The following is a 144,179-nucleotide window of genomic DNA, read 5'->3' on the forward strand; positions in this document are numbered from 1 at the left end:
TTATTTTTCTTGGTAGTCTAGTTTTAGTATTATGATTACTAATGGTTTATGGCATATTCAGAAGCATTTTGTTAAAGGAATGGTATATTGAGTTTCTACCTGATTCCATTCAGAACAATCTTTGATCAGTCTCTCAGATATTTATAAGTCCTTGCAGACTTTTTAAATGCATTCAGTTGATAAGACAGATTATAAAATATTCATATTTTACAATCAAAAGTAATGTTATTTGGGGTGAAACTTGTCATTATCTTAAAAGTTCAGATATACTATTCGTCACATAATTGTGCAGTTATGTCAGAATACGAATGTTAATTTCCCTTCTAATTGAGTGAGTTCACTGCAAGGATACCTTCTAAGTCTTTGGCTAATTAAATAAAAAGTAAAAGAATTCATTTTCAGATTGTTTTTTATTAGCTGAAAGATGACTAATAAGTACTTAAAAATCCATGATAGAAATATTTTCCTTTTTAGTACAAATTCAGTATTTGTGTTTTTTCATTTCCAGAAATAAAGTAAATTTCCACACCCTCCCCAGAACTGCCACTATAGCACATTATTATTCTACTCACACAAAAATATAAGGTTATTATTTTGTTATTATAGACACCTATCTACACAAAAAGGAAATTTGCAGAAAAAAAGAATATTCTGAAAAATATATATTTTTTTTACTGTCTTAATGCTCCCAAACAAAGGTTTAAGGATTCAAAAAATGCTCCATTTCCAGGTTTTGCTGAGCATGTCTGACTACATAGTTCCTGCCTTTACTCAGAGTGTCATTTCTAAACATTCCCCCCAAAATAACCAAAAACTCATCTTTAATTAACAGCAGCATTGTCTTTAGCCAATTCATGTGAATGTGTAGGCAGAGAAATGCTAAATCAAGTGGGTATCGTACTAGTTAAAGACATTTTTCCTGTCTGTTTCCTTTCCATGCACTCTCTTTCTCCCCCTTCTTCTACTGTTAGTTTGCAACATGTGGCTGCCCAAAAGGTTCAGGGTGCTGTACTCCCACTTTATGTAGGGACTCATCTAGGGCACTGTATCCCAAAGCAGTCTGTTCACTTATACCATATTGTGGTCTATATCCTCCAGGTCTGTGCTTCAGAGACGAAAAGTATGTGCTCCTCATCAGGCCACTCCCATGGGTGTCCAGCCTCTTTCCCAAAAAGTCTCAACCCCACATCATGGGGAAGTGATTGTCACACTTGCCATACTGTAAAATTTTCTTCATTATATAAACCCAGGTGAGAACACTCTCAAGCTTGTGTTGACCATAGCTGCTGTTCTGCAAATGTGGTAGTATTTGCCACTTCCAACCTGTCTCAGACAAACTACTCACCTACCTCTTTGAACAAGCCACATGAGTACTCCTGCAGGGCTCCAGGGTGGCAAGGCATGGTGTTATGATGAAGAGACTAAATCTGACGACACCTGCCTGCTTATGCCTTTTACAGGGGAGAAACAAAGTCTTTCCAGAGAAAAAAAAAACACCAATAAAAAACAGCCTTTTCCCCCCCCCGTGCATTTTTACCTTAATTTTCCTTCACAGTTTTCGCTGCTTATGGAACTCAGTTCTTTCTCTAAACACTTGAAATGAAAGAACTCACAGGTCCCTTTACATCTTTCATTGCTTCTCAGTGGCATTTTAAAAAGAGTGAATAAACTTCTTGTTTATTAGCTCCTTCTACCATTTGCACATAGCAAAACCAACAGCAGTGAGCATATGGGCAACTAAAACCAGGACGTTTAGGATCAGTGGCTGAACTGTGAGGGATGAGAGTTCCATACACCACATTAATTTTTTCCGTTCAAAGTGGCAATTTCTGAATGTAGCTGCTCACCAGATAGAAAAGTCAGGTATATGTGGTAATTCTTAAAGAGCCAAGGCCACGTACTGAGTGATCCCGATACCCTGAGCCTTATTACTGTAAAGTAAGAAGATTCCTTGCAGGCATAAGCAAGGTCAATTGTCTTGTTAGGCCTCTGTAATTTTCCACTGAAAACGTGCAGAGAATGATCTCTGCCAAGGTTGTAGTTTCCCTCTGTATTTTTAGAGTAAGGTATTTAATTGCAATTATAACAAGTTATAAACATTAGCTCTGTAAACAATAGTAACCTCTAGACTAAGCAATTAGAGCTCAGTATTCAAGGCTGTTACATAAGAGAGTAAGGGTATAAGAAGATCACTGTATCTAATAACGTTTGGCAATCACTTGATCACATTGATCGTTTCCACGTTGTCCATGACTCCTGCTTTGGCAGGTATATGCATGCATTTTGGAAGATGGGGGCTAAGAAAGACTGTAGAGAAGAATCCCAGATAAGCTGTGATATGACAAAACAAACTCTATTTTCCCACTGCTAATCAGATAAACACCACTATCTTGTACAATGACTGGTGGATGAAGCGAATACAAGGGCCATGTTGAAAGCTCATTAAGTATCATATTGCTATATCAGTATACTGCAGTATCTGAAAAATCCATTGATCTGCTTTTGTGGAACAGTTCTGTAACACACACAAGAAAATATTGCCAAATTTACTTCACTTACCTAGTAATATTTCTAGGCTTTGAGTATTTTAAACTTTTAATGCTGTTTATGAAAAATGCCTAGAGCATACTGTTGATAAAGAAAAGTGAGCTGTTAAACTTTATTTACTTGTTTATTCATTTTTTTTGTTACCCATGAAGAAAACCATGGTTATAGGCTTTCCCAAGGGATGAAGTGTCAGACAATATATATAAGGTGACAGAATCTTACTCTTCATGAAGTATTTTGTACTTTAAAATTGATAATACTTGCTGCTTGGAAACCTTCACTAAGGAAATAATCATTTATCATTTGAGTTATATCTAAGGTCAATGCTCATCCATGGCAAGCCATGCATAAGATAAGGCGCAGATTTTTTTACCAAGATACTCTCCACCAAATGGAAGCTAATGCTACAGATACTGTTCGCAAATATGATGTATGCACTTTATTCTGTGAAAATGAAAGCGTTACGGGCTGTTTTCTTTTGTCTCAATTATTTTGGCATCAACTCTCCGAAGCCTAAGAGATTTGCAGATCTGCAAAACAGCACAGAAAGCATTCCAGAAAGACTTCTACAAACAGAAAAAAAAAAAAAAAAAAGATAGCTTATAAGGAGTGTTTTCCTCCATACCAATATAGTTAGACTGATTAGATTTTCATTTAGCCTCAAAACTAAAAAGGGATCAGAAAAAAAATCCTTTTTCAGTTTGGTGCCTGACATTAAAATATAAGATTGGTTTCTTTTGAAATCATTGCTGGGGAATCTGAGATCTGGGCCATATTGCAGAAAAATACTCATAATGTGGGATCAGTCAAATGTGGAAAGGGAGGCTGATTTGGGAAATCTGTATTGTCAGAATTTGTAATTGCTGCTCTTCCTACAAATGATGCTTCTGCTTCCATTTTGAGTTTGTGCCCATCTCTGGACTATTTAGTTACAGAACAACTTTCTCTGCAAGATGGATAACCTGAAGGCTTTCTAAAGATAGCCTTCAGGCCTTTATTTTTTTAATAGCAGGAACAAGGTCACAGTGCCCAGAAGGGCTATGCTAATGAACTGATGCTGGTTGCCGTTGTCTGAATTGCTTTTCTGGTGCATTGCAGCAAACACATTTATGGTGTAAGATTTTGGTTAATGAATACATACACTTGATTTTCTTCTGGAGTTGTACAAGGACAGTCAATGTGGTAATTAAAAGAAATGGTATTACAGTTGATTGTGTAGAACAAAAAACTCCTAGTAAACACTGGATTTTATTAAGTGTCTTGTTTATCCTTTGACTTCATTTTGACAAATTTAATGTACTTTACCTTTTATGCAAGTGAAACTCATAACTCACCCAATGAAGAATTGTATTTGCATATAACAGAGGATTAACATTGTAGAACTCCTATACATATCTTATTAATCACATAAAAAGTATGAATTCATGTGTCTAGGATGCAGTTTTGAAACTTGTAGGTTTCTTAGATGGCTGGATAAAAGCAAATATTTCATCTGCAGGTATGGTAAGGGAGATACACAATTAACTTTACATACTAGCCAGCTTCTCTGAAATGGTGAAGCATCATCAAGACTTTAAGTAGCAAGGATATGTTAATGCACAGTCTTTTTTCTCAGTTTTACTTGGGTAAAGTATTTCTACAGAGATGGATGAGGACTTACATGTCTGTGTGAGAACTGAAGTCAATTACATTGAAGTCTTCTTAAAACAAAAATGTTACCTTACATTTTCCTAAAATTCTTCAGATACTTAATTTTTGCATTAGAAATACATATCCTTCTTATAGATATTTCTAAATTTAACAAATGCTAACCTTTTCCTAATTTGAAACAGCTTTCCCTAACAGTCTTGCTATTATTTAATAAATTAATATCTTCTGGAATAATCAAAGTATAAAACATGTAAATTTAAAAGCTGATTATATTTTAAACAAGGTCAATTTGGATATTTTTTTTACATTTTTGGCTGGATCTTATGTCTTATTCCAACATGGTCCTTAAATACCACATCAATGTCATAGAGAAGCTGGAGCTAGACTTCTCCCAGAGGTGCACAATGTAAGAATATAAGGCAATAGACAAAAGTTTTAAAAAGATAAATTCTGAGTATATGCTGGGGAAAGAAAACATTGCTACAGGAGTGATCAAATGTTAGAACCGAGACATTAGGGAAGCTCCAGCCATAGTCATACTCAAAACTTGACTGGATATAAGTCAAAAGCAACCTGGTCTAACTTTGATATTGAATCTGACTTTGTAATTGGCCCTGAATTGATGAGAGCATTTGACCAGACAATGCCCACAAGAAATGCAGAATATCTCACTAAAAGAGTATTAAAATATCAGAGTACTGTCTGTTCTGCCAAGTAGTCACATTCTTGTCAAAAGGTAGCAGGTCCTGTAGGTTTATATGCAACATGCAGAAAATGGATTTTGTCCTGTTCTTGAGAGGTGATTGTCATATTAAAATCCATCATGATTATGCACCAACTATATTCATGTGCAAAAATCGAGAGGGAAGTAAATGAGTAAGTATAGGAAACCATTCCCACATTCTACAGATGGCTTAAATAGATAAAGGTCAAAAAAAAACAATTTAGAGAAGTGTGGTTAGAGATGGTTACTATTAATTATGCCCTCAGTAGTTCTTCTAGTACAGAACACAAGGAACTAGACCAGAATTCTATTAATTTGACATTTTCCCTAGACTTTAATTAGATTTAGAAAATACTGAACACATGGCATCTTGGTTTTATATAAGGTAATGTTTTACTTAAAAGCAGTAAGGTTATTGAGCTTTGAAAGGATTACGAATTTTTTTTAAAAAAAAAAGGTTGTACATGCCCTGATAGAACAGAGAAGGAGCCAAAGGATTAATGTACTTAAGGTCTACAGATATACTTACTAAACATGACTGTCTCAGATGCATTGTTGTCAAACATTGTCAGAAAGAAACTATAAATGGCAGTTTACTCTTAGCAAACATGTTAACTTATACCCTAGAAGGCAGTACAGGAATGTATTTTAGGAATTTCTGAAGCAAAAGAAGGCTTTGCAAGGGAACATGTGAAAAAGAGTTCTTTTTCAGCCTCCTTAAAGGATACAGTGGGAAAAAGAAGGCTTGAAAAGCAAAGACATTTGCCATTTCAGAAGCTGTATAAACATCGTAATTTTGAATCCATTATACTATAAGGGTTTAGTTACAGCATGCTTATTAACATATTTTGCTTTAAAAGTAACCACAAAAACAAACAAACAGAGAAATCCCTAAAAATTTAGACAAGCATTTTAGAAACTGCCTCAGAGAGAAGTTAATATCAAGCAACTCAGTCCAATTGTAGCTTACATAAAGCAAAGTTTGAAAAAGTGTGATCGTCTGGTATGAGTGGATAAGAAAGATCACATAAAAGATCACTGAACCCAAGAAACAATACAGAAACAGGAGCAAATTGTTTTAAGTCCTATATAATGAAAATTATGAAGCGAGGCATGAGTTAGCAAGGTGTATTATTGTGTCTAGTAGCATGAAAAACTGTCAGGAATGTTATCTTTACACAATCACAAACTTAAAAATGTATAATTACAAGGAAAGTGTCATGGCTTAACATAGTGAATAAACAAGCGATTAATTTCTTGTTTAAAAAAATAGCACCTTCCAGTGAAATAAATAACTAAAAAAAATAAAATTTCAGAACCACAGAACTACAATGATACATAAATGCTCACCTTTAAACTTGGGTCAGTTGGTCCTATGTCTTCGAAGTAGCTCATGTCAAAGTAGCTGTTTCCTGTGAGAGTTTCTAAGAGTTTTCTTTTATAGAAGTCTGACCTAGAAATACTGAATTTTTGATAGCAATGACATGAGATACTTTACCTGAGCTTCATGATATTGAAGAGATTAAAATAATACAATTGTAATAATACAAGTCTCAGTCATTGCAAAAGCAAAACATAATTTCTGTATGCTAATTTACAACTAAAAAAAATAATTTCTATTTTTTTATATTTTTTTCGAAATCATGTTACTCTGCAATGTGAAACACTTAGCCTGGAATGCATCTGTTGATACAAAATGATTGAAGACAACATATGCACACAAAGAAAAGAAACCATGAATAAAAGTGTCTCCTTTGCTCAATCAGTTTTCAACACTTTTCTAAATCTCAGTCTCAGATGTCAAATATTTTCTTTCACGCTTGCAAGTTTTTACTGTAGGATTCAATTTATAGAGTTCTTCTATTAGATGTTATTAGACAGCTAGATCAATTTTAAATTACTTTATTTTCAGAAATACTGAGCACACTTTACTCCCAGTGGAGTAAGAATATCCGCACACTCCCAGCAATTCTGATAATCACATAATATTGATAGATCTTACAGCAACAGCAGATATCCAGCTTCTTGCATGTATTGACTTTTAATCACAGATTTGGCTTTTCTCAATTTTTCTCACAAAAGGGATTAACATGTACTTCCTCTGAAGGCTGAACAGATGTAATGCCTTACCAAGCCTGTGTTGCTCATTAGAAAAAAGCAAACCAAATCAAAACAACTGATCAAGGTATTAATATTTCTATAGATTAATTTCTATTCTGATGTAATAGCATGAGCATACAAGCTACATCTTTCTTGCTAAATCTAGGGAGGTTTAGAAGATCTATTGTCCACTTGAAATTATATTATACCCTTTGCTTTATTTTAGCCTGTCCCAGACTTTTACTGATGTTTTTTAACTCCAGCCATCTCTTATATTTCAAAGGTATAAATTATGTTTTGGAAATAACTTATTCAGAGTAGTGCTATCATTGTTATAGTAAGGCAGATATAAGCAAGGCGAAATTCAATCAAACCTAGTGTTATATGTGTATGGATATACGTGTGTACATGTACACGTATGTATATGTGTATGTCTGTGTACATATCATCATAGCAATATTTTATTGAGGTATCTTGCAGTAATTATGTTGATAAGCATAAGATTAAAAAATAAAGTGCTTAAAAATACTAACCCAAATGTTGTTTGTGCAAGGCAAAAAAACTGATTTATGCGATTAATTGCTTACTTTTTCCTCACACTTCCATTTTTATTCAATCTGTAGGATGAACGCTTTCTAGTAATTAGTCCAGCAGAATCATAAGTCCAAAAAAGTATAAAGGATGAACTTTTTATTTGGTTAGGTTTTGGTTTGGTTTTGGTTTTTTTTTGTTGTGTCTTTTTTTTCTGTTTTTCTGGGTTTGGGGTTTTTTTTTGGTTGGCTGTTATTTGGTTGTGATTGGTTTTTTTTTTGTTTGTTTGATTGTTTGTTTTGTTTGGTTTTTGTTTGGCTGGGTTTTTTGTTTGTTTGTTTTTTCCCAAAAGCTACAATAAATTTGCAAGTTGAATATTCAATATTTTCTTGCTAGCCAGACTTTCTTGAGTGCAACAGGTTTTATTGTAAGAAACCTGGGAATTCAGAAAACCAACCAAAGCCAATGGGGTTTGTTGGTAACCTTTTAAAAACTGTGTGGTGCCTAGTCAGAAACATGGTCAACAAAACAAAGTACTGTATACAAAGAAATAAAAAAAAAAATGAAAGCAGATAAGTTGACATTATTCTGTGCATCAACTCCCCATCTGTAAAACGGATGTAGTGTTTGATGAGGGATTTTGAGAATGCCTTCTGGGTAGTTCATAGGCAAGTTGCCTCACTGAGCATCATACAAAAAGTACTGGTAAGGAAATAATTAACTTTGCCTTCAAAGCAGGGTTGAATTTTCTGAAATAACACCCAAGGCTCCACACTGACAAATGAAGCTCACAGACATGATGAATGTAAATACTGAAATTCTTCACTTTGTGTACTGAGTAGGAGATGGATAGAGATGGGAAGAAAGTATAGGTCATGATATTGAAAGTAGCCCAGTGTATCTTTAGAATCATAGAATCATTTAAGTTGGAAATGATCTTTAAGATCATCAAGTCCAACTGTAAAACTAATACTGCTAAGTCCATCACTAAACCATGTCTCTAGGGTCCACACATCTTTCAAACATCTTTAGGGATGGTGACTCAGTTACTTCCCTGGGAAGCCTGTTCCAAAGCCCTTTATAGTGAAGAAATATCTTTTAATATCTAACCTAAACCTCACCTGGTTCAACTCAAGGCTGTTTCTTCTCATTTTATCACTTGTTACTTGGGAAAAGAGGCTGACCCCTACCTCACTATAATTTCCTTTCAGGTAGTTGCATAGAGCAAAATAACGTGTCCTTGAGCCTCCTTTGCTCCAGACTAAAAAAACCCAGCTTGCAATGTTGTTGAGAATTTGAAAGTGAACGTCTTCTGTGACTGCTGTTTTGACCTTTGTTGTATTGTTCATTCAGCAGATAGCTGAATAATACGTTTCCTCTTTTACTAAAACATAACATTTTGCTACAGAAATGCAGTACTTGACTGCTGCCTTGATTTAATCACACTTTTAGGGATATTATGGAATAATATTTCACTGACCCATTAATCAGCATCCACTTAATCATTAATGTGAATAGGAATTTACAGCATAAACTTTGGAGTTTCATTTTCAAGCCTGTGCGCAATAAAAACTTCCATTCTCTCCACATAATATATTAATGCAAACATCCCTAACTTGGAACAAGAGCATGCCAGCTGATTGCTTGCAAATCTCCTTTTCACAGATATTGTTATACAAGCATTATGGGTTTACAGCAGAATAAGCAGGAATGTTTCTGTGTGAATGCCTGAGAGTGTATTTGAAAACAGTCATAAAAGATGTGTTAAAGTTCAAATTAAAAAAAAAAAACAAACCAAAAAAAATTATCAATTAAATATGCAGTTCTGAAGCAGATTTCAATGTTGTGATATTTGAACATATTTGAGCAACAACTAAATATTAAAAAATGTCAGGAAAACAATTAAAAAGAGATTACTTATTCAGCTTATTTTGGTTTACTAATACTTAAATGGCTCCAAATTGGAAGCTCCTTGTTTTTTTGTAGGGTTTTTTTTTTCCCCAGCTCTGTTAATGGTGACTGCCACTCTTGACTCCTGCAAGGCTAAATTGCTGAAAGTTGTTCTCCTCAATTTCTAATTGCCTTTTTCTTACTTTTTTTTTTTTTTTGGTTATCTATTTTGTAAACTTTTCAGAAATGCAAACTATTCAGTTACTTTTGCCAGCTACTGGCATTTGGTTGTATTCCAAGCATGGTAATCACTGTGTTTAGCCTTAGGTCCTTTGAACATTGAAATATTGTCATCAGGATTCCCCATCCCAAGCAGTGATACTTTGCTGCATCAGAAAGTACAGTTTGTTTGGCAAGGACTCAAAGAAACTTTACAACCATACTACTTTAGATACTGATGTGCAAGTCCTTTCTTATGTGTTTAACTGCAGGCGTGAGTAAGCTAAAATGTAATTTACGAGATGGCAGGAAATCTGAAGGAGTGTCTGAGTTATTTTGGGGCATGATTCAATGAGGCAGATGGATTTTCCTCTTGTTCCTAAATGTAATTAAACAGATATTAACTATGTATTCTCTTTTTTTTTTCTGTTAAAAGGTGTGGCTATCTATGCATGTGCCTTTACTCTTTTGCAGGGTGATCTTTTCCAGCTTGATTCAAAGATGGTGGGATCTACGTTCTTAATTGCTTTTCTGAATAAGAGTACCTTTGATAGCAAAAGTCTTCAGTAATTTCTGATCAAGTCTTCAATATAATATTCTTGTATAACAACAAACTTGTGCCAAATGAGAAAATACAGAAAACAAGAAAAAAATATTAAAATTACAAAATTAAAATTACAAAAGTTGCAATCAATTAAGGTTACACAATTTTCCCTACTTAGTAATGAGTTCTCTTTCCTATGTTATTTAACATCTCACAGTCTTAAGTGCCTCTTTTTTTTTCTTTATCTGTGTCTGTGTGTCGTGGTTTAAACCAAATCCTCACAGTACTCTCACTCACTCCCCCCCTTGCTCCCCCAACTCCCGGAGAGTTAGGAAGGAGAATCCAAAGAATGTAGCCCCCACGGATTGAGATAAGAACGGTTTAATTGCTAAGGCACAACACAAATCACTACTGCCATTACTACTACAAATAATAATGATAAAGCCAATAACAAGCAAAAAGAATATAACACCCCACCAGCCACCGACCCATAACTCACTCCACCCTGCCCGGCCGAGCACCGCGTGCTCCCTCCTCCATCTCCCTCCAGAGCTCCACCCCTCCAGCTCTCTCTCCCAGTTGCATCCTGGGCATCACGTGCTATGGTATGGAATACCTCATTGGCTAGCCTGGGTCAGGTGTCCTGTCTCTCCTTCCTCCCAGCCTCCCCTCCTCCCCAGCAGAGCACGTGCTCAGAAAAAGCCTTGAACAAAAACACCCTCAAAACATGCTCACTATCAAGCAACTGTTCCCAAGCCCAGAAGTCAAAACAGAGCACTGCACCAGCTACAAGAAGGAGAGAAAATGACTGCTACTGCTCAACCCATGACACTGTGCTGCACAAAGATTTTTTTTTCCCCAGTTTTTAATTTACTTTTTTTTAATCTTTGGAAGTTAACTATACATCATGTAACATTTCTGTGGGTCAAGGTCTAAAAAAATGGCTTTTCCCTCTGATGTGATAATGTGCTGTATAAGTAATGATGTACTTAGGGATGAAAGTATGGTAAGGACAGTAAACTTATAGTTTCTTGTTCATGGCCAGGAATGTAATTGGACATGCTGATGATATTGAGGACCTAGTTTGATTGTTTCTGATTTGAAACAACCTTCCTACAAAAACTATTTGCAAAGCTAAGATGCTATGTAAAAATATTTAGTAGACACATGCATATTTACATAATCAGATCCTGATAATAGTTAACTTAAACCACTTTGTGACATTATAAGTCACACAGTTATCTTTTTGTCTTTTTTTATTCATGATGGCCAGGCTGGATGAAGCCTTGGGTGATATGGTTTAGTGTGAGGTGTCCCTGCCCATGGCAGGGGTGTTGAAACTAAATGATCTTAAGGTCCTTTCCAACCCTAACTATTCTATGATTCTATGGTCTTGACATTGATTTGATGCCAGTCACCCAGCCCCTCCTTCACTCTCCCTCCCCAAATGATGGGGGTTGGAAATTAGATGGAAAAATATGTGAGTTGAGATATATAGGGAGATGTCTCACCAGTTACCGTCACAGCAAAACAGATTGACTTGGGGAAGATCAATGTAATTTGTTTCCAATGAAAAACAGAGAAAAGCAGTGAGAAACAAAGTAAAAACTAAAAAAGCACCTTCTGTCTATCCTTCCTTCTTCCCAGGCTTAAGTTATTTCTTTTCAAGTCTTACACTTTCTCCTCCAGCTTCCCCAGCCCCATCCCATCAACAGGTAAGCTCAATTGTCAACAGTATTTCACCTTGCCTACATGGCAAGTGAGCTTTCACCTTTCCCTTTATACTCATGCATTGATTGTTTGATTTCCACTCAGGCTTAATCAAATTGATTGTCTTAATTACATCGACTGGCAGAAATTTGACTCATTGTATAACAGTTTAGAACTTATTTAAAATTATAAAAGGTTTCTCTGACATCAGCATCAGTAAACTATCCAAAACAATCCTTGGAGCTCTCTGTGCAACAGCTCCAAGGGTGCAAAGCTGTTCATCTTTCTGCCTGTACTTATCCTTCTCCACCATGGTGAGGCACAACACGCTGTCAAGTATTAAAAGTATTATAGGATACTTGGAGCTGTCTGCCCCAAAGGTAAACAAGCTGTGCTCATGATTCTGAATTATGCTTATAGAGGCTGTGAAGAGGAACAATGATAAAACCACATTGCCAAATACAATGATAAACATGTAGAATGATTTTCTTTTTTTTTTAAGGGAAGAAGTGTAAAATAATATTCTAGAGAATGATTTTTAAAGCAATTTTGAAAACAAAAAGGATAAGATTAATTTCTGTGCAAGGCAGTTGAAAATGCATAAACAGGTAAGAAAATAAATTTGGTGGTCTGATATATTCTGTAATTGCATCTATTTGAAGGGAGAATTTTCAAATGGTATATTCATCATGTTTATCATTTTATATCAGCAGGAAGTTTAAATTCAGGGTGTATTTATTCTATTGATTAAAGACAACAGAACTTTACATTCAACATAATAATACTTGTTTTCTTTGACTTGGAATCAATGAAATTTACCTTTTTCATAGGAATATATTTAGTTGTTTTGGACTTCAGTTGTATCTTTTCCATGGATAAAATTGTTATTGTGTACATAGATGATGCTAAATAAAAGTGCAGTAGCTACTTAGAACACATAAAAAAGATAAAAAGCTATGTATTTAACAAAGTTGAATATTATTGGAAATGTTTCTGTCAAAAAGTTGCTCTTTCTTGCATTCAATGTCCTTGTAGAAGCAACAAAAGCCAAGAAATCCAAGACTATATGAATAATTTCAAAGACAACAACTACATAAAAATAGCCTAGGGGACTTCAAAAAGTGTGAAAGAATGTTGGCATGATTAAATTCTGAGTCATAGAAAACACTTAATTCAAGAATGCATTGTTCAAAAAAAGTGAAATTGTGTGTAAATAAGGAAAATGAAAGGAACAAAAAAAAAAAATCCAGCAGGTTAAATATAAAATGCCAAAAATAGAGTTGGAGAAATCTTTTAAAAGGCATAAAAGCGATCAATAAATTCTTTCCTAAAGACAACAGAGGCAGGAAACCTGCACAGAAGTGAAAAAAAAGCGTGAAAAAAAAGCTGTCTGAGAATATAAGTATTGAAGAAATTGAAAAAGTTGTGATTCTTGACTTCTTACAAGGGATGCCTCAAAGGACTAGTTGTAAGTTGGATGGTTGGTAAGAGGATTTACAAAACTGTTTAAGTGAATAGCAACAGATTGCCACTACGTTTTTCACTCTCAAAACAGTGGGAGGGTGCTCCTCAAATGCTGGTAAGTCAGTGACTAGGACAACCTATCTGAGATGTAGGAGACCTCTTAGAATTCCGTGTCTGATGCAATTTCAACTCATGTGGCTGCATGTTAGACACTTGGCTAGAAGGCATTCTGTATTTCATATACGTAAACTGAATGAGCTTCAAATGTCAAAATGAAACCGTCTTGTGGTTGCTGAATAAATACTTTCGTCATTTACAGAAGCTCTGAGATGATGATGGAACACTGCATCAGAAAACCTAATAGTGATATTAATAGTCAGCAAAGAGATGAGACATACATTTTTAGTTTTTGATCACAGCTAGGCAGTGGCAGATTTGCTTTGAGGTCTCTGGCACTGTGCTTCTGCATAATTTTCCCGTGGATATGAAGTTGATAGTCAAAACCCAAAGGCTTTATAAATACTTGAAAGAATTGCATGTTAATATCCTATGAAATTAAAGAATTATTTGTAGAGAGGAGATAAAAAATTACTGATTACAATGTTATATAAAGCTCCAGTATTTGGAAAATATCACTTCCTGCATGAAAAATTCTGTATAACTGACTATAATCACAGAACATTTTAGGTAATGACATTCTCTATAAGAGTTAATATTACAAACAACATGATCCATTTCCCATCATTTTAATGGCAAAAAAATGAGGAGGAAAAAAAAGTATTTCTAATCTTTCACATTAACAGGCTATGGAATATAAAGATGTCAATTGTGTCAACTGTCTATCAATAGTATGCTTAGACACACATGGACATTTAGCTTTGCTGCTAGGTTTTTAAACAAAACTTTCTAAGACTCTGCTGAACAATGGAACATCACTATGCTTAAGGCAATGTGTCAAAGGGGGTCCTTAATGTGTTATCTTTTTGAACTTCAAGAAGAATTACGTAAAGCAGCAATATATTTTCTGATGTGCTATTATTGCAACTTTCATATGGGAGAACAACCTTTGCCTAACAAGACTAAGAAGTGCTGAAATTAAACAAACACCGTTGACAATATTATTTCTGTAATATATCAAAAAAAAGAAATAGTTTTAAAACAGTCCAGTAATAAACAGGTGCAAGCAGCACTAACTAATGACTTGGAAGAATGAAGCAAGGAAGTAGCAAAACTTCCATATCAGACAGTGACACTGATATCCAAGATCAATATGAAATTTGTGTCCATGTAACCCTTACAGCTGTTTATTTAAGTTAAATACTCCACCACTGAAAATATTTCAGAGTAACATTGAAAATACCTTTAGAGAAATCTGTATTACTCATCATTGCAACAATGCTTTTTGCCTTGCTTTTTTAAATTAAATAAAAGGGGTCAGTAAAATAATAAAACATTAATTAAAAAAATAAATGAAAGTACAACAGAGGAAAAAAAAATAGTTTTTTTTGTAACTACTTATGTAGTTACAAAATCATGTATCTTTCTCCAAAGCAGCTTAGCTTTCATTCATTTCTTATGTGCTGTGTTTCTAAATGTTTCTGCAGAGAGGATAGCATAGTTTTGCAGGAATAATTTTTTTAATGAACAGATGTGATTTTAAGGACAACCACGTTCACATGCAGCCTAGTGGAAGTGAAGTGATAGGTGATAGAGATAGGACAACTACTATGCCAAAAATAAGTTGTACAGAAGCTATTCTTGTTACTATCTGTGCTCTCTCAGCACAGGCTTTTCACATACTCATTTTTATATGAAGAGTAAAAATTGGTTTCAAATAATAAGAAATCAGCTCCTTGCCTGATCCTTTAGCCCAGTTATCCATCAGTTATCGACAGGATAAATCAATCCAGAGCTGCTATAACAACAATTATCAAGAAAAAAAAGTTTAAATATGTTTTTTTCATGTACCATATCCTGTAGAAGAATCCAATGTCCAAAAATGTGACACAAGTAGGTTATCAAGTTGAAAAGTACTTATTATTTACAATAAAGTCAATGTAAGAAGTTTAAATATTTGAATTAAAACCATTTTTTTAATTGGATGCAGAGTACAAAATTAATGTGGAGATACAACCTTTTATTCCATTTTTTTCCCCATTGGTAAAGTGACCATTATTCAGAGGCCTTTGGTATATAACATCAGCCTGTGTAAAAGGAACTGAGATGGTTATTGAGGGAGATAGAAACAATTACACATAGAATGATAAAATCATGGTGTGGTTTGTGTTGAAAGGGACCTTAAAGATAATTTAATTCCAACTCCCTTGCAATGAGCTGGGACACCTTCCACTAGGCCAGGTAGCTCACAGCCCCGTCCAACCTATCTTTGAACACTTCCAGGTATGGTACATCCACAGCTTGTCTGGGAAACCTCTTCCAATGTCTCAGCACCCTCACTGTAAAAATGTTCTTCTTTATATCTAATATAAATCCACCATCTTTCAGTTTGAAACGATTGCTCCTTGAAATGTCACTATTGGCCCTTGTAATAAAGGTTTTTCTCCATTTTTCTTATAAGCCCCCTTTCTATACTGAGAGACCACAATAAGGTCTCCCTGTAGCCTTCTGTCGTGGTTTAAACCAAAATCTGCACAGCTTGTGCACTCACTCCCCCTCCCCTTGCTCCCCCAACTCCCGGAGAGTTAGGAAGGAGAATCCAAAGAATGTAGCCCCCACGGATTGAGATAAGAACGGTTTAATTGCTAAGGCACAACCCAAATCACCACTGCCATTACTACTACAAATAATAATGATAAAGCCAATAACAAGCGAAAAGAATATAACACCCCACCAGCCACTGACCCATAACTCACTCCACCCTGCCCGGCCGAGCACCACGTGCTCCCTCCTCCATCTCCCTCCAGAGCTCCACCCCTCCAGCTCTCTCTCTCCCAGTTGCATCCTGGGCATCATGTGCTATGGTATGGAATACCTCATTGGCTAGCCTGGGTCAGGTGTCCTGTCTCTCCTTCCTCCCAGCCTCCCCTCCTCCCCAGCAGAGCATGTGCTCAGAAAAAGCCTTGAACAAAAACACCCTCAAAACATGCTCACTATCAAGCAACTGTTCCCGAGCCCAGAAGTCAAAACAGAGCACTGCACCAGCTACAAGAAGGAGAGAAAATGACTGCTACTGCTGAACCCATGACACCTTCTCATCTCCAGGTTAAACCCCAACTCTGTAACACAGAATCATAGAATCATAGAATAGTTAGGGTTGGAAAGCACCTTAAGATCGTTGAGTTCCAATCCCCTGCCATGGGCAGGGACACCTCACACTAAACCGTGTCACCCAAGTCTCTGTCCAACCTGGCCTCTAACACTGCCAGGGATGGCACATTCACAGCTTCCCTGGGCAATCAATTCCAGTGCCTCACCACCCTCAGAGTAAAGAATTTCCTCATTATATTCTAAAGTAAGGTGCATAATGCAAATAAATTGTAATGTAGTCCACACATAGTATCTCACATGTGAAAGCAGGTCACTCCAGATGACTGGAACTCTTAAGATCCCAAACTACCTAGTAGCAAATCTGACAACAAACTGTGAAATCATACTTCAAACACTAAACATAAGGACTAGAACCTAAATGCACCCTATTTGTCAGTATCTGTCCTGTATACTTCCAAAGTACAAGGGCTGCATTAATCTTCCAAAATTTCCGTACAAGTTACTGTTACAATGGCACAGATATAACTGCAGGGGACTGAATGTATATGTGATAGACTTAATAATAAACAGGTTGAAAATCTCTTGAGAGCTTTTGCATAGCCAGTGTTAGTCCTCATAAGGGACCTTACTGTGTGCCTACAATTACGAGTCTATCAGCCCAGGGGAATTTAAGGAAATTAAGTTTGAAATGTGTGAACTGAACCAGACCATATGGACTCCCCAAAGATATTTCCTTTACCAGACACACAGATTTCCTCTCCCTTGACAGCTGAGAAACAAATAAGCTGGTTCTATTACCACCTAGGAGCAGTATACAAAATGAAACAATGGAAATGTATAAGCAGTTCAAACAACATTCAGATTCACAGTCACTACAAGTTCATTAAGATCGCTGTTCACAAAGGTCATTTTTCATAAAGATCACTTTTCATCACTGTCCATAAGGATCACTTTTTTCATTATCTATTAAATAACTTCTGTAGAACTTTCCAGTAATTTTTGAAACATGGGAGCATTTTGATTCCATCTGAAATTTCTGTCATGCGCAATGTCTATCTCTACAATAATTCAGTACATTGACACTTCTAAATATGCAGAAAGTGTTAGACTTTCATGGGTCTTTTTGATAAATCTTCTGCATAGAAAGAAAAATAGGTAAAGAAACTATTGATTAATTTTATTATATACAAAGCAAAATAGAATCAATTCTCAGGATAATTATACTCAGCTTATCCTAGTCACTGTGAGCTAAAGTAGCTATTTTAATGACAGAAAAAGTTATGAGAATTTTGCCCTGTACATACATAAAAATAAATATATTTATGCAATAAGCTCTTATATTCTTACACTTAAAAAGAAAACCCTCAAACCAAACCAAAAAACCAACACACCAAAACCAAAACACCCCAAGCACCAAAACAGTACTTACAAGGAATTGTAGAATTATATTCAAAAATGAAGAGCCTTAGTGCCATTTTATAATGACATATACAGAAAATACATAAACAGTAAAATACATATTTCTAAGAAGATAATGAAACACACATTGTTTTAATAAGACCCACTAATTTCTGGATATCTACCAGTAGTGAAACAGAAGCTATGACTTTCATTCATCTCTTTCAAATTAAAACACCCTAACTCTGTGTAAAAAAAATTAATTAAATTAGTCATTCCAGTATACTTCATGTAAAAAATTTGGTTTACTATTTTTAGCAATTCCTGTATTGACTGTATGTGGCAAAAGAAAAGCTATATTCTGCCACCATTAGTTGTACTAGTAAGAGCTGATTTTGGCAGAGGATATGAAATTGCTTACTATCTGACTCAGTAAGAACACTTATAAGCAAGAATATCAGAACTTGATTGTCAGTTATAGCTTGCAAACATAGCAGAAAATTCAAATTAACAAGACTAAGGAAAAATATATTCTCAAATGTGTTCATGAACAAGCCTGAGGCATACTTTTATAACATGAGCTTTTGTTATAAAGTATTAATTTTAACTCAATATGATCATTTAAATTAGTTTTCAAGAAAAAAAAAACTAAATACCCTTTAAAGAAAGCTTAGGAGTTTTGTTTAGGAGTACTACACTGTTTATGACAGGTGGCTTTCCACTTTGACAAAATCTTTGCCTTCCTATTGGAAAGCAGGACCAATGTGTGCCTTACTGAAACAGAATTGCCTGTGCTTTGATGACTGAAGATCTCACAGTAAAACTTAGTTGTTCACATTAGGAAGGTCTGTGGAGATAATGGACTGAAATAGTGAAAGAAAGAATGAAAGATAATAAACTTTAATCCATTCTCAATTCCTGAAAAACAACATATACAAAAGGATAGAAATATATATTTTAAGTGTGAGTTCAGATTGCTTCATAAGACATAAGATATAAACTGGGAAACTGCCACTTTACAATGATACTAGTTAACAATTTCTCTATGCTAGATAAGTGCAAATCCATGTAAATTCTTCTGTTTACACAAAATTGATAATGGATTTCATCTGAGCACTGATGTTATTCTTCAGTTCACCAAGCCTCCCCATCTCACATAGAAAGTATGCCTATGATGCTCCTTGTTTTCTTGTAAGGAAGATTATAGTTAATGAAACATGGCTACTTAATACCAGATAGCTTCATCTGAAAGCTTCTAACTAAAAATACCCAATAAAAAATCTCTTCATAATGTCACCATCTAAGGCTCCTGCTGCTACAGGTACTGAGAACACTAATAATCATTTTGATGTCTGTTGTTCTTGTTTAGTCTCAAGTAATAATTTTTAAGTTCTCTGATATTCAATTAATGGGATGCACTGGGAACCAGCAGGGAAACACTGGTGAAATGCCTGAAAGAAAGTAGGGCATCTTCCACCAAAGTGCCTCTGTACCAATTATTGCAGCATAGGTAGCAAGCAGGAAGAGATGTAAAACACTGTGTAGCTATGAAGCTATGATTAGTTATAATCACTATCACTGAAAATTGGTGGGATGAATCACATAACTGGATCATTGAAACTGATAGCTGTAAACTGTTCAGAAGAGACAGGTAAAAAAAAGAAAGGTGAAGGGGTTGACCTCTATGTAAAAAAATAGTGTATTCACTGCACAGAGCTGTCTTTGGAAAATATCAGTGAACAGGTTGAGATCTTATGGGTAGAAATTAGGGGTAAAGCCAAAAGAACGATCTCTATAGCTGGTGTTTTTTACAGGACACCTGCCCAAGAGGATGCTGACAAAGCATTCTTTCTTCAACCACAGGACACAAGAAGTTTGCAGGCTCTGGAGAGAGTCAAGGATAATTTTTTAATCCAAGGGGTAGACAGCCTGTCCAGAGGAGATTACCTCATGGAATAGCTAATTAAGGATACCAAGGTTGGTGGCAGCCCTAGCTGCAGTGATGATTCCCTGGTGGGATTCACTATTTTAATGAATGAAAAAGCAAGGTGAAAAGTAGATTCAGGACCCTGAGTTTTAGGAAAGTGAACTTTCAGATGTTTATGGGATTATTGGATGGGGCTCCGGGAAACTGTCGTCAGGAAAAAAAGGAGCTGAACAGAGCTCACAGCTCTTTAAGGAAATGTTTTTTTAGAGTACAGCAGTAGGAAAGAAAGATAGGACATAAACATGAATAACTGAGGACTTCCTGATCAAACTGAAGTGTAAGAGGGAAATGTAAAAGCAGTGGAACCAGTGACATATACCCTGGGAAGAATATAGGGATGTTGCCTAGATATGTAGGTATGGTAACAGGAAAGCTAAGGTTTATTTGGAGCTGAATTTATCAGGGAATGAGAACCATCTACAGGTATGTTGGTCAGAAAAGGAAGAGTAAAGAAAATGCACCCTTCCTGATAAACAAGACAAGAGAGAAAACGCTGAGATTTGCCTCAGTTTTCATGGGTGATCACTCTGTCAGGTCCTTGAACCTCAAGGCAGGGCACAAAGTCCCTCCCATTGTAAAAGATCAGGTTCAAGACCACCTGGGGAATCTGAATCTACATAAATCTATGGGACCTGATGAGATGCATCCTGGTGTCCTGAGGCAACTGACTGATGTACTTACTAAGACATTCTCCATCTAGTATCTAGTCATGTCAATCAGATGAAGTTCCCTGTGACTTCAGCAAAGAAAAGATTGTATCTATTTTTAAAAGGATAATAAGGGGACCCTGGGAACTACTGGCCAGTCAACCTTACTTCAGTCCCTGGTAGTACATAGCAGATACTCCTGCAAGATGTGTTGAAATACATGGAAGACAGGGAGGTGATGAAAGACAACCAATATGGCTTTACCAAGGGCAAATTATTTGTGCCTGACTAAACTAGTGGCCTTCTGTGAGGGGGTGACAGAAATAGTAGACAAGGAAAGAGCTACAGCTGTCATCCGCCTCGATTTCTGTGAAGCTTTTGATACAGTGCCTCACAGTATTTTTGTCACTAAATTAGACAAATATGGTTTTGATGAATGGATAAGGAATTAGATGGATGGCTACACTCAAAGAGTTACAGTCAACAGCTCAATGTCCTAGTGAAAGCCAATAACAAGTGCTGTCCTTCAAGATTACATACTAGGACCAATACTATTTAATATCTTCATCAATGATATAGAGAGTGAGATTAAGTGTGCCCTCAGCACTAACGTGAAGCCAAGACAATTGGTTCAGTTAGTATTCTAGTGGGAAAGTGATGCCATTCAGAGGGACCTTGACAAGCTTGAGGAGTTTGAACCTCATGAAGCTCAACAAGAACAAGTGCAAAGTCCTGCATCTGGATGGAGACAATCCACAGTATCAGTACAGATCAGGGCATGAATAGACTGAGACCAGCAGTACAGAGAAGGACTTGGAGATACTGATAGATGAAATATTAGAAATAAGCTGGCAATGTACACTTAGAGACCAGAAAGCCAGTGGTATCCTGGGCTGATTCAAAAGAGGAGTGACCAGCAGCTTGAGGGAGGTGATTTTCCCCTCAGACTCTGCTCTCATGAAGTACCTGGAGCACTGCATCCAGTTCTGGGGTCAGTGGGATTTTTTTTAATATAAAACTCAAATTTTTATCTGAATGAAAATAAGAGAATTAAAAAAAAACTTTGTCTTCTTTCTTTGAGGTTAATGACTGTATAAAACCGAGAAAAGAATATTAAACACAATATTGTGAAATCAATGTTTGTCCTCTCTAGGATGTAGAGGCAGATAATTCTTCAAAATGTAACAGAACATATCCTAAAATATATGCCACATTTTCTAAACTATAAAGGTTTGGCCTTTTGGTTATTTTTGTGGGTTTGCTTGTTTGGTTGCTGTGTTTTTGTTTTATTGCTTTTACATAAAGTTGGAAAATATATTAGGTCATCTTATGTCCTATCAGGTCTGTTTATTTCATTGTTGACAGTTATGTTATACAAAATATTTTAGAAAAAGCTATTTTGCTATTATGTTTTATACAAAGTGTATAGTTTCTTCAGTTATGAGTTTTTATATTTTCTTATTTCTCCCTCTGCCTGAATTTTAGCTCTTATAGCATAGAACAATTGATAGAAATCCTACATAGATCTTAGCGATTGGTTTCCATTACTTAAGTTTACTTTTCTCACATTTAGCTGAATACAGTAATTTTAGAAGGACAAGTTAAGCACAATATAAAAAAAAACCTAACCTAATTACTCTGTTTGGATTTCACTAATGTATTTGATTTTATTGTTTCTCCAATGTTATGTTTTCCTTGTTACAAAGCAAAATACTCTTCCACTCTTTCATTACATTTCTAAAGACCATTTGACTGTAATCCTTTGTAACTCATGCAATAGAAATCCATCAATAATTAACTATAGTATTTTTTTCTGGTTTATAGGCCACATTTTCTGCCACTTTCTTCTGTTGTAATCAAACCAAGCAAAAGATGATAATTGTATGACAGAAGCAAAAAGTCAAGAACAGGATCAGATACTTCAATTTGAATCAGGTTACTCTTCCTCTCAGAATAAACACTTTTCTCATGTTTAAAGTTTCAATTCTTTTCCTATGTGTAAGGGTCCAGTTGACTTTTCCACTGTTAACCACTAGCCACTCTTTCATCTATAGCCATATTAAAATTCTTATTTCAATTTGAACACACTCTGCCTTATGTTTTCAGGGTAAAACCAGATTTTGACATGATGGATTTTGTAATTTTCAGCTCCTTTCTCATTTTGCATCTTCAGTTCACCTTTCCTGTGAAGCTTCATTAGCCCTAACATTTTTTATGATGTTTCCAATTAGCTATGAGACACTTGGAGAAGCAGTTAAATAGTTCAATTTTCCTACTCCCTGACCACTTCAAATTGGAATACTGGCAATATTAAGAAATCTATTTTGGGTAAAAGGAAGAAATTCTTTCTCAGAAGGAGACACAGTTTTTGGAGAAGGAAAATGAACTACTGAGGAGGAATGGTCTGAAATTAAAAGATTCAGAAATGCTATCATAGAATTTCTCAATGACTATATTAAAAGGGTAGTGTTGAGATTGCAAATCAAACACTGGTATGTAGAAGCAGTGAGTCTGAAGTCATTATTTAAAGCCTCTGTCATGTCCTGTCCTAATCTATTCAAGGAACTTGATAATAATCTTGATGGTACACAGCCTGAAGTATAACAGGTTTTGGTACATGAGTAAACAATATTATGCATAGAAAACTATAAAGGCAGATTTGGAACTCTCTGCGTAAGTGAATATCGTATGTACGCATACATGTAGACATACACATGCATGCACAGACACACATAATATTTTACTCATATGTGTCTCTTTCAGTTCTCAATAAAGTTCAACTAACTTTTGAGGGCAGAGGATGGATGACAGGTTGGGAAAAATTACATACATCTTTAATGGACTGGTTTATAAAATTAAGTTGTTTACAATATTTCTAAAAACTCCTGCTCGTTACATATCCTCATTTTAGGATACTTACACCCACTTGTTCATTTGCTTTGCTATTGAATGCAAGGATATCTCAAGGTGACAGGTAATGTAATGTTTACTAATATCTTTTCTTCCTAAAATCTTTCTTTAACTATGCCAGACTAAGCTGATAATTGACAACTGTGGGCACTAGGAGTATACTAAAACTACAGTAAACACGATGGTACCATCAAATGTGCCTGCTAACTGTGAATCCTCATGAGTTTCTGCTAGCAAATCAAGGACTTGACTTTACTTGCAAAATGGGTGAAATTTGCACTAATAGTAGCTTAGCAAATGTTTTGTGTATGCTACTTCACTTTAAAATGCATTACCTGCTAAAAATGGGAAGAATGTAGTTTAAGTCAAATTTAATGCACTTAAATCTTCATTTCAGTGTGCTTTTAAATTATGTAAAGCTAATGCATGTCTATTAATATGAAGGAAAAGCAATCAGGATGGAACTCCTGTAGCGTAGCACACTCAGATATTGAAAAATCAGGTTACAAACGCCTCCATAATTGACATTTACTTGTTCATGTGGACAATAGGCTATAAATGCACCTGTGAGCTGTAAGAGTTTTGTTGTAATTACTATTATTTTTTAAAACTTATCACAATTCCATAAATTTGAAAGAAAACACAAATAAGGGATTCAGAGTTCAATTTTTTTTAATCATTTGAAAACTGAACCCAAAAAGTATATTTGTTGATCAATGATGAAAGAAGTAATAGTTCTTATGGATATGCTGTCACAAACTGAAATGTGAAATAGTCTTGACTTATGTAAATTTGGAATACTATTATTTTAATTCGATCTCCTGCAGTAACTTTCTCAGCTTTCAAATACCTTTCTTCAATCGTGTCTCTCAACATATATGTTTAATCTAAAAGTAGTTGAAGATGTGAATTATCAGGTGGTCTTTATAAGTTTCTTAACAGAAAAATGTTGCCTTCACCTGAGTTTTGTTTGAAAACCTAAAAATGACAATTAAAAAAAATTCCCTTCCAAATACCAAACCCCTTTTTATTTGGGGAGTGAAGAACTTCCTAGGCCAAAAAAGTTCCCAGAGATCTATATGAAGCATGTTCTAGATAACAGACAGATACTAATTAAGTATTGCAAATGTAGCTGCTAATGAATAAGTAATTAACTCAAACTATCTTTTAGGTGTATTTTTCAAGAGTGCTGCAAATTAGCTGCACCTTAAAAAGAACCCAACAACCACAACAGCAACAACAAAACAACCCTAAACAAAGCAAAACGAACAAAAACCAAGAAACAAAAGGGGAACGTGAATGAAGCTTGTTCTCATATTGTAGAAAATAAACGAACTTAAACTGAGAGACTTACAGTACAAAATATCTCCTGAGCAGTAAATTACGTTTGGTTATGGGAAAAAAAAAAAAAAGACTGGTACTTGCCGCTCATTCTGCATTACTTAGCTATTAATTTAAATCTAAATCGAAATAATCTGTGTAGATGATGCATTGCTGGTACTTTATTTTCTCTTGCATGAATAAACAAATAAAACCACTGATCTATATAGTTATTAAAGAATGTGGAACTGTAATTAAACAGAAAGATTATGTTCATGGCAGTCCTTAATTCTTATTTCTTGGTCTTTTATATGTTGCTTTTGCAGGAGGTGGAAAACTGAAAGGGAAAAGATTATGGTAAAAAGCAGCGAATAAATTATTTTGGAAAGTGAGCTTCACTGGATGGTGCCATTTAGGGGCAGCTGTAACAACATCACTGATGTTTTATTAAGCAGTGTTCTGATTCAGTCCCAACTGTGACAGTATTCATTATTTTCAGGACATATACTGAGAACTGTTTTATTTTTCTGGGTGCATCTGCATATGATGGAACAACTATTGAAATTTAGTAATATTTTTAACTAAAATCTGAACAGCATTTTGCATTCAATCATTAATGCAATTACATAGTCCAGTAGGAATGACATTTTGCATTTAAAAGAAATAGAAATAATACCTTGGAGTAAAAAGTGAAAGAAAACACCTTTGAAGACAGTCATTCAACTTCATGTTTAAAAAAAACCCACAAAAAACAAAACAAACAGAAAATATCCCCAACCCCCCCCAAAACCCACAACAAAACCCGATCATATAAATATATACTCTTTTGTAAGCATGTATAAACTTTTAAATTTATGTTATATGTATTTAAGGAGAAAAGAATTAAAGAAAAAAACAACTGAACAAATAATTACAGTTGTACTAAACTTGCTTCAAAGTATTCAACATTTTATATAAAGCTTAACTTTGTATTCATGGAAAATGCGAGTCGTGACCTAGTCTTCATTTAAATCCCCCTATTCACAGCCTAAATCTGAAATGAACACTGGTAATGATAGAACTAATTATAAAGCAATATTGAAATAACAGCAGGAGGAACTCTGTGGCATTATGTATCTAACATTTTCTGTAATTTCAGGTTAATTCCAACTGTATTATTGCCTAGAAACTATTCAGTGAAACTGACTTGTAGTAATGTTTTCGATTAAATGATTGTATTCATGGTTATGCATGCTAATTTGTAGATAGTCCCAGATAAATAATTTAATATGATAACACAATGCAGGCTGACAAGATCAGGAATAAATAATAGATAATCCAGAAAAGAAAGAAAAAAATTAATCCAATTCTACTTCAATTGTTTTTAGAGTTGTTACCTACCAAAGCTGTATTGTTTCAGTGGAAAAAGCATACATCTATTAGATTCAGTCCATGTAAGTAAAACAGCTTAATTACAAATAGTTGCACTGTAGTTTTCACATAAATTATATTTGTTGACTGTACTGTTATGATGTTTCAACATAGGCTGTTCTCATACATGGCAGTCAGAATATGCCTGGTTACAGTTCTGACAAGTAGTTTCTGTGTATGCTTATTTGTCAGTATTGGGACTGGAATGGAAAAACAGTCTGTAGAATAACTGTACAGCTTAATGGCTCATATTTACAGAGAGTAGGGCCCATGGAATTAAGTGCTTTAGTGCATAAATTGTGGTTCTTTTATTGTAAATAGAATTTTTAATATAAATTCAAGTAGACATAATTGAATTGTAAGCACTGGATATTTTTATTGAGCTAACAAAAATGCAACAGTAATAAGAGTACTTAAATATATAAATCCAAGGTTATGTTAATATTTTACCAACATTTATACTGTTTGATGATTGTATTTTTTTTCATTATTTTATATCTATGTCATAATTCCAATTATAAAGAGACCTTAAAAATCCTAAACCAGTCTTAGAAAGTAAGCTTGTTAATATTTTTTTTTAAATGGTGCTTCTTAACAGACATTCCACAATAAAGAGATTTGTAACTACTGATGGTAATACAAGAGAAGCACTGAAACAAGGGAACTTCTATGTCAAAATAAGATAAACTCATAAGTGTAATTGGCTTCTTTTTTTTTTCATTCAAGAAAGTGTGCATGAAGGTATGTATTTGTTACTAAATAATTCAGTTCTTTTTTTTTTTTTTTCTTTTTTTTTAATGTTTGCCTAAGGACAAATTTATCTGTGAAGAGTTTTGATAATTCTTTTCCTTTTCAGTCATGGTACATTTCTAAATTATATAATCCAGTATGCTAAATGAACATTCTTTGGTGCCACATACTGTTACAGTACTATTAGTTGTATATGAATTAGGTGTCTTTACTGAGGGAGGCAGAGCTAGCTTGGATATGCCAATGTATACATATTGTTGGAAAATTAAGGAATGAGTAATTAAACTTTCATTATTGAAAAAAAAATATATATATATAAAAGAATTCTGAAAATACAAAGATTCCACAAGAGTATGAGGATCAGAAAATATCTGAAATCTATGGAGAATTGTGTTGAGTTTGGAAAGCTCACAGGAGTAGATTATATTTATATATATAAATATACATATATATGTATAAAGCTGATAGCAGAGGATGAGTTTCTATCAGCTTGAACTGAGCATACATAACATCAACATAAAAAGGCATTGCCTTTTATTTCTTCCATAGCAAAGATAAAAGAAGTAAAAAAAAGGGTGCCTAAAAATTTTATTGTGTGCATGCCAGATTCTCTACTTCTTCAGCCAAAAGTGATTTGATAGATCATATGTGTCCCAATATAATGTCAATGCCTTCAGAATTGCAACTCGGGTAGTACTGATCTCCACTGTGACAGAGCTATTGCATGTGAAACTATGAAACAGGAGGCAAAAGATGAGATATTCAATATTTGTTGATAATCCCTATTTTGGCACCCCTGTTTTTCTTGCAAGTGCTCTCTGTTGACATGTAGATTGAGAAGAATTTGTTACTACAAAAGTTTACAAAACCAGTGACGTAGCTGGTGATTCAGAAGTAAAACTGGAGTGTTTCACCCTGTTTTGTAAAGTAGTTGTGTCTTAAAAAAAAAAAATAAAAAGCATGTCTTCTTTTTCCCCAACAAGTAATGCATTTTAAAAGTGGCAATGATCCTGTTTATTCTCTAAATTAACTGTATTAGAAGCTGGAACATTTATGTAGTGAAGATATTTTCAATTAGTGCTTCTTCTAGATAAATTTTCACTGGCAATCGAAGACAAGCCTTAACTACAATGCCTCTGAAAAAAAAAACAAAACAAACAAAAACCTAAAAAAAAAATCCAAAACCAAAGCAACAACAAAACCTACCAAACATTAACATCTACTCTTTTTATGTCAATTTTCTCCAAATGTCTATGCAAAATCTTTAGTGTGATAGTTGCAAAGTTATCCTGTAGTGCATTTTTGTACTTTCAGCTGTTTTGCTTTCCTAAAGAAAGGGAAAAAAAAGTACATTATTTGCAAAAACCTATTTATAATGATTAATGCATAGATCTGGCTGAAGTAAGACTTCAGGCTTTCCTTGAAACCTGTGGTGATATTATGCCAACTTTTTCTTGGAGCAGTCTGCTGAGAGTTGTAATAGAAAAGCCATTGGTTAACTCTTTTATACCAAAGAATTTTTAACATGGATATTTTATATCTTTCTTCTCTGTCCTTCTTTGACAAATGATTGTACATGCTCTCAATTATCCTTACCTATATTTCAACCCCTGCAAAATTTTAATGAATATTTTTCTTGACTATGTTAAATGTGTTCATCTTGTATTTCACCATCTTAATTAACATTCCCTAATTGTAATCCACACAGCTCTTCAATCACAATTCCACTCTCTTCTCTTTTCCTATTAACTTATTATTATCTCTTACCCTTCTTAACTTCAAAACTAACTTGCTTTTTCATATTATCCTCTTACACACATTTCTCTCTTATTCCATCCTGTCTACTACCCCTTCTACTACTTTTGTTACCATCCATATAATCCCGAAATAATTTACCTGCTTCTGTTAGAATTATTCAGCAGAGGACATTTAGGACATTACTTTTCCCTATTTATGACGATCTCTATATTACCCAACCTAGTAATTGTGGAACTCCCAAGTCAAAATGCATGTCTTAGCCAAATTTAATTCAATAAAAAGATAGATAGTGTGTAAGCAAAAGTCCACAGATCTTTTATTGAGACTAAATTAGAGTATCAGGAGAAAGAGAGGGAAAGTTCAGAAAAGTTTTGGTTTATTTTCTCTTTAAAACCCTATCAATGGCATATTCTACTCGGGCACAAAAGGCCCATCCTGCTGAGTATTCATTTTCTTATACTTGTGTGTAGCTTGGGGATGAATCAGTGCCATAACTCATCTCAAATTCACAGAATCATATCATAAAATAGTTAGGATTGGAGAGGACCTTAAGATCATCTAGTTCAAACTCCCCTGCCATGGGCAGGGACACATCATACTAAACCATATCACCCAAGGCTCTATCCAGTCTGGCCTTAAACACTGCCAGAGATGGAGAATTCACAGATTCCTTAGGCAACCCAATCCAATGCCTCACCACCCTTACAATAAAGAGATTCTTCTTTATATCTAGCCTGAACTTCCCCTGTTTAAGTTTAAACCCATTGCCCCTTGTCATATTGGTACAGTCCCTGATCAAGAGCCCCCCTCCAGCATCCTTATAGTCCCCCTTCAGATACTGGAAGGCTGCTATGAGGTCTCCACGCAGCCTTCTCTTCTCTAGGCTCAACAGCCCCAGCTTCCTCAGCCTATTATCACATGGAAGGTGTTCCAGTGCCCTCAGCATCCTTGTGGCCATCCTCTGGACTTGCTCCAATAGTTCCATGTCCTTCTTATGTTGAGGTCACTAGAACTGTACATAATACTCCAAGTGAGGTCTCAGAAGAGCAGAGTAGAGGGGCAGGATAACCTCCTTCGACCTGCTGGTCATGCTCCTTTTGATACAGCCCAGGATACGGTTGGCTTTCTGGGCTGTAAGCGCACACTGAAGCCAGCTCATGTTCATTTTCTCATCGACCAACACCCACAAGTCCTTCTCTGCAGGGCTGCAATGAATTTCCTTTTTGCCCAACTTGTAGCTGTGCCTGGGATTGCTCTGACCCAGGTGTAGGACCTTGCACTTGTCATGGTTAAACTTCATAAGGTTGGCATCGGCCCACCTCACAATCGTGTCAAGGTCCCTCTGGCTGGCATTCCATCCCTCCAGCATATCAACCACGCCACACAACTTAAGTGTCATTGTCAAACTTGCTGAGGGTGCACTCAATACCACTGTCAATGGCGTCAACAAAGATGTTGAAAAGAATTAGTCCCAACACCAACCCCTGAGGAACACTACTTATTACCGGTCTCCATCTGGATATTGAGCCATTGACCACAACTTTCTGCATGTGGCCATCCAGGCAACTCTTTATCCGCAAGGTGGTACATCCATCACATTTGTGATGGGTAGGACTTGATGATCTTAAAGTCCTTTCCAACCCTAGCTGTTCTATGATTCTAGGTAGGTTCTCACCTTCTCCAGCATGACAGATTACAGTACTTAAAAGCCTTCCCACTCCTCTGGTGGCAATTCTTGACTCCCTCTTCGCTCAGTAAAGCCTTGTGAGACACTAAATTTTCCACAGGGCATCTCAGTGATCTTTCTTTGGCAGCCTTCTCTTTCACATTATGTAACCCAGCCTCATTAAGTACTCTCTTTGCTGGAATTTCTTTGGCAGATCAGCCTTCTTGTGCTGCCTCTGCAGCTGTGGTCCTGTGTCACAGTGAGAAGGAAAGCATAAGGGATATTCATCAGATGATGAATCATCCTATTCACAGTTCTTATTCAGTCATCCCTGGAGATGGTCAACAAAGGAATGAGTCTATGTCTGCACTCCTTACAGAAATCTTTGTCCTTGAGAGTCAGGGGGCTGTGGAGAGGCTGTTGTAGAAGCAACAAAGCACTTCATTGTGCCTTCACAGATCTTTAAGGTTTTTCATCTCTCCACATAGTTTTCTGGTGATAAAGGAACTGCTGCACAGCTCTTCCCATACAATATCCCCTCTGCTGCAGGAGAAATTGGAAAGAGAAGATAGTCATGCCATCTGTCCTGTGTCTGCCCTGCAACATAGAAGTGGGAAGGTAAAGCCAAAACAAAAAAAGACACTAAGCTAAGGCAACAACTAAATAAGGATGCTGAGCAGAGCAGGTAACAGCAGTTCCAGTTTCTGGAGAATGATTAGGTTGCCCAGATGAAAAAATATCAGACGTATTTCAGATTGCATGTGTTACAGGTTCCTGAAGAGACTCCCTGATTTACATCCAGATTTTAGTTACTTCTGGAGCCAGTGTTACCCTGTGAGTGTGTGTGTGTGCGTGCATGCATGTGTGTGTGTATGTGTGTGTAAGAGCCCCTGGAGCCAGCTGGTTACTCAGCTCTACTGGAGAACTCAGTGCTGGCCTGCTGTGGATAACTGCAGTCTCACCATACACCCCTGCTGCATTGGTCTTCAGAACTGGCAAGGGCTTTGCAAAAGGCATTCTTAACCCTCCAACAGAATATGAGGTGCCTGCAGTTGTTCTTACCATGGTTTAGCTGGCTATGAATCATTAATGCTTGTACTGGATTCACGTGTGGTGTGAAAAGGGTACCAATCCACATACTAGTTCTGGTGGGTATGTCATGAACTGTTTTCTAACCTTTGCTTATAGCTGTAGGTTTCCATGCGAAGAAGTGGAGCTGAAGAATATTCTTTGGTGTTTTATGATCCCATAATCATAGAATGGCAACCTTTGAGGTAGGCTCAAGCTGTCAGGGTGAATTGTCAATGTCCATATCATAAGAACAAGTGATCTACGTGGCATCGCCTACCTCAGTAGTCACTTGACAGGAGGGAAGACTAGTCCAAGCGGGTTAGTAAATCTTTAGTAATCAGAAGACTTCTACTCTCTGTTGTTATTTATGCCCAGAACTTCATGAAACTGTGTTGTAAGTAGGTATTCATTTTTTTGCAGGGACTTTCAGATGTATTTCTATGTGCATGGAACTATTTCTCTTGTTCCTGGTCATTCTAAATCAACATAAATACAGTTTCAATTGTTATTTTTCCAGACAATATTTTCAAATTATCTTATAATCGATTTAGGGTTGTCCTAGGCAAACCAGTTTTTCTTAGACTCCATAATGTAGCGGCTATTTTTGCTTTCAATCTATTTTACATGTAAACCAGTACAATTCAACCCTAATTCCTGTGTCTCATATAATTTTGCTGTGGTTAGAACCCAGAAGAACTTTCTAGCAGTATAAAATCATGGACAAGAAAGAAAGCAATGACAATAAAAATCTGCAACAACTCTGCCAACAAGGGCTGATCTACAAATTATAAAGGGTGCTTGGTTATTAGGTGGGACTGCCAAAAGAGGTTTTAATAAAAGGATGGATTAAAGACATCTTCATAGCTGAAAGCTCCTAACATGTTCACATTGCCTATAGGAAAAACAGTTGCAAGAAAAGGCAGGTGGTTACAGAATTCATCTTTCCTGTATGCTAAATTTCCTGGGTTGTGGAAAATGTAATATAAGTTTCCCAAGATCAGTTTAGAAACCATAAACTTATATTTTCTATGTTTAAATATATTCCTCTTTACAAGACTAGTTTTTTATTAACTGGAAGAATAAGAAATGCTTCCAGCATGAGAACTATCATGCTTCAAATAATAGTTGAAACTATCTGGGTTTTATAGCCAAGTATTCAGAGTTAAAACCCCTAGATATTCTGAAGCTGCTATAAAATTAAATTGTAGTATTTTGGCCTCAATATGTTATATTATTTTCATTATTTTGTTTAGTTAGGGGCTGCAAGACACACAGTAATTATTCATGCAACTATAAATGTGCTAAAGAAGGGGTGGAAAGACCATTTGATCACTTTATTTTGTTTTTAAAAATATTTCCTACATTAAACCAGACTAAGCTCTATTGTTTTGTTCTCATTTGTAGGATGTGTATATATGTGAATACACATAAATATATCTGTATGTATACTTACACAAGTACAATGCTACCACTGACTGCCCAGTTGACTTGTACAATGCTGTTTCAAGAGCCACAATGAAGTTTTTAAAAGTGAGATCTGCCAAAATAATTTTTCAGATGTAGATATATAGCAAGAGTAACAGATTCATAAAGATGAAACCCTGGAATACATCACTGTAGCTCCTTTGTCAGGTAGAAAATGGAAGCTTTAACTCAGAAATGTAGGCAGGTTTTGTTGACTAGAAGTGTAAGTACAAGGACTGAAACACTGCATCCCAAATCATTTACCCTAACTCATATTCATTGCTGTTGAGTCATGACATTATAATCTAAGACCCAAGTCCCAAGTGAAATATGTGTGCCTGTAAATCTGTTTCATAGAGCTTTTCTATGATCATTAAATATTAATCAGTACATGTCACATGAAAAATCTTTAAGCAGCATCCTGCAGGACAGTTTTTTGTAATTTTTTTTTTGTTTTGGAAATTGGGTTTAGATTTATTTTTGGTATAGCAAAGTAATTAAATTTAAAAACATTTTGGGTGTATATGCAATGTGCTGTATCAATGGCATAAAATAATTTGTAAAAACCAGGAATGGTTTCAATGCATGAATGACAAACATGAGATTATTTTTCCTATAAAATTTGAAGCATTCAAACCTATATTTAAAAACAGAGAAAATGGATTTTTAAAATTGTGTTTATTGTTAAAAGGGATATCACCAGCACATGTATACAAAACTCATTCTGACTCAGGACATAACATTTTTGGTTCTGACTCTGCCTTTTAAAGACTCTTATTTTGGTTTAGTCTCAAACAAACAAAGTCAAGGCAAAAAAATAAGTGTCAGTTGGTCCTAGTACAAGGATAATTCTTCTGTATGCTGCTGTTGTATCTCTGGAGGCTGCAGACTATTAAACTGCACTGATTATACCTGTTACCCTAATGCATTATTCATGAAATTGGAACCACAGCATCTTCAAACAGTCTGTCATTTTCCATTACTTTCCATCAAAGAAACCATATGCTGTTCTGACAGTATATTGATACCAGGGCATATATAAAGCAGACAGTAACATAGAAGCACTATCTGCTTTCAGATAAGATTTTCAAATGGTTGTTATTAACCACCACTTTTAACGGACTGCTTGATAATTCAGTGCTTAAACTATGAAACTTCAACAAGGAGTACGATTGATGATTGCTTTCTCTATGATGAAAATGATTCAGTTCTTATAAACAGCTTGCCATACAATGGAACTGCATTACAAGATATTTTATCAAGGATACTGTACACTGGATTTTGTTTTGAGGCTTTGTTTCTCAGTCATCTCTCAACTACAATTTGCACATCTAAGAAGCAGTGTTTGACTATAAAAATCAGCCTTCTTCCCCCCACCATCCTATGTGGAATAAATCATATTTTTGGACAACAAACTGGGTTCTTTAGATCAATTTTAAGTTAATCAGAAATAGTCTGATTCTGTTCACTAACTGCAAAGTTTTCCTGAAAATTCTGTGGATCATCAGAAACTCCTGTTAAGACTGCTGTTTGTTGAAATATACCAACTTTTCTCTGGTTGTTGTTTTGTTTTTTTTTTTTAACTGGATTTTAATCAGCATTAAAATCCATTGTCATTTGAGCCATCGGTTAGCAGTGTTAATGGTTGGACTTGATGATCTCAAGGGTCTTTTCTAACCTCAATGATTCTATGATGTTCCAAGATGTTCTACTGTGTTCATAACTTAACCCTGTTTGCAGCATATAAAGAGTTTACAGGGTTAAGACAAAGACGTGTCAAGTTCAGATGTGCAAAAGAAGTTTAAAATGGATGGTGTTGGCTCAGTTTTTCAATGTTCTCTTTTATTCCTTCGGCATCTAAATTAAAATTGAACTAAAAATTCATGGTCTGGGTCACTATTTGTCTATGCATAAGAATATTTGAAGTCAGTACAAATACATCTAAATATAGTTCACGAGAATGAGTTTGGTTCTGTATTATAGACTAATCCATAAGGTTGAGAAGACACTAAGGTTCAGGGAAACAGGCTCCTGTGGAGGTCCTTTTACAGCTAGCACAGGGGTATTCTGTGTGTTCTCTTTTGAACACGGGGAGATGTTTTTCACACAGCAAACAAGCACAGTTGATAGCCAAGAAATGCACTTCAGCTACATCTGCATGAAGTTAAAAAGAACCTGAAAAAACCATCTGTTACATTAGATGGAATAGATTGGTTGCATTCACATATTTAATACAGTCTATATTCAAGGAATCCAATTTTCTCATATATCTTTTCTCTTAACAGATCTTCTCAGGGATACAAATGGAGGGAAGCAGTTCTAGTTCTCAGTACTTTACTTAGAATCATAGAATCATAGAATAGTTAGAGTTGGAAAGGATCTTAAGATCATCTAGTTCCAACCCCCTGCTGTGGGCCGGGACACCTCCCACTAAACCATGTCATCCAAGGCTCTGTCTAACCTGCACTTGAACACTGCCAGGGATGGAGCATTCGCAACCTCCCTGAGCAACCAGTTCCAGTGCCTCACCACCGTTACAGTAAAAAAACAGCCTCATATCCAATCTAAACTTCCCCTGTTTAAATTTTAACCCATTACCCCTTGTCTTGTCACTACAGTCCCTAATGAATAGTCCATCTCCAGCATCCCTATAGACCCCCCTCAAATACTGGAAGGCTGCTATGAGGTCTTCATGCAGCCTTCTCTTCTCCAAGCTCAACAGACCCAACTCTCTTAGCCTGTCTTTGTACGGGAGGTGCCCCAGTCCCCTGATCATCCTCGTGGCACTCCTCCGGACTTGTTCCAACAGTTTCATGACCTCTTTATGTTGAGGTCACTAGAACTGCACACAATACTCCAAGTGAGGTCTCACGAGAGCAGAGTAGAGGGGCAGGGTCACCTCCTTCGACCTGCTGGTCACATTCCTTTTGATGCAGCCCAGAATATGGTTGGCTTTCTGGGCTGCGAGCGCACACCGAAGCTGGCTCATGTTAAATTTCTCATCAACCAACACCTCCATGTCCTTCTCTGCAGGGCTCATTCTCTGAATCTCTTCTCTGCCCAACCTGTAGCTGTGCCTGGGATTGCTCTGACCCAGGTGCAGGACCTTGCACTTGGCATGGTTAAACTCCATAAGGTAGGCATCAGCCCACCACACAAGCGTGTCAAGGTCCCTCTGGCTGGCATTCCTTCCCTCCAGCATATCAACCAAACCACACAGCTCGGTGTCATCGTCAGACTTGTTGAATGTGCACTTGATCCCACTTTCCATGTCACCAACAAAGATGTTGAACAAGACTGGTCCCAACAGTGATCCCTGAGGGACACTACTCGTTACTGGTCTTCAGCTGGACACTGAGCCATTGACTACTCTTTGCATGCAGCCATCCAGCCAGTTCTTTATCCACCAAGTGGTCCACCTATCAAATTGATATCTCTCCAATTCAGAGACAAGGATGTCATGTGGAAGAGTGTCGAACGCTTTGCACAAGTCCAGGTAGATGGCATCAGCTGCTCTACCCCTGTTCATCAGTTCTGTAGCCCCATCATAGAAGGCCACCAAATTGGTCAGGCAGGATTTGCCCTTAGTGAAGCTATGTTGGCTGTCACCAAGCACCTTGTTGTTTTTCATGTGCCTTAGCATGCCTTCCAGGAGAATCTGCTCTATGATTTTGCCAGGAATGGAGGTGAGACTGACTGGTCTGTAATTCCCCAGGTCATCTATTTCCCCCTTCTTGAAAATGGGTGTTATATTTCCCTTTTTCCAGTCATTGGGAACTTCACCTGACTGCCATGATTTTTCAAATATCTCTGCAGGTTTATGATACAAGGGATAGTTTTTACATGAACATTTACAGGACTAACTCATTCTCCCTCATGTGAGTCATAAATTCATACAATAATACCTCTTACTTTCTGCTTCCAGTAATGAAGAATATTGGCTTATCTGTAAAGCTCCTCAAATTCAGAACATTTCATTTGGAATTACAGTGAGGTAAAGCTTCACGTCCAATCTAGGTCAAAAAAGCAGTTGTGTCATGTCCAGTATACACCCAGGGGATCTGCAGCCTCTTTCTTCCTCCAAGGGCTGGGATGCATGTGTGAGGGCCAGCTCAGGCTGACCCAGGACAAGATCTTGGAACAGTCTCTGAGGGCCATTCCTCCTGCAGACACTGTGCTGGAACTCAGGCTCTTTGCACTGGTTGTCACCTGGATTGCACTGTGGGATTTCCTGTGCCATGACATCTTGCTGGCCCAGACCCCTCCCTACCTATTGCCTTGGCTAGGCCTACCTCTCCCTCTCCTTGTCTCCACTGGCTTCTCCAGCCACCCCAGGAACTCTTCTGACCCCTGTTACTATCAGTGATCTTTGTTCTCCTTGTTCAACCACCATGAGATTAGAGCTCTTTTTGTGAGATTGGACCTTTTTTTGTGAGATCCTTACCTTGCCTGTCATGTTGTCAACCCATTCTCCCAGCTCACTTTCCTCATGAGTCTGCCTACGCTTGTAGCTTCCTGACACCATGCAGTATCACACCCATATGACAGAAGAATTTGAAGTCCAGTTCAGCTGTTTGGGCCCCAGAAGACATGAATATCTATCAAAGAGCTGTGACAACTAAGATTTGAAAACATCTGTGAAAGTGATGACAAAGCTGCTACATACACAAGCAATCTAATTTCTGGCCATTAAAAACAATCTCTTTATTTCAGTGCTGAGCTATAGTAAAGAGATAAATTTTCCAACAAAAATGCATCTGTAAAAATTTTTGAGGTTTGTGGGAAGCCTAGTCAGAGATCCCCGTATTTTAATAGACATCACTTGTGATTAATTACTAATTCTTTTGTTGCTTTTCGCGGTGTAGTATTGCCTATACAATGTTCATAGTGACGCTAACATTTCTGAGGTTTTAAGTGTAGCATTCTCACAGCTGGGGATGTGACAGATGCATCTTCCTGTATGAACTATCCTTATCTTATTTTGTTGCATTTTGTTCAGTGCAATTTTCCTTTATTTTCTCCATATGTTTGATAACATCAGCATATGTTCTCTGCCATAACAGATGACCATTAATTGTATCTCATATTGTGAGGCTGATGTTATATGATTGAAGATTTACCTTGAGAATGTCTCAGTAATGTTTAATGGATCAGTCTTAACCATTCATTGTATTTAAACTGCCCATACAAAATGCTTATGGATGGTTGGTTATTTGATATATGTGCCAGATGTCTGGTGCAGCTCAGCTCACAGGAGCAGTGCTTTGATACCAGCTACAGGCAATGCTCTAAGACTCACTATTCAAGACATTTAACCATTTTGCTCCAAGAGCATGAAGACAGCTGATGGGTGACTGGTTAAATAATTTGATGTGGCAGCTCTAAAAAAAGGCACAAACATACAGTGAGGTGGTAAGAGCAATTGCACGGTAGTCACTTTTGTTCAAACCAGATTTTTTCCATTTCAAACATGCTGCTTTTACCAGAAACTGTATTGGCTTTTGCTCTCTTCTGTAACTCCATTTTCAGCGCACACTGCTATGGCATTAATATTGTCCTAAAATTTTGATATTTACTATTGGTTTAACATGCTTTCAGATGAAACCATTTGTAATGAGTAAGATACTTTCACATATATGCGTATGAACCCCATGTTTCAATTCACATAATGATAAACTCAATCCATCCAAGACCTTGTCTGATCCTATTTTAGGTAAGAAGTGGTTCTAACATCTCACCTCTGCTATTGAATCTTATCACCTTAAAATTCGTACTGATTGAGTTGCTTGGACAGAAAGCTCCATAGACATTTTCTCAGAATCCCAGGTCTAATGAATTTTGTTAGAGGCAAGGAGCATACACAGACATTAAATTTATTCACTGAACTTTCCTTGATTTTGCCTGTGAGCAGAAAAACACTTTAGTCTGGTCTTCACCAATAGGATTACCTTTAGGGAAGACTCTTTCCAACAGATTCTGCTGGTTGTTATTCTGTCAAGGACTTTTTCCAAAACCTGAGAGAAACAATAAACCACAGTGGTTTTCTCTGTCACTAGCATGCTTGTAGGGATGGATGACATTTCTATTTTAAACTCCCAATGTATTGTCACTTTATTCCATATGGTGATTACTAGTTACTCTCATGTGAAAATAAAAAAAAGATGTCTATATTTAGTCAGAATTAGTCAGAATTATCTCTGACTTTACTGGCAGTCACTGCCTTACCCTGAAGCATTTGTATAACGATTTCAAGACTTACTGATACGGCATTCCCAGATGATCCTGAGCTGGTTGCTGTGGAACTTGATCTAATACTATTCTAGTTATGGCAGACTGACAGATTAATAAATAATATGCACTATAGCTGAAACCTCTGATGAGATGCTACCTATTGCTCCTCAGGACTTTTAATTCCAATTTGCCATACTCAGCTTTGTTCAGTCATTGATTTATAGCTGTGTCTAGGGATCAAGCTAAACATCTGCTGTTGTAAATATTTCAGTGTTTAATCCTTCTAGGAGTTTGATTATACTTGTTTTGAAACCATTACACTGTTATTGACATACATATGACTGTTTTTTAATCAAAATTCAGAGCAGAAATCTCCACTGTGTAAAACTTCTTATGGAGAAAATGTCAAGGTGACAATATCACTGTGTGACCACCCTGTTCCAGTCAGCAGAGAACTGAATGTCAATACTGTACTGGTGAGGCCAAGCTGAAGATTTCAGTAACATAAGTGAAAGATGTTCCTTGCACTTGATGTTTCTTTCAAATAACAACCTAATAAGATGTTATTTGATTTTTTATGTCACTAACATAATAAGCAATCTGTTTATACATTAAAATTTGTCGTGTCAGTCAATTTGTTTAACAATACTGTTCCACAGAGATCAGCAGGTTGCTCTTGACCCCACCTGTGCAACTTGTAGTCAATAGATAGATTACAATTAGCACTCATGGTGCTGTTTCAATTGACATGTGATTAGGATATTCCTAAAATTGGCTGATTTTTTGTAACTTTACTCCATGAATCCCACTGACATGACAGGGATGTTCAGTCACAAACAGAGAGGGTGCTACAAAAAGCTGTGAGCTGCAGAAATCAAGCACACAATGAATTTTTGTTCACTTTCCAGGTCTCGTGTCAGTTGTGTTTGAAATTTTTATTGACAAAATTAAGATCTTCTAGAGATATCTGCTAATATGGTAGGTTTTAGTAGAACTGCTGCAGACAATTTGTTTCTTCAAGAGACAATTTCCTTTCACATATTCAGAGTGAGAACTACAGCACTCACACTTCATAGGACTAGTTTAATGAATATGAACATTATCTTTACATATTGTTATGAACAATGATCTTTGTGTCCAGTTTGTGACTGATGACTTCCAGCAACAGTCTCTGCTATTTGTCTTTTTTTTTTCTCAAGATTTCATTGATTAAAGATAATAGAAAAAGCAGTGAAGAGCACACCCAATTAGTTGATTACAGTGAGAAAGTGCCAACTGTGTCTTGTCTGTGAATATAACTTCTTTTATTATTATAGGAGAACAAAAGTTGACTACAGTGAAGTGAAGGCACAAAGTTCACCTGACAGTCTGCTGAGAACAGTACGCTTTGTTGCCAGCATGTTTGCTTCTCTCAACTTCAGTAGGCTTGTTGGGTTATTTTTTTTAAGAGAGCAGCTCAATTAAGAGAAAAGGACAAAGATCTCTAACAAATCTAAATTTCAGCACATTTCATTTTTCTTTGAAATTACATAGAAGGTGGAACTAAGAGCAATAATCATATAGTTTAGGTTACACTGTACTATTTTTGCATGTATAAAAATGCTTGCACATATAAAGTTAGAAAAGGTGGTCAGGTTGAAGTCCTTTTGATATGTAATAAAAATTTGGAGACAGTGTATGTATCTGAGGACATTTATTATGATGATAAAAGTACCTAAAACTGTTATTCAACAGCAGCATCATCTTTATGACCATCCTAAACCAGGTGTATGTTCGAGTGATATGTTTTCTTCTCTTTCATAAGCACTATTTTATTTGGTAATACCTCTTTCTTTGATTTATATATCTTGTGAGCATATAGTGAACAGCTCATCATCTCAAATGGAAGAAGAGAGTTGATGAATAGCAGAAGTGTTTATCTTACTCTTAGGAAAAGCAGAATCTCCATGTCTTAGTGATAAACAGGAAAGATAGAACCATTAAGCTTTCATGGAAGAAATGCTACCTGATATTGAGATTTTCAGATCCTATTTTTTTGTATTTGTTAGCTTATTTAATAGGGCTATATTGGAAAACAATAATGAATGGAATTACTTATCACCAGCGTGATAAGTTCATTTAATATGCTTCTCCTCTTGCTTTCAACACCACTTCAGATTACATTTTCATACAGCAAGGTTTTCAATAGAGGGCAACACAATAAAACAGAAAGACCTTTTTAAACTTGCTCCCAGAAATTACTGTGTCAGAAAGAAATCAATAATTATTTTGAGTACTTGTATTACTTATTCTTGCTGTGCTTCTAAAATGTCTTTCTTCCCTTTTTCTTATCTTCTTCTAAACATGATTAGATAGTCAAAAGATGTGATCTAGGCATCAGTAGAGGTGGTCAGAAAATTTTCTGTTTATGAAGAAATGACTACTAACTTGAAGGTGGGAATTGTCAATCTATATAACAAAAAACATGATAAGACACTAAATGTAATCCTTCCATGATGTCTTATTTCTGCTGTTTACCAAGAAACAGTAGCTTATGCAACCTTTAAGCTATTATTCCTATGTCGATATCACTTATCTTACACAATGGGATGTATTTCTCACAAAAGTTACCATTAAAATGTCTGAAGCTATCCTCTGTTTCTGTTCTATTTCTTTACTACTGTTATCGATCATGTGACTAGATTAACATTACATTATTGAAAGAAACATAGAAGGGCAAACCAAATATAAAGGAGTTCAGATCATTATTGCTTAATCATAAGTTATTATATCTGATATATTCACCTATGTATTGAATTTACCTATTATTTCTGAGAGAATTCACAAGTATGTACAAGTAGTTGGCTTTTTTTGCAACAAAATTTAATTGTGTACATATAAAATAGGTTACTACAAAATGACCACTAGTAAAGAAACATATACTTTATATATGTTCTATATATATATATATAACAAGTTGCAACAGAATTACCATTAGTAAAAGAAGTATATGCTTATGATATTGTTATCTACATGCAAAGCTAAATGTGAGATGTTACCAGTACAGCACTCATCAAACCACCCCCAGAAGTGGGGTGGAAAAGTCTATTTTTGTAGATGTCCCACAACACAGACTTTGGAGTCAGCCAGGCACTTCTAGAGAGGGTCCAATCGCTCCAGAAGATCTCATGCAGACATTTTGCAGAGAAGCTCATCTTGAGCAGATAGCATATTACATTGTATGGTTTTGGTGTAGATATGTAAGTGAATGTAGGACACCAGTTCCTGATTTTGTTTGTCATCACAGTTTCTTGGCTCTGCCAGCTGTACCTTTTTAAGTGCATCTCAGCTCCCAGTTAGCTTAGCAGGGATGTCTTAATTTCTCACTAAGCTCATCTAGGACATCTCAGACTCCTGTAGAGTTTGACAGAGTTCTGAGCTTATCATGGAAGCCTTGGGAGCTACTTGCTGAGTAAATATCCATCTTTGTCAGCATGTTTGATGGATCACCTTTATTGCGGTTCACATCAGCTGAGAACTGTAGCACTTACAGCACGTCTGAAGGAGATGTAAGCAGAAAATGCTCTGTTGACTGCTTAGAACTGTCCTTTTCTCAGGACTCTTGTTATATACCAAATAGACCTTTCTCAAAATAAATAAATGAATAAAGAAATAAATAAATCCTGGGTTGTATAACATAGGCATGCAAGAGCAAGAAAAGTACATGCTCTTGTTCAAGAAACAGGGTGCTAATAAACAGTGGATTTTCTTTCTTCAAAGCACTCAAGCAAAAATAAAAGATACACAATGATCAATTATTTCTTATGCTAATGGTAACTTCACAGAGGGTAAAGAAAATTAGATACCATCTGGTCAACATTCAGTTCTGCCTACTAGGAAGGAAAAGCAAAACCATACCGCCAAAGCCAAAAGCTCTTAGAAATAAAGATTTTCTTTTTCTTTTTGAAGAATATGGTAAGAGTAACAAATAATATCCACTCTTTGCTAAGCCTTCAGATTGTAAGAAGGGTTAGCCTTTAAGCTCTTCACCATCTAGCAGAGAATGGGCTGGAAAAACCCTTCCCAAGACTGGCTAAATGGGGACAGAAAAGAGGAAGAAAAGAGGGGCAGTTCCTTTCTCTCTCTTGAATTTTACAGTAAGGTTTTATTTACAATTCAGTTCTTCACAGTACTGTAAATGTCATTATCAGGTAAGTATGTGTTCTGCTCTTAGGCAGACATGTAACTAGGGAGTTATGGCTTTTGATTGACATGCTACAGTAGAGACAAAAGACTGTGCTTAAGTGACATTTAATAGTTTTAATGCAACTTTTCATAGCTTTAAGGAGCAAATACATATGTATATGAACAAAATAAGTTATGGGATAAGCTGATAATATCTCTTTATGAGTGCACTTTAAATGTATGTGTATATTAATTATAACTTAGAATCATAGAATCACAGAATAGTTAGGGTTGGAAAGGACATTAAGATCATCTGGTTCCAATCCCCCCTACCATGGGCAGGGACACCTCACACTAAACCATGTCACCCAAGGCTCTGTCCAAGCTGGCCTTGAACATTGCCAGGGATGGAGCATTCACAGCTTCCCTGGGCAGCCCATTCCAGTGCCTCACCACTTCATCCTCCTTATACGCAATCTAAACTTCCCTTGTTTAAGATTTAAACAGTTACCCCTTGTCCTATCACTGCAGTTCCTAATGAAGAGTTCCTCCCCAACATCCTTATAAGCCCTCTTCAGATACGGGAAGGCTGCTATGAGGTCTCCATGCAGCCTTCTCTTCTCCAGGCTGAATAGCCCCAACTTTCTCAGCCTAACTTCATATGGGAGGTGCTCAATCCCCCCGATCATCCTCATGGCTTTCCTCTGCACTTGTTCCAACTTGTTCCATGTCCTTTTTGTGTTGAGGACAGTTGTTTCATTGTGCCCTAAACTACTTCTTTCTGAAATAATAAGAAAAGAAATTGTCTTGAATGTCAATCTAAGAAATTGTTAACTTCTTGTATCCTGGAAAAAAACAAACAACAATACAAAACAACCAAACAAACTGCTGATTTCAACTTTATGCAGCATTTATAAGAAATTAAAGAAACTTCTTTAAGTGTTCAAACACAAATGTAGAAAACAACGATATGATAAATGGTAGAAAATAATTTGTTTCATTGCTTACTAGTGCTACTCAGATGATTCAGTTATTCTATGTTAATATATATAAAACTTATAAAATTGATTTCTGTGCAGGTAATTGAAACATTTTCACAGTGCTGAATACTTTATCTTGTATTCACCCAAAAAGTTACCATAATGTATCTATCCAGACAGACTGAATTGATGAACCCATAGCTACATTCAGGGCTTTTTTTTGCCTTTCTTACTTGTAGGGGCCCAAATACTTGAGATTACATTTGTGCTACATGAGAACTCTAATGAAAAATGATTCTTCTTTTGAAATAAACAACACCAGAACAGTTTAAATATGGTAAGGTTGATGATTAATATCAACACAGCTGGTCCTTTAGATCATGATATTGAAATAAGAAGTTCATGGTAATGCATATCTATATTCTGTCTCAAATTAATTTAACTGGTAGGGGAGGACCATACTAATGAAGTGCACAGCAGCTATGCCATTTGACATATCTTACAGTTGAGGTACCTGTATATTGTTGGAAAAGGACATGAAATTTCCAGCTTTGCTCTTAAAATATTTAGTTTACGTGGTCTTTGTTGTTATATCTAGCATATTACCTAGGTTGAAGTGACAGAAATTCAGCATGATTAGAGCAATAAAATGTTTGTGGAAAACTTGAACTCTTCTGTCTCATTCTGAGCAGAATTTCTAATCATCTATTTTCCAGAAGAAAGATGTGTGTATGATCATTTACCCAACAATTAATCACAAGTCACTTGTAAAGCAGATTCTTATCAGTGTATAATCCATGAATCTTAGTTTGCTAGTACTTGTATTCAGGAGATAAAAACTATAGACTTCCTATTCTAGAAATGAGAACTGTGATACTTGTAAAATCCTGGAGGTCTGGAAAATGGACCAGCAGTGATGAAAATGTGCATTTGTCACTCTTATACCTCAAACACATTAGAAAAATATAGCCAATAATATTTAAAAGCTGCAGAGTCCGTTAACACAAAATATGGAAAAAGAGACTTTAGAAATATTAGACAAATATTTTTAAGGGCTTATGAAGTTCATTTTCCCAGAAGTTCTGAAGCAAATTCTTCTGTAATTTCAGTATTACAGTAAGCCATTTATTCTAAACACAACAGGAAAAAGAGTATCAATCACTTGGATATTTTTAAACTGTCTCACATAATACATTTCTGATAAATGAAACATTATGGGCCAAGTTATAATGGGGAAAGATCACTACCAGTGAAAGCACTATTGTCCTTGTATTACCTTTAATCTTAACTGCAGATGCACAGATATCCTTTGTTCCTTGGGAAGAAAAGTTTCGTTTTCACCATGTTCAATTCATTTGCTTTGAATAGCACAAATACATCCACGCATATTTTTTCTCTTTTTTTTTTCATCAAAGCACTTATCAAAGTGAATAGGCATTGACCTTCTGTTCCTTTTGCATTTCACTCACATTGAGTCATCATCTAAGTAATGCTGAGTTTTGTCTTAATTCTCAGTTATAACCATATTTGGCAAAGTACCCTGCTATCAGAATACAACATTTTAGAGCCAATTTCCATTACTAGAGAAAAGGTAATGAGTGGCTAAGTCAATAAATGACATATTAAAAATAAAACTTAAAAAGTATTTATGAGAAATCATGATTAGTGGAAAATGCAACATTTATTATCGGTTTCAAATCTGTTATGAAATTTAGCAACTGGGTTTGAAGTCTTAGTTGAAGTGCAAGCAGAAAATATGCCTTCTGAGCCAGTATTTAACAGCCAAGTGGACTTTAGCCAGTGAAACAAACAAAACAAAACAAAACAAAAAAATCAGCATTAAGAGCTACCATATTTCATTTTTAATGATTCTGGGATTAGTGCAGAAATCATTACTTCACCAGAGAAACCTTCCAGATCTTTAGAAGAACAAATTTCAAAGATGACAAAAACGTCTTACTTGATGTTACACCTAACTTGCACTGACTTTTCCAAAACACTATATTTCAAAATTCCATTAGTTCATTAAGATGCACATAGGAATCCAAAGGATTTCAGAAGACAAACCCCATATTTTAGATAGTTTGAGGAACTCCTGAATGTTGCTTAAATTATGCATCAATGTACTTCTCTACTAGCGTAATAACTAGCCATGATATTAAAGCCAGTCATGCATACTTTGAAGTTAAAACTTTTGGGAGATGCAGCTCAGCATTTGAACACAAGAATAGGGTATTTTATTTTAAACAACAAAAAAAAATATATCACTCAAAAAATGAAATATATCTTCATCATCACCCACAAAAAATTCGTTATAAAAGAAAATATTTAGACACTTTAATTGTCCTGACTTTATAGTAAGATGAAGTAAAACCACCAGAGATATAGAAAGATAATACTATATGGATATGAACTAATAATAATGACAGCATATATTTCTGATATAATTGAAGTGTTTCCAGTAACATTTTAAAACTAAATAATCAGTATAAATGTTTGAAGCAACTAATTTCAGAAGTATAAATGGCCAAAACCTACAGTACTGCAAATATAGTTGCTGCACAAGTGTCTGCATACAGTTGTCTAATTACATATGCAAACATTTGCTTAAGAAGTACTTCAGTCAATAGGGAGGAGAGTGAAAATTATTCCAAATATTTTAAAATGACACATTTATTTAATGAAAACTACATTGAACTTTTTAAATGCAAAATGATATTAACAATACATTGACAATTTCTCTTATTAGCAAGTTAATTTTTAATTATAATACACTTTAAAATAATGTTAATTTATTTAAATTTTGTTAGAACGAACTAGTTTTTAACCCAGTTGGGACGAACTGTTTTTTTCAGGATCTCACAAGTTGCTAGTACTTTCTGATAACAAATAAGAATTTTAAGTTTTTGTCATGCCTGTTACTCATGTTTGTGTCCATATCCTCTTCAGATCAACTGACAACTGCCCTCTTCTTCAGGGTTGACATCTACAAAACTGCTGCTCACTGCAAGCTCTGTGCTACCTGTAGAACTTGGGTTGCTGGTTTTCCTGAGCAAGCCATCATCATCATCATCAATGCAAAAGAAGACAACCATGGTCCTCATCCAAGCTACGATTTCCCTCCTTTTCATCTCCAGTGTGGAAAGGAAATTCCATACTTGCAAATCCAGTTCCTACAATGCTAGAAACAGTATAGTGTTATAACGTGAGATGACCAGCAGTGGATTCAGGCATGTATATATGGAAGACCATTCTCAAGGTCCTCTTCAAAAACATGACACTGTTAATCAACTGTCAGAGCATCATCTCCAAGAAGCATACTATGAAAAGAGATCCTACGTCCCTGAACAATATAATTCAACAACTAATTGAAGTCAACACATCCAGCCAACTGTCCAGTGAATATTGGCACAACTTTCTAATTTGCTAGAATAAAAACCCCTACAAAGTCTTTTCAAGTACTCCTAAGCTATAAGTAAAGCCATAAAAATACTTAAATGGTTGAAGCCGTAGTATTGTTAAAGTTCCTTTGGTTATTTTAAAATCATTAAGGTTTTTTCTCTACAGTGTTTTAACATTCTTTTCACGATATGAAACTCTGTAAGAGGTACTTCTTCACTCCTGTCTCATGTTCACTAATTGCCTATTATAGTTATGCCACTGGAAACTATCAGAAACTGATTTAGTTGATTATCTACTTACTCTTTTGAAGCCTGCATCCTAATATAGTCTCCTTAATATAGTTTTTTTGCAAGTGAAGCTTATATTATTTGTCCTGGAAATAATATTTTTCATGTCCTAGTTTATCAAGGGATCCATATGTTCTTGTGGCTATGATCTATACACTTCATTATTTAGCCAGTTACACAATCTTTGTCATCTTTAAAATATTGGCTATAACATTATTTCTTCTAGGTCACTGATAAAAGTCAATGTGGGGTCAGGAATCTATTCCTGCTCAGTTTTACTCATTTAGCTCATTTAGCTATTTTCCTTCAGAATTTAATATTTATTCAACCGTTATTTGTGATTATATTCTGTGTTTATTTACTTTATGTTACATTTAAAATAAAAATGTATCTTTTTATATATTAAATTTCATGGAGTTTAAGGTAGGACTATGAGACTAAAAGTATGTATTAGAAAGATAGGATTTTATCTTTCCTATGTTCATTCATGACTAAGTAAGTTTCTAAGGAAACCATTCTCAATCTCTCAAATGTCTCCCTCATCAATATAACTAAGCACATAAAAATGTTTTGCAAGTTATGCATTAGTGTGTGGGAATTAGGGGTTAGGACATGAAGAGTGAGGTTCTTGTTTATTGATTAATCTAGACTCCAGTTTGTTACAGTAAGGAGAGGCATATTATTGCAGGAGAAGGTGTTTGTCACAGTTTAAGCCCAGCTAGAACCTCAGAACCACGCAGCAGCTTGCTTGCTCCCCGTACCTTCTTCCCCCCACAGCTCCAGGAAGCATGGGGAGAAGAAGTGAAAGAATGTAAATGCCAAGGGTTGAGATAAGAACAGTCCAGTAACTAAGGTATAACACAAAACTACTACTGCTGCCACCAATAATAATAATGATAAGGAAAACAGCAAGGGAAAAAATATGAAACTAAAACGAGAAAGGAAAAAAAAATGCCAACAATAAACATAAATGATTCACAATACTCACCACCTGCCAACCAATACTACAGCATGTCATGTCCCATATTTAAAATGGGTAGTTACCTGGAAGGCCAGATCGCTGCTTAGGGACCACTTCTCAGCCTTTTGGCCAAGATAAAGTGTAGTATCTGAAAATACAGCACTTCACCAGCTACTAAGAAGGAGTAAAAATAACTGTTACAGCTGAACCCAGGACACTGTGCAAAAAAATAATATCATTAGACTTTTCTATAGGACAATGAAGAATTAAAGAAATATTAGACTGCAACTTAAACTAACATGCTTCTGTCTCAAAATTCCTTAGCCTGATTTTTTGTATTATTTCCATGTAGAAAGACTTCACAGATACCAAAAGTGGGATTTCCGATTAAACGTGTTGATATTTCCTGAAGTAGCTATCATAGTTCGTAAGGTGCTTCCTCCTCTCAAGCACTGAATAGCTCATCTACTCATATTCACTGGAGGCTCTGTAGATATGCACCTTTGTGAAAATAACGTTTCAAGTCAATAATGTTTTCAATGAAGTGATATCACAGGTCACATTCAAAGAAAGCTACACTTCTGATCCCTCACAGCGCACCCTCAAATTCCTCCTTATGTTATGTCTGTAATCCTACTGAAAGGCAAACCTTTTCTCCAACCTTGAGGGTAAACTAGACTCCTATAATAGGGCAAATCTGCATAGGTAGAAATAAGTTGTTTATATAAGGCACAGGTGAACGGCCTTCCATTTCATGAAAGAGACTGTCAAAATTGCCCTGCCTGCTCTGCTCAACAATAAAAGCCTCTGCTTCACCAGAAGCACAAGAGAAATAAAACAATATTGCGCATATTCCTTAGCACTGGACTCTAAGGCCCAGAAAGTGGCTACTAGATGAAGACATATATACCCCTTCCAAACAGTGTGAGAGATGAAGGAAGCTGCTTTCTGCACTCTAGAAGGGATAAGAACAGGAAGCAGTTAAAACTAGTTCATCTCAAATTGCAATCAACAATATTAAGGCATTTTCAAGGACACATCACCTCCCACTACCTCAGTCACAGCTTGTGGCATTTATGCAAACAGTGCTAAGCATGCACTTCAGCAAATCAGTTCAAACTTTTTAAATGGAGATACACCAGCAGCATACCTGGATTACAGTATTAAAGTGAAGACAGGGAACGTGTATCTGGCACAAAAGCATATGTGATTACAGTGATTTTATTCCACAAGATTATTCAATTCAACAATCAAATACAAGAATCAGAGGGATGCATCTCTGGGCTCTGTTCCCAGACAAATATGTGATGATATTCCACATACAAATGCTTGGTGTGGGTCCACATGGCCTTGATGGTAAGTTGTTTGTTGAGAAGGAAATTTTAGGCCAGTTTGCTAGATAGGTGAGATCCTGCTAGCTGGAGCTGGCTCATGCAAATTACAGAGCTGACATGATGTGCTTCCTGCAGCTCCCGTAGGCTTGACAACCACTAGAAGACAGGTTTAGAAAAGATTTCTACTGTGGTGAAAGATGGCTAGGCCAGGTCAGACCTCTAACTGTTAATTTTCCTTGAACAGTAAGTCTGCTTTAAGAGATTTATTTTTTTTGTTTTCAAAATCTTCTTGCCAATGCTGCAGTTTACCATGTAACCCTACAAAAAAGAATTTTAATGACACAGAGAGTACTGTAAATTGTAGATAGGAAATAGAAATATGGAAGCAGAGGAGGATAATACACTCCTTAGGTTTGATAGCAACCAAAGTAAATGGATATGGAATTAGTTTAGAAATGAAAATATAATGACACATTTTGAATTTGTTAATACCAAGACAGTATTAAACATGGTTGTTCCACTTTATTTTCACTACAGAATTAGATAGGCTTAGAAAGTCATATGAAGTTAAAATAATTAAATGATTTTGTAAATGTGAGAGTGAAAATTGAGACAATTATTTATGATGGTTTGACCTTGTCTGATTTCCAGGTGTGTACCCAGCCACCCTCTCACTCCCCCTCCTCAGCAGGAGACTGGGAGAAAATAAGGTGGAAAACCTTACAGGTCAAGATAAAAACAGGAATATTACTTACCAATTACCGTCACTGGCAAAACATACTTGGCTTGGGGAAGATTAATTTAATGTATTTCCAATTAAAAATAGAGTGAGATGATGAGCAGCAATCAGATAAAAAGAACCCTAAGCTCACCTCCCTCCCATTCCCCTTCTTCCCAGGTTCAACTTCACTTTTCCATTCTCAACTCCTCTGTTTCTTCCACACCAGAGTGGCTCAGAGGGATGGGGAATGGGGGATATGATGAATCTGTAGCAGCTCCTCTGAGGCTCCTTCCTACTAACACTGTTCTTCTCCAGCACTGGGTCCACCCATGCTGTACAGTCCTTCCCAAACTGATCTATGATGGGTCGTCTCCACGAGGTACAGCTCTTCAAGAACACATACAAGAACATAGATCTCCCACAAGCCACAGGTTCAGGGTTTGCAAGGGAATATTTGCTGCAGTGCCTGAAACATCACTTTCCTACTCGTCATCTCTGGCCTTGGTTTCTGTTACAGAGGACATTCTTTTCAGCCCCCTGCTACCACAATTTTGACACATATACCCAATGCAACAATGAACTGCCTATCATTTCCAAAGGCAGTTGTGCATGAAAAAAAAAAAAGGAAAACTCCACATTTTTAGTTTTATATTAGTAAAAATCAAACCCTTTATATTTAAAGGTTAACCAAAATTCCTCCAAATATGATTCCCAATGTCAGTACTTGTACAGAAGTAAATGACCCTTCACTGAAACAGTAGAGTACTGTGTAACAGTACTGTTGCTATCCTAGTCATAAACTTAAAAGGAGAATTGGAGTCATTTTATACTTCATAGAATCATAGAATAGTTAGGATTGGAAAGGACCTTAAGAACATCTAGTTCCAACCCCCACTACCATGGGCAGGGACACCTCATACTAAGTCATGCCACCCAAGGCTCTGTCCAACACGGCCATGAACACCACGAGGAATGGAGCATTCACAACTTCCCTGGACAACCCATTCTAGTGCCTCACCACCCTTACAGTAAAGAACTTCTTCCTTATACCCAATTTAAACTTTCCCTGTTTAAATTTTAACCCATTACCCCTTGTCCTAGCAATACAGTTCCTAATGAAGAGTCCCTCCCAAGCATCCCTGTAGGCCCCCTTCAGATACTGGAAGGCTGCTATGAGGTCTCCATGCAGCCTTCTCTTCTCCAGGCTCAACAGCCCCAGCTTCCTCAGTCTATCTTCATACAGAACATACTCCAGTCTCCTCATCATCCTTGTGGCCCTCCTCTTGACTTGTTCCAACAGTTCCATGTCCTTTTTATATTGAGGGCAGCAGAACTGTACACAATACTCCAAGTGAGGTCTCATGAGAGCAGAGCAGAGGGGCAGGACCACCTCCTTTGACCTGCTGGTCACGCTTCTTTTGATGCAGCCCAGTATAAGGTTGGCTTTCTGGGCTGTAAGCCAACTCATGTTCATTTTCTCATCAACCAACACCCCCAAGTCCTTCTCCACAGGGCTGCTCTGAAAAAATACTTATAAAAGCTTCCACTTAATCCTGTATGTAAAACTAAAATTTTGGATGTAACAATTTCTCCAGTTTTTAATGACTTGTGAAATGTTAATTAGAATAATCACAAAAGTGGAAAATTTCTTTAGTAGCTGAAAAATAAAATGCTTAGTTTGCATTTTCTCAGTATATAATGCATATGAATTTTTGTGTATAGTTACTGTATGTGCTTTACAGCTCAGTTAATGTCCATTTCCCAAGCCACAAAATGTAATTTTTATTCCAGCAGTCTGCAGTGAACACATAGTAAAAAATAAATCAAAATAAAACAGCAACAACAAACAAACAAACAAAAAACAACAAAGAAGTTATTCTTGATGGTAAGAGCTTTCGGATTAGTATTAAAAAGAAAATAAATCCAAATAATGTCACTCCAGCTGCTCTCTCCTTTTAATGAAAATGGCAGGAAGTCTTGGTAGAAATGAAGCATTTGGATTTAGCAGAGAAAAATAAATACATACACTTAATTATAGATTGTGTTTATTATAGGAGGCCAGAAATGTAACACATGATAAACACTGCAGTTAAAACTACTGGAGCATATAATGATTTTGCTTTGTCCCATATGGCTTGACAGAAAGATTGTTTAAGATAAAGAGTTTTCATATTTTCCTGCAGAATTTCCAATTTTCCTGAAGGAAAAAAAGTGAGAAAATGCACTAGATCAGATAGTTATTACCCAATTTGAAACAAATTAGCAGAATGCTTTGTACAAACAAAGCCATTAGACAAAAATGAGGGTAGACTTTTGTAAGAACATGTTGCAAACTTTATTTTATTGTGAGGCTCAGCATCCAGCAGACACATGAACTCCCTCAGTGTTGTCTTATAAGGCAATAAGATGAATTTTACTTGCCTAAGCAGATATAACCCATGAAAAAACAGTCATCGCTGCACCCATTTTAAAAGAAACTTTAAAAAAAAATACTGTATAACAATTCCATAATAGATCCTCTTGCCTATTAATATAGAAATTTAAATCTCTTAAGCAAAGATCAGTCAAGGAATAAAGAGCTCTTGCCCTGTAGCTTCGTGAACATTCTTGCTGGACTTTTGCACAAGGGAATCACCTGTCAAATTAAACTTGTTCCATTTAGTGAGTGCGGTTATGTTTTGTGTTAGCAAAATCCTATGAAAATCCAGTGGAGGGAAAAGGAAAAGTCTTAAAATCTATGAAAAAAGTATCAAATCCACAAGTGTCATCATAACTGCATAACTATACACATTACAGAAGTTCTCTGCCAAGTATTATTAGATACAGATGTTCTCATTTTATTCAAAAGATCTGAATTTATTTATGATGTATACCCTGGGATGCATCTGCTTCAAAATAATTTTCAAGGTTTTGTGTTTTAAGCATCTCCATTGTGCTCATCTCTGCCTCAGCTTGCCCCCTACAAGACTATCAAGACATCATTTACATCAGCAAATTATATATATCTGGATAATGTACTAGGAGGTCACCTAGATCATCTTTCTCTGTGTCACTCATTCAATATACTCCTTCTGGGATGCAGTCACTGACTTATTCTGGAAATCATAGAACTGTGAACTGTGAGTCCTCATTCTGTTAGACAACACACTTGATGTGGGCCTAATCTCTTTTTTCTAGACTTCTGGACTAGAAGTTCTTCAGGTACAAGCTGAACAGACTTTTTTTCCTTTTCTGTCCTTCTAAGTGCTGTTCTCTGGCATGGACAGAGCCCTTCTTGGAAAGCAATCCCTAAGTGGGCTCTTGTTGCAATCTTAATAGCCACATAGGAGAGGTAGTAAGGCATATATAATCATGCTGCCAGTTGCAGCTTGCTATGACTGAAATCACTAAAGCTTTTCTTGGTCCTGGGCTGAAGTGACATATAAAAATATTGTGGGAAAATATATTTCTGAGGTAACCTTTTCCTGGACATCTTATGGTATGTCTCTAATGTGTTGAATCTCATCATACCTTCTGATACAATACAATGAGTTTTAATGAGTTTACCACAGAAGAACCAAAAGTATAGACATTTAGAGGGAAAAAAAAACCCCAACAAACCACAAACCAAAAAAGAACTGAAGAGCACATAGCTGGAGACTTAGAACCTCAAACCTAGGTCATGCAACTGAAGAGGAGCAATGGAGGTCTTCTATCTAAATATTTCATACTGCTTAGCTTAAAAAAGAAACTGACAAGCAGAGAAGACATCTCTTGTCATTCACTTTTCCAAACAAGTAGTTTCTGCAAGATTATGAGGTTCTGATACTCACCTACCCAGAAATTATTTGTCTGGCTCAAAATAGATTCAGGTCTGGCAATGACCCTGTATCATATTAATGTCTTTTAAGCAGAACCAGTATTAAAAGCAGAAGCAACTTCAGTTTTTTTGTGTGGCTTGCTTTTGAAACTACCAGCTTGATCACGTGGTGTGAATATAGCAGTTAAAAGTTACACATTAGGTACTGAACAGTCACATAGCAAAGTAGTAAATATTCAAAATGCTACATAATGTAATGCAGTGCAGTTTTATGTAAGGCATATTTATCAACCAATACAACAAGAGCCACTCTGAGTTAGTTTTCTGTCCTGGAGAACTTGAATGATTCTTCAGAACAAATATCAAGGTATTGCAAATGTAGGAACTATGATTAAGAGTCTAGTGTGCTGCAGGTTTTATAAAAAAGGTTTTCATATTGATGTAAGCCTATATAAGTGTTGGTATATTATCATATTTGAATAACCTGCAGACAAATCTGAGGTAGAACACGACAATTATTCAAATAAATCTACCAATGACTAAGGACATTTATTAATAATGGATCATTAGTGATGACAGAGACATGACTTGTTCATGCTGAAGCAACACATGATGAGAACAATAATCATAATGACGATGAGAACAATAATCATAATGACAAAAGGCTTTCACAATCAGACATCAAAAGACGAAGGAACATTTCACTTACTACCAATATTAATAATGTCAATAACAATACTCTTAGACATGAGAAGACTCAGAAGGTTTTGGAGGATTACTTCACAGGGTTATTACTAAGCAGTAACAGTATGTAACTCTAATTATATTTTTTCTTTACCTTTCCCTTCCTTTCTTTTTTTTTTTAATCCTCTCCTCTCTTTTTTCTTATTTGACCAAAATTAGTTTCAACCTTAAAAAATAATTAAATTTGTATTTTCACATCTGTAAGAAATATAAACCAGTATATTATGCATGGAAAAGTCAGAACACGAATTCCAGCCTGTATTTTTCATATCACAAGTAACATTGTAAATGTATCTATATCATTATTAAAAAGAAGAAAAGGAAGGGAGAGAGGAATAAAAATTATCCAATTAAATTGATATTTTGGCTTTAGATCTGTCCATGTATTGGACCAAAGTAATGCTAGCAGTTACATTAACTGTAGGCTGGCTAATGATGTATTTATAGTATTGATCACGTAATATACAGTAATAAGCAAGATTAAACAGATAGAAATTTGTGTTCTTTTATATGGCAGAATATTTGTTATTAGAATTTACATTGACATGAATGCTATATTCTGCCAAGAGCTTTAAATTTATCACAGATAAAGTTATTCCTGCTTATGTTTAACCTCATTCCAAATGTAGTTTAATTAAAGCATCTTCTTTCACTCTCATTTTTAAGTCCTGAAGACTACTTAAATGAGAATTATTTAAATGTTAAGACTTCAATTTAAGATAGCTAATTGAAATGCAGAATTGTGTAGATAAATAACTAAAAAGTGATCTCTTCAGAATCCTCATCAGATTCTTAAGTTCTAGCTATATTATGAGCATTTTACAGGAAAGAAGCAGTACTTTATCTTTCTGACAGCAAAGGTTAGACTGACGATAAAAACAGCAGTCAGTATGCACACCAGGAACACCTTTATTTAACATGTGTTCAAAAAACTCAAGAAGATAAAAGTCACCACCCACTGTCTCAATGAGTCAAATCAGTCCATTGAGGAAGGTGATTTTTTTTTTTGATGACTAATCCTTCAGGACATGTCAAGTTTCTAGTCTTCTTAAAACAACAAGGACATATATTTAGCTTCTATAATGAGGCCATTCTGAATTCTATTTTTCATAGCTGTGCAGTCATGGAAACACCCACTTTCCATGAAATGTATTTTACCTTTTAATTACATGTAAGTATGGACTAGGTTTTTGTCGTGGGTTCAGCAGTAGCAGTCATTTTTCTCCTTCTTAGTAGCTGGTGCAGTGCTGTGTTTTTGTCTTTCAGCCAGGGAGCAGTGCTGATAGCACCAGTGTTTTTAGTGGCTGCTCAGTAATGTTTACTCTGACCAAGAACTTTCTGAGTCTCATGCTCTACCAGGGAGGAGGGGAAGCCAGGAGGAAGCAGAGAAAGGACACCTGACCCAAACTAGCCAAAGGGATATTCCATACCACAGCACATCATGTCCACTGCATAAACTGGGGACAGTTACCAAGAAGGGTTAGATCACTGCTTGGTTGCCTTGGGTATTGGTCGGAGGGTGGTGAGCAGCTGTATTCTCTTTCCTTGTTATTTCCCTTATTGTTATTATTATTGGTGGTAGCAGTAATGGCTTGTTTTATACTTCAGTTACTGGACTGTTCTTATCTCGACCCATGGGAGCTGCATTCTTTCGCTTCTCCTCCTCATCCCTCCTGGAGTGGGGGGAGTGAGTGAGGGTTGTGTGGCTGAATTGATAGGCTGGGCTTAAACCACCACAAAACCAAAAATAGGATTAGCAGCATTCTCTTACTATTTGTTGTTGTTGTTGCTATTGTGTGGGTTTTCTTTGGTTTGTTTGAGGTTTTTTATTATTGGTTTGGTTTTCTTGAATGAAGACATTCTTCAGCTTTAATCTACATTAGAAGAGAACTGATGGGTTGGATGGTGGTTGCATAAAATGAGACAATTAGAAGAATTTGTTGGAATATTTTTAGTAAAATATTTTTAGTATGCACTTGCTTAGTTCCCCAAATATTTAACAAATGTGTCAAGAATAACTTATTGACTTAACTACAGAGATTTATTTTTTCCTGTCAGAAAGAGTAAATACTTTCTACACCATTATTAAGAAAAAACATGTTTCACCAGTAGGTTAACTTCATCTTACTGATTTTTAATTCAGTTCTGACACGCATTCTCTTATAATAATGAGTACAATGAACATATTTTCTTTTATTTCATTGTATTCCAAAATTAAAGACCGGTCTCCAAAAATACAGTCGAATCTGAATAATCAGTATGTTTAATACCAACCCTGTATAAGCCTTAAAAATCTGTGTATTATGACATATTCTTTGAAAACAGCTGTAATCACAGATCACTTATACTACGAATTTTTCTTCACTACTTTTGACTTTAACTAGCTTTAAAAAGAAAATAATACTCCAAATTTGAATTATAATTTCTGTAGCACATTTATAAAATGCATTACAACACAAATGCAAATATCATTATTGTGATTACTACAGTATAATCATAGAATCATAGAATGTTTAGGGTTGGAAAGGAACATGATATCATCTAGTTCCAAACTTCCTGCAAATTCACTTACTCCAATCCTCATGAAATGCTCAGATTAAATTTAAAAAAAAACTTCAAGCTTGCAGCTAACACAATAAACCAATTTGTAAGTCAAGTCATAGAGGGGAAAAGTACTAGATTTGTCTTTGATTTTCTCATCAGCGGCACACGTAGAATACCCACTTCTGGAGCACAAGCTTAATATTTATTAAAGACTCCTCAGGATACACCAGAAGGAGCTGTGTTTAAATAAGATATTAGGATATATGAAATTACTATTCCACATGAATTAAAACTGCTTGTAAATTGTAGGTAGGAAATTTAATAAGCAATATATGAGAAGTTGTAGCAATTGGAAGAAAGAAATAACTGAGGAAAAAGGGAAACATTTACCTTATTTTGAAGTTTTGAAAATTTTTGTCTCACATAGTAGTAAACAGTCAACCCATAAATGAAAAAAGTGATATTCATCAATATTGAGCTTATGATCTTATCTGAGACTGTCTAATTCTGTTATATTTCCCATGAAGCCATATCACCTTTTGATTATTTTACCTATAGCTAATTGCAATGATTTCATAAAGCAGCAGTCTGTGAAAGATGTGAAAACTGCACCCCATGCTGTGTTTACCTCATCTCCAAAATTTGCATGAGTTACATCCTGGCAATTATGCAGGTTTTGAGCTGAAAAGTTATTCTGAGCTATATAATTCATCTCCCACACAAATAAGTAGGATTTAACTACTACAAGCTAAGTGTCTGATTCTCACTTTCTTCCATCTTCTATCTTTTTTGCTTTATACCAATCGCACCATAGAAAAACCCATTAACTTGAGTTGAGCTTAGCCTGCAGGCAGTCCCCACAGGAGGTTTTCCAAACTGTGTAAAAGATCAGTTCCTTTTATGATATTAAAATCTTTGTTTTTGAATTAAAGGAAATCAAGAGACAGGAAACAGAGAGCTGGTCATGTCTCTTTCATCAGACAAAGAGAGACTACATTACATTTTAAAAGTGTATAGGATGCAGAATGAAACTGTGGATGCTCGAAACAAAGAAAGCTGCCTTGGGGTATCTTGTAATGTATTGCTGGGGAAAACAGTCTTCAAAATCTGCTCTTCTGGCTTTGTGTGCAGAAGAGGGCAAGGAAGTGAAGAGGAGCTGGTATGTCAGTAAAGAACTAATTTTCTAATGTGAGTCTGTTCTTCCATCATCAGTGATGCTTTGAATAACCTCACGTGCATGCCCACACCAACAGTTTTCTGATCTCTCCCTCTTATATGGTTGTTGTTTTTTTCATCAGGAAGAGTTTGATTCTATGAACCTAGTAATAGCACTGTGATTGATCAGAACATTAGCAAAGTCAGAGTCTGTGGATCTGACTTCCCTTTTCATTTCAGTCACTTTGTACATAACTCCTCTGACAACTGCTGCCCAGCGTAGTTTTCTATCACTTCTTGTAACAGTCAGTAGTTTTCTACCATTTCATTTACTTCCCAAGACAGCTGGGCTGAAAAGCTGTCTGTTTTCAGCCTTGCAGTAAGGCCTGACAAGGAGATAGTAGCAATCAGCCTTCTATCTAATTCTCTATGCTCTGCCTGGGAAGTAAAGGTCAGGATGGAATGAATTGGCCTGCAATATATCCCACACTTGCAGATTCATCAGAAAAAGAGACTGACCTGTTTGGAGACTAAAGATTATTGAAAGCTATGGGTAGAATCATGCTGTGGAAAAGAATCTTCCTCAGCACAGTGTCCATTACTAAGTTGGATGATCTCTTGGTCAGGATGAGCAATTAAGATCTGTATTCCTGAAATGTGTTTTATACAGTGAGGTACAACAGACACACTTGCTAACTGGGAATCCCTGTAAATGTTTTTCTGTTGAGCAGATTGAGATCTGTGGCAAGGCAACAGCTCATAGTGCACGCAAAATGTGAGAAAAACAAGAAAAAGAAAGTCTTATATCCAAACTAGAACAAGTGTGAACTCTCTTACCTGACAAAGTTTGCCCCAGCATAGGCATTTGTTAGTATTGATGAACAATATTCTTTCAGGACATAGTACAGGTATGAGTGCTAAAGTTCATGCTGATAGATGCTTAGCTAGTGGCCAGTCCTATGTCTGGTTTTCCTCTACAAGACAGTAGAAGGTATTTTTCTTCTTTAAAAAGGAAAGGTCACCTTTTCTTTTTGCTTTCCTTAAAATACTAATCTTTTGAGATTACTTTAATTAATGAAGTATTGGAATAAACCCAGGTCTTACAATAATTGCTATCTTGTAAAGAGTGCTCTTGATAATGAACCTGTTGAAGAAGGCTTTTAGGTGGAGCATTTGCAGTACATCCTTTTCTCATAGTGCTTTTAATAAGGGAAGCAGGAAGAATGAGGAGCTGCCTGTGACTTCTCATCCTTTAGTCATTTCCTCTCTATCACATTTTACTTCTAACACACTGAATGCAGCTTCATGCTGTATTTTACTGTATGTTGTGCCCTTGATCTGCACAGAGGATTGTGAGCTGTTTAACTGTGAGATTGGTACTGTCTCTTCTTAGAAAGTTCATTACTTTCTTAGACTTGTCTTTTATCAGGGTTGTTGGAAGTAGGTGGAGTATTTTTATGTACAGCAAAAGTGTACCAGAAGTTGCTGAGCTTAGCACTTAGCAGGAGGGAAAATGCAGAGGATATTGTGGAAAGAATATCGGGAAAATGCCCTGAGAATCTGATGCAGCTAAGTGTCCAGGTAAGTCTAAAAGGAGGATCCATCATTTGAGATTAAGACCTTGATGTCTGAAGTGTAACAAGAAGCCATACAGTGTGGAAGAGACACTGCAGCTAAACTTGTTAAGTATTTCTTTTCTAGCTACTTTACTTTGGTGAAATGAGTCTATATTAACATAATCAAACTTGCAGTTATCACTAATTGTTTGAGTGCTTCATATTGAAGTACTTGATTTCACACATTGAATGTAAAGACACTCATAACACTCGTAAGTTCCAGGACTCTCTAAAGTGTCTGAGAGATGTACACTCCAATGTTAACACATGCTATGGTATTGAAGTGTAAATCTATTTACTTGTTTAGCATCCTGCTATTCACCTTGTAGTATCGATACAGGAGTAACCAATGTACAGGGGGGTAATACAGAGAAATTGTACAAGGGGGTTAAAGGAATTCCTTTGCTTAAACAAAAGTATTGTCTGCCCTAAGTACCTGCCATTGCCATCTTGCCAAGGCATTGATTACTGCTGGAGGGGGAGAAGCAGATGCTAGTTCTACTGACAAGGGACAAAAGCAGATGATTGGTTCTACTGATAAGGTGGGGAGAGGCAGACTGGGCGCCAACCAAATCTTAAGGCCATGACAAAAGCACAGGTGTTTGGTCCTACTGAGAAGTGGGGGAGAAGCAGACTGGGCGCCGACCAAACGCTAAAGCCATGTCTGAAGATTAAAAGGTGTAAAGTTTAAGAAGAGGAAGACTCATTTACTTCATCCTGAGACCCCTGCCCATGACCAGAAGGGGCACTGCAAAGGACCTTCCGGCTCATTATAACATGAAGCGGGGATAGATACTAAATATGTGTAGGTGGATTGAGCAACCTCATGTCTATGTATACCTTAAGAGAATAAATGTAAAGGGAGAACAACCCTGAGGCGTGCATACTTTGGAGGAGCTATCCCCATGCACTTCAGTGCTGAATAAAAGCATACCTACTTTACAACTTTAATTAGTTGTGGAGTCTATCCGCGCATGAGTATCAAATAAAAATGTTAAACAATGACTAAAAAATGAATGTGAGGTATAGTTTATACCTATGTCATAACATCATGACATCATGACAGACTATGGATAAATATGGATATCCAATGATAGGAATTAGAATTGCTTTTATGTGTTCTAGGGCAATTGCTAAGGTTTGCAATTACAGGATATTAATTTTCATTTCAGTAGGTATGATTCTGGTCTCCATATGGAGGTGTGGTTTTATTTAAGAAAGTGATACTGCCCCTCTGCTCTTGTGAGACCCCACTTGGAGTAGTGTGTGAAGTTCTGGTGTCCTCAACATAAGAAGGATATGGAGCTCTTGGAGCAAGTCCAGAGGAGGGCCATGAGGATGATCAGGATGCTGGAGCACCTCCTATAAGAAGATAGGCTCAGAAAGCTGGGGTTGTTAAGCCTACAAAAGAGAAGGCTGTGTGGAGACCTCATAGCAGCCTTCCAGTATCTGAAGTGTGTCTAAAAGGATGCTTGAGAAGGGCTCTTCATCAGGGACTGCAGTGTAGGCAGATAGGGCCTGGCGGCTGGAAGATATCGTGCTGTATGGAAAGATAAGACCCCTCTCCAGGTAGCCAATAGCATTTAGGTGATGATACCAGTTTTACGATGCAAGCAGACGGAAATGACATCGTAAACCTAGGCTATATAACACCATGTTCTCTCTCAATAAATGCCATTTGCCATCCACCACATTGGTGTCTGTGAGCATTTAGACTGAGCGGCCCAAGGGGGGCCGTTGCACTGTTCCTGAACCAGGTCGTCACGCCTCTCGAAGGCAACACTGCAGAAATAGTTCAAGGGGTACTGTTTTCAAGCTGAAATAGGAGAGATTTAGGTTAGTTATAAGGAAGAAGTTCTTTTTTGAGGGTGATAAGGCACTGGAACAGGCTGTCCAAGGAAGTGGAGAATGTTCCATCCCTAGCAGAGATAAGGCCAGGTTGGACAGAGTCTAGAACAACCAAGTCTAGTGTGAGGTGTCCCTGCCCATGACAAGGGGGTTGAAACTAGATTATTTTAAGGTCATTTCCAAACCAAACTGTTCTATATTTCTGTGGTACCAGTTTGAACATGAGGGCTGTTTAAAGAATTTCAAGGATGCTAAAAAAAAAAAAATTCTTTTGATGTGTCATGCTAGAGTCAGGCTCCAAATAAGTGTTCATAGAATAAAAATAAGTCTGATTTTATTATAAAATGAAAATTATGGAGAAAACATTTGTACCAAAATACATAAGAAAGACAATAATATTATTTCAAATTGTCTGCCTGTATGACTAAACATCTTTTTTTGTTGCATGACTAATACTCATCTTTTGACTTCCATATAGATTTTTTTCTTGTTTGTGTAGATATTTTATTCAAGAGCACAAACTGTTTACTTTATAAAATCCTATAAACCCAGACAGATAAAAATTTCTCCTTCAATTATTCAATTATATTTGATTTGATTGCACTAGCACAATTAACCCCTTAACGTTGCAAAATACATGGAACTGAAGTACTTCTATTTTAAAATGAATATGTGAATAGATGTTGAGTTGTGCATACGTGTTTTATCCCTCAGAAGAAAATAGTATCACAGTTTAATAGTGACTGCACTGAAATAGATTATTACTAAAATAAAGAACAGTTCTTGATCTCAGGTGTAGACAGTAATGATATGTTTTGTGGTTCAAATACACGTAAGAAAATAAAAATTAATTTAAAATACCAACATATCAGCTTATATTTCATTGTAATTTTGGAAAAGGAAAGGTAATCAGCATTGTTCATTGCATAAGTATGGAGCTTTTGTCAAATAGACAAAATATCTAAAACAGTGTTATCTTTAGTAAAAAGAATCACTTCCAACTTTGGGAGATATGAACATGAGGTAGAAGTGTACTGTTACTGAATTCTAATTGCACTTAAGATGTCAAAAAATTTTGGTCTTCCTTATGCTAAACCCTTCATAATCTAATAACAAAAGATAGTCCAGAGTTAAATCTGAGTTAAATGTGTATCACAGAGAAAGAGAAAGGAGAAATCAGTGCACAGAGAGATTAAATGAAATTTTTCATGGCATCTGTAATCAGCAGAGCTAGAGATGAAATTTCCATAGGAAGGACATACAGAGGAGACAAATAGGGAGTGTCACTCTCTACGTCAGTAATCAGCTGGAATGGATGGAGTTACCCCTGGGAATAGATGAGAGGCTGACTGAGAGCTTATGGGTGTCTTGGGTTTAGCAGTAACAGTCACTTTTCTCCTTAGTAGCTGACGCAGTGCTGTGTTTTTGACTTTCAGCCAGGGAACAATGCTGACAATGCTCATGGTTTTAGTTGTTGATAAGTAATGTTTAGTCTGACCTAGGACTTTCTGAGTCTCATGCTCTGCCAGAGAGGAGGGGAAGCCAGGAGGAAGCAGAGACAGAACACCTGACCCAAACTAGCCAAAGGGGTATTCCATACCACAGCATGTCATGTCCACTGTATAAATTGGGGACAGTTGCACAGAAGGGCTAGATTGCTGCTTGGGCTGTGCTGGGTAGTGGTTGGCAGGTGAGCAGCTGTATTCTCTTCCCTTGTTATTTCCCTTATCATTATTATTATTGGTGGTAGAGGTAGTGGTTTGTGTTATACCTTAGTTACTGGGCTGTTCTTATCTCAACCTGTGGGAGTTACATTCTTTCAATTCTTCTTTCCATCCCTCCCTGACCAGGGGGAAGAAGAAATGTTGGAGGGGGAATGAGCTAGCAGCTTTGTGCTTCTGAGTTACCAGTTGGGCTTAAACCATGACAATGGGTCAGGATTAAATGGAGGACAGGAACAGGGGACATTATAGTGGGGGGATGCTACATGCCACCCAACCAGGAAGACAGAGAGTGTGAGGCCCTTTATAAGCAGATGGGGGCAGCTTTACATTCACAGCTCTGGTCCTCACAAGGGACTTCAACTACTCTGATATGTGTTGGAGGGACAACACAGCAAGTCATAAGTAATCCAGAAGGTTCCTGAAATGCATTGATGATAACTTTCTTCTCCAGGTAACAGAAACCAGCAAGTAGCAGTGCTATGCTAAACATTGTTCCCACCTACAAAGAGGAGCTGGTGAGAAATGTGAAGCTCAAGGATGGCCTTGGCTGCAGTGAGCATGAAATGGTGGAGTTAAGGATTCTTAGGGCAACAAAGAGGATATACAGTGAGCTTTCTACGTTGGCTTTCAGGAGAGCAGACTTTGGCTTCATCAGGGATCTTCTTGGTAGTGTACTATGTGATAAAGCCCTGGGTGAAAGGGAGGCTCAAGAAAACTGGTTAATATTCATAAATCACCTTCTCCAAGCTCAGGAGCAATACAACCCAAAAAAAGAGAAAGTCAAGCAAAACCACAAGGAGGCCTGTTAATGTGACTGATTGCTTAATTTTGTGTGATATATTAATGAATGTCAAGAAACTTCTCAAACCTAATTAATGTAGAAAATATATAAAATATAGTAGTTAGTAGTTTTCAAAGAGAAAAAAAAAAAGTGCACCATAAAATTCTTTTATATCGATAGCTACAAATGCAGAACCGAATGCTGGAAGCTTCCTATATGCTTACCCGAATAGTTACTTCAAACTAAAAAAATAAACTTGCATGGTTATATTACATATGTAACAGAAATTATTCAGTCCTGTCAGGTTGAGTCTACCTTAGCTAAGTGTCTAATTAGGATCCTGAAACTGTATTTCACAGTATAAATACTAGGGTTTAGGTATTTCAGAAAGAGATGCAAAACTTTCACCTTTTAGTGTTTTGTGCTGGGAATCTCAGAGGTAGGTTTGTTAGTGATTGTACCCCAGAGACCATGCATTTACTCCTTTCTTCAGTGACAATGACAGTCAGCTATTCAGCTTCAGCATTGCTCAAACCAATATGCTGAAGAAGAATTATGCAATTTATTCAGCTGTAGTAAGTAAAATAGATGCGAAGAACAGAGTTAACATAAAGCTGTATGACACCTTACTCTGTCTCAGATTATGAAAAAAAAGTAGTAAGTAGCTGAAAACTTTTACTTGTTTCTATATATGGACTATATTAATTGTTTTCCTTATGGGTGGAGGGCAGTAAGAAAGGAGAGATACTGACCTTCTGCACATATTAGCACACTGCTAGACTTTGTGTACATAACTGGTTAAATAGTAACCTCCAGTAATATTCTAAATGTCACAAACTTTATAAACTGAATTAAGTACCTTAAGGCTGAATTGTTCATCACTGCAATACAAAATAAGCCCTTAGGAGTTGCAAGCATGGGATTCTGTTGCTAAAAGTGTAAACCAGAGGGCATATTAGAAGGGCTCATACATAATAATGCATAAAGGACAACATAGTTCAAGCCACATTTGTGTATTAAATACCTTATTGTAATTACGTTACATATAAAAGTGATTTCATATAAATGCTACTATATGTTCAATATTTGTTATTCATGTTTGACATATGCATGCTGAAAGAATAACTGTACATTTTACTCCTCTGTGAAAACATCTAAAAGTGTTGCAAATTTATAACTCTCAAATTGTCGTTCAAATTAAAAGCAATCGTACATGGTAGTTTCTTGATTTATAACTGGACTTTTCAGGCTCTAGACATTGTCACTTATAATAATCCTCAGTAAGTCTTTCTGTTTAATTACAAACCTTCTTTTATGCACATGATTTAATAATTCATGCAAACTACCATGCTGTTTGTTGTGATAAAATTTTTATCTGTGCACACTGGGAACACATGAGGACTAGTATTAGTGCTCAGTTTATTCTTTCCCAATAGTTCATGACATTTACATCGGTCTCCTGCTATCATTAATATGCCATCCAACAGTTATTTTCAACCATCCCTTTGGATGATTGGCACACTCTCTGTGAAAATCCTTTTGCGTAAATTTAAGCCAGCAATATCCCAATGCTTCACTGGATGGTATTGAATTTGTGATGAAGTCCAATTTATTGGTCAGCTGCTCACAGATACTCTTTGTTTATTTCTTACTAGATGACAGTCTGAGGATCCAGCATCAAAACTGCTATAATTTGCGTACTGACGCTCAATAAATGGTCTTTATCATACAAATACAGGAGGAATATATTAAGTGCTAAGAAAAGAGATGAAGACAAGTTGATTTATTCAATGTGGCTTTTATTTTTATTGGAAAGATTTTCCATTCCAAATACTTTGAACAGAATCAGGCTCTCCACAGACAGAAGAATAAAATTATCTTTTTACATTTCTCTTTGATGGAATCTATATTTTAAAATCTAACCATATACAAATGTATTTGTTTCTTAATATCTTCAGTCTACGAAAGCCAATAAGAACTTATAATTTGAATAGCTGGAGGTTAGCAAAACCAATCAAATAAATCAACAGTTCATGTGCATGAGGGTGTGTGTTCTGTCTGGAGGACATCTTCTTATGCATCTGCATAAGAAGAAAACCCACAAATGAATATAAATGTACAAAAATATGTTAATGAACATATCTACACACTTAATAATGGTATAATATGGGTAATATGTTAAATAATAGGCCAATAACTGGAATGGGAGAGACAGAAATTAAAGAACTAAAGTAACCTTCAATTTCATAGAAGGCTAAGGTACATTTTTCCGAAACAATTAAGGCTTTTAAAAAGTCTTTATTTCATGATATATCAGTTAAGAGAAAAATTATGAATTTGTGGAAAAAATATTATAGCATAATATGGTACAATAACAATAAGACTGAAGATATTATCTGTAACTTGCTAATAGTTCTGTCACATGAACAGCTAATTTTTGATTCAAAATACATAACACTCTGGAAATAACAAAAATTCCATTAAAGTCTGCTAGCCCTCAGTGAACTTCATTCAAGAAAGATGAGAAGGTCATTGTCATAAATTATCTTTAAAACAGAAGGATGACATTTCATGGTAGAAGAAGTCTCTGAAAGTGAACATTTTTGGGGGGGACTGTTTTTTGTTTTGTTGCTGTTCTAAGTTTTTTTTCTGTGTGTAGACTATAATGTAGAGTTGTGGTGTCATAATTAAGTAGCACACGGATAAAATAAATTGCTGTCTGGACAAAATGCAAATAAATAGATGCCAAACTTGACCTCATATAAACCATTGCAAGAACAGTTCATTTGTGCAAACTAAAACAGACATTTCCAAAAGTGTAATATAAGTTCAATTCAAAAATATTATTGTTAACAGATTTCTTCTGAATGTCCTGACTGAAGTGGAAAGAGAAGATAATTAAAAATGAAGGGAAATACCACTCTTTCCACCTCTGGAATACTCAAGTTTCTCTATCATACTTCTGTAAATATATCTAAGGTAGATTAAGTATATCTAGGTAACTTATAGAAAACTCAGTGACAGAAAAATAATTTTTATCTGCATGAAACATGACCACAGGTGAGGGTTAGAGAACTCACTTCCTTCTGAAAGGAAGGAACGGAGGGAGGGAGGATAAGAGGGAGGGAGGGAGGGAGGGAGGAAGGCAGGAGAGAAGGAAGGAAGGAAGGGAAGTAAATATGGTCTAATATTTAAATCACAACAGGACTGAATGTGATGTGTAAATGGTGAGAAACACAGCAGAGTGGCTCATTACCGGTGATTCAAAATCTAAATTCTGAGGCCTAGTGAATAATGTGTTCTGTATTTTCTTTCCCTCTCTTTCTGACCACATAATTGAATTACAGAAGCCCCTGTGTAGATTTTTCCAAAAATTCTTTTAGTGTTATTGAATGCAACAGTGCATTGACATACAGTTATTACGTGTTATGGCCTTATGATCTGTTTGTGATTAGTTTTGTAACTGTGGATTTTCTGGTTTGGTTTTTTTTTTTTTTTTGAGATTTACTTGTAGAGAAAAAGTTTCTTTTTCTGTTTGGGAGCTACATTTCACTGAGTCAGAAATTCTGCCATAGTTGCATAGCTACTAATATAATTTTTGGTCTTTGGTTTCTTCTCTGCCTACACTTTGTGTGAAAGCTGATTTCTCCTTAATGGGGAGCACAGGTCATCAGAGCCACTTGGTTACAGAGAAGATGAGGAGGACCTGATCTTTGTATTTTCAGATAAAAAATAGCAGGTATTGCACCGTAACAGACTTTTTGGAATCTAACAGCTTTTTAAAAGCTCTTTTAAAAAATTTTGACCAGGATGGGTAATGTTCAGGATCCTTCTGGGGCACTGTCCTGGTTTCAGCTGTAACACTTCTTCCTAGCAGTTGGTACAGTGCTGTATTTTGGCTTTGGTCTGAGAATAATGTTGATAACACACAAATGTTCTAGTTGTTGGTAGGCAATGCATACTCTGATCAAGGACTTTTCAGTCTCTCATGCTCTGCCAGTGTTGAGGAGCACAAGAATCTAGGAAACAGAAACAGGACATCCAACTCAAACTAGCCAAAGGGGTATTCCACACCATAGCAAGTTATGCCCAGTATATAAACTGGGGGAAGTCACCTGGAAGGTACTGATTGCTGCTCAGGTTGGGCTACATACCGATCAATGAATAGTGAGCAATTGTATTGTGCATCCCCTGTGTTCCCTCTGCTTTATTTTTTTTCTGTTATTTTCTATTCTTATTGTTGTTATTGTTGTATTGTTGGTATTCTTTCTATTATCACTATATTTTACTTTAGTTTAGTTAACTGTTATTATCTCAGCTCGTGGGGGTTATATTCCTTCAATCCTCCTCCTCATTCTGCCCACTGAGGAGAAGAGGGCTGTGCAAGCAATCAGCTCCATGGTACTTAGTTACCAGCTGGTTTTAAGCATGACAGGTAGATATACCATGAGATAGGTAACAGAGGCAATACTTGGCAATTCTTGAGGGAGCCTCACAGACAGTTTTTACAGAGAGCAGGAGTGGGACTGTTCCCTCCTATTAGAGCTGTTCAGAGTGTCCTCTTTGTAATTTCTTTTTTTCCTGCCCTCAGGACAAGCTTCCAGACCTTTCTCTCTGTCACAGAGCACAGCAGAGATGTTGTCTGACAGTAAATCAGTATGCTTTTCTACTCAGGAAGTCTCACTTGAATGGCTTAGGATACAAATGCGCTTCAAGACCTCTGTGTTTGCTTTCTTATGTTATTCTGTTACCTTTTATCCCAATTTAAATAAGATGTAAATTTTGGAGCAACAGTAATCTGCTTATTCTGTTACTTGATTTTTAAATCAAAGTCCATATGTTCTATATGGTGTTATGGGATTTATCACAGTGGATAGCTTTTGACCTTATAGTCTCCTGTCTTGATCTGAAATTATACTTCATCTCTTTCAGTGCCAGATGTATCAGTATTCACAGCAGCAGGTGATTTACTGAGAAGAAATGAGTGTATCTGTTTACTTTAAACATTGTAAATTATTCTTTATCCTCTGTATTTAGGCTTTATCATTGGTTGATAATAGTATTTCCAAATGCAATGTATGAATAATAAAATCCAGAAATATAACTGCAAAGTGAAAATTAGATCCTATTTAAAGGCTTTCTTTCCAAATTAGAAATCAAAGAATCTCATTATATGGCATATATAGAGGGGGTTTTGTTTGGAGGTTTTTTGGTCTTTTCTATTCAAAACAGAACTCTATAAGCAGGTCTTTAATTCCTTTTAGTTTTTCTGAAGTTGTTTAAATTGCTTTCTTAAATGTAGGTAGTGAGACTTAAGAATTATCTCGCTGTTCTGCCTCAAAAAAAAATGGTTATTTTGGGGATAGTTTTTCATCTGAATGATTCCAAAATCATGATTTTATTTAAAAATTTCTCTTCTAGTTCTGTATTGATAACCAAGAAGATCAAAGCAAAGTCATCCTACTTGTCTTTAAGAAACTTTGTCCCTCAATACCATTTCTAGCCACTATCAACACCTGCCACTACTAATTTACCACGGATTATTGTAATGACACCACAAAAAAGTGATCAAAACCAGTCACAGATATTTTTCCCTTTTTCTATTTTTTAGTAGCCTCCAAACTACTAAATTGTTGCATAGAAATAATATTTTTTCTCACCCTTGAAAAATACATCTGAAAGCTTCAGCACCTTAACATGCTAATGAAAACTGCAGAAATGTCTCCCAATTTACACATCATCTTGGATCCAAATACTGCTGAATGCAAAATATTTTACTTTCAGCTTAATTTTTTTAGTTCAGAAACCTTACTGTTTTCAGCGCATATGTTTAATATTCAGAACTTTTTCTAGTCAGCTTTGGTTTGATAAAGATTGCACAGATTTGTTTTTTCTTTGCACCTCTACGACATCTTAAAATAAGTAAGTTTAGTAACAAGTGTAATGATAAAATGTCATGCATTTATAACTGTCAGATGCTTCTGCTCTTCTAAGAGATATTCTTTGATTGGCTAAAATCAAAGTAGAATATAGCATAGGGCGATACTGAATATTTATTCCACCCTGAAATTTTTACTATAGATACCAGATGCTGTAAGGAAGTTTAACAGGATGGTTGCTTTATAAAGTTTAGTTGTCCTTTGGAGAAACAGAAGCTTTAGGGAGCAGCAAGAAGTAAATTGAGAAATGATCACACCCAGGATATTGTATGCTCCCCTCATGAACACTATGAATGTCTATGCTCATGCTCTGTCTTCACTAGCTGTTCTAGTTGAATGGGAATAGTGCTGGTTAGCTTATGTATTAAATGGATCTTAATTTTTTTAACCCTTCTTGTTAACAATAAAACAGTATTCTTCTCTAAACTGTTCCTTGTAGTTTTGTCAATCACAAATTGATTATATGCAATATCTCTAATCCAAAATCCTGAATATTAAAATTACTGAATATTAAAATTATTAGTAAAGAAAATATTTTTGTTAATGATTTTCAAAATTTGTTATTTTAATTCTTATAAATTATGCAGTGTAGTGAATAGCATAATTTTATCTAAAATAATTTATCTAAATCATAAATATCAGGTTTAATGGAAGAAAAGTCTCAGTCTTGCTGCTTATTTTCTTCACATCTGTACATTTATTACAGCCTGAAGAATAACATCACCATATGGAGATGACTTATGGAAATGTTTCATGCAACAAAAATTATCACAATTATAACACCATTTTAAGTAAGTAGTGGGAATTTTGCTGCTCTCTTCATTTAAATTTACTTTAAATCACAACAATTTTGTAAACTGTAGGAATTTTCAGGAATGCATGTTGTTCTAAGACAGTTTCCTTTGAAGAACTTATTTGTAAAAAAGCTCAATAAGATGAAAAGAAGAAAACTTCAATTAACGCTAGCTGTTCTTTTACATTCATCTTATTTATTTAAAATATTCTGCAAATTATTACACTAAGTCATTCATTAAAGTGATCAGGGATCTCCAATCGCATAACCTTTTATGAGGATTCTGTCTTAGTTCTAGTTTAAAGAGATTATGGCTATAGATATTAAAGGGAAACTGTTAAAACTTGTACTATTTCCACTATCATAATTCTCTTCCAGGTATTTTGCAGGTTAATGCAATAAAGTCTAAAATTAAGTTGAAATAATGTTGGTTATGCTCGTTAAACTCTCATTGAATCCAAGATACTAAATGGAATTCAAGATATTTTTTAAGGTTAAGAACTACTTTTTACACCTAAAAGGGCAGAAAATTAGGAGAATATTCTACGGTCTAACTAAGACAATAGATAATTAGAGATAATTATATGACAACTCTTATTTGTAGATCCCTAAATCTTTGTATGAAACTGAACCATTCTGATTCAGATTTGCCTTCCTTTTTAAAAGATCTACTTTTAAAATACCTATTAATTCCATTAAAGATAAAATTAAAACACTTTGATGCATATTTGACCTGGTGATGTTTAAGGTCTCTTCCAATCCTAGCCATACTATGATTCTATTAAAATTATTGTAGGTTTGCTCTAGTTTTCTAGTCATATATAATACAATACAATATGATTTATATTATATAGACATATAACCCTTTGCATGGCAGTTAAGATTTTTATGATTTTACAAGCAAATTTTTTTTTACCTTATTGTTTTTATATCATATTTCAAATGCCACATAGCATATTTGGATACACAGTTTTTGTAGCTTAATGCTTCGAGAATTTGGTGGCAGTAGAAAAATATATGAATACCTGACTTAACAATGTGGAAATGTATAACTAGCAGTTGGAGAAGGACAAAACGTGAAAATAATTGATATGGTCATCTACAGTTGTGCATTTCTATCTGCATACATCTGTAAATTCTCTTTAATTTTATGCATTATAACTCTTCTCATTTTTTTCTCAGTTTAAAAGTCATCACACCTCTTCATCACAAAATTATTTCTTATAGTGTATTTTGTTTCTATTTCCTTTTTGATGTCTTTCTATACTTAAATTTTGCTGTATTTTTATCTTGCTCTGTTTTTAACCACACTTATTCTAATATTTCTATCAGATTAAGAAAGTCAGGTTCATATCCATCCTACTGTACTCTGTCATGCTACTATCTTCATCCAGTTCTCAGTGCAATCTATCCAACTTAACCATAATTGTAAATGCCATCTCTAATTGCCTTTTACATGCATACAGATAACACTGTTCACAAGTAGATTAAAAACAAACAAAAAAGGATAACCAGAAAAGATAAAGCTTTGTGTTTAATCAGACATAGATCCATAGTATTAGGAAGGAATGCAGCACAAAATATATTTATGTACAGTCTGCCTGGAAAGCAGGTATGAACAATAATATATAACTGGATTGGACTTTGAATCATGATACTGACCCTGACACTCAGGCATTTTGATGTTTATTACGTGCTTTCTTATGCTGTCATTTTTATTTAGATTGCAAACTCTTTGAGGTAGTTGTCCCAGTCTTTGTACAACTCAGATCAAATCAAGTTTTCGTTTTCTTTTGGCTGGTCTAAATCTGGATCCTGGAAGCTGTTAGCAATTCACCCACTTCTGGCCTCATTGGTTAGTTTTAATTATTTTTTCAAAAGCTAAATTAAATAAGAAAAACAAGTGTACAGTATTACAGAAGCAGTTCACCATATACAGATAATTTTGTGTTATATTAAATTATTAATATTAATTCCAATTATATTAAATTTTGCATAATTTTAAAAATTAAATCAGAGGGTTTTTTAAACTACTTATATAAATATATATATCTGCAGACTATCTTATCCAGCACCATTTTCCTGATGTCTTCTCACATACTAGGTTTCTGTATCCTTTTATAAAATCATTCAGACATCAGAGAAATGGGGAGCAGTATCAGTGAAATATTATTAAAAAATCCAGTGTGAATCATCATTTAATATACAATATTTAAAAATAAAACTATCTCTAGGTAACTCTTTCACAAATAGCTGTTTTGTCAAATATAGAGATTTTGTAATACTATTCCATGTTGGACTATCCTGTGTATATATATGTGTATATGTTATTATGCTCCCAGACAAAGACCAGATGCATCTTTACATGGGATAGATATGTGCCATTTCATCAGAGGCCAATAGTATTCTGCAATGCATTATGCCAAATATTGCTAGCAGGTCAAGGGTGGTGATCCTTCCCCTCTTCTCTGCTCTGGTGAGGCCACACACCTGAAGCTCTGTGTCCAGTGCTAGGCTCCACAGTACAAGAGAAACACAGAAGTAGCAGAGAGACTCCTGTGAGGCAGTATGAAGATGATGATGGGACTGGAGCATCTTTGATAAGAGGAAAGGATAAGCTGGGACTGTTCAGCCTGGAGGAAAGAAGGCTCTGGGGGATTTTATCAATGTTTATAAATATCTGAAGGGAGGGTTCAAAGAGGACAGAACCACCCTCTTTCCAGTGGTGCCTAGTGACAAGGCAATGGGCACAGCCTGAAGCACCAGAGGTAACTGCTGAACAGCAGAAAACACTGTCTCTATGGACAGATTGTCCAGGGAGGTTGTGGAGTCTCCACCCTTGGAGAAGAGGGTCATAGGTATGATAAGGGGGGTGGAGCACCTCCTGTATGAGGACAGGCTGAGAAAGTTGGGGCTGCTCAGCCTGGAGAAGAGGAGATGAGAAAGCTGTGTGGAGACCTCATAGCAGCCTTCTAATATGTTAAGGGAGCCTGGAGGACTTCAGGGACTGTAATGATAAGACAAGGGGTAATGAGTTTTAACTAAAACAGAGAAAGTTCAGGTTATCTATAAGGAAGAAGTTTTTTTATTGTGAAGGTGGTGACACAGTGGAACAAGTTGCCCAAATAAGTGGCAGATGCTCCATCCCTGGAAGTGTTTAAGGCCAGGTTTGACAGAGCCTTGAGTGACATGGTCTAGGGTGAGGTGTCATTGCCTACAAGACGGGGTTGGAACTTGATGATCTTAAGGCCTTTCCAACCCTAACTGTTCTATGATCTTATTAAAAAAAAAAAAAAGCTAAAACATAGAGAGGCAGTATAAATAATGTAGAATAAAACTATTCTACATTATACTACCTGCAGATTTAACCCTGAAACAGATCAGATGTGTCATACATTTTTTCTCAACTTTTTTGCACTCTAACTAAGAAGGGTAATTTAATTTTAACATGTACCTGATTTGGAGCTTGGAAAAACATTGAAACATTCATGAAACATAAAAAAATATCTCCAGAGTCCTTCATGCCCATGCTTTGTCACTTGTACATTTTGTTTAATTTATATTCTTTCAAAGGTGATGAACAATTATGAAAACAGCCAAGATGAATATGTGGGATCTGCAGAGGGCCATGAATTAACAACATTTTCAATGATGAAACACAGCTTGTTTAATGAATTCATATATCTTTAAAACCAGCTAAACATATGAATTTTTTCAAAAGATTCTTTAAAAGCAGAACTGTAAAGTATGTTCATTAATGCCTCGCCTTGATATTGAAATGCATCTAATGATCCTAGTCAAAATTTTATGTGGAACATACCTATTCCATAAGACATCTCCAATGAAGCATTTTAGCAAACGCAACCATTTCTCACAGTATGAAATGTCTATGTATATATATTGACATTATATATATGTATCATTGTTGTGGTGTAAGCCCAGACATGCAGCTCGTTCACCCATTCCTCCCCCTTCCTCCCTCAGCTCCCAGAGGGATGGGGAGGAAAATTAAAAGCATGTAACTCCCACGTGCTGAGATAAGAGCAGTCCAGTAACTAAGGTATAACACAAACCACAGCTGCTACCACCAATAATGATAAGAGAAATAACAAGTGAAGAGAATACAGCTGCTCACCACCTGCCGACCAATACCCAGCCCGACCAGCCAGTGATCTAACCCTTCCGGGTAACTGCCCCAAATTTATACAGTGGGTATGATGTGCTGTGTGGTATGGAATACCTCTTTGGTTAGTTTGAGTCAGGTGTCCTTTCCCTGATTCCTCTCGGCTTCCCCTCCTTCCTTGTAGAGCATGAGACTCATGAAGTCTTTGGTCAAAGTAAACATTACTGAGCAGCAACTAAAAACATCAGTGTTATTAGCACTGTTCCCAGGCTGAAAGTCAAAACCACAGCACTGCACCGGCTACTGAGAAGGAGAAAAGTGACTGCTACTGCTGAACCCAGGATAATCATGTTTGCTTATATTGTAGTGTATATGTACATATATGTGTATATATCATATATATATAAAGAAAGACACATGATACACATGAGATATAGATACATAGCTCTATCAACATATGTGCTCGTCCTAAAAATCTTTTAGTCTCAGGCTTCTATATTTCCATACTAGAATGTTAGGTCTCCATTTTTATAAGGATTCATAATTAAGTCAAGTTATATTTAGGCAGTACAGCCTAAAACCTCTCAAGAAATATAAATTTAGAATTTACTTCAGTCCTGTGTTTTCTGATTTGACACCAACTGAGTTCTCAGGCTTTGGCATGTTGATGTTTCATTTTACATTTTAATGATCCTCTGGTGGCTGGAACCCAACAGTAACATTTCAAGGTGGCTCTACCCTAAACTTCATGGAAAAGGTGGATTAAAGTCTTTATTCCTTTAGGGAGAGTCTAGAAAGTACTTCCCCTCCAAACAGAATCAAGTGCTAGTGTATTATCACATTTTCTGTACTGATACTGACTGACCTGTGAACATAGTTAGGTTTTTAAGCATCTTTTTCTATGATTAGACTGTCCAAAAATTTACTTCTTTTAAGCAGGTGCTAAACCTCCACTGCAACAGACCTCTTATAATTGCTTTCAAAAATAATATCTTCCCATTTTTAAATAAGTTATAAGTACACACAAGTCCAATTTGTAGATCTCAAATGCCCAAGTGAAATCTTCAGAATTTGAATGCAGGTTAGACACTACCAATTCACTTTCTAGGTTCATTCTAGTCCTAGGAATGGTAGCTGCAAGTGCAAGAGCTTTCCATTTCTTCCCCTAATTCTTCCTGGTGTCCTTCTGACTTCAGTAGCTGCCAATGGTCTAGCTGCACAGAAAAAAACAAATTCTAGAATTGTTTAGGCATGCTTACCCTAGTCTGATTCTCTGCAAGGACTGACAGCGTATTTTTCTCTTGTTATGCTTCTGACTCTGAATATGTGTACTCATAATATTTAACTTGGAATATGGAGTAAATCACTAGCACAGGTTTACTACATGCAACACAAATCTTTTTGTAATCTCTGAATCAGAGATGCACTAGAATCATTAGTGTCATCATAACCACTGTTTAAAACCAAAAGATGCCCCTGGAAAAGCAAATTGTTGGTGCAGATGAACTTTGATGGTGTTTCTGGCACTGAGTTGTTCATCAAAATGCTTAATTTTTGTCTCTGTGCAAAGAAATAGGAATGAGATTGAGTTTAATGGCTAACAATTTAACTATTTAGTAGTTTGGAGGAATATGACCTAGGAAAAGTGTCTGTGATTGTCTTTGATCACATTTCTGTAGTGGCATTATAACAATCTTATGACTATTAGACACTTGACAAGCTTTTCATTATAACTCTGTTATTAGTTTTCAGCTTAAATACATTATTCTTTAACAGCCATGGTATTAACATGGAAGTAGGAAAATACATACGTTGTAACTTTCTTTTATTTTTTTTTCCTTAGAATAAAATATAAAGCAGCAGACAATAAGTGAAAACAACTGCTTGATCTGGTTCTAATATATGATTTAGACTTTTTCACATGTGTGATTTTAACCCACTATAAACCAAAAAAGAATTAGACATACACGGGCAATAAGAACTGATTCTTATACCATGCTAACAGCTGAAAGATGAGGGTGGGGAGAAACATTTTTGGTGGAATATGTTGCTTTTGGAAAGGCACCTTAATTAAACCAGCCAGCAAGGTGGCTGTGGGAGGCACAAAAATTTGTGAGAGGACACATCTGGGACAGCTGACCCTAACTGGTGAAAGGATATTCCTTAACATATGACATAATGCTAACTTATAAACTAGGGGAGAAAGTTGGCTAGGAACCACCGCTTTGGAATTGGCTGAGCATTGGTCAGCGAGTGGTAAGCAATTGCAATGTGCGTAATTTTATTTGTACATTATTATTATTGTTATTAATGTTATAATTATCATCATTCTTATCAGTATTATCATTGTTTTCTTCCTTTTCTGGCCCATTAAACTGCCTTTTTTCTCAGCCCATGAATTTTCTCACTTTTACTCTCTCAATTTTTCTCCTCTATCCCGCTGCAGGGCGAGAGAATGAGCAGCTTTGTGGTGATTAGTTGCTGGCTGTGTTTAAACCACATCAATTTTTTACCTTCCAGAGGAATGTGAACTGTGACATATAGACCTAATGTGCAGTCTTTTCTGCTGTTGAGGTTTATATTTTAGAGATTCATCCACATTGTAAGAGAAAGATATAAATTAAAATAGCAAAAGTGTATTTGATACATTTACCTAATGCTATTAATTTCTCAACACATAATCTCAAAACTGCTAAGATGGTTTTTCTCATGAAGTTTCTGATATATTACAAATGAAATAGAAAATCCAGTTACTTTTACTTGTTTGAACAGACAAGACAGGAAAAAATGGATCTGAAGGCTGACAGTAGATCTAAGCTGAATCACAAGGATGAATTTTGTAGCTTTGATCATATGACATGCCATTGGGATTTGGTAAAGAAAAAAAAAGTTTAAATATCAAACAAGGTAAATTCATGATCTTTCCAGAATTTCAGAAGGACACAGGAAATAGACTCTTTAAGAGGCAGATCCTTTGATTTGGTGTGTGGCAGTAGAGGAAGAGGAAGAAAAAGACCTATTACATTTTAAATTATGACATTCCCATAAAATGAACTGCCAGGAAATGAAAACACATCTTGATTCTGGAAATACCAAACATGATGTAATAACTATAAACCCATACAGCTCTTACAAGCTACAGGACAGGATGTGAGTTAATCCTCAAGTACAGGAGGAAGGAAATTAATTGAAATGATATGTTAGTACTGAAGATAATAATTATTACCATATTTTCACACACATATCCCACAGGTTTCTTGTGGAAAGAAAAAAAAATCAAAATCAAAGCAGGTTATTTTTTGTGCATTGGTAATATAAGAGGAAGTTTATCAAGGACAGCCCATTCTCGTGACACAGAGCAAAGCTTTCTCCTGGAAAGAAAAGCTCTTCTCTCTGAAGACTACTTCTTTTCAGAGAACAGTGTTTTCAAGGAATATGGGTTTTCAGCAGTGCTCTTCTGGGATCTTTTCTAGTCTAGCCATATTCCAGTTCTATATGTTGTATAAAATCAAAGCAAGAATGAAATATCAAAGATTTACTAGCATTAGTTTCATTACCACATACTATGCAAAAAAAAACCAAAAAACCCAACAAAAATGAAATAAAAAAACAAATGAAAAAGAACTGTATATTCTCTCTGTACCATATTCAAAGCCTTCAAGGCAGAGCCAAATTGAAAAGCAAGTGCTTGAAGCAGAAAAAAAATATGTTGCATTGTATAAGTAGAATAAACGAAGTGTGGGTAAGCTATTTAAAACACTGCAATGAAGATGGAATCCTCAGCTTTGTCAGCAGAGAGATGGTGGTTGACAAGGTTGCCTAAAGTAGTTATTTTTTTACACATCACAAGTGAAGTGGAAAAAATGCACTGGAAGACTATGAGACTTCTGATACAGAATTAGGATGACAGACTTATTGACATTCAGCAGACATATTCTTATGGTAGTTATGATCAACAAAATCCAAATGAGAGCAAGAAGGCAGGTAAAATTCAACGGTTGAAAGACTTTACCAAAACAGATATCATTTGTAATTTGTAGGATGACTATGGGAGAAAAATACACATCATTCTTGTTGCAAAGGAAAGCTTATTAAATTTCCGGACCATGTATTGGCATATGAGCTTGCCATGCAACTTCTAGAGCTGAAAAAGAAATTGAAAACAAGCTAACATATATCTAAGCAGTTTTGACAAATTATATATGAACCAAAGTGCACTTTTTGAAAGCATGACTGCTTCAACTCTCTTTTCCTGAAGATTCAATACATGTACTAGTTTCAGACATATTTTCTTTATTTGCTAATACAGAGCAACTGATGAACTCAGATACTGTCAGAAGGAAAAATATTGTCCACCAGAGCACACTTTATGAAGTTTCTGAAAGGCAATGTCAACTGTCATGTCGATTTCAAACAGACTGGGGGCTTTGTTTGGCACAGGAAATATATTTGTACTGCTGTAAACATCCAGCCCATGGACTGTTCCCTCCACCTAAAGCCAAATAATACTGGGGACTTCAAATATGCATGAATCTAATCTACTCCTCCACCTTGGAGCAGTGACTACATTTACAATTCTTAACTCTTACACTAATCTATGATTAGATACATATTCCATATGCCCCTGTGCATCTTCATTCAGACACTTCAAGACTACAAACACTATGTTCAAATTCACTAGTCTCTTTCATTTAACAAAAAAAAAGGCATGATCTTTTCATTAAGGTAACAGGCTGCCCAGGGAGGTTGTGGAGTCTCCCTCTGTGGAGATATTCAAAACCTAGGTGGCCCTGCCTTGACAGTGGAGTTTGGACTAGATGACCTCCAGAGGTCTCATCCAACCCTAATGATTCTGTGATCTGTTACATGTCACAATAACGTTCTGCCCACTTCCACTACTCCTGATGTCTGTCATCGAAACTTTATATTTTTCCTGTACTTTGGCTGACAGCCTTTGCTATCTTGGAATGTTTATAGATCTTCCTTGTTCTCTGTCATATCACTCCAGCTGCAACTGGTTATAAACATCAAACCAGATGAGTAGGACAATATTTCTAAGAAACTAGGATTAAACTCAATGCTAATGACACAAGTATGCAGTGGTTACCTTCACAGTTTTCTTCAGGAAGCTGCAGTGAGGCAGCATCCTTTTATCAGTTGATATAATGGTAACAATTCCTTTGGAGTTATGCTGCCTTCAGCATCTGAGAGCTAGTTCAGAATTGGCAAGATACTTCTGCAATGGTTGCATCAGTCGTCCATAAAGTCATTACCCAGGTTGTCTACAGGTGATTTATTGTGACAGCCTATCTGAGGTGACAGAAACTCTGGCCCAACATATGCTGCACAATTGGCAGAGAGCAGTAGGCAAGCTAGGTAAGACGTGTCCCATGGAGTATTTATGGGTATGTCACCTGCAATTGTTGGCATTTGTTTGGTCCCAAAGCACTACCAAAGATCATCAAGGGGTTAAACCATCAGCTAGCCACATGTGACATGCTAAATCCTTTATGGATTTATCTTTATATGAAAGGGGACAGGATGACAAATTCTTTTTATCTATGGCTGTCAGGCTACATGGAACATGAGCAGGACTCTATAGGGCACAAGATACTTCTTTAATAATTTTTACTCTGCATTCACTTTGGGACAGTTATGGGCTACACAGCTTCTCTGTGGAAGGTACCTTTATCCAGTGGACAATATTTGTGATATGATGGGTAAGATATATGATATCATTCCCAACAATGTGCAGATTATCACTGATTACTGCATTTAGTGACATCTATGTGGAGTTGTTTGCAGTATATTCAAGGCAAATGAATGCTTTTCATGTTATATGCAATCTTGTAAATGTTAATATTGTAAATGTTTCCAAATTCAAATTTCCAAATAATCATGCTGTAATAGGAGTAAGTACAACAATATAACACTTGCTTAGAGTCACATACATATTTAAGATGAGAAAGTTTGGAGAATGCTGTTTGTTTAATAACTCCTAAAACCCAGCCTCACCAGGTGTTCAGTAATTGTTGTAGCATGCTGCATACTCTTATCTTAAAAAAATATCCCAAATGTTCTTCCTGATTTACTGACTGTGTTCAGCACTTTCCATGTTTTCTATGGTGGTGACCTAAAAACACAGACTCTTGATTTGTTTCATATACATTGTTCCTGGAAGTAACTTTTTTAAAGAAGGGTAGAAGTCTGTATACGTTTTTTCTTCATCCTTTCCAACAAACTCTGTATCATCTCTGATAATTTACATCAAAGGTACATCATCCACATAAGATCAATTATTTCACACAAGTCACTCTTGTGACATCAGGAGGGTACATTTGCACTTTAAACAGGCTAGACGAATCAGATAGCAGAAATGTGGAAAGTCAGCCCATGTTAACTTGTACTGCTGAGAAAGGGTATGTGAAAGGACTTGGAGTAAGATAAATATAATAGAAACTAATTTGCATTCAGTGTGCTTTTCCTACATAGATATGAAATACATGAAAAGTTGTGTTCGGTATTCCTGTCAGTAAGCTTATTCCATTCTACAGAAATCACATCGTCACTGTAATCACATGGAAAAAAATGTTTCTGAGAATTAAACTGATAATTACTAATTTAATTTGTAATGATCTAAACTAAAATGTGAGGGATTTTTGGCATGTATTGAGAAAATGTATTTTTATATATACAAATGCTATCACTGACTGTGCAACAATTTATAGCATCTAACATAACTTGTCACAATGTATGGCAGATTTTATTGAAACACTTACTAATGAGACCATCAGTTTTGGATTCCTTAACAACAATATAATTGCAGCTGACAAAAAGCATCTTAAATTTTTTTCAGCAAAGGTGTCAAAATAATTTTCATTGTCTGCTTTCAGTAGTCTCAACTACAAAGTGCAAAAAAATCTGTGCTGCAAAGAGCTAACTAAAATTGCACAAAGTTTTTTTTTAAGGTAATTTTATTATTGTTAGGTTAATTAATAAATTGGAAACAATTAAGCATGAGGTTCATTTAAAGAGTCTTTTAATGTATTAGGAACTGCATCATAGGTAAAAATTATTCCAAGCTCATTTTGAAAAACACCTGGAGGCAAATGGCATAAATTAAAAGGACTGCACCGGATCTTGAAATGGAATTTAGGTAAACAATAAAAGCATAATTGCATGTTGAATTTTAAAGAGTATTGACCTTCACAATTCCAGACATATACTCCATATTGAGTATATCAGTATATCTCTATGGTGGAGAGATTTTATGAGTGCTTGGACTGTGTGTCCAGTATAGCAGTAGGCTTGATGTAATAATGTTTAAAGAGAATTAGCTACCAAGCAACATTTCTGGATCATGTAAAAATTTCATATTTTAAAAATTTGTCAAGTTTGAGAAGGTTTTAGACCTACAGCTACATTTGTTTCCCAGAATGACCATATTGACCAAGATGTCTGTGCCATAGCATGGGGATTGGGAATGGATAATCTTTAGAAGTCCCTTCCAGCCCAAACCATTCTACAGTTCTATAATTTACTCTTCATGTTTCATGTATTTAATTTTAAGCCTGTTTGCCTGCAGGAAAGTTGCTGGTTTTTACAGGGATTAAACCACCTCCATCCATTGGGCATCCAGTAAAGTCTTCACATACGAATTCTATGTTAGCTTATAACTGGAATGAAACAGTGTAGTTTACCACTCAATGCAGCATTCATACCCTAAAATCTGCCATCTTAAAATAGAATGGAAAGTTTATTGGAAAATTTATATGTTTTTCAAAAATTAGAAATTTTGTGGTATATTGGATGGATCTACCTAGTTTAACAGTGTTGCATTTAATCCATGTAAATTCATAGCAATTCAAATAGTTTGCCTCATTTAAATGTAAATACATACAACCTAGAAAAGGATGAAACCCCAGAGTTGCTGAATGGTACTTATCATGTGCAGGAATACTTATTTTTCATTGAAATATGTATTTCATACATCTATATATTTCTGTCCATATAATGCAACATATAGACATATATCTGTTAAAAAAGAAAAAAAGGAAACCACTTTAGCAGAATTTGCACCAGACTTTTCATTCTCTCCTTCAAATTTGACAGGTTTCAGAGAGTTTATACAGGTTCTTTAAAATTTCAGAGACAGTGCTGTTTTAATTAAAATTAATTTCTTAAATATTTTGTACAGGAGAATGTAATCTACTACACATAAAAAACGATTATTTAATAAAAGTCAAAGTGTATTAGAAAAAGTATTTAAAAAAATACTATAAATGTATGAGTGCAATTAAATTATCAAGACTTGAAGCACAGGACATTCCTTAGAAGAATATAAAGAATATTCTTCTTACAGAAGAATAAAAGTACCTGCATTCAAGGTGTCTAAGTCATTGCAAGTAAAATCTGTCCTTAAGCTGTCCTTAGCACTTATCCTCTACACTTCATATCGAAATGAATAGTTGTGGCTTCCTGGATTTTTGTGGCAGCAAAGAACCAAAATAATGAAATATATGCTAAAATGTACAGAGTTATTGTTGCATACACTGAGGCCAAATAAAATCTGTTGTTCAAACTGACACTGGAATAGATTGCCAAAGAAAGTTGTGAATGCTCCATTCCTGGTGGTGTTCAAGGCCAGGTTGGACAGAGCCTTGGGTGACATGGTTTTGTGTGAGGTGTCCCTGCCCATGGCAGGGGGGTTTGAACTAGATGATTTTAAGGTAGTTTCCAACCCTAACTATTCTATGATTCCATGATTCTAACTCAATTAGACCTCCATCAGCATCAGCTATAGATTTGGGCTGTCACATGGATATGTCACTACACTGCTGATTCAAGAATTATTTCTTAAGATTTATGGCCAATGATCCAAAATGCATAATCACTCACCTAATAAAAAGGAGGGCTCTTAGCCTTTAGGATTTACTTTGGACAGTGTCTTGGCCCAATGGGAGAGCCCCCAGCTGCTGGCTGGCTGCTGCTGCTCTGAGGAGATCTAACTCAAAATGGTTCTCCAGCAGGGCTCCATTGATTGGACCCCAGTTGAATCTGATCTGTCATCAAATATGGTCATGGTCGTGTTCAACCACTGGCTAATGACCCCAACTTCCCCACCTTGTACTGACTGACCACCAGTCATGGAGGAGAGGGAAAGACTCCATTGTAACTGATGGGATTAGTAGATGGGCTGAACCTGTCTTCTTCCCCCATAGGAACACCTATTGGGTAAGAGCTATACTCTGTTCTTTTTCAGCTGGCTTTCTATATTATTTTTATACTTGTTCTCGCAGTTAATGTATTATCATCAATCTTAGAACCTTAAAATGTCACATAATTACAAAAAGTCTCAGTTAAGATCTATTTTGTGTGAGCTTCTGGAGACTTAAATTGACTTAAAATTGGCTTAAAAACTTATTTGCACACTTTTTTTGACTCACTGGGTGAATCTGCCACCAGGTACCCTGAATAGGGCTGTTGAATAATGACCCCAGTGTGCTGTCCAGTGGAGCTCCTGCAGCTAACTGACAGGCTAATTGGTCTCAAAGGTTGCGTCTTTCCTGGGGCAGTAAAAAAAACATCAAACATATAACTGAAGTAGTGAAATTTTCCCCCTTACAGGTGAGCAAAACCCCTTACTGGGGTAAAGATCGCCTCAAAATGCAAATTCCTTAATCTCAAAATATCATTATTTTTGAAAGACTCTCAATGTATTTGAAGATCAAGAATCTATCATTGTAAGTATCTAGATTTGCTTTATTCTATTTACTAGTTATGCTTTGAAATGGATGAACCCTTTTTGAAAGATAGTGGACTAAGGCATTTGTTTTCATAATATTTTTCTCCGAATCACTGTACACCTAACTGAAGTCTGTCACTGTCAGGACTCAAATACATTGTCATTGCATCTACTAATGAAAGCAATGTTGGACAGCCTCAAGTTACATTATTAATTATTCTTCAAGATTTAATACTATACCCCTCATGGAAACATTGTGTAGTTTACACAGTTATAGACAGTACCTTATAAGAAGTGATATCAAGCCTGCCTTTTAAACCTACATACCTCAACATGGATCAGAATGCTGCATAAAATATTACTTATTTCCACCTTGACATTCAGCTGTCGCTGGAGTGTGTGAAATCAGAACTGATGAATTCTGAAGATAATATGTCAGGACAGCTACTGGTTTGTTTATGCTACAAAGTTATATGAGCATGTTGCATCACAGGCTGAAATTAGTTTGAATAGTTGCAGGCTAATGGTAAAAGGGCTGGATTTTGGAAATCCCTCAAGAAAATTAAAAATTACCTGAACATACAGTTTTGTCTACCCTGACTAGATTACAATCTGGTGTACAAACTAAAGCTAGAATGTGGTTGTATGTGCTACAACTCACTACTATGGAGCTACCTTTAAGCTTGTCGCATCCTTGATATTAGAACTACTGAGCTAGTAGATGACTCAGATTGTAAGTGTAAATGTTTATGTAAAGCACTAGGGATTGGCTTACTGCAGCTTACTCCTCTTTCACCTCTCAAAGTAAATAACAAACTTGCTAAGTGTCGAAATGGCTTCAACTTTTCTGTAACTTCAGTTGGCATTTTAGCTGTCTAAGGAGCATCTTTAAGACCATCATAAATGATCCCTTAGGGATAAATGTAGGAGTGAGCTTGAAGGAAAATCCTTCCCCAGTCAATGTTTCTCACAGATAATTTATGTCAGACTGATTTCCAAAGAGCTATTCTGAGGGTGCACATATTTTTCTGGTTATTTCTTAAGATTCATGTCAGAAAATTTCATGGCTTCTCAGTTCTTTTTGATGACAAAGCTTGTTCTGCTTCTCTACCAAATTAATTGAAGCCACCTCTACCAATGTATTTTCACATCTGCTGGTATCCCAAAGGTAAGCTTGTCAATCACACAATCACTTTGCTGCTGTTGTGCAGTTGACCTAATTCAGCAGTGAAAAGGAACAAGTGCTTCTGTGCAATCAAACTAGAATTGATGGATACCAAAGAGACCCTGATAAATTCACTTAGTACTAGGCAGTGCTAGTAAGGCAGAAAAGGTAAAGCAAGAACGAATACACTGGGGGGAAACAGTTGCTTTGAAAGTGATTTCTTTTTTACAAATCTGTGCAGAAAGAAACAAGTGCAAGTATGCAATTAGGGAAATGTCTGTGTATGCATGCAGTGCATATCAAACATTCATGCCCACAGTGGTAACTGTAAAAATGTCAGCTGGCTTTGGAAATAAGATACAGATTTGTTTCCGAAAATCTGAATTACACATATGAGAAACCTGATAGGTCCAAGATCCACAAGGGTATGGTTTAATGGCACTTTAATTGAATTTAATTCTAAATAATTCAAAATTTGACAATAAAACACATCAGACCCTGATGGTTATAAGCATAATTTCTAATAGAGAAATTTCAAATAAATTAAAATAATGTGGGGTATTTATTTATTTATTTATTATGAGGAAGACATAGTTTATATCACTATTAAATTGTCACTCTGATGACTTATAACTGCAAGCTTTAACATGAAAGTCACACAGATATTTCCCATTGCAAGAAGTTGATAAACTGATAAAGAGATCCCTCAGGCATTTAAAATATATTTTTGGATAACATAATCTTTAAAATAAATGTTCCATATAGTATAGATACATTAATGTACTACTACACACAATCCAGCATGATGAAATTATCTGTAATTGTTTTCTCAGAAGATACTAATTTCTAAGGACTACCATACTGGCCCTGTAGGATTACATATCAGTTTGCCATTGTTTATGCAGATTTAGAGCTCCTCAGTGTTGGTCTGGAATTGACAATGGCAATCTTACTCATTTGGTTATTTGTAGTAAGTCAAAATTGAGCTCATTCACAGACGTAAAAGATGTTTACACAGAGCCCAGCTTTAGCCATTCACTTTTAGTTGCTAACCACCCAAAGCTCCCTGTATAATTAGTGTAAGGGGAAATTTCCTATTGTGGGTAGCATAAGGAAACACTTTTTCATTGTGAGGGCAACTGGCCACTGGATCAGATTGCCCAGAGGCATCATGGAGTCTCTGTCCTTGGAGATACTGAAAGTTTTCTAGGCAACCAGATCTAAGTCTCCCTGCCTGAGCAGTGGGTTGCACCAAATGATCTCCAGTCCCTTCTAACTTCAACCATTGTAAACTTATAAAACTTACTTCAGATCCTGGAATTCAGAAGAAGTCTAGGGCAATGTGTTTGCCTCAGTAGGCATATCATTCAATACAAGTGTTCCTCTCTCCCTGGCTCTCCTTTCCCCAGTCCCCAAATGGTAAGTGTTTTTAATGGTATTTCTGAAATTATAGAAAAATATAGAAAAGTATTTGTGTTTGAAAACAATAAAAAATGGTCTATAACATTTCAGAATTTTCCTTTGGAAGAAAAAAAAAAAATAAAATCAGATTTCTATCCACCCTACCCCCAAAATGTAATAAGCAATGATAGAAATAGGAATACTGAAACAGATCAGCAGTCATAACCTAGGAATAATTTATGTACCATAACAAAGACAATTTGGGATTTTAGAGAAGACTATCTGGCTGGCTTTCTAGTATCACCTTTTTTGAAACCAAATTAAAGGTTGATTGTGTATAAAATCTTGACTTTTACAGAACAGACATTTTAGGCAATTTAACAGTTAAAGGCCTATTGAAAAACAGTTGGAGACAGAAATCTGATTAGATGTTGTTCAGACCCTCAATAAATATTTAGGAAGATAACTCTTACTGAAATTAATGGAAATTAGGCCTCTGAGAATGTAAGCCATGGGTGTCTGGATACACTGAAAAAAAAAATAGAGGAAGATATTACATGACTGGTTATGCATTATTCTAAAAGGCTGGAATGTGGACATAGATTAATTTAATCTGATTCCAAATTCAAGTTTACTCTTCTTTCTAAGAAAAAGAAATGCTTTCAAGGTTTATCTGAAAAAGCCATGAAGAATCTAGAAAATTGTCCTCAGGCAGTTTAATTACTTATTGTCCCACCACCCACACTTAAATTTGAAGTGTGCTTCATCTTTTGATAGAAGTCAATTGAGTTGGAATACTAATAAGCACTTTTATCTTTTTATCCTGCAAACCTTTCTCAGAAAGACAGCAGTTCAGATAAGAAGTCTGAATACACAACTTAAAAAAAACAGCTATCAGTGCAATAATAATGTCTCACAACACAAAATTCTTTAAGGGTTGGAAAAGTTACACCTTGAATAGCTTACAGTCTTTCTAAAGCTACCAAAAGTTATCTATAAAGACACATAACAGAACATTAATAGCAGCTTTGTAGAATGAGAAAAAATACACAGTTTAGTGCTACGTAAATATATCTTCATATTAATGAATCAGAAATCTTTTCTACTTTTACATGTATAATAAACTACTAAGTTGCTGGCTAGCACTTATGAATGGAGGACACATTTTATTAAAATGTATGCCCTCATAAGAAGAATGTTTCCTATATATGATGTACATGCAATAGCCAGTCATCAAATGTAAACAGAACAGTAAGATCAAGAATCCTATTTGACGTGGACAAGGACAAGAACAAGCAGATGTTTGTTCAGCTTATTTCTTCTGTGCATTGTGAAAAGCTACACCAAAGATATACTTTGGTCTCTCTGTGAATCAACTTCAGCGGCTAGTTGTCCCTGTGCATTTAGAGTTTGGCGCTAAGACACCTAAGACTTATTTCAGTATCTTCTCTTCAAAAGCTATGTTTAGTTTCCTCTCCCATGTCAGTCCTGTAAGCTGCTTCGGTCAGCTGCATTACTCACCTTGACAGCAATTTCAGTGCATTGTAGGTTGGGATATTCTGTGAGAGTTTCTTCTAAAGTGTTTATCCTCCCAACATGTAGCTGCTGTATAGGAAAGGTAGTAACAACTATTTAATTACTAATTTTTCTTTGTCTCTCTGTGTCTTGCTGGGTCTCTGTGTCACTGTCTCTCTGTTTCTTTTTTTTTCTCTCTCCCTCTTTCTTCCCCTCTTTTCTTCCCTCTTTCCTTCTCCTCTGTTCTGCCTCTCTTGCCTCTCTTACCTCTTTTTCTTTCCTCTCTCACCTCTTTTTCTTTGCTCTCTCCTCTCCTTTTCTTCTCTCTTTTCTTCCTTTCCTCTCTTTCTTTCTTCTCTCTTTTCTTCCTTCTCTCTTTTCTTCCTTTCCTCTCTTTCTTTCTTCTCTCTTTCCTCTCTTTCTTCTCCTTTCTTCCTTTTTTCATCTGTAGGAATTTGCACAGGAATCTGCATTCACACATGATATTCTAATGTGGGAGAGTGGCAAAAATGATACCTTCACCTGGAACTGCCTTTAGCACAAATCAAACCACAGTATCCAGTGCATTGGAAAATGTGTCTCACATCTGGGTGTATGTGCATATTTTTGTTGAAGGACACACCAAGCACACAATATCTGAACAAAGACAAAACTTTCCTTGGTGGTGCATTCTTCTGGGTCTAGAGAACAGAAATAACAATCTTGAAATTATGTCTTTGAAGAGGAGAGACCACAATTATTTGTAAGTCAGCAGAAAAGTTTTTCTTTAAAGATCTATAAGGAGCTGTCAATAAAGATTTCATGAAATGATAGCACTTGAAAAATGATAGACAGGAACTGTTAAAATTTAAAAAATTCTACAGCTCTGCTTTTATGATCTCTGTGAAGAGACCTAAACAGAAGATGTGTATTTGCTCATTATATCATGAATTAAATCAAAAAGATCTAATCAAACAATTACCATTATTGACCTCATTGTCAGGATTTAAGGAAAAGTATGTGCAAAAGTATAAAAGTATAGGCAAAAAGTATACATAGGCAAAAAGTTGGGGATTTTGGTTAGTTTTTTTTTTCTGAAATGTTTAGGAATTAACTGTGAAATTATTATTCTGAGATTATTATATTTAGACTGTTTATGCTCTTTGATTAATATTAATCTTGTGTTCTAAGCAATTGTATATTACAATAAAGCCTTGCCTTTTTTTGAGTTACTTGCTTTTCTCTGACTCTGTTGAACTTCCCCAACTTTTGCTTCTATTTTCTTCTGTACCTTCTTTGTTTTTTACCCTATATTTTATTGTTTTTCATAACAATTTGACTCATTATACAAAAAAGATAATGACTAATTTAATTTTCCAGCAAACATGGAACTTGTTTTTTAAGTAAATTGTTCAAACACTTTTCACTTTTGGAGAATTCATTGACTTTAAGCCAGAAAGAGTAATGCCTTCCAAATATTCAAGAAGAGGAAAGAGGATGCAGCTCTTTCTCCTCAGACATGACACTAACTTTGATATTTGGATCTGAAAATCATAGATTTTCCTAAAGTGAAAGAGAAATGACAGGCTCATTAAGTACCCACCCCAGGAAAAAAGAGTAAATTCATAATTTCAGGATTAATTTTCTCCTTTGTTATAGAGGCATACACTGAGATGTACAATCTGGCACATAAACGCATGTTGGTAAGATTTTAACACAAAAACAGTGAAGTTCTTTGATGTTAGCCCATATTTTTGGTTAACCATTTTCATTTTGACAAGTTAGTACATACTTTTATTCAAAACCATCTCTTGTGTAACACAATAAAATGAAGAAGAATGGAAGAGGGGAAAACAGAAAAAGTGGCTGCACTTTACAGAGATAACCAGTTGTCCTCAGAAGTATTCAAATCATAAGAACTGTGAAATACATATTTAATAATTTGATGAGAAAAAAATGATAGCTAAGCATTCTTGACCTTTTATGCAGCTTGTTAACATAGTCCGTTAACACCTGCTTTGTAATTAATGTGCTAATCAAGGCATCATGGTTCATCCATTACCACGTTTCTGTATAGATTTCCAGCTTTGTTGCCATGTTGCTATCTCAATTAGTCTGCAGCACTCTTAATGTAGCCTCCTCCTGCAGGAAGAAAATTGGTTTCAGATGTGAATGCTTCGTAATGAAGCAATCCCTTAATGTATAGTGAACTTATCATGCATTATACTGAAAGTAATTTTGTTTCTTCTAGAAGTGTACGTGTGTTTAAAATTTAGATGCAGAACAGATAATATTAATTTTTTTCCCAAAATGAGATATCTGGGGATAGTTTACAATAAACAAGCAAACTTTCATAGCCATAGAGTTGGAAAAGCTGTTAATATGCTGTTTGCTTAGGTTTTGTTCACATACACACACAAACAAATAATTTTATGTCATATATTTCATGTCCACTTGCAGTATTAATACCGTTAGAATTACTCAAATGTCACCTGGAAAGTAGAAAAGCATTTGAAACCTTTCATGTGAATAAGGTTCCCATGGAAACCAGTTTTCTTGATATCCAAGTTTTTGAAAAAACTGACTGTAATTTTGTTTGGATACTCATGAAAAAAATGCAACAAAAACATGAAAATAATTTACATATATTTAAAAGACTATAAAAATACTCATTTAATGCACTGTGTGGTTCTTGCAATAGAATAGCACTAACCTGATCAGTATTTATCACTTCTAACCATTGCTGCCATGGTACATATGGTGTATATGGCTTATTGAGTTAGAAAACTGGAGAATTTTATAACAGTAAACACAGTAGCTTTAGTTCTTTTTTCAGTATGTAGAGAAGCTATGCTACATCAGCAAGGTTAAGCACACTGCAATGTCATTGAAACCCCTACTGCAAGTCCCTAACACTGGTTAACTTACAGTGTTTCTGAGTTTCAAAACCTCCAGAACCGGAGACGCACTGAGAATAATATGTAAGGCTTCTCCTACCCAAAAGTAGTTATGATAAAGTTGGATGTGGCAGGCATAATTAGTGAGAAATTAAAGTAACTGAGATGCAGAGATAAAACACTCTCATAAGGTTGCCTGTGATAAAAGTTCATAAGAGAAATTACCAAAGGAAATAGTCGTTGTGAATAATCATGCTTATTCCTTAAAAACCAACCGAAGTAAAAAATCATCAGCCAAACCCCAAATCTCTTCTAGCTTTGATTCCACAAAAACAAAAACAAAAGTAAAATCTCCTTCTCTCTCATTTCTCCCAAAATGAAACATAACACCCTTAGATGCAATACCCTAAACTGTAGGCAAATAACTAACCAGCCACGTGGTCAGGATCTCTGGAATAAGAAGTTTCTGACATCTTATGAAACAGAAAGGCTTGCATGTCAGCAGTATGGTGTGTTGATTTCTCTTTTGTCCGGTTTTGCCCAGAAAATTAATTTTGTTCATAACAAACATCACCAAGTCCCATTTCCTTTCTATTTTGAATTTTAAGAAATTTGATGTCTTTAAGCTGATTTTTTTTTTTTTTAGCTTTGGTCCCTTTATATCATGGTGCCACCCAAGATTATGTTAGTCATCTATATCCATAGTTCCTTAACTTTCTTCAGCCATCTCATATCCTTAGTCACATTATATCTTTATCATCTTGTAAATATTCCCATGACATAGATGGTCTTGCTACTGATGTTCAAGGCTTCTTCAACAGAAATATGTATATCAATGTGAACTATGTAAAAAATGGTATTTTTTTTCTGTAAATGAAAATCAAACATCTGAAAGACATCTACACCTAGCTTAAGAAACATGAAAGGGATGACTCCTTCTTCTGACATTTTTCATGTGTAGAGGAAAAAAAACCAGCACCCTAGAAACAGAGAGTATGTGTTTGAATAAGACAACACTGGTAATAAAGGGGCAGGAGGGAGGGGAAGCAAGAATACAGACTTTTTGCTTGCTTCAAAATCAGTTTGTGAAGATCCTGTTTACTCTCTTACAAAGCTGGTAAGCTAGATTTTCTGAATTACATGGCTGAATTTTGAGATGATATAAAATATAAGTAAGGAACATGCTCAAAGCCTGAAGTTTTCCTTTGCTGTGGTTGTTGTTATTACAATGGCTATGAAAACTGTAACAGGTACAAATTTTCCAGAAAGTACAACAGTCTATCTTACTTCTTTAAATATTTTCTACTTACTAAAGAAATGTCAAACTGAGTGTACTTTGCTACACTGCCTACCATCCCATCCCATTCAAGCCATAAGCAGAAAAGAATTTGCGGAAAAGAATTTAAAATTTTATAGGCTGTTTTCTCGAAGCAGCAAAAGACTACTTTATACTGCTCATAATTGGTCATTAACAACCCTGATTCTTAATTAACATCCTTAATTCTGGTTGTGCTATACTGATAATGTGCTTGGCACTGAATAAATACCAGGTATTTTTTCTGTGGGCTACATGACTTCTTACATTATGGGATCATACCCTTTATTACACACAGAGCAAGTCTGAAACACAATTTTATTTTGCAGTTTATTTCCCTGGTTAGAAGAAAGAGAAATCACACAATTCTAAAATCATTCTACTGCAGTTCCCATATATAGAGACAAAATTGTTCTGAGATTCTTTGTTCAGATACTTAACAAGATGGTAACTGTGCAATTTAGGTGTCAAAGTCATGAAAAATGTTTGTGGATAGTCAAGAGACATGCACAAAACTTTCATGCGGTGAATTGGAGAAAAGGACAGGAATAATAAAACTAAGATTGTAGTGTTTAAAGGCTTAAATTGAGAGAATCACTGAGGAAACAGATCAACAGAGAGTTTTGCCTCCAGAAAATTACCTTTTACTTTTCAGAGAAGTTCAGATAATAAATTGATAAGGCAAATGTCCTGATGACATATGCATCTAAATTTTAATTGCTGGCTATTATTAACAAAGCTGAAGTTTTGGTTTCCTCTGTCTTCAAAACTCATGGAAAAGTTTCAAGATTACATCAATTAAACAATGTTTCTTATGGTAGATCCTAGCATTGAGGTGATTTTCCTTAGAATAGTTTATCTTTTAAATATATCTTTGGATGTCTAAAAAAAAAATCTGTTTATGTTTAGCAGATTTTAATGCTCAATAATTTTAAGTAATTCTCTCTGAGGTGTTTTTCTTCTGTATACACTAAAATATTTTTCTCAGATGGTAAATTTAAGTAGTAGCTATCTAATATTATTTACAAATATTTGAAAAAATAAACAGACATGAAAATTAGGTTATTTTCAATGTTTATTGACTATTTCACCAATATTCACTTGTTTTTTTTTTTTTTTGCACTACACTGACTGGGAAATTGCTTTTTTCTTAGCATTAAATTAATATTAAACAACTTAATTTTAACTGCAATTTTTAGTCTCTTAAAATATGTGGGACTATTTATTGATAATAGTCTTGCCAATTTGTATTAGGGTCTGGAGAATAAGGGGATATGTGGAGTATTATAAGAATGCTTTCAAAGTAAACTGATATACAGAAAAAATGAGAAAATAAAAACCTCACTAACTCTTAATGTTTATAATATACTATAGAGCAGGTTAGGCTCCAGTAGTATTTTATAACCTTTCTTTGCTAACATAGTAAATTATCATAGTAAATTAAAATTTGTGTTTGCTGTTTGCTTGGGTTTGGGTGGGGTTTTGGGTGTGTGGTTTTGAGGGATTTTTGTTTGCATGTTTGTTTGTTGGTTGGTTGTTGTTTTTTTTTTTCTTTCTGCAAGTAAAGGAATGCAACTATGTTTTCAGTTCTACCAAAATTACAGCAAGATCCCCCTGAAATATTTTTAACATATTTAACAGAAATAAAGGTTATGTGCCAGGCAGTGCTGTTCATTTAAGAAAAAGATAATAATTTCATGTTACTTTCCTAGGACATTGAGCATCAGGCAAGCCAAGTAGTTTACTATATCCCTGGTTAGTCCTATTTTCTATCCAGAAGGCTCAAGTTAACCATGCATATCATGGTTATATTTTAAAAGTCAAGTTCAATAGAAAAGGGAAAACAATGTCAAAGAGATGAGTGGCCATATAAGCTCTTTTGTGTCTCAGCCTCATAAGCTCCACAGTTCTACAGATTCATCATCCAAACTTAAGTTAAAGTGACTAGGCTGATGTTACATTGGCTGACACTTAGGCTCCAACTAGTGCTACTGCTGTGTACCATTTGAACACTTCTTGTTGGACAGAAAGATGTCGTTGTTAGCTAGCACTGCAAAAAAATTCTATTTTACATCAATCTGGTACTTAGAATAAGATTTGAGTTATCACAGTATCATTTTTATAAAATAAAAATAAAATAAATATAACAAATAAAATTAAATTAAAATAATAAAAAACTAAACTAAATTAAACCAAACTAAACTAAAGTAAACTAAACAACCCTAAACTAAACATCTAAACTAAACTAAACTAACATAGCCTAAGAGACACTAGGCAATAAAGCAGTAATTGTCTTACAAAAATATCCTTGTACCTTTAAAACAAAAAAATCTGACATATTGAAGAAGTTGGAGTAACAGTCATTAGACTGAGATAGAAGGTGATCTCTTCCAGAAAAAGGTGTCCCTGGAATTCTCTGGCTGACACTGTGGCAAATATGTCAGACATGCACATATATAAGGATAGGTTGCATATGTATAAAGATCTGGAAGAACAGAGATAGGCAATGCTATGGAATAGGTGGGTGGCAAGGAAAGCTGAAGGAAGCTGAAGAAATCTAAGATAATCAGTTGAAGGAAGAAATTTAAGCTCACTCCCCATTGTTTATAGGGTACATGACCTCAATTTATAAGAACCTCTTATATAAATTTAAATTCCTAATTTCATATATCCTCAGAGAATTTGCCTGTACAGCTAGATTGATGCATTATTGCTGATGGAGGCTTATTTCCAGTGTGGAAATCTCAAGCACTTATTGAATAAATAATTTTAAAGTCAGTTAGTATTACAAATACATTTTTTGTTCATGATAAAATAATTTACATAGAGTTCAAAATAGCTTCTGTGCTATACATTGTCTATCTACTTAATTGCACGGTTTTTTTTTGTTTTGTTGTTTTTTGTTTGTTTGTTTGTTTTTAATCTAAGCAAGTCCACAGTTACCCTACACCTAAACTCCTAACAAAATAGTACACCATACTTATAGTTAGGCAGAAGCCAATAATACCCTCTTGGATACTGTTCTTGTTCTTGCACTGTCCTTTGAGAAGGATAGGGCATGTTTAGATCAAGTCCATTTCTGAAATTATAGACCTTATGTAGCTCCATAATTATGAAATCTGGGCAGCTTTAGGAAATTACATAGAAATAGCTCTTTATATTTTTTTTGTACTGTTAGAAATTAAAAATAGCTCCAAAGAAGTTGGATGAGAATTACTGTAACTGAGAATAGTAGGGAAAAAAAAATACTAAACTCCTTGCTCTTTGAATTTTGCTATTTCTTTAATTTTCCAAAGGAATGATTTTTTTACCCTTTAAACCAGAAAAATCTTATATTAGAAATTCTATTTTTTTATTTTAAATTTTAATTGCATATTAGAAATATTTTTCTGGCTTTCTTTTTTTTTTTTTGACCTTAGTAAAGATTAGGGATTTTGCAGAAGTAAGGGTAACTCAGTTTATGCTGAAAAATTACTTAAATGTTATGCACACTCTTTAGCGATATAATTTTTACACAATATCAGTATCTATAATGACATTAAATGCAGATAAATGTAATCCTGAGCACCGAAGAGAAAATTTTGTGAAGGACTTGGTATTCAAGTTCAGACTGTGTTTGAATATAATGTATTTCCTGGCTCTGCCAGGCATGTTAGATTTGAAGAAAGCCTTGGGACACAAAACAGGGTTAAACTGGATATGAACACAGTCCATTATTAGTGGAAGAAAAGCATAGTTATCCAAAGAAAATGTGCTGATTTGAAAGCATGTGACAGAAAGATTTAAAATGGCTGCACATATTTGGAAGTGTGACATTTTGTACTGGCAGGAGCAGAAGCAGGCAGAAGAGACCAGAGGTTTGAAGGGAAAGATGTTATGATGCCTGGTCCAAAACATACAAAAGTCATTTTGGATTTCTTTTATTTTTTTCCTATGGGCTATACTAGGTTTTCTGTCAGTGTCCGTACTTTCATCACAGTAACATACACCATGCGAGGATAAAATAAGGACCAGTTAAGAAAAGTAGTGTGAGTGTGTAATGCTGACAGAAATTGTACAGGTCTCATGACCAACTGAAAAACTCGTTGGTGTATACACTTTTTGACAATAGGAATTTACAGCTTTCCTGCCTATAATAATCTATGTGCATTTGCGAAAGAAAAAATATTCTACATAGTATCTCAGGTAAAATATATAAATGTCATTATAGGGAAGGTAGAACCAGATTTCAACTAAATGTCATACCATTTTTTTTCCAAAATTCTTTAAGATCTCAGTTAATTTTCAGTGTAAAAGTGCACAGAAAGCTTAAAATATGTCATAAATTAAGAAAGGCACTCCAATTTTTATTCTGTAATATACAATAATAAGACTATTTGAAATACAATTTTTAATTCCAGTTTACATTTGAGTAAGTACAGAACAGTTTGGTATACTGTAAAATACCAAGATTTAAATTTTAAGTAATTTTAGAAAGGGGATAATTTGCATTTTGTATTGTATAGATAGGGACTTAAATACAGCTTTCAAAGTAATGCACAGAAAATATACAGAAAATGCATCTATCCTATAACCTACAAGAATCTAAAAGAACGTAGAGAGTGTAAACTTAGGAAATCAGACTGGTATATGTATTTTTTTTCTATTTAATTTGTGACACAGTTATACATTGCGTAGTGTGCAGTTCAAGTTGGAAAACAAATTGACAGTTTTATGAGCAAGAAACTAGCATCACTAGGAAGGATCACATTTAATTACATGCTATTAAACACAAAAAATCATGGAGTTGATACTTAGAAGAACTAACAGAAATCATGTTAGCTTATAGCCAGCACTGAGACTGGATGGTATTTTCTTAATCAGAAAATGGTATCTTGTAATTAATGTTTTAAAAAGCATTAAGGAAAAAGAAAAGTCTGCAAATCCAGCAAATAATTAAAATAACTTTTTTTTTTATTACCATACAAATAAGAGTGGCTAGACATTCAAGAAGTCATCTGGACCATTCCAAACCCTACCATATAACTAGCAGTAACCAGGTAGGTTTGCATGTACACTGTGCTATAAGTAGATACTACCATGTAAGTAATTGAATGTCATTCTCCTAAACTGCTGTCACAGTTTAAGCACAGCCAGCAACTCAGAACCATGCAGCAGCTCGCTCACTCACCTCATTCTTTCTCCCCCCTGCTCCCAGAAGGATGGTGAGGAGAATCGAAAGAATGTAACTCCCACAAGTTAAGAACAGTCCAGTAACTAAGGTATAACGCAAACCACTACTTCTACCGCCAACATTAATAATGATAAGGGAAATAATGAGGGAAGAGAATACAGCCACTCACCATCCGCTGACTGATACCGAGCCTGACCCAAGCAGTGATCTAGCCATTCTGGGTAACTGTTTAACTGGGTAACAGTTTATATACTGGGCATGACATGCTGTGGTATGGAATACCTCTTTGGCTAGTTTGGGTCAGGTGTCCTGTCTCTGCTTCCTCCTGTCTTCCCCTTCTCCCTGGCAGAACATGAGACTCACAAAGTCCTTGGTCAGAGTAAACATTACTGAGAAACGACTAAAACCATCAGTGTTATCAGTGCTGTTCCCAGGTTGAAAGTCAAAACCACAGCACCAGCTAATTAACACCATTAGCATCAGCTAATAAGAAGGTGGTGTGGTAAGCCCAGGCCATAAATCAGAACCACACAGTCTACCCTCTCTCTCCCACTCGACTTTCCCCCCCCACCCCACCCCACTTCTGGAGGGAAGGGGAGGAGAATCAAAAGAATGTAATTCCCGCAGGTTGAGATAAGAACTGTACAGTAACTAAGGTATAACAGAAATCTCTATTGCTACCACCCATAATAATAATGATAAGGGAAATAACAAGGGAAGAGAATATAATACCTGACGTCAAAACTCAGCCCAACTGAGCAGTGAACCAGCCCTTCCGGGTAACTCCCAGTTGCATCCTGGGCATGACGTACTGTGGTATGGAATACCTCTTTGGCTAGTTTGGGTCAAGTGTCTTGTTTCTGCTTCTTTCCGGCTTCCCTTCCTCCCTGGCAGAGCATGAGACTCAGAAAGTCCTTGGTCAGAGTAAACATTACTGAGCAGCAACTAAAAGCATTGGTGTTATCAGCACTGTTCCCAGGCTGAAAGTCATGAAACACAGAACTGCACCAGCTACTAAGAAGATAAAAAAAAAAGACTGCTACTGCTGAACTCAGGACAGTCTCCACTCTTTATTCAGTACCATTCACATTGTGCTCAGATCCCACATTTTTTTTAAGTATACTTAACACTGGAAACAGTTAACATGATTGACCACTCTAAGTACCAGGTACCACTTATTTTCTTAAAAAATTACTTTTCTTTACTCTTCTTTCTCTTTCTTCTTCCCTTTGCCTGACAGGAAAAGTATGGCTGAGGATGAAAGATGTGGTGTTTGTTATTTAGTATATTCTAGGGAGTTCAGCACTGTCTGAGAAAGTCTGAAGAATGATAATTAAATGGACTGTATGTTTGGAACGTATGTTTGCCCTTACGGATAAGAGAGGAGAGCAGATAAAAGGAAAGGAAAAGAAAAAAAGGAAGACGAAAAGGAAAAAAAGGAAAACGAAAAAGACAAGGAAAAGGAAAAGGGAAGAAGCACTTCTTTTTAGCAGTCATAGGATCTTAGGGAAAATAAATGTTCTGGGTTCAGCAGTAGCAGTCATTTCTTCTCCTTCTTGGTAGCTGGTGCAGCTCTGTGTTTTGACTTCCGGGCTGGGAACAGTGCTGATAGCACCTATGTTTTTAGTTACTGCTCAAATGTTTACTCTGGCCAAGGACTTTCTGAGCCTCATGGTCTGCCAGGGAGGAGGGGAGGCCAGGAGGAAGCAGAGATAGGACACCTGACCCAAACTAGCCAAAGAGGTATTCCATACCACAGCATGTCATGCCCAGGATGTAACTGAGAGTTGTCTGAAAAGGCTGGTGCTCAGGGAGGTTGGTAGAGGTATCAGTCAGTGCTCAGTCGGGCAGCGCGGGGTGAGTTATGGGTTGGCGGCTGGTGAGGTCTTGTATTCTCTTCACTTGTTATTTCCTTTATCATTATTATTATTGGTGGTAGCAGTAGTGATTTGTGTTATACCGTAGTTATTATATTGTTCTTATCTCAACTTGTGGGGCTACATTCTTTGGATTCTCCTCCCCAGCTCTCCGGGAGTTGGGGGAGAATGGGGGAGAGTGAGTGAATGAGCTGTGCGACTTGGTTTAAACCATGACAATAAATCGGTTTCCAGAACTAACATATGTTTACAAGGTAGAGAAACATGAAAGTGGATCCTAGATTTTTCCTATCTGCCAAGTTCCCCTTTGATTTTTTTTTTATTAATATAAGATACAGTTCTCTTGCTCACTTACACTTAGAAGAAAAATTCATGGTTACTCTTCCAAAAAGATTTTAAAGGAAATGAACAGAATCCACAAAAGCAAACTCTTCAAATTCTGTGATCCTAACAGGGTCTGAAATAGGTCAGATTAGTTTCTCAGAACTAATTAGACTAATTTACTGACACTTCTCTGGCTATAATTTCAGCAGCATTACTTCTTAAATCTTGGAATATCTTCAGTTTTACAGTATCCTTGCTGCTCTGCCAAGAAATGTGGTGTTTAAAACATAAGGCTTCTAGCTGATCTTCAGTTTCTTGTTATCAGCTAAAGAAATTACAATCTGGTGAAAGATTAAATAGATTCATAAACATTTCCCTACATGAGGGAGAGAAAAAGACTGTGCTCGTGAGAGGTAGAAAATGTCTGTGGCAAAGGAGTAGGCTGAGGACACATCCTGGCATTAGTATTTTTGCTCTACCTGTCCACACCTTTTACCTATTGTATTTCATATAGGTGGTAATGTCTTAGCAATGAGGGGGCTGCAGTAGTAGCTTCCTTGTGCCAGATACAGTTGTTTCCAACTGTCTCCAGCAGACCCACCGCAGGGCAGTTGAGCCTTTCAGCCAAGCATATTTACTAAAGAAAAAAACACTGCACAGTATCAGTAAGAAAGAGGAGTGAGGGAAAAAAAAAGTGGAAACTGCTCTGCAAACACCAAAATGAGAGGAGGAGGAGGTGGTCCAGGTGCCAGAGAAAGGGTCCTCCCACAGCCTGTGGAGACCACGCTGGAGACAATATACACATTGCAGTCCACAGTGTACCCCATGCTGAAGAAGGTAGATATTTCCTGAAGGAAACTGCAGACTAAGGAGAGCCGACACTAAAGCATGCTTATCCTGGAGACTGCAGCCCATGGGAAGGAACAGTGTTGGAGCAGGGTGAAATTGTGAGGGGGAAGGAGCAGCAGAGAAGAACTTCTATGGACTGACCACACTTCTCCATTCCCCTGCACCACTCAGGTTGGAGGCAGAGGAGTCAGGCAAGAAAGACTGAAGTCAAGCCTGTGTGGAAGGGGAGGGTGGCGTTTTAATTTTTGTTTATCAGAATTTTAATAGATATTAACTGGCAAAAAATTAAATAAATTTTCCCTAAATGGGGTGTGCTTTGTCCATTATGGTAACTGGCAAGTGATCTCCCTACATTTACCTTGACCCATGATTTTTTTTTCCATCTTCTTTTCTTCCCCTGACCCATTGAGTTGGGGGAGTGAGAAAGTGGCTGGGTTGCTGTTTAGCAGCCAGCCAAGGTCAGCCCACTGCTCTTATATATTCACTGTATATATATACTCCTATATATATAAACATATATTTACACATATATATTTTTATATATTTTATTTAGTCAAAATCTTTGTTTTCTTGAAGCATGGTTGTAGGTCCCCTTCAGATACTGGAAAGCTGCTATGAGGTCTCCATGCAGCACTAGCTTTCTCCAGGCTCAACAGACCCAGCTTTCTCAGGTTGTCTTCATATGGGAGGTACTCCAGTCCCCTGATCATCCTCGTGGCCCTCCTCTGGACTTGTTCTAACAGTTCTATGTCCTTTTTCTGTTGAGGACACCAGAACTGCACACGATACTCCAAGTGAGGTCTCACGAGAGCAGAGTAGAAGGGCAGGATCACGCTCCTTTTGATGCAGCCCAGGATACAGTTGTCTTTCTGGGCTGTGAGCGCACACTGAAGCCGGCTCATGTTCATTTTCTCATCAACCAACACCCCCAAGTCCTTCTCCACAGGGCTGCTCTGGATCTTTTCCCTAGGAAGTAATGTATATGCTTTGCAGGAAAGTATGAGGTCTAGGAGTTTTGCACAAAACATCACTTATCACATGTTAATGATATCATAATTAAGTCACGGTTATATACAGAAAATATTAGCAATACTTTATGTACATCAAGAGCCATAAAAATGATATTTCAAAAGAAATAATTTAAAAAAAATTCTTTCCATGTAATTAAGGCCTTCTTTTCATTTTGTGGTGCGATTTTTCCCCCAACCCTAAAGATAAGCCTATGGGATTTTGAATAATAAATTTTCTTGTCTCAGTTGTAGCACCTTGTATTCATAACCTGCAATGTAGTCTGGTTGCAGTCTGGCTGATTGTGAATTATTCTCCTTGTGGAAGAGAAACCTTTAGTGCTGCTCAGCCTGAGAATATGTTTAGCACACAAAGCCCCTGACCCTGAGACAGACTTCTCTGACTGAGATAAGGAAAAGAAGGGACTGGAACTTTGTACAACTCGATTCAACTGTTAGCTTTGCAGATAGATTTTTAAAGCCATAGTGTGTTATACAGAGACAAAAGCAAGTTCAGAATCAGAGTGAACACTGTCTCTGATTTCACCTTTCTCACCCATAGTGGTGTGCGAGGCTTTGATACAAGTCTCAGCAGCAGGGAGAATGCCAAGAAAGCTTATCACTCTGATGTCATCTTATATACCTCTAAGACTACTTCACCATCCAGTCTATTATACTTCTGCTCTGCTCCTCTGTGGTCCTTGTAACTGTTTGATGTATGGAGTCGAACCAGTGTACAGGGGTAATATTCACTCCAATGCAGGATAGTCTGTAAAACAGAAACAACTTCACCTTAAACTTTCAGTGTTTATCAAATACTTCAGCAGTGTCACAACTAAGATAACCCTCTTTCTCAAGATGACAATGACCCTTGCAAAAGTCTTAGAGTATCCTTCAGAAGGCTGTGTTTGTGAGTAGGAAAGAAAACAGTACGTCTAAGAGGCTATTCTATGTGTTTCTTTGTTTCTTAGCCGCTCCCACTTCACTTGATGTGATCTAGTTCTAAGCATTCTTGTACTCATTATTTGTACTTAATGATACTCTGACAGCAGTCTATTTCTCAGCTTGATTTCTGAGTTGTATAGTGAAGAGAAATATCTGGAATGTAAAATAGGCCTGACCTGAAAAACAAAAAAATAGAATTTATTTAGTTAGCTGGTTAGTTAGTGTCTGATACCTATGATTCCATGTTTTTGTTGTTATCAGATCTGGAAGGGAAGCTGACAGGAAAAACTTGTTGCTTTACAGATCATAAGTTTTTTTTGTTTGTTTTTGTCATTGTTGTTTGTCTAGTTTCTGGTTTTGTTTTTGGTTTTGATTTTTTTTTTTAAAAAAAAGCTGCAAGGGACATTGCAGAATGTCTGAAAAAAAAAGTAAAAAAAAAACTTAGAAAATTGTACTGGGCTTAGTTCACAACTGAACAGATAAAAGGCATGGGCTTTGCAGAAATAAAAATAGAGAGCCAGAAAGAAAGCAAATCTTTGCTGATAAAATTTATTTCAACTGGACCTTTCTGATTTACATAACTGAAATCTGTCCAGAATTTTTTTTACAATAATTTAAAAAGCAGGGTTTGATTTTTCCCTAGAGTCTCCTTTTGATATATTCATGGGATTCCTCAAAGACCTCTGGGCATAAAATCTGAAATGAATTCACTTATCTGAGAAAAAAATATACCACTGATATCATTGCCTAGAGAAATATTAGAAAAAACAAATAAATCACAATAGCAGAATCATTCCAAAGGGGAAAGCAACTTAAGAAACATAGTGTTTTCTTGCACATACAGTATATTAGAGATGCAAGTTACCTCAAGGCTTTCAATTGATTTGATTTTTCTGTGGTTGGTTTAACTCAATATTTCAAGGTCCTTGCTTCTTTATTATGTTGCTCTTTGCTACTTGATTATGTTTTTATTTTGAAATATTATGATGAGTAGCACTATTTTGAGCATCATATGAATACACAGGAATACATGATGCCAACTGCATTTGCATATGACCTCATTATTCCCTAGGTTAAACTGACTTCAGTTCTTTCCTTCCCCCCCTTCTCCCCTCACCCTTTTGTCTCATGAACACATTTAACACTTCAGGAGAAAACTTGAAACGCTAGCTACTATGGTAACATAGGTGAAGATTTTCTAGGTTCTTGTGAATAGTGTGTGATTTTAAGTCAGTTATTGGGAGTGAAATCTGAGCAGCTACTTATGAGTAACATGCTGAGCAACTCCGAGAAGGGGAAAGAGAGCAATGCATTAAAAACCCACATGATTTGTCTTTGAAGGTCTGTGATTCTTAACTGCTGGTCTCTGTCCCAGACTCCAGATATGTTGTAGATTCATTTTAACTACACTACATGTATGTTTTTTTTTCCAGGAACTGAGGTCTGTCTTCAAACAAAGATGGATCTAGCGTGAGATGATGAAGTGAATTTGCTTATAACACCTAAGAAGACATTGTAGGGAATGCCCAAAAATGGATTTTCCAAGTTATATTTTGTTTTTTTTTTTGCTTTTAGTTTTGCAAGCTGTCGCCAATAGCTAACCAAATAGCATTCTTTACAACTTTTCTGAAAAACAAGAAAAATAATTAGTACATTTTAGTGCCATTCTTTTAGCCATCAAATAAAACTTTTTTATTTTTTTGGAAAGTCATTTGCTTAAACTGCCTCTAACATTTTCTAAAATCCCCTGTATTAGACATGGACACTGTATACAGAGTTTATGACACAGATTGCTTCATGTATGAGATCAATACTGACAAAAAACTTTATTGTATGACATTTCTTAATGTATTTTTAAAAGGCTGAAAATTAGCAAAAAGTGGCTTAAGGATTGTGCTATTTGTACTTATTGTTATTGTGTCTCAGATATGAAGAGATTTTTGTCTTAGTTTGTTCCATTACTGTTTAGCAGTTGTATTCTATGTCAAAGATAGGAAGCGTTTGACACTTAGTTCAATTGTGATGTTACGCAGTTACTACAGAGGTGCCGCCTGCACTGTACAGGCAGAATAGGATTTTTCTGCCCATAAGAGTTTATGAAAAACACATGAAAGATCACTGTGATGCATAATTCTCCCCAAGAATCATGACAATGAGAGCAGCAGAGGAACACATCCTGTATGGCAACTGGTGCACAAAAGGGGTTCAAAGGCATCCTGCAGCTGAGCAGGATGGCCTCCTCAGGCAAGGTGGGAGCTAAAACAACTTTTACATTCATTCTAACCTTCCTACAGGGATGTTCTAGGGGCCAGTTCAAAGGCAACTGTGCAAATACTCCTGTGTAAACCTCAGGTGAGTTCAGTGTCTCAACCAGTTAGTTGCAGCACGGGTAGCCCCCTTTCTGCTAGCTATCCCCAGATGGGGTTCCCTCTGCTGAAGAGAGGGATGAGGCCTGTCAGCTGTTGATGTTGCTGCTGCCTGATGCAACTAGGATCATGTTGTTTGTGTCTGTCAATAGGTCATCTTTTAGTGGAGTAAGCTCTGTGGCTCTAATTTAAGTAGAGGAGTCTTTGCTGTGCTGAAAGCGGTGCTTACTCACTTCAATGATTGAAGATGATTGCTTTTTATCTCTTTGCCTTGGCAAGCCTATCAGTACTGAAAAAACAGTACTCCATGTTCATACTCCACTGGCCAATAAGTAAATAAACAAATGCATGACAACGAAATAGGTAAACCCAGGTTGATACACATAGAATCATAGAATCATAGAATCATAGAATAGTCATGCAGCTATCTGTAAAACCAGAGATGTCAGTCATGTCTGAATGCCCATTTTGTAAGTTTGATACAATATTTGTTGTATAAAACCACCTGACAGTTGTGGTGTAACCCCATCCAGAAACTAGGCATCACACAGGCTCCTCACACATCACTCACTCCTCTGCAGTAGGATGAGGGGGAGAATCAAAAGATTAAAAGTGAGAAAACTCATGGGTTGAGGTAAAAAAAAAATAAAATAATAACAATGGTAATGATGATGAGGAGGAGGAGAAAAAGGCTAGAGAAAAATAAAACCCAAGAATGACAAGTGATGCAAATGAAAACAATGCTTCACCACCAACCAACCAATGTCCAGCCCTTGCCTGAGCAGCATCTCACCCCCTCACCCTCCCCTGCAGTTTTATTGCTTAGAATGAAATAATATGTTATGGAATATCCCTTTGGTCAGTTGGGGTCAGCTGTTCCAGCTTTGTTCCCGACCAATTTCATATGCACTCTCAGTCAGCTTGCTGGTGGGGTGATGCAAAAAGTAGAAAAGGCCTGAAGTCCTTGGCTCTGTGTAAGCACTGCTCATCAATAACAAACTGCTCACCAGTAACAAAAATGTCCCTGTTATCAACACTGCTTTGAGCACAAATACAAAACAGAGTCCTGCACCAGCTACTATGAAGAGAATTAACTCTATGCAAGCCAAAATTAGCACAAGATGAGAAAAAAAAAAAGAACCCTGCAAGTCAGCAGCTGTTTTAATTGGTCATATCAGAGATGATAATTGTCAAACTGGAGCCTCAACCACACTTTGAGGCATATCCTCCACCCTACCTCAAGACACAAATATACAGATTCCAGTAGAGAAAAAAATGCCTACATAGAGTATTACAGGTTAAACTAGAAACAGTTTTCTATAGCACTGACAAAGATATTTGTCATGAGATAACTCTCACAGCTCACCTTGCATAAACCACTTTAGAAACTTAGAAACAGCTCCATCAAAGCAACCTAAGTCAGAGACAGTATCGCAGGTAGGTGCATTTATATCCTGCATCACTTCACTTTCATTCTACTCATTTTGCACCTATATATCTCAGTGAATGCAATTCAGATATGAGTTTTCACAGCAAAAAAATCTGTAACAAAGAAAAATTACAGCTGGAGGTCTGGAAATTTTTGTCACATACTTCATTAAATTCCTGTGTACAGTATGGACCGTTACTTGTCACAGGAGTATTTGGAAGCTTCTTTGGTGGAAAAACGCACTGCTTGTAAGCATGAATGTTTCGTAACATTCTGGTTTATTCAGGCCCAGCCAAATATGACTGTGAGAATAAAACTGTTCAAAAAGTGATTTGAGATTTTTGCCTGTAAAAAAATATTATAGATGCAAACATTTTCCCAGGTCTTTATTGAAAATAAATAAAATTGATGAAATAGATCATAATAATAATTTTCCAATATCATTGACCATATTCCATATGCCTTATTTTGTCACTTTCTTGCCCCTTTTTTTCTGAGTGTAGAGTTAAAAATGACTGCTTTCTAATTTTAGTTTCCCTCTAACCTTCCCATCTCATTCCTATTACAGATTTGCATTTTATTCTATACCATAGTTTGTCTTCAGCATTCTTTTCTAATTTCTATTTTGCTTTCTCTTTCCTGTTTGCATTCTTTTAGCTATGCTAACCTCATTCTGGTTTTAACTCCTTTTTTTTTTTTAATTTGCATAACTTTTAACTTGTACACAGCACCCCCCACCTTTTTTTTTTTTAATTCTGAATGAACACTTTTCCTATTGTGCTTTGTTTTGTTAATCAACGCAAAATAGATCATTTAATTTGGACACCAAAGAGCTGGAATCATCAAGAAGGGCCTATGTGCTATACTGTCTATGCTAGGTTTTATTTTACAGAAACACAGGGTAAAACATCAGCTGGCAAGGTGGATGAGTATCTGTCACTGTTGGATGGTTTCTGTTTACAAGCATTTTTTCCTATTGCCTGCTTCTGTAGCTCAATAAGAGCAACTAACCCTACTCTCCTTATTTTCTCACCTTTTCCTCAGTGTGACATCTATGTGCTACTGCATAGAGCAAACAACCCACATTCTAGTTTCTTTGTGCAACTGCAAAAATAATTTTGCTCACAGTTCTTGATGATTGAGATGGGTCCTCTGTCCTGGTTTGCACTTTTAGCCTATTCAATATTCATTTTCTATATCTGACATTCAAGACCTCCTGTGTTTCCCGTTCAACTCTGTAACTAGCATTGTGTCACTTCTCTTTACGACCCTATCTTTCTCCCCTCCATGGAGGTGTATGGTAGAATTAGGAGGAGGGTGAGTTAGGAACCATGTCTTTTCCTAATTCAACCCTAAAAGGTGAAGGGTGTTTACTCCAGCTACTACTGCTCTTGCTGAAGCTGAGCTAATAGACAACAGGAGGAACTGGCAGCTCCCATCTGAAGGCAAGCTGTCCTTCTTACTGTCTTCTCATCCTTCCTTCTCATACAAAAATTATACATTAATTATGCCCTTGCACTCAGAAAAGTGTGTACCATTCCAATGTTTGTCTTGTGCATTGATTGCAAAATGTACACAAATAAGATGGAAATGCAAATTTGTTCAAGGTTTTGAAAGTATAAAGTCTTATGCAAGTGCTAAGTATGATTGTGATGATTATTAGGAAATCTAAGTACTGTGATTTCCATTTTATTTTAGGGCAAAACTGAGACTCGTTTGACATATCAAAGGAAAGTTAGCCTAGATTTGAGGCTCTGCTTAACTAAGTCAATTTCACACCTGCTGCCTTTGTCAGTCCATATGTTTGTCATCAATGAAAAATCCTCTCCACACGAACATTTGCAGTGGGAATGATTATGACACATTTCATTATCTTCAGTAAATTGGATGGTTCAGTCTGTTGAATACCCCACACAGGTCTTGTCTGCACTGCAGATTTCACTCAGTTATAGTGAAATTGAGCTGAACTCATCATACAGACCCTGTGCTTCTAACTCTGCTACACAGAGGAATCTTCTCAGCTGTAGTTCAGAGAATACAGGGACTATATTTTTCCCAAATCTGAAAAAAATAATAAAAGGTACCTGTTTTGATCCCATTTAAAGTAAGTGGAATTGGACAAATTGATTTCTTAACCAATAAGAACACTTACTTATTTGTGATTTCTTAAGCATTGGTTAAAATTTATAAAACTATGCATTGATTTATTATTTTATTTTTATATCCAGAAGATTCTCTTCACCAAATGAGTCCATTTCTGTCATACATGAAAATAGTTATTGCCTCATTTGTTCCTACTCAAGAATTGTAATTACACCTCGGAACATTTTTTCTCTATTAGGAATCATTTGTTAAAGAACATGAAGGACTTTTATATATTCATAAAATCATAGAATAGTTGGGGTTGGAAACAACATTAAGCTCACCTAGTTCCAACCCCCCGGCCATGGGCAGGGACACCTCCAAATAAGCCATGTCACCCAAAGCCCTGTCCAGCCTGGTCTTGAACACCCCCAGGGTTGGAGCATTCACAACATCTCTGGGAAACCCATTTCACTGCCTCACCAAACTTACAGTAAAAAATTTCTTGCTTATATCCAATCTAAACTCCTCTTGTTTAAGTTTTAACCCATTACGCCTTGTGCTATCACTATAGTCCCTAATGAATAGTCCCTCCACAGCATCCCTGTAGGCCCCCCTTCAGATACTGGAAGGCTGCTATGAGATCTCCATGCAGCCTTCTCTTCTCCAGACTGAGCAGCCCTAACTTTCTCAACCTGTCTTCATGTGGAAGGTGCTCCAGTCTGCTCATCAGCCTTGTTGCCCTCCTCTAGACTTGTTCCAACAGTTCCATGTCCTTTTTATGTTGAGGACACCAGAACTGCACACAATACTCCAAGCGAGGTCTCACGAGAGCAGAGTAGAGGGACAGGATCACCTCCTTTGACCTGCTGGTCACACTCCTTTTGATGCAGCCCAGGATACAGTTGTCTTTCTGGGCAGTGAGTGCACACTGAAGCCGGCTCATGTTCAGTTTCTCATCAACCAACACCCCCAAGTCCTTCTCCACAGGGCTGCTCTGGATCTCTTCTCTGCCCAACCTGGAGCTGTGCTTGGGTTTGCTCTGGCCCAGGTTTAGGACATTGCACTTGTCACGGTTAAACTTCATGAGATTAGCATCAGCCCACCTCACAAGCATGTCAAGGTCCCTCTGGATGACATTCCTTCCCTCCAGCGTATCAACTGAACCACATAGCTTGGTGTCATTGGCAAACTCGCTGAGGGCGCACTCAATCCCACTGTCCATTTCATCAACAAAGATGTTGAACCAGTCCCAACATTTATCCCTGAGGGACACTACTCGTTACTGGTCTCCAGCCAGACATTGAACCGTTGTCCACAACTCTTTGTGTGTGTCTATCCAGCCAGTTCTTTATCCACTGAGTGGTCCACCTATCAAATTGATGTCTCTCCAATTTAGAGACAAGGATGCCATGCGGGACAGTGTTGAAGACTTTGCACCTGTCCAGGTAGATGGCATCAGCTGCTCTACATCTGTCTCAGTTCTGTAGCCCCATCATAGGAGGCCACCAAATTGGTCAGGCAGGATTTGCCCTTAGTGAAGCCATGCTGGCTCTCACCAAGCACCTTGTTGTTTTTCATGTGCCCTAGCATGCCTTCCAGGAGAATCTGCTCCAAGATTTTGCCAGGCATGGAGGTGAGATTGACTGGTCTGTAATTCCCTAGGTCATCCATTTTCCCCTTCTTGAAATGGGGGTTATATTTCCCTTTTTCCAGTCATTGGGAACTTCACCTGACTGCCGTGATTTCTCAAATATGATGGCTAGTGGCTTAGCAACTTCTTTTGCCAGTTCCTTCAGGACCTACGGATGGATTTCATCAGGTCCCATGGACTTTTGTACATTCAGGTTCTCAGGATGGTCTTGAACCAGATCCTCTTCTACAGTGGGCCTAGGTTCTTCATTCTCACAGCCCCTGCATCTGCCTTCCAAGACTTGGGAGGTGTAACTAGTGCATTAAATGGAGGTAAAGTTTGTTAAATCAAAGTAAAGAAACCTTTTCCTACATTTCATTATTCTTTTTCTGTAAAAGCCAGAATTCAGTATTTTCATAGTGTTTTAGAAAGTTCTACCTGGGATTACTGCACCCAACCACTTAAGAAGCAGCTGTTCTCACTTCCCACCCACAAGCAGAAATAATCCAATATATGCTCTTGGCATAGTGAACATTTAAGACATACTCTTACAAAGTATTGGAAATTGCGTATGTAGTAATATATTAAATAACAGTTTTTAGAAAGCTGTTTTCTGGTGCTAATTTTTCTTCAAAATAATTCTTTTTTTTTCATAAATGGAGAAAATCACCTAGATGCAAGATTTAAACTCAAGGTTTACAGCCATGTATCTCAGGACACCATATAAACAAATTTCTCAGTGATCTTTCAGAGGTGAGTTGAGAGTCCTTGAAGTGTGACCGCAATACATAAGACATGTGTCACCTTGTGACACTTGCTGGATTGATTCCAGAAGTAGTTTGAGGAATTCCAACTTTACAGTTCTCAGTGGGGTTTGAGATGAGAGAGATTTTGAGCTGCCAGGTGCCAAAGGCTGAAGCAGAAGTTTAAGTTTCAAGTGAAGTTTTACACTGGAATAAATGCTCTCACAAATTTAAAGGTGCCTCCAGGTAGTTGAGTCTTCGGATAGTTAAACAGGCATCTAGGGTTTTTGTAGGAAAGCAGGGTAACTTATTTTTCAGCCAAACTGACAGCTATCAATTATGAAATGGTTTAAAAATAAATTGGGGGTCTGAGCTTGCTTAGGCTTTGATTTTTTTGTTATGTCTTTGATTTGTCTTTGTCTTGATAGTATGGAAGAGTTGCCAAACAAGAAGTTTCATAAGCAAATAGCTAAGAATTTTCCACTTGTAGAAAATAATTGTTTTATATTTATACTAACCCACACACACCAAAATACTGCGTCACACAAACAGAGGAAATATATTATTCTTATATGGGTGGATTGTAAAAGTATCTATCTCATGTCATTTCTTTAATCAAAGGAATATTAACCACAGCAACCAAAGTATTATGATTCAGGTTAGGTCTTGGCTGAGAGGGAGAGATAGAAGTGTTTAGATTTCAATGAGGAAGCCTTCAGCATTTGAAGGGCAACTTGCTTATTATAAAATCTGCAATGTCATGAGAAATGTGAACTAGTTTTCAGGAGGATGCATTATTTTCTCAAGCACCAGAAAATAAACCAGGGAATGATGTCTCGTGTGAAGCCACACTGTCTTGCAGAAAATCAGGGTCTCTTCAACAAACTTGATTTATAAGGCAAGTGAAACAACAGTGCTACCACCACCCATATAAAAAACCCAACAGATTACTAGAGAAATTGAATAAAAACATCAAAAGAGAATTGTTCTGGCTAGTTTGATATATGAATGCAGATAGTTAAGATACCTTTAAAAATGTCAGGTCTACTTATTAGCCTTTCCTATGTCAGTGAGACTTACCAGAATATCATATCTTTAAATACAGACTCAAGGCAGACAAGCAATACGTGATTCATGATGATCTGTACGACTTACCATATGAAGGAATAAATTTGTTCCCAATATTATATCTCCAATGACATTTCCACTGAACAAAGTTTCCAATACCTTGCTGACATTTTTTTAGAGAATATTAGGTAAAAAGGCATTAACATTTTAGTGAGCAGACATAATATTTTCTTTATAGCTTTAAATTTGCTTCTTCAAATATATTAAAAATATACCAGCTCTAGGAAAGACATAAAATATAATTAATATGGTAAAAAAAAAAAAAACAATGAAAATACAGCTGAAGAAGGCTAAAAGAGGATTATGGCATCAAAGTTGAAATTATGGTGTGGAATAGGAGGGGGAGGAATGTCAGTTCTATGTGCAAACTATTCTCATGTGAAAGCCATCAATTCATCTTAGTCTCCATTATATAAATGCACCAGAAGGGGTGCATGTGGGGGGAATGAGGATGGGATGGGGACGGGACAAGACAAGACAACACAACACAACACAACACAACACAACACAACACAACACAACACAACACAACACAACACAACACAACGACGGATGACATGGATGGGATGGACACGCAAAGAAAGGAAGATTTACTTTTTTTTCCCAATGGTATGTTTGGAGTTGCCATGGAATTAAATACACTGAAGAGCTCCTCAGGTGCACATACTTAATTCTTAATTGCAGTAATTTATTCACATCTAATAAGAATGCACCTCTATTATGGAAGCTAAAGCATTTGTAGAGGTTTAGGATTATAATTCCTGAAATATACTGCAGATTTGCTTCCCAAAATTAGCTCTAATTGTATTTAAAGCTTACAAATTAAAATTCTAAAGTCATCGTTTAATAACTTTAATTAATTTGTTAATCTTTGTAATGGAATTAATCATGATGAATTGACTTGACAATAGTGGAGTTGTCATAAGGGTTTATAGAGGATTTACAGTTAAAATTGGCACTGAGGGCTGGATGTTTTCTCTTTAAGTTCTTTTTTATTGATGACATGTTCAATAATCAGAGAGAAGAACAAGCTTTATATTCTCTTTGAGATTATGTTTTTTTTTTTTGTGTGGGTTTTTTTTTTTTTGTTTGGGGATTTTTTTGATCACAGAAATGGTAATTTTGGGTATTATAAAAAGAGCAAGCTCTTCCAGTAACGGCACCAGTAAAAAACATTTTTGAGAAGAAATAGTTTTCCTTTTGGCTTAAGTATAGAACCAGAGTACAGAACAAAAATTGTGTCCAAAAATATATTTTAAACCCACATATCCATTACATTCCACTAATACCATTTTTAAAGATTGACAGTGGCATCCAGACTAGGGTATGTTATTCAAGAAAACAAATTACGTTAGCAGTTAACCTCTTGAAAGACATTTCTTACAATAACTGGAACAACAAATGGAGAATATCCATACTACAAATTCTATCTATCTGTCTGTCTGTTTATCAGTCATAGTGCAGGGATTTCTTGTAGATAATTACTTGACAGGTTTATAGTGCGAATAGTACAAGCAGCTTGCCGCAGGCCCCCATAAAAAGAAAAATAAAGAAAAAAGAACTAAAATTTATACTGAACTATTTTTATAACCATACTTTTTTTGATTGTGGTATTTTTTTAACATGTTCATAGATTAAAGATGGTAAGAAAACAAGACAGCTATATCTGCCTGTCTGTTTCTAAAATATGTTGAAATTTTTCACAATGTTTTGCTCTCAAACCATAAATTTTGCATGTTTTTAATGTAAGAAAGCCATGAAAAAGCATAGGAAGTTTTTTAGCACTTTATGGTCTTTTTAGCTTGCATTAGGACTTTCTTAACTTGTAGTTATAGATTAGAACAAGATATACCTGTGAGAAAGAATTAATGTATAAAGATATGAAGATATTTTCATTTGGCATTCAACTAACACTACTGTTCTCATGCATACCTTCTGAAAGCTGACTGAAAGAGACAGTATTACTGTGAATGCCTGGAGGAGAAAAGAAATTTCACTTAGGTACTCTAATTTAACTATTTGAATGGTGTTCACAATGATCTCCATCAACACACAACTTCTGCACTCTGGGGTTATTAAAGAAAAAAGCTTCACTTAAGCAAGCACTCTTGACAGTAATATAATATCAGTTTATAGCTAATATTATGATGCCAAATAAGATTTTCCTTTTCTCCTAGTGTTTCTTTGAATGCTGAAAGAATATTTTGTATTGCACTTTGAGTGTTTGTACTTTTGTTTGATTAACTCAGAGTTATCACAGATGTTGTAACCTTTTAAGAATTTACCCTTCTCCAGAAATAATACGATCTGCAGTGACATATCTAATTAAAAATGCAGAGATCAATGCTGCTGTTATGTTAGTATATGATAAAATGAAAAGTTCAGTTCACATTTATTCATTTATTTCAATGCCCATTTATTTATTTTTTTCTGGGAGTGTTTTTTATTTTCCAGTTCTTTGTTTCATATGGTAACAGTGAACAAGACAATCATATCCCTCAGCATATCACTTGTCATGCAGCCATCATTGTATGAGGGCATTTTTTAAATGTGCTAATTAAATTCCCAGGCAACTTGGGGGAAATTCATTTCATTGAAGAGAAAGCAGTTGATGAAAATTGGTTACCACTTTTGAGAAACCATTCTACTGCTAGTCTTCATGTATTTTTCTCCAAATTGCAACAGGATAAAATAAATTCTTTAATAATAATAATAATAATAATAATAATGCTTTTTAAATTATTTCCTAACTTTCAGGTTCTAATAAATGTATCAAATACTATATCTTAAAAAAGTTATAATCTGTTTTGTTTACCCTGTCATTTCATATACTGGAACCCTTAGGAAGATGCCTTAGAGAACCATTGACTGAATTTTTCTTCTTCAAATACATATTCTCAATTATATTTTATGCAAAAGACTCATGTTCAGAGGTTCTCTGAAAACTTGAGTGAATTAGCTATTTTCCTTAGAAATTCCAACCTTCTCCCAGGAATTTTTTTCTTTTTTTTTTTTTCCCTGGTTATTGTGTTATTCTTCTGGTGGGGTTATAGCCTTTCATGTCCGAAGACCAAAACAACTACACAGGCCAAAACCTACTTGTTTAGACTAAAATAATAATTTTATCTTCATCAAACTGTTCAACATATCCATCTAAATGCAAGTTTTATCTGATGTCATGCAAAGATCAAGGCTGCAATGTGCATACTCTTCTAAGTAGCTATGACATCCAACTCTGCATGCTACTGCTTTATTTATAATTCATTATATTATTTTTTTACTAAGTATTTGGATTATAGTCTGCTTTGGAGAAAACTGATGACATAAAACTTGGCTATTTTTTTACATAAATAATTTGTCATTTGAAAATAAAATTGGTATATGGATTCACTTTTATACATGTTACACTCAAGCGGAACATCTTATTTTTGAAAATCAAAGACAAATTACTGTGTGGAGGAAATGAGGAAAACAAATTTTCATAAAGATCTTAAATATTTATTATACTCTGATGTAGAGGTTTTGTAAATTTCTTCAGTGACTGAAAACTTTATTAAAAAAACATACGAGAAATATTCTAACAAGCTGGCATAATTTTGCTTATTTAAAATTAATTTAATAATGCTAACAGGTGCAGATAGGGAGGCTAGGAATGAAAGGATGATATTAAGCCTTAGCGAAAGGATAAATTGAATAAAAGATGTTTTAGTTTTGTCTTGTTTCCTACCATCCTTCTGTATTTTAATTGGCAAAAAATTAAATTGTTTATCCCCCAAGTTTTGACTGATTTGTCCATCACAGTAACTGGTAAATGATCTCCCTGTCTGTTCTTCAGCCTACAGTTTTTAATTTTATTTTCTCCCACTGTCATTTTGAGGAAGGAGAGTGAGAGAGCACCTAGGTGGGCATCTGGCAGCCAGAAAATGTCAGCTCATTACAGAAATCTACATTATGTCCACAGAGCTATGTTTAGGGAAATAATGTCTTCAGCTGTTTTTATGTCAAAGCTGTGGTAAGACTTCTGATGGTGGACTTCTGATGGCTATTCAATTAGTTGATTTGTTTTTCTAATGCTCCAGATGAAGAACAATAAACTATTGTTTATGTGCATAGGTGTATGTGTATGTTCAGGTGTGTGTATGTTCCTTTTTTATTTGCAAAGTATGAAACAAGAAAGAGCAGTTATTTGATATAAAGCAATAAACCATAAAATTATTACTGTCATGCTGACAGTAAGAAATGGTAGACACATGTCTCAGGAAAGTTAAGCTGGAATAAGCAGAAGTAGGGGAAAGAAAGGAAGTATCCAGATTTCATTAAACACATAGAGCAAATAAAAAATTTAGGGATATGGTGGGTAAAATGTGAATAACTTGTCATAAGGCATATTGAAACTAAAAGCTGTATTGATGAGAAGTAAATTACCAACTAAAATCTGAATAACATTTTCCCAGGCATAAATAATGACAAAGTGATTGATATTACTTTAAACACGCTGTGTGGCATCCTAGTTTTTGAAATATTTTTATAGAAATAAGAAGAACAGTAAATTATAAGACACTAGGAATGCTCCTGAAGGGATTTTATTGCTTAGAAAAAATTTATAGAAAGTAAGTCTGTAAGAAATTCAAAGTAACACCTGAGAATGCCATAGATTCTACAAGGGACAGAAATGTGTATTTTACCTACCAGTAAAACTGATATATTTTTTTTTCCTTTTTCCTGAAGATTTACTTCAACTGAGGTCTACCTCAGAGAACCTGTGGATGATTCCATTTAAACAACACAAATAAGAAGGAAGAATAGCATTTATTTCCATGCTGTAAAATGTATTCAGATATATTCTCTATTCAGAGATAGCCATAAAAGAATAAATTCACAAGTTTACAATCCAAAATTTAGGAAAATAACACTAAGCTTGCAGTCTTATTATTTTATAATCATAAAAAAAAAAATTATGTTCATTGCCAAAATTATATTAACTTCCTCCCCTTCCCCTCCCCCAAGATTTTAATACATGTCATTGTATAGACAGTTTAGATTCTGGTTCCAAGAAATCCCAGATGAACTTTTTTTTTTTTTTTGCATCTCTAAGGCTATTTAAGTTTTCCAGAAGCAGCTTCATGGGTACTTCATTCTATGATGATGCAAATCACAGAATCACAGAATCTCAAGGGTTGGAAGGGACCTCAAAAGATCATCTAGTCCAACCCCCCCACAAGAGCAAATGCTAATTTATCACGGATTTTAATGACAAGAGATGGAGTGTGACTTTAGAAGTGTGTGTCTTTATATCATAACACTGTGTTTGGCAGGGGTAAACATACTGTTCTTAAGTAAGCAGTCCAAGCTTGCTTAATGTGTTTTAGTAACCAAAGAAGTTGTTAAAAATTATTTATTGAAAGCAGAGTTGTATTTTTTCCAATCATACAACACCATTTTTACAAGCTTCCTACAAAATTAAGCATTGTCTACTTAATATATGTATATATACATATAAATATTATGTGACTACTTTAGCATTTTATGTTTGTCTGATTTAATGACAGCAGGAACCTTTTTATAATGGGTAGTCAAAAGGAATCTTAAGGTCAAAAACCCCAGATTATTTCAGACTTTTCAATAGTCTTCAATACTCTTTAATTTTCTACCAGTCTTTTCAAAAGTCTTCAATATCGCATTAATATTTCATTGATATCTGTGAGTTGGTTGAGTCCCAACTTGTTCATGGCCAACTGATATCTTTGCAAAGTAGTATACAATTCCATTTAAACTTTGTCTTAGTGTCTCAAAAAATCAGAACAGCTTGTTAGAATGTAGATAAATATTTAATTTTATTGTCAGCATTCTTTATTGTTTACAATCCAAAAATATGCGGAGGCTGCTGCTCAGATTTCATGTCTGTAGTACTTTATACTAGAATATAGTGAGCAAAAGTCCTGAATCTGAAGAGCTTCTCCTCAGTGTAAATCAAGTATAGCAGGAATGGAAAATAACTTCTGTTTTAGGAAGTATGGTTAGGAAGAATAAACTAATGTGTCTGTTAGCACAGAAATACCTTCAATAAAATCAGGATCTCACCGCAAATCTCTTGAGTCCCAGTTGTAACATTTTAGTTGTAGTATCTCCCTAAGTATTTACTTGTGAAAGGCAGGTGAAAGGAACAGATGAAAGATGTAAGTTCATAAATATATATGTGTTCTAAAATGCTTACATAGATTTGAAAGGAAAATGTTTTTAATTTGCTTAGGAAATGGACATTTAATATACTGGGTTTAAGAGTTTAACTGGACAGCCTTACACAATATGCTGGAATACATGGTATTCATTTGACGAAGTGGAGCAAAAGCATTTTCACCTGCAGGCTGGACAACGTGCTCAATCAAGCGTTAACCCAGGAAGGTCAGGGTTGGGGCTTACAGCTACAGTTAACTAAGGAAATAGTGTGAAAGAAGTGAAAATCAAAAGGTGCAGGTGATGGGAACAAGAGAGATTTTGGAAATGATAAAGGGTCAACGAAAAGGCCATTACAGAGAAGTCAGTAAAGATAACGTTCTGGTGAGAGCTTATTACAGACCATCCAATCTGAGTGAGGAAATCTCTTGGGAGTCTATACCACAGACCTCGGTTCTTGCAGGAGTCTACATCCCTGCTAGCTCCTCAAAGGACAAAATGGAGGGATCCAAGCAGTCAGAGGATTTCTGGTGGGTGTTAAGGAAAACGTGATGCACACACAGTATGGGTACTGCAGGATCTGCAATTAGCAAACAATCAAGAAGTACCTGGAGAAGTGTTAATCAAAGGTTGCTTGGGCTTTATTGACAGTAAGGAGTTCAAGACCCTGAAGAGAATGAGGCAGGTGAGCAACAGTGTACAGGCCTTAGACTTCAGTAAAGCAGACTGCCTCATTCAGGCAACTGGTGGGTGGAATGCCATGAAAAGTAGATTTAAAAGGCAAAGAAGCATAGGAAAGCTGGTAGGACTGTAAGGGCAGCATTCCCAAGTGCAAAACCAGACCATAAGCAACTTTTACTAAGTTATGACATCATGGTCTGGATGGATAGATGGACAACTGGATGGGTAAAAGAACAGCTTAAATGGTAAAATTCATAAAGTAGTGACTAATGGAGAATGTAATAGAGCCCACTAAACAATGCTACAGATGACACCAAGCTGGGGAACAAGTCAACATGCTCAAGAGCAGAGCTTCTATCCAGAATGACTGGCTTGAGGAATAGGCCAACTATGAAACTATTAATAAGAACAAGCGATTAATCCTGCCCCTGAGATGAAGATGTTACTGCAACAACACAGGCTGGGAAAAACAGATCTGCAAGAAAAGTGCTGGGGGTTCTGGTGGGCAGCAAGCTTAATCAGAGCCAGATGTTTGCCTTCATGGCAAAGGTGGCTGACAGTATCTGTTGCTGTGTCTGTTACTGGAGTACATCCGTCAGATCACATGGAAGGAGTTATTTCCCTTTAGACAAAACTGATTAGACCACATCTTGAATATTGCATCTAATCTTGATCCACCCCCTCCCTCCCTTTCTCTGCAGTATAAGAAAATATTAACAAACAGCAGCAATTTCAGCAGAGGGCAACCAGGACACTCAGAGCTGGACCATGCGCCCTGTGAGGAGACTCTGAAGGACCAGAACTGGCTCAGCCTGGAGAAGACCTTGCTTTTGGTGCACCTCCCCAGTTCATTAGTTTGTTGGAAAGACAAAGCTAGGCTCTACACAATCATTCATGGCAGGGTAACAAAAGACATGGCACATAAATTCAAATAAGAAAGGTGTTTTCTTGTGAAGACAGGCAGTGAAACTGGGTATTCAGTGAGGTTCTGTCTTCTGTGTCCTTTGAGGCTTTTTTGACTGGACAAAACTCTGAAAAACCTGGTCTGACCTCAGAGGTGACTGCTCTGAGGAAGCATATGGACTAGCTGTCCCTTAAATGTGGATTACATTCTGCATCTATGACTATGATAAAAGGTAGGAACAGATTCATTGCAGATTGGTCCATTAGGTTATATAGCATTTGCCACAGATGAAGTTCCAGGTATCCCACTTCTGGAACATTTTACTATTTATAAGGTTCTAGCCTTTAATGAAAGCATCTGATTTTCAAGGAGAACAAAAAGTACATTTTAGTTCTCTTTTTGTGCAGTAAGCATGAAAGATGGCTTTTATTTCATTTTACTGCTCTGAGCTCCATGCAGTTCTTATGACAGCTTTAAAAAAATAATGGAAGCAAGCTTAATCTAAAGCTAATTTATTGCTTATAGAATTCTGTTAGCAGTTGTTAGTCTGCCTTCACTGAGCCTAAAAGGGAATAGTCAAATGCATTTGAAATTAAATGGAAAAAAAGTACAGGGATTCAGGGAAGAGAAGACAAAAGAAAATAAATTAGGCTTGTCTTGTCACAGCCTTCTACAACAATTTCACTTAGTGAAAAGCAGAGCTGCAGTTTTTCAATCAAATAGAAAACCATTTTGAAAGAAGATATACAATATTAAGCATTGTCTATTTAATTCTTATATATAAAAATTGTGTAATTTCTTTCAGCATTTTCCAGTTGTCTCCTGCCATTTCACAGAAACCTTATTCAAATGGATTACCAAAGGTAACAAGGAAACAAATTCTACATATTTCTCTTAAAGAACCCATTGATTACCACATTGCAGCTAAATTTCTAATTTATATTTTTAATTCATTGTGGCTAAAAAAAGAAATAAAAAGCAGGAAGAAAAAGTATAAAAGGATAGAGATAGTTTAGTAAATCAATGTAGAAGCTTCTATTCCTTGAAGTGCTCTCCAGGTTGCAAATTTATTTCTTTTGGCTGGGACTAGGTTGCCTCAAATGCCTTTCATTCTTATGGCCATAAATCTGAACCTCAAAATAAAATAATGTGAAATTTCCCTAGTTTTAAAACTATTCGGTCCTTTTAAAGTTACATTGTATTTTTTTTTTTGTTTGGATGACACAAGCTAATTTAATGATGCATTATTTCTTTTCTAAATTCTTGGATTTATTATTTGTAAGTTTGTTTTGTTGGTTTTGGGTTGTTTTGGGGTTTTTTGGGGGGGCTCAAGTAAGTATTGACTTATGACATGCAACATATGTGACTTATGAAATGTAACAGAGTAGCGAATATTTAAAGGTATAGAACATTTGTGACAAGTTACTTAACAAGCAATTAAAAAAAAAAAAAAACAAACCAAAAATACCCATTTGCATTTCTTAGTTAATAAATCTTAGTTAGCAAGTCTTAGGTATTTTTTGTACCATATGCCAGCTGATAACATGAAATGACTCTGTCTATAAAATTTAAATTGCTCCCTACCTCTCTTTATGGAGATTTGGCACCTGCCCACGGCATTGTAACCTTTTTAATAATGACTGAGTATCCAGTCTCTCCTTGAAAGTTCTCATTTCATTAATCTGTTTCACTTACACACTACACATGTGTTGCTTCTCTGCTTAGTGTTGTTTATTTTGTGCAATTTAGGTTTGGGCTTTTTTACTTAGCTTAGCACAGGAGTGAAATGACAATACACGTCCTGAAGTGAGACTGAAATAACAAAGTCTTTAACTACAGCCGCATATATTTCTATTTTTTTATATCTCTAGCTGTATCCTCTAGTCCATACAACAGTGGTAAGGGAAGATCTTATACTCTGCTAAATAATAATCGGGTTCTTTTGATCATGACGTTACTTTAAGTAAAAGTGGAAATCTGAACATGGCAATACAGATTTCATCAGTTTATTTTTCTCAGGAATTACTTTCTGCTTTTCATTGTTTATTTCTGCAAGATGGTGGGGTTTTGTTTTTTTTTTTTTTTTCTACCATTATTTCATATGTACCCTTCACTACAATCTACTGTCTCACTGCCCAGATCTGCCGCATACATTTTTCAGAAAGGTATAAGACAGAAGATAGATAACCATGAAACTTCACAAAAGCAGTTTTGGATTTTTTAGGATCCAAGTTGTCCACATGCACTAAGATCCTGCAGAACCCAAATATGTTAAAACTTTCTCTTTTCCAGGAACACCTATTACATATCACTTCTGCCAGAAGGGAGAAAAAGTCTGTAATATCTATTCTTAGATTTGCCATAGGATATCTTGCTTTTTTGCTACCTGTAATATCTTTACAGAGAAATATGATACTCCTGACTGTCCAATAATACTTCCGTGTCCATTTTACTGCAAATATTAAGGATTCTTCTGAAATTATGATGGATCTGAGTAAAGTTGGACCCATGATTATCAATCAGTTCAGTTCATAAATCATTACAAATAAAAAGAAAATCATAATATTATAGTTTTATTATGTTGGTATCAAATATTTTCAAAAACTAATACAAAACTGTTGGATACAGATAGATGGTATATTAATAGCAGGTTGCTAAATAGTGGCTTTAATGAACAACTTATTTTTCATTTTCAGCCACAGTTTGGATTTTTTTTTTCTTTCTGTAAATTATTATGGAAATAACATCTTTAAATATCACTTTAGAACTACTTATTTTATTTAATTTATTTTTTTTCTAACAAAATTTGTATGGCATTCTGTCTTGCTTGTATTGATTACCAAAGACTGAGTTCAATTTTTTTTTGAATGTTGCTAGCAGATTTACAAGAACATAAGATTGTCCTAATAGCTTGTGTTGTCAGAAGGTAAGAAATCTCAGTAACACAAAAGAAATTATGTTTTAAGGAATGATCTTCTAGGACCTGATACACCTCCATATACTTTTTGAGTAAAATCAACTATCTTTGTAATCTTCACACATACTGTTTGAACAGGTATTCTTAAAATTACTGAATTACAAAATATTTAGCTGTTAAAAATTCTGCAGTTATAAAGGAGACCTCAACCAATCATAAGAGACAATTCTTTCTATATGCAGATGTACATGAAGGTGTATCCCAGACTCCATCTTCTCATTGCTTAATTTTTGCAGCATTCTAATACAAGATGCATGGCCAGGGCTAAAACAAGTCTCCATAACTTGTGAGTGAGAAAAAGAATATAAAACCCCAAAGTGTGTGTGATTCTGCCTTTTGGTTATAATCTTAATAGAGTAAGTGGCATGTTCAGTGCGTCCATTTTTTCAAAGACCATCACAAAACAGGGAACAGCACAGGGTCTAAAAATGTTCATAAGCAGAATGACAGGAGTTTTACTCATTTTCCTAATTAACAGATATCAATAATAACATTATAACAGCATTCCTTTTTCTACAAGAATTTGAAGTGGAACTTTGTATATTACATGTACTATGAAATGAAGCTTTATAGTTTATATGTGATACTATATATGCTATTTATATTTGGAAATGAATAAAATAAAGTTAATTTTTGATTTTTTTTTTCCAAAAAAAGCTTATAGGACTGCAGCATGTGAGATGATAAAACTTTCTGACAGATCTAAATTCTGCAGTACAAGAAAGGTGAATTAATGATCTATGATTACAGAAAGTGGGGTTTGTGTCTCTAAGTGTAAGTGAACAAAGGGAGCAATTCCTTGTCCCTGGTTCCTGTCTGCCTTTCCTAAATACTGACCAAATGTGAGCATTCTTTTTGCTCATACGGCAGGCCTTGAAGGGATTCCCAAGCCAGGTCAAATTGTCGTGTTGTTTTGGTCTGCTGCAGCTTACACTGGTTGTTGGTGGTTCATCACTGCTCTGAATCTCTCCATGCTTGCTGGGATCAATGTGTCAGAAGGTCAGACTGTCACATTGCCTTGGTAGGGCACAGTCCCTTGTAGCTTCTGATGATTTTCACTACTCATACCTGGAGTCTCTGCTGAAATAGTTCATCAAACTGTGACAATCATTCTACCAGAAAGTTTCAGAATTTCAGTGCTTCATTGTGAGGCATTTCTCTTGTGCCTAGATGAACTTGCATATAAGTGCAACCACTGAGCTTTGGAAAACACTTTTTTTAGTGTCTTCTAAAAGGATCTGTGATAACAAAAAAAAGGTTGTTATAAGAAATTTTTACCATTGCTCTAGTCTTCTTTCCTTGTTAGTGCCATGTAAGAATGGATTCATTTTGTGCTATCTTCTGCCCTCATTAGAGTTTGTCAACTGGGAATGAGAAGTGGGAAACAAGTACATTTTAGCCTTTAAGTTACATGAAAAAGGTCACAACCATGTGGTTTCATAATGCATGTCAAACAGTTGAAGATAAATGTATGTCAAGGTTCTTAAAAATCATGTACGTTTAGTATTTAAATCACTATGGGTCCTATTTTCAGATGCTGACCTTTTCTAGCAAGAAAACATAACTCATTACATCTAAGACATACAAAAACCCAAATGGAAAATCTAAGACAAAAAGAAGATATTACAAGAAAGAGTGGGTGTGTGAGAGCAATATAGACTCAAAAATATACATGTAACTAAAAATATTTGTGAATGATTTCTATCTAAGATTTATAGCTACATAATTTGTATTACAAGTATTACAGTTAGCATAACTGGACTCCATTTTTTTTAATTAGAGATATTAAAAACTAGTGATATACACTATTAAAAATATAAAATAAAAAACCCGTGCTAATTATACTTCAGTACAGCCATGATAGCAGTTCACTTCCTTTGGTTTGCAAGCTAGAAAACATTAAGAAAAATAGCATTTTTAAAATTAAACATTTATCCCAATTGAGCAGGACTCTTAAGGTTAGACTATCTTGAAGACATAGTTCTTCATACTTATGCAGCATACTTATTTGTAAGCGGTTGAACTGGGAGCTGTAAAAAAAGTATGAGACAGATACCGTAAATAGCAAAAGAGAAATTGACTAAAGTGTTTAATATTTAATTAAAGCCTCCTACGATATATACTCAGATTTTCTATTTCTAGTGAATGCAAAGAGAATGTTAACTCTCCTGCTCTGACATAGAGATAGGACAATGTGGAATTTCTGGGCTCAGTAATTCTGAAGCAAAACAAAACAGCCAATGTGCTTGCTTAGAAGTCATTGATTTTTTTTTTTTTTTGTTTAGAGATATTTCATAAAGTAACGTTAATGAAGCTCAGGAAAAACAAAGCAATTTTAAAAAATCCTTAAAGTTTTTGGTTGTTGGTTGTTTGGTTGTTTAGTTAGGTATTTTTGGTTTGTTTGTGGGGTTTTTCATGGTTTTTTTTCCTTTTTTTTTTCCCCAGAAGGAAATATTAAGCAGTTTTCAGATGCAAACTCACCACTACAGAATCATGATGGGGTTGAAGTTTGAAGAGACTTCTGGAGGTCATCTGATCAAAACTGCCTGATCAAGCAGACACCTAGAATCAGTTGGTTCACCTGGGCATGTTCAGATGTCTTCTGGATATTTCAAAGGCAGGACACTTCACAAATTCCATGGGCAATATGTGCCAGTGCTCACTCACACTCAGAAAAAAATGTTTCGTGATGGTCAGGGAGAACGTCTTGTGTTTCATTGTGTGAGCATTATTTCTTGTCCTGTCACTGGACACAATTTGATTTTGCCTTCATTGCATCTTCTCTTCTCTAGACAAACCAGTCCAGGCTCTTTCAGCCTCTTCTCATATGACTGATGCTCTAGTCCCTCCATCATCTTTCTGACATTGTTTTTCTCGTTTCTATCTAATAGCTCCATATCATTCCTGTACTGAGGAGTCAGGAACTGGACACAGCACTCCAGGTGTGGCCTCAACAGTGCTGACTAGAGGAGAAGCACCACCTCCCTCCTCTCACTACCAATATTTTGCCTTGTGCATCCCAGGATACTGTTTGGCTTTTCTGCCACCAGGCCACATTGTTGCCTCATCTTCAACTTGATGTCCAACAGGAAGCCCAAGTCCTTTTCTGCAGAACCCAGGTCCTTTCCACAAAGCTGCTTTTCTGCTACTCAGGCTGCAGCATATGTTGGTGCTGCAAGCAGCACTCCCCAGTATATACTGGGGAAGTTGTTCCTCTGCACATGCCAGATTTGTTACTCCCCTGTGCTGAAATGCAGGAGACTCCTGTCAGCCATTGTCTCCAGCCTGTTGAGGTCCCCTAGGGTGGGAGCACAATTCTTTGGCATATCAGCCACTCCTCCCCATTTTGTGTCATCCACAAACTTGCTGAGGGTACATTCTGATCCATCATCCTGATCACTAATGAAGATGTTGAAGAGGACTGGACCCAGCTTTGATCCCTGCAATACATCACTAGTTACTGGCCTCCAAGTAGACTGTGTCACTGATTACTAGCCCATTGGCTCATATGTTAAGCCAGTTTTCAATCTACCTCTCTCTGCTCATCCAGCCCATGCTTCATCAGCTTCTCATGTGGATCTTACTGCAGACAGAGTTGAAAACATTTCTGATGCCTAAGTATGCAATATGCACTGCTTTTGCCTTGTCTACCCAGCCAGTCATTTGACTGTAGAAGGCTATCTGCTTTGTCAAGCATGGCTTCCCCTTGGTGAATGCTCTCTGACTACTCTTAATCACATTCTTACCCATGTGCCTGGAAACATGTTCCAGGAAATTATTTTTTGTTTATGCATCACTCTCCACTGTATTTAAATGTTACTCTCACAGCAAAATCTCCAGAAAGTCAGCTTTCAAACCTCTAGAGGAGTACTAGTGACTTTGTGATACTAGTGACTAGTGATACAATTTTGATCAATTCTTCTATCCATAAAACAGGCTATGCTGCATAGGGAACAAAATATGTTTATAATTGGCTGCTGAATTAAAAGTATCTTGTAAAACCTTTATTTTCCCCCCCTTTTTCTGACACTTCTAAGCAAATGACTACTAGCCCCTTTATGAGACACAGTTTTATCAGTCTTATGTCAATTAATTTACTGTACCATTTGACTGAATAATATGTTAAAAAATGCATAATACAAATAATTTGGTATGTGTAGAATATACTTTTCTATAGCTGCTTGATAGAATTCTAGAAAATTATCTGGGATTTGAAAGAAAAAAAATAATTTAGTCTAACTTGACATTCATTGGAATGTTTTTTCCAGTCACTTATAAAGGCATTGATTTCATAGACTAGCTTCCAAATTCATGTTGGCAATAAATCTTTACCACCAAATTCTAAACAGGAGAACCAAGTAGTGATATGACTAGTCTACAGAGAAGCTGTCCAATTTCCAGTAATTTATTTAAAATTTCATATAATTAACTTGATGGAAGGCTTGTCATGTTCACTTTTCATATAAAATACTGGCTTCCGTTAAAATTGTCTATTTTGGAGAGATTCATTATATGCGTACCCACTATCACAAATAATGACGACAGAGAAAGGGGTTTTTGGTGGTGTAGGTGGGTAGAGGGTGTTTGCTTGTGGTTTTTGGGGTGTATTATTTTTCTCTCCTGTCTTCCGACAACTAATATCTGACACTTGATTTACTTGAAAATAGTAATAACTACTAGGCTAAAGATATCTTCACTGCACCTCTAAAATTACCATGTAATGGCTAACACTATAACTATTTGAGAAATTAGCTCTCATATATTATTTTCTCTCTTCTATTTTTTGTCAGTTTAAGTCATTTTTTGGGTACATATGTTATTTTCTATAGCAAAGAAGAATTTGTTATGCAGCAACTTAACAAATAACATAGTTTTAAAAAGCTGGTTTTGTGTTCTGCTTAAATAATAGTTGGCAAAACTGTCAGCTATGTGTTTACTTCATGGTCTTTGGAATTTTTTAAAAGTTAGAATATACACCACTTGAATACCATATGCCTCGTGACATATATCTAGTGGTTAGTAGGGACAAAAAGAGCATAAACATCTGACTCAGACACTGATTAAATCTAACACAGAAATCACAGGTAAAAAATGGAAGTGTAACTCCTCAATGTCAACTTTGTGTTGATGTTTAGTGTTCTTATCACTCAGCTCTTCATGAATGTTTGAAATGGCTTCGAATATCAATGAAAGATGATGCAGCACCCAAAATTTGCTTTTCATGCCATCACTGTAGCTGTGCAAGAACTAATGTAAAAAAAATATATGAAAAGCTTATTTGTTTTCCCTTATTAGTACATTTTCAGGAGTATATTTACCCCTTTACTGGAGGATTTCTGCCTGCTACTTTTGCTTCTTTTATTCACTGCGAGGAATTCAGTTTACAGAAGGAACACATCTCTCCAATAAAAGCATAATAACAATTTTTTGCAAGCAATCTAGTAAAGTCAAAGAGGCTTATTCTTTTTTTCTTTCACGTGTTTATCTTTTCTGAGTTGCTACTGATTTTCTTCACTAGATCAGTCTTTTAAAATTGAGTTTAGTTGGAGATGAAACTAAACCTAAAGTTAAACTGTTCTTTACAGATACTTAACCATGCTTGTGTTTAAATTCTTGTGCCTTCTTTTGTTTCTTTATGTTATTACCAGATTTTTATGAGAGGCTGTGAGGATTTAAGCCCAGCCAGTAACTCAGAACCATGCAGCTGCTCGCTCACTGCCCCCCTTCTTCCTTTAATCAAAATAATATATTCTCCATTTCTTCTCCAACTTTGGTTTGGGTTTTTTGGGTTTTTTCGTTTGGTTGTTTTTTTTTCCCAGTCTTCAAGTTGTGATACTCTGTTCATATTTACCTCAAGCATCATCATCATGGCTTAACTTCATGAATGAAAATTTGGGAAGGGCTTTACCCACACTTACTACAAGTGCACTGATGACTAAAAAGGCCAATGTGGGATAGGCAAATCCAGTTGCAAAAAGCACAGTGAAAGGTCTCCTTGGGTGGTATAGGTGGGGCACGAGATTCTTTCCACGTTGTCTTTTCTCCTTTAAACTAATTCTGAGTGAGTCCTCAAAGGAGACAAGGGCACTAGGGAGTGACCAATGTCCTGAACCGCCTGTATGCAGGGTTGGGTCTGCAACTTCCAGTGCACTTTGTCACCGTTTCATCCCTCGCCTGCCGCTGCAGGGCTTTGCGAGTGTGGGTAAACCCTTTGGTCCTGTGCAGTGGATTTTTTAGGTGAGGCACAGCAGGCGCAGAACTGGCCCCACCCTTTACACCTGAGGTTTATCCACCAGGGCCTAGAGAACTTGGATGGTGACAGCAAGGTCCTCAGGTCATAGGTTTTATTAGAGTGTCTTTCCCTTAGATGGATGGCCTTACAGGGCTAAACGAGTTCCATCTGCCCAGGTTTGAAGTTAGAGTTGTCCTTCTCCTAGGATGGTTGCCTGAAGGCTGGTGAGCCCATCCTGCCCATGGACACACTTTTTCAGACCCTTCAGTTGAGACCTGTCTGGCATAAGAGACCTACTGGAGACATATGCCACCACCAGCATAACCTCACAAGGTCATGCAAGGTCTTTCCCCAAGACAAGGGGGTGTCCGTGAAAGAGATTTCAAGCATATTATTTGCAAGACTAGATTAGAGCATGAGAAAGATTTCCATAACTCACAACTTAAACTGCTTCTCTTCACTGACATTCCTGTCTCCAGTAGTCAATTTCAACCTTTCTATTCTCTATTTTAAGATTATATTTATCTCTGGTGACATTGTATTTCTAGAAAAATAAAAATAAAAAAAAATAATTAGGAAAACTCTTCATCTTTACAAAATCAACCAATTGACACCTATCAGATTAAACTTGAATGCATATTGTTATTTCTCTTTACTTTTCAGGAAAAAAAAAAAAAAACCTACTTCTTGTGTTTGCAGAGCTGGGAGTTTTAATCTGCTTTTGGCGTTACTTTCAACATTCATCTCTCAGTTCATGTGAAATTAATTGTGTTCTCAGCAGCAGCAGCAGTTGTATGATACATGTACAGAGATAAAATTTAATTTTATAAATGCACTTTTCAATGCATTATCACAGCTCCTGTAAAGCTAGTCATGGCTGAGTTCCTGTTGAACTTAACAGTAAAGAAATTTTGATCCAAATAATATCTGCTTCAATGACTTTACACATTAACATTTAAAACACCCAGAACATTGGCTATGTGCATACAAAACCTTCAGGAAAACAAGGAGATGAAATGTTAGATATATCTTCAGTCTTTTGAATGAGTTCTCTTGTTAGGAGTGGTCTTGTCCTTTGACTGAGACATAGATTTTATTTTGAAAACAACTGAAATGTTTCAAAACAGGGGCAAGAAGAGAGCTAATGTACTTCCTGGCTTTTTAATATATAGTAGTTCACCATTAGAGGCCAAAAGGGGTACATATATCTTTCTCTATGAAAATGAGCTTTGGTTGGAAAACAAAGAAAAAAAAGGAAAATTTAACTTTCAGTATGACTAATACACATGAGAACTCAGACTTTCCAAACTGGTAGAGAAATAAATGGTATAAAACGAATACTTTTTTTTTCCTTGATCCAAGTTCCAGTCCCCAAGAAAAGAAAAATAGTATATGACAGGCAAACTGATCTAATCTCTTTGATAGAAGTTGTTCTGTGAATCAGATTGCACATCAACCCTACCCAGATTTGGGCTGATATTTTAGAGACTCCATCCCTTCGTAGAGATGCCACTTTGCCTTCTCATTCCTTCTGCCATGATTAAAATGCTGTACTATTTAGACTCTTCAAATCATACAAAAATGCAAAGCATCAAACCTTGTAAGAGCACTTCAGAATTTAGTCAATGCAGATTTTAGGAGAAAAAGTGATTTGTCATCAGTTTTTAGTAAGGACAATAGTTGGGAGCTAGGTCTCTTAGCATGTAAGTTGCAAGCCTAAATGGAGTTAGATAAGAAGTGAGGCCAAACTTCCACTGAGACTTGTAATCTTCATCTTTGCATCACACTGCCTGTGGCTGGGAGATTTAAACAATATATGATCACATATGTATGATTTATAGTTTCCTGAGGCATAAACACTGGAATTTTATGGGATACTCCTGCCTGAAGCTGTCTATGTAACAAGGTTGCAAGACATAATAGGTGCATAATGACTGAACCAGGGTAATGAGGCATGACTCATTTAGTTAGACTGAAAAGTAAGTTGTATTTGGTTTTATATATAATTACCATTCTATGTTCTGTAATCTGTGGCTGAAAGCTTTTCCTAAGTCTGTCTCTTAAGCCTTATTCCTGCCCAGCCAATGTGGATAAATGTAAGCATGGCCTCAATCATAGTCTTAAAGGTAATAGATCTGGCCTTCAGAAATAAAATATTGATACTTATGGGAATATTTCAAAAAATCTATAGAAGAATGAGACCACAGGGGAGATAAATACAACTGAATAGGTCACAGTTACAGTCTTTTTCTGTGTTTCCATTTTCATTGACTTTTTTCTTTTTTTTTTTTTTCAAATAGAATTAGGAATAGGGCAATTATTTTAACTTTTTTTTTAATAGCTGCTGCTGTCTTATGTTGACTGTAGTAGTTCATTTATGATTACAATCCATTAGAGCACCCTGATACCATTTTTACTGGAAACAAAAGCAAACAAACAAAAAGAACTTAAAAAAACAAACAACCAAGCACTCAAACACTGAGTTTATTTTAAAGTTCCACATACGTTTATGTTCTTTTTCTAGGAAATGAATGAATAAAAACTGAGGAAATCAGATGGATGTGATTCATTGTTAGGAACACTTATATTTAAACTAAAATTATTTTTTAGTACAAGGCTAGAGGAATAGTATTATTAAAGGAATTGTAACTCTTTTTTGGACTCAAGAGACAGAGCCCCCAACCCTTTTTAAAAGTCTGGGAAAAAAGAACAAAAAAAGACTAAGTCAAAAGATTAGAGGGAACACTAATCTCATGGTTTTCAATATTTTACTACAGCTCAAGGAAAACCCTTTGGCTGAACCACTACTTCTAATGTTATGTTCCTTTTTTAGATTGTATTTTATTAATGTTTTCCTTTGTACCATAGTGTGAAGGAACATAGAGCTTTTATCTTATATTTAAAATTAATGAGGAGTATATTACTTTACTAAGAAAGGACATCAGAAGAAACTCTTTTCCCTTAGAAAACATAAGTTTGTAAACAGATTTGATTTTCAGTTCTGGATCCTCCTGGCTTGTTATGTGATCTTTGACAATTTATTTAAAGTGCTTGCACTAAAGTTCCTGTATTTTTATGCTATACTGATATTTGCAAAATAACCTCTCCGGAGGGTTTTTAAAGGGTGAATTGCAAACCTTCATTAAAATCTACATTGTGATAGTGAAAAATTGAGATAATAGCATGTAATTTTTTTACTAATAAAAGGCTCTTGGCTTCATATCTGCAGTTCAGCTGTGCTGAAGCAATATCTTGTAGCTAAAAGACATTGTTATCTAAAACTTTTAGACAATGTTCAGTAATTTGAAGTTAATGGCTCTCCAGCTGGCTTTCAACCAAACTCAGTTTTCCCCATAAATATTAATTCCTAGAATACACATACTGCTTCATATGGCACTCCTTTAATCACTGGATAAAAATTAAGGGATTTTCCAACACACTAGCACCTGGGAAATACCTCAAAGCATCATAGCTCTGACAAAAGAAAACCTTGCCATGCAAGATATCCCCAAGGGTAGCTGAAGTAAACTGACCATCCAATGAAAATATACAGGTTAACCTGACTTCTTCTGAACTTATAAAATTACTTTGATACAGCAGTTTCAGGTGTTTTTCTGCTATGCTACAAGGTGTTTTGAGAACCCTCTTCACTCTCCTACGTACATGTGAGACCCTGCGACTGTGTGCATGAAGTGTAGCAATTAGCTCAACAGTCTGCTCCTCTCACCTTCCCTTCCCACCACCCTTTCCCAAAGACACTGTTCTTGCCAAAGTCTCCACAAATACTCTGAATTTCTCAGGACAATTAGGTGTTCTAAAATATATGTTAAATGGTCAAATAAACTGTTTATTTCTACAAAATAGAGCACTTAAAAAAATAGGAAAGCTCTAAACCAAGGCACAGCTACAGGTTAGGCAAAGAGGTCATTAAGAGAAGCCCTGAGGAGGACTTGGGGGTGTTGGTCCATGAGAATCTGAGCATGAGCTGGCTTTATTGTGCGCTCAGAACCAAGAAAGCTAACTGTATAATGAGCTGCATCAAAAAGAGTGTGAGGCGAGCCACCAGGATGGTAAGGGGCCTGGAGCACCTCCTGCACAAAGAAAGGCTGAGAAAATGGGGGCTGTTAAGCCTGGAGATGAGAAAGCTGCATGGAGACCTCATAGCAGCCTTCCAGTACCTGAAGGGGGCTTATAAGGATGCCTGAGAGGGACTCTTCCTCAGGGACTGTAGTGATAGGACAAAAGGTAACGGGTTTAAACTTGAACAGGGGAAATTTAGATTAAACATAAAGAAGTACTTTACTGTGCGGGTGATGAGACACTGGAACAGGTTCCCTAAGTAACTGGTGAATGATCCATCATCCCTGGCAGTGTCCAAGGCCAGGTTGGACAGGGCCTTGGGTGACATGGTTTAGTGTGAGGCATATCTGCCCATGACAGGGGGGTTGGAACTTGCTGATCTTAAGGTTCTTTCCAACCCAAACAGTTCTATGATTCTATGAGGTTTTTTGATATTTTTTTATTAATGTACCCTATGCATTTGACTGGTCTATCTTCCAACGTTTTATAGAATTCTCTTTCACGTTGAATGATGTAAATACAGGACAGAGTATTTATTCAATCAGCAACTCACTATGGTCTTCATCGCAACAAAATTTGGGGCAATTGAATTTAAGAATGAATTCTAACCAATGTGGTTATGGTAGCCGATGCATAATAATCATAGGATAACAAAGCCAGTACACAGAGCAAAGCAACTTGAATAGAGGTAATAAGAAAACTGCAAGATGAGTTATTGTCCACATTAGTGTCTTCCTGAAACATCAGATAGGAAACAAACCTGTTCAAATTAAATTATATATGCAATGGTTCATTACCCCCAAAAAGATCAGGCAGATTGTTCTTTCCATATGATATGCCTATCTGAATTTCTACAGCTGTACCTTTACTACTCTTTTTGGCACATATCACAATGAAGCCCTAATTCTTCATTCACTCATCAGAAAGCTGATATGTCACAAGTTTCAAACTATGTTTTATTTGTCTGGGAATTGAATTAATAGAAATGAAATGCAAGAATGCTACATATTACCCCCGCATCTGATATTGAGTCATGATATGTATGTGAAATCAGATTGAATAACTTTAAAACATTCAATACTTTTTAATCGGTTCCTTTGGAAAAGAGTAACAACAGTAATAACAAGAAGACTTTAACTGCATTTTTTTTCACATAGCAATATATGGTACATTTATATGTTTGCAGAATGACAACAACCCAACATTTTGAAATATAGTCATGTAACTTCTCATCCTTATTCAGAATGGCTTTATACTTTTCATCAAGCAGTCTAGTGTCAAGCGTCTGAAAACTGATGTTTTCTAGTGTACTGGCAAAAAATTAGAGGTTTTTATGCTGACATATAAAGGGAAGGAAGTGCTGGAAAGCAATTTTCAAAATACTATAATCATCTTGTCTTATCACTGCTCTTGTTAATTTAGATGTTCTTGTTATTTATTATTCTTTCTTTTCTGAGTTTATACTTCAAAAAACCCACATTGTAATTTATTGCTCAAAGAAAACTGATCTTCCAATTTTCTTTTAATGTTTATTTGCTTTACATTTGTCTTCATTAAATGCTAAGACATGTTGAGTCATCTGACTCTTCTAGGTTATTTTACCCATCTCTTTCTACCCAGCATGAAACCCAGCAGGGTTTGCAAAATAAACTGAATTCCAGGAGAGGCTTAATCTTTTTTTCTTGCTTATGTTGCTTCATATACTATATGATTATGGAAGTATTATAGATATTTTTTCCCTAAGGATTTTCTTTCAGTTTGCAAAGTGAAATGTTGCTTAGGATCACCCAGAAAGTACACCTGAGAAAAGTCTGGGTCTTCACTGTATGTTTAATTCAGCAGTTTAATTACTTAAAGTCACCTTATAAAGAAAAATCCTTAAAAGCCACTGCTTGAAGACATCTAACTGAAAAAAATTATAAAACCAGTTGAACCAGTCGTCCTTTAAACTCCTTGGATGCAGGTAGTTTGGTATACTCTTTCAAGCCTGTGTTTATACTAAATGTTTTATAGTACATGAGAAAAATGAAGGAGAGTTCCAGGTACATAGAATTCAGAGGTCACTGAACTTTCTAATCCAGGTTATTTTATCCATTTGTGATAAACCTTTCCTGTGAAGAAAGTAGTTTATTTTATTGCTCAGGACACACAAGGACTCATGCTTCAATGTGCTACTTGTAGAGTTTAATGAACACTGTGAACAGTCAGAGGCTTTCTTGAGTGATTCAAAAGACTCATTTTAGCAAGAATTTCACCAGGAAAGACATTCAGTAATGTATGCAGGGATAGAACAAGATTTCTGGAGACATTTTAGAGATATTTTTCAAATTTGGAAAACCAGTGAAATATTCAAGGAATTGAGGTTTCAAATGAAGATCGAGTATTATGCTTTCAAAGAGATTTTTTTTTGAAGACTTTATGTTCATAATCCTTCTAAAGTAATTTACTCTTCTGCATTACTCATAAACTTGAGGACTTTACTCATGAATCATGTTCACCTTTTAAATGCATCTATACACATTTTAAGTGGTTTTGCCTTATAATTCCAAATGAAATACTAGTAATTAATAGAACTGTGGAAAGGAAAGTACCATTCTGGACTGAAGAAGGACTTGGGTGTGTTGGTTGATGAGAAACTGAACATGAACTGCAGTGTGTGCTCAAAGCCAAGAAAGCCAACTGTATCCTTGCCTGCATCAAAAGGAATGTGATCAGCAGGTTGAGGGAGGTGATCCTGCCCCTCTACTCTGTTCTCGTGAGACCTCGCTTGGAGTATTGTGTGCAGTTCTGGTGTCCTCAACATAAAAAGGGCATGGAACTGTTGGAACAAGTGCAGAGGAGGGGCATGAGGATGATCAAGAGCACCTCCTGTATGAAGAAAGGTTGAGGAAGTTGGGTCTGTTGAGCCTGGAGAAGAGAAGGCTGCGTGGAGACCTCATAGCAGCATTCCAGTATCTGAAGTGGACCTATAACGATGCTTGGGAGGGACTCCGTACTAGGGACTGTAGTGATAGGTCAAGGAGTAACAGGTTAAAACTTAAAACAGGGGAAGTTTAGATTGGATATAAGGAAGAAGTTCTTTACTGTAAGAGTGGTGAGGCACTGGAATGGGTTGCCCAAGGAAGCTGTGAATGTTCCATCCCTGGCAGTGTTCAAGTGCAGGTTAGACAGAGCCTTGGATGACATGATTTAGTATGAGGTGTCCCTGTCCATAGCAGGGGGGTTTGAGCTAGACGATCTTAAGGTCCTGTCCAACCCTAACTATTCTATGATTCTGATTTCTACTAAAAAAATGGAGAAAGCTTAGTTCTCCACTTGAAGTGATGAGATACAAACAAACACACAACATTTCTGATACCTCCTATATGTGAATAGAAATGAAAAGCACCATTTGCATATTCATGAGCATAGAGATTTTATTTTCAATAAATACACACGCTATGACCAACCACTCAATGATTGTTGGCAGTTATTTCTGAAATTAGAAAAAGATGCTACTAAGCTAGTAAATGTCATTAGCCTTATTTGCATGAAGTGTAAAGTAACTATAATCTTAGAGAAACTCAGAAAGGAGAATATTTACTTCAAGTTGCACTAGAATATTAAGCAGGAACATATTATATCCTTTCTTGTAAGTCAGTAAATATGAGAACACCACTGGTGTTATTTCACATGTGTTATATCACCACAAGTAACCAGAAAACATTGTATTTACTAAATAAGGACGCATAAGCAGGTGCTCCTGAATTGTTATTTTATGAATGTTTTAATAATGCATTTGCAGGTTAGGAAAACAAAGGCCCAGCTTTTGATCTGATGATCACTTCAGCATATTCAGCTGCTTAAAGACAGTTATGTACAAAGATTGTGTACAGATCCTGTGCAACACCTGGGGGATCCTCCTTTAGGCTTAAATGCTGTTTGGACTGCCCTGATTCCATGTGAAGATGGTGATAGCCAGCCTTGTTTCACTGCTGGATTATCAAGCTGTGCCATCTTCTGAACCACACTGGCATGCTGGCAGTTCTGATGCAGGGATGTGGAGAACAAGGTGCTGGCACAGGGCATGTCAGAGCAGGGTCCACATAAACACAGCCTGGACGCCCTCAGATAGGGGAGTCTCATCTCAAGGTGGGGGGACCACTCTTGCATCCTTTTCATTCTGCTCCAAGGAATCTCTTAACACGACTTCATAGAAACACCCGATTTCAGTCTGAGGACTCTTCTAGCTGGTTAGGTCTCTCTGCCTTGATGTTTAGGACACTTCTCTAGAGACTATGCCTAAGAAGCAAATCCAGTACAATCGCCTCTCCAGTTGATCTGAACAGACTTGTAACACTGGCCTCTTCCACTAAACCCTGGCTCTTTGAACAGGTTTCTGTGTAATGAAGTATTAGCTCCTGCTACATTACTTAAAACTGATTCTAAAGGTTTATATATTCCATTTTGCAATTTTGTGCCCCCCTTGTCTCACAACTCTGTGTGTGTGTGTTATATCATTCGGAAAAAAACAGGGGAGCAATTACTTTAACAACTCAGAATTAGTCCTCTTTCCTGTGTTTCCAATTCAGCTGTTTTAATAGCTAGTACACAAGGACAGCTTCTTCCAGATACTTTGCTACAGAAAATCTTTCATATAGTTCTCTCTTGTATTTATTTTATTTAGTACTATGGCAGTGAACAATTAATTGAGTTCATAATTATCCAGATTTTCTTTTTTTAATATTGTGCCTTAGTACTTCCAGGCTTTTGGGTGGTGTTTACTTTCCATCTATCAACACACAACCATCTTGGTACAATGAAAATGCCACAGAGGTGTCTGTCAGCTTGGTTTGTTTGTAGTTAAAAAAGCAACAAAGTAAAAATCCCTTATCAGCCTCACACTGCATGGCATGATTTGAAATAGCTTTAATAATTTTGTTCTACTTTGAAGGGCTGTGTACTGAATTACCAAAAACATCGAGAATATGAGGGTTTTTTTGTTCTTTGGCAGAATAAAGAAAGATACCAATAGCACAAATCACTCCAATAAGTGTTCATCTGCCCCTTTAGCTTCATGACTCTCCCAGCATGAGGAACGGGGAGACACCCTGCAGCTGTCTGATCCAGGGGTAGCACAAGGAATGCAGTAATTCACTGTGGTCATTCTCATAATGCTTTGGACTTGATAGGATGCGTTACTTGTCTGTTGTTTTAAACTTTCTGTTTGCAGGCAGTTCAAATCAGCAGGGGTAGTAAATGCAGAATGCTTTTTCCAAGGCTCTTTTCTATTTACACAGCTTCTATCAGACTTATCACAATGGCATCTAAGCACTTTATAGTGTTAAAGTTGACAATTACCCTGACAGCTTTTCTAAATCTATTGAAGCCTACCACTGCTTGGCACAGCTTCCTCTCAGCTGCTAGATATGGGCTATAAGATTGCCAATAATTTCAGAGGCTGACAGACCAGCAGTGTTTCAGCCCAGGGATTACCCAAATGTACACTCCTTTGGCTGGTGTCTCAGTCCGTCAATTATAAGATTTAATCTCAGAATGCTTCTACATGCTAATTTTAATTGTTGCCAAAAGCTGTGTGCATAGATGAAGAAGCATAGTGTTTCTTACAAGACAACAAACAGCAGAAGAATAAAGCAGGTGAAATCCAGATACCTGTGGAAAATTTATGATGCTATGCAGCTGCATTGAGTTTCTATAGCAGTGTTTGAATGCAAACAAAATAGATGTGGTAGGACTTGATTCTTCTCATTACACTTGTATTTCAAAAATGACTAAAAAATATAGGAAATTGGTTGCAGCCTGCTAGCCATCTTATCAAATTTTTGCTCCGTGTATGTTGAACAAATTTGTCTTCGGGGAATGAGAACCTTTTCATGAAGAAAAAAAAAGAGAACTTTTCCTTCTCTATTTACCTCATGTATCCATCATTCCTTTAGCTCAGTAATAGCATTCAAGTGCCATTTAGAAAGTACATTCTGAAAAAATATCTTCTAATCAAAATGCTGATTTCTGAATGATGTCCTTGGGAGATTGTGAAATGTCTAGTTATGGAGTTAAGAAGTTCGTCTTGCCATGTAAATTTATGCATGAGAACATTCAAAAGCCTCTCTCCAAAAAGTTAATGATCCAGACAATGACAAGTTAACCTTCTTCACCCAGCAGGATGTTGAAACATAAAGAAGGCAAGGTTTAGTGCCAATGGGCTATTTACTTGCTGGTATAAATTTGTATGGTTTTATGAAATCCACACTAATTTTCAGGATCTGAGGATCTTCAGCAACAAGTTAAAATTAGATATCATATTCTGGCCTACCTAAATTAGAAGCTAACACTAAAAAAAACCCCAACAAAAAAACCCAACAAAAATCAAAACCCAAACCCACCAACCAAAACAACGACAAAAAAAGAAAACCCAGCCCCCCACAAAACACCAAACCAAACAAACAAAAATCAAATACAAACAAAAGCCCCACCCAGAATGGTAAAGAAACAAGTTCTGTTTACTGTTAAGTAAATTAAAAAATCACACTGGGTAAGCCAATACAGGCATTTTTCAGGGATCTCAAAGAAAAAAAAATATCCTTGAGCCTAACTTTATTAGGAATCTGTCCCATTCACTATCATCATTCAAAGCTTGTTACAAGTAGTCATGAAATGACATCAGCCAGATTCTGCAGTCCTTGTGGGTTCACACTTCCAATTCCATGAACTTGTGAGTGTCCAGTTTGCTCATATATCTGTTAACTTTATCCAACCTGGTTTTTAACTAACTTTAGCATTTTCCTCTGTTTAGAGATTTTTTGCCACAGCAGATTACTCTTTGGGTAAAGAAACTGGCCTTGTTTCTTCTGTTTCAATTGACTGTCCCCAGAAACTGCATCAGAAACCAAGGTTGTTTACTAAGGGCTATGGATGCAGTAGACTGCAAGACGTCTGAAAGACAACTGCTGCTATGATGAGTAAAATAACTACATGTTAAGGTATCAGAATGCATTTAAATCCTGAACTAAGACTCAGAAATACAAAAGGTATTGTGGCTATATTTTAATTTACTTGATGCGACTGCAGTATAATTTTTCTAATAGATTATATTATACATTAATTTATTATATTTGTCACAGAAACCAGAACAAATAAATTCAAGAGAAGTTTTGTTACCAGATTACATTAAGCTAGAGTTGCATCTTCTGGTTTTTGTCATGAAATATTTTCATACTTTGTGATAGGTGAAAGACAAAAAAAAGAGTGTACATACCCAGAGAAAAAAACATACTTTTCATTATTTTTCTATGCATATTTATGACCTATGGTATCCCTGAAATGGGGAATTTCAGCCTTCTTAGCACTTAACATATGCCTACAATGTTTGGTAATACTATTTTTTTCAAAAGTGTCCTAGATATGTCACCCTCAAACACAACATCATGAACTCCCATTTGTTAATCTGAATTAATGAGGGGATGATATCCAGCCAAGGCTGGAAAAAATAATAATCATATATTGTTAGGGATGAATCACATACACATGCATATCGTATTTTCTGAAGAATAAATCAATTATCACAAAAATTGTCTATGTTCTTCCTACTTATGTAAGCATCCCTAATGTTTTGGGGTTTTGTTGGTTTGGGTGTTTTTTGTGGGGGGGTGGGGCATAAAGAAAAAATTTTGACTAAGCAGAGAAAGTGCAGTTACATTATCTTTTGGAGGATGTTGGGATATTTTTAAAATAATAATTTGACACCAGAAACAACATGTTTTGTGATGGTTTTATGTTTTGTTGTTTTTTTTTTTTTGTTTGGCAGTTGTTTTTTTTTAATAGAAGGAGAAAGAATTTTATTATTTGTTATTAAATAATTTCAAAGAATAATATAATGCATTACTAATCAATTTTAACACTTATACAAGGCACATGAGATTTACTGAGAATAAATTAAAAACATATTTTCTTTCATATTTTTCTGTAAAAACCTTCAGCAAGAGAAATTCTGGAGCACTGAACAACCCACATACACTCTTAATTCTTGAATGCTTCAAAGGCTGAAGATGTTCATGGAATGTGGTGTGCAGTAAAAGTAGAGTCGTTTTGATGTTTTTTTTTATAATATCCTCCTGACTGACCTCCTAAGTCGTATCCCTTTCTAGACTCTTATCTCACACTGGGGGACTCTTCTTGAGCTTTCAAACCCATGTTTAATGATCAAGAAACATTAAAGAAGTATAACAATGCAATAAGGAAGCTGAGGATTCTTCTTGTTCTGTCATGTCACTCTGTGTCCAGGCTGGGAAAGATTGTGGCTCAAAGAGAGGACAACAACAATAATAATAATAATTTAGACTGTAAGATTATTTGTTAATCTTAATTAATAACCTAGGTATTTTAAAAGTTTTATTCACTTCCAGCTCCTTTGAAACGATTTTCTATATCTATTTTATGAGCCAAACCTGATAATGCATACAAACTTGCTTGTAATTGCAGTGCTAGCTGCATAATATCTATCTTTTTTTGAAAATCATTCTGCTGGCATATTTTATGTTATTATTTTAGCTTAAAACCTATAGCTTGTGCCTTTTTTGTCATTAGAAATGATGGACAGAAGTATTTTGACACTTGTCAAAACAGAGAGCTGTGAGGAAATGAGAAAAATGGAATTGTGCATCATCTAGAGCTGGATTCTTCTGGTCAAAAACAAACAAACAAAAAGAAAAAAAAAAAACAAACCAAAAACAAAGCAATAAAATGCAGCAAATCGTGAGGGTTTTAACTGAAATGCATTGCAACAAAAAAAATCTATATATCTTCTCCTTTAAATAGCCTGTGGTACTGAGAAATTCAGTAAAGCACTCTGAGTGCTTTGTTGAATGGACAACAGGGCTGAAGAACTGATCAGTGGGAGCACTGCTGGTTCTTCTACCTTTGCCTGTGCTGCACCTAAGTTTTATTCATGATCCACAGCTCTCTAGATTTCACTGATTGTATTTCCTCTTCAGCATAGCCGGGGAATAAGATATTTGGAGTGTAAACTCTTTGCCCATGTACACAGAACCTCCTATATATTTCTGTGCTGTAATTCTGAAATCAAGCCAAGAGACCGAGGGTTAATCTTCGTTATAATGAGCAACTCTTCAGCTAAGCACTGGTTGTTGTTAATTTAATTTACTGTGTTTACTAGTAATGTTACTCCAGGGAATTCATTTGTGTCCTTTCCCTGGCATATTATTTCTGTGGTATGTGTTAAAAATAAAACAAAGAAACCCAACCCCAAAACAAAACCCCAAAACAACACTAAAAAAAGAACTATAAATCTCTAAAATGAATTATACATGTTTTTTGGAAATCAGAAGTTTTGCAGCATGTTTTCTTTAGGCATTTTGTAGAAACATATGTTACGTTGACTGAGGCTCAACTTCGACACATTCACCAA

Source organism: Melopsittacus undulatus, chromosome 1, assembly GCF_012275295.1.
Source record: "Melopsittacus undulatus isolate bMelUnd1 chromosome 1, bMelUnd1.mat.Z, whole genome shotgun sequence".
Classification (NCBI taxonomy): domain Eukaryota; kingdom Metazoa; phylum Chordata; class Aves; order Psittaciformes; family Psittaculidae; genus Melopsittacus; species Melopsittacus undulatus.